This window comes from Hordeum vulgare, chromosome 5H, assembly GCF_904849725.1.
Source record: "Hordeum vulgare subsp. vulgare chromosome 5H, MorexV3_pseudomolecules_assembly, whole genome shotgun sequence".
NCBI classification, from domain to species: domain Eukaryota; kingdom Viridiplantae; phylum Streptophyta; class Magnoliopsida; order Poales; family Poaceae; genus Hordeum; species Hordeum vulgare.
Window position 1 is genome coordinate 211438282 of NC_058522.1, and position 144179 is coordinate 211582460.

A 144179-nucleotide genomic window follows, 5' to 3' on the forward strand; every position below is an offset into this window, starting at 1 on the left:
CAACATTATCCTCAAACTCTTGCTTGAGTGAAAGGTGTTGACGATCAAGCAGATACACATACTTCCCAATCTTGGAGTTCATCAACATCTGAATATAGGAAGCATATCAACAAGATCTCTTCTGGTGAGCAGCAGTCCTTCTAATTGTCTCAACAATCAAGTCCATCACCATGATCCTAGTGTGAGTGTCTACATGGTGCAGCATGTTGATGGAGTGCCCCCTGATCATCTTGTCATCACTTGATTTGGGAATCAAGGTGTACCTCATAATGGTGTTGGTGGTGGGTAGTCATGCTTGCAAAAAGTAGACTCGGTCTAGCTTGTGGGTCTTCACGTACTCATCGGGCACTGGGTTATACATGTTGGCCTGGAGTTGTGGTTCATTTTAGCCTTAGTATAAACGTCCAGATCTCTTTCTTGCACCTCCGGGGATCCTAAGATGGTAGCCCACTCTTCAACTGTGGATCAATACCTCGTGCCTTCTGTCATCCATACAATTCTACCATCTAGATAGAAGTGAGTTATAGAGTAGAGTTTCATGATCATCTCATCGTTCCATGCTGCCATTTTTCTCCCAACAAAGTCTTCAATGTATATGGCCCATAAATTTTCTTGCACCTGAGGGAAGTAGTCTTCATTCTCCTTGATGTAGTTTGTCGGGGATATACCCCGCGTGGAACTCGGCTTGAAGTATGACCCGACTGGGACTGGGAGACTCACTGGTGACTCATCAGTGACCTAGCGGGTGGCTCATACATGGCCCCGCAGGCGACTTAGACTAACGACAAAGACCCAACGGCCTAGAAGGCGGCTCATGGGAGGGCCGGCTCTAAGAGAAGGCCCAAAGAAGAGGAAAGACTCCCCCGAGAAGGAAACAAGACCCGTATTAGGATTCAAGAGAGACTAGTCCTAGTCCTACTCCTAGTAGGACTCTACATGTAAACCTACCCTTCCACCTATATAAGTAGGGGTATGGCACCCCAAGAGGGACAAGTTAGGTTGAGCCATGACAGATTAAAGTCATTAGAGATAGAAACATTAGACACCCTCGAGATTAGAGGTAGTGATTCTGCACCCTTGTAATCGAGATCATCATCTTCATCAATGAAACACAAGCAAGACGTAGGCTTTTACCTACATCAAGAGGGCCCGAACCTGGGTAAACTCGCGTCTCTCGATTCTGACCAACCCCTCTCAAGCCGCCACATAGCTACGATGGCTCCACACCTAAGTCCTTGCACAAGGACATATGCCGTGACAAAACCATGACTTGGCGCCCACCATGGGGCCGGTAGCATGGTGGTATTGTGTTATTGAAGGGATATCTTGAGGGATCAAGAAGCTCATGATTGATTGGATGAAGAAGAGCCGACAAGTTAATTGTTGGGCGATCAAATTGTGACTATCTGTATAAGTTTGAGATGAGAAGATTAGGGTTGCGTGGTAATTGGAGTGTCAAGTTGATTTACGAATCTATACAAGCCTGGCCTTGGAGATTAGTTGGCCGTAATGCTGGAAGATGGTGGTTATACTATTGCATAGTCCTAGCAATGTTATGAGGATTATGAGGACTCTACGTGATCATGTAGAACCCCATCAACATAGGATTTGTAGGAGTGACGGGTCCGGTAATGTTCGATGGGATTGATGAGTCACTTGATTGCATTCGAATGAAGGAAACAAGGCCTTGGATTGGTACACTACGTGTTTCCTTAAACACAGGAATGCAATACCCTGTCCATTGGGTGATCTAGCAGAACACTTGGATTTGTAGTGTCTTAATTCAAGCTTAGCAGCTTGTATGCTTTCCCGAGGTTCCTTGCGTAGGAATACATTTGCAACTTAGCTATAGCATACTTATGATGTTTTGGTTTAGTCCCTCTCTCAACCCTGGTGTTGATTAGCACGACTGATCTGGCATTGACTTATGTGAGATGGCACCTTCGATGATATAGGGTGATTTTTTTGTCCAGAGATAGAGTCTAGACTGTTGGCATCTAAGTAATGTGCTTAAGTATAAGACGATGGATGTTCACTCACGTCCTAAGTTCCTTGAAACCCCGAAGCTTCACCAAGACATGAAATGGTCAGATTATGACCATAGGAAATGGCTCTAAGTCGTTAGACTATGGCCAATACTCCGCCCCGACCACCACCAATCATGTCTATGAGGAACATGGACACGAAGGACCAGACTATGTTGGGCCACAAACACCCGCTCCTCTCACCTATCGCATGAGCAGTGTGCTTATGTGATGCTTGGGGAAGTATGTTGTTATCCCCATGGATGACGTACTTATTCACCCAATAAGAGGAGGAACACCTTAGTCCTATTTGGACAGGCCCCGGGAACACTGATCGCCATGCCTCTCAAGAGTAAGGTATTTCCTTGAGAAAATGGACACCTCGAAGCAATCTCCAAGTATCAGAAGTCAATCCTACCCAAGACGAGGCCAAGAACCGCCATGGTTTGCAAACCACGAAGAAGAAGAAGAAGAAGAAGTCAACCGTTGCTCCTCTGTCGGCTACATCTACTCTGTCAATAAGCATCGACGTTCAAGCCGATGAAGCCATTGGGACATCCAGGGAAACTAAAGAGCCCTTCCTGGTCCAAATCAGGGACGTGAGTCTAGCTAGACCATGGTGAAGCCCCCGTCGAGGGGAAGTTCACCCCGCTTGCCAAGCCGCAGACCGTAGGGATTGGATAACTGGTATATACTTTCGGGTAGCCAGCTCATCTAGGACCCTCAAGGACTTCCCAAGATAGTAGGACCCATTCTAACACCGTGTCCTTAAGCTTAGTCTTATGAAGGAGACCCAACCCAGGCCTTTTCAAGAGAAGATACGAACAGGCTAGAAGAGCAAACATCTGAAGACACACCGGAGGCATGCATCCATGACGATAACGACAAACTTTTTGGGCATGTTATAATACTCAATTAATGTCACCCCACCAAGTGGTTCATTTGTGGGAATTAAATTGCATGGGTTTATCTTCAGAAAGTCATTTGTGCCTATTTCTAGGGTTTCTCAAGTCTCCATTGGAAACTTTCCCCAACAAATCCCATATTTGGTATCCTGTCTCATTTTCACCTATCATGTGATCCTGTTAAGTTTCATAGCAATTGGAATCCATGTGCTAGCCCTAGCATCCATAACACCTTCTCCTCACTTACCAAACTTGCTTCTTTGACCGCTTCTACTAATCTCCTTGAGCTCAAATTTTTACCACAACTTCTTCTATCCCTCAATCACCTCCGGGAACCTTGCCATCGCCCCTAGTCAATTATTAGAAGGTGGCTCCCTTCCTTTACCTCTCCTTTTTATCATGGCAGCCCCTCTTTTAATATCATCCAATAATTCTGCTCAAGCCAATGCCCCCACATCCTTCCAGAGCATCTCTACTATATCAATGCACTATTTCAAGCAAAGATATTGCATGCTCATGTGGGAAATATAGGCAACACTTTTGAAACTTGATTTTTGGAAAAAATGTGGCCTTGAAATGCAAGTGCTAGCTACACTCCTCTCCTTGATACGAAGCTTGGTAGTATTGTAGTCCTTCCATGCCTAAGACTACTAGACAAGGTTTTGATTCAAATTCCTCACAGTAAAAATACTTTGTAATAGCCTAAAGTTTGTATTGCAAACTTAATCAGAGAGAAAGCCCCACCTACATTACCGCATATGAGTTCAAACTCCTTAGTCACACTCATGCGCACATGCGTTGCATGCCAGACAACTTTGAATGACCAAAAAGCCATTGTGCGCCTGAATGCACATGGTGACCACCTCCCTGGCATGCACAAATGGTGCTCTACACCTTGTCCTCATCCTACAGCCCGCGTGTGGTCGCGGCAGCATGCCCTAGCGCGCCACGGGATTCCCTTCTCCACCCTTGCCCCCTCCACTTCACCAGCTCGACACCAAACGCCTCTAGCACTTGTGCCTGTCGTGCCTAGAGCACCCAAGGCGCATCCGAGCTTCCCTCGGTTGTCCTCCTCTACTTGACCTCTTCCCCGAGTGACTCTTGGTCTCTCTCGCTCCCTCCTCCCTCTATGGACCTCCAGGGCCACAACATTGGAGCTCCCGCTCCCTCCTCCTCTCACCGCGGCCTCCGTTGCCGCCACTCGGCTCCGCTCGGGCCCGAGCCAACCGGCCCTCCCTCACCTCCGCCAAGAGCTCCTGGAGTATCCCGGTGATGGCAGTAGGCCCCTAAATGCCCCGGGGCTCCCTAACCGCAGTCGTGCCGAGCCCCTAGCTTCGGCCGACGCCGTCGTCCGCCGCCCCTCGGCGAGCTCCTTGCTCCCGGTCGCCCTTAGGCCAACGGGGCTACCACGAGTGCGGCGTTTGGCGGGGCACCCGCCCAAGCCCCCGACGCGGCCTCTAGTGCAGTGGGGCAGCCAAGCCATGGTGGCTGGCACCTTCCTCGGCCTCCCGTCGAGAGGTAGAAGAAAGGACCCGGCGGGGCCCGCTTGTATGCGACCCAGGGTTTGGGCCTAGCTGGTAAGTGGAGACGGCCCCATTAGGAGTCGCTTTCGGTGAGCGAAGGCGTACTTCCACAAGGTGCCTTCGTGGGGCCATCTTCGTGTGCGCTCCCGAGCCGATCGACCGGCCCATTTGCTATCTTGCGCCCCTGGTGCAGTATAGTATCAGGTACTTCCTCAATCTTTTTCCTTTCTAGTAAATACTATTTAACCCTTAGTAATTCAAACCAACTCCCAATCTATTGATTCAAGTTCCTAGAGACTCCTAAAATCATAATTTGTCCAAATATGTGTGTTAGGGCATATTTCTCCCTAAGTGGTTTTGGTGATTGATGACAATGCATGTGTGGACTAATCGTGTGCATTGAGCATCTCAGATAATTCATGACTAGGCACAAGACGATTCGGTGCCCCGCGGAGTCTTTCAAACACGGTTGCTTTCTACGTTTCTCTTTGGTGGATTTGAGTCGTAGGAAAGCCGTACTATTAAGAGGGGGCCCGCTTCGGAAAGGTTTGGGTGGAATCAACACGTATAAATTTCTATTGCACCAGCTTTCCCTTGCTTCAATGGAGCTCCAACCATGTTTTTCCATGTATGTGCAAAAGTGCCAGCGTTAGTACCGCTGGCACGGCGGTACAACCGTCCTCTGGGCGGTAGTAGTTTTTTACCTCAGCAGTGGTAGGCACGGTAATATTTTCTCACTACCATGGCTGGTGAACTGTCATGCGATAGTGCCGCTCTGCTAGTGCAGTGAGTGGGGGTTAATGGTTGGATTGTTCCCCCGCTATATAAAGGTGTCTTCTTCCCTCAGAAGGTCACCTCTTAACTCCCCAAGCTCCATTGTTGCTCCAAAGCTAATTCTTGCCAGATCTTTCTCTCTATCCAATCAAACTTACTGATTTTCTAGGGATTGGTTGAGAAGACCCGGATCTACACTTCCACCAAGAGATATTTGATTCCCCCAACTAATCCCTTGTGGATCTTGTCACTCTTGGGTGTTTGAGCACCCTAGACGGTTGAGGTCACCTCGGAGCCACATTCCATTGTGGTGAAGCTTCGTGGTCTTGTTGGGATCCTCCAAGCTTTGTGTGGAGATAGCCCCAACCTTGTTTGTAAAGGTCCGAACATCGCCTTCAAGGGAACCAATAGTGGAATCACGGAATCTCGCATTGTGTGAGGGTGTGAGGAGAATACGGTGGCCCTAGTGGCTTCTTTTGGAGCATTGTGCCTCCACATCGCTCCAATGGAGACGTACTTCCTATCAAAGGGATGGAACTTCGGTAACACATCCTTGTCTCCACCGGTTCCACTTGCGGTTATCTCATACCTTTACTTTGTACTTAGTATTATTGTCGTGTATTCCTTGCTTGCACTTGTTGTCCTTGTTGTTAGCATCATATACGTTGCTCACCTAGTTGTTCATATAGTGAACCTTTTGTTGCTAACCCTAATTTGTTAAGACAAGCTAAAAATTGGTAGCTGCCTATTCACCTCCCCTCTAGTCAACCATATCGATCCTTTCAATTGGTATTAGACCCACGTCTCTTTTTTAAGGGTTTCACCACCCGAAGAGTATGGTTGACGACGTCTGGTTGGTCACGAAATGCCCGAGGCCTAACTCAAGACGTCCATGACGATCGAAGTCAAGTCGATGCTTAAAGAATTACTTGAGGGGATGAAGAACTCTCCCGACCCGTTGCTTATGGTTAAACCCACCACATGTGAGTCGAAGGCCAATTCCGATAAGGAAATGGCTCAAGGTACTCGAACTTCTTCCCCTCTTGACAAGAATGGGATGGGAACCTTTGCCTCGGTTCCTCCTCCCTTGGTCTATGGAGGACCGGTCCCTACACCACATATTAATAACCTTGGTCCTCCTCCTAAACTTGTTAAAGGTGATTTCGCTAATTTTGTGTTTTGCATCAAGTCTCATTTGAATCACAGCTCAACAAATCTTTTGAGAATCATCGAACAAGGCTTCTACCCACGTGATCCAAGCAACCTCACTCCAAGAGAAGAGGCGGACAATCAATTCAATCACTCCGCTTTGTTCATCCTTCAATCAGCGGTTCCTCCCGAAGATCTATCTCACTTGCACCCCTTCACTCGTGCAAACAATTCTCGGGAGCACATCATGGTGTTGTACAAGGGGAGCTCGAGCATTGAACGGTCCAACTTTGAAGTGGTTCTAGATGAGGCCGATGAGTTTGTGATGCTAGAATATGAGGCCCCTATGATCTCTACCGGTGGGTGACTGCTCTTGCCGTTGCTCTTCAGGATCATGGAAGCAAGGATACGTATGACACTTGGATCAAAAGCAAGTTTCTCAAGGCCATCATTCCATTCAACAAAGCCATGTCCTTCGTCATTCGTCAAAGGCCGGATTTCCACACCTTGACCTCAAGGGAAGTGTTGGATGAGTTCATTGCCATGAACATCATGAATAAGACCGCCGACAATGCTCTTGCTCATGTCCGGTAGAAGATTGCCTCACCCAACCCTGTCTTGAGAGCCAAGGTCATTGTTGATGAAGAATAAGAAGAGGAATAAGATAGCTGCCCCAAAGACACAAAGTATGCTTATCACGAGCACATGGCTCTTGCATCAAGGAAATTTTGGGGCAACAAGAGAAACTCATGGCCCAACTTCTCGAAGAACAACTCAAGTGGGTCCAAGAACAAGCAACGAGTATGAACATGCTACAAATGCAACAATGTGAGTCAGTTTGTGGTAGATTGTCCTTATGAGAAGAGGGAAGACAACGGGAGCAAGCTCATTCGCAAGGACAATGCCAAGTCTTTCCCAAGCAAGAACATCTTCACCAAGAATACTCCTCCAAGGGGTTTGGTTGCCCATGAAGAGTACACCTCCGATGATGACGAAGATGATACAGGTCGTTAGGGGATGGCAATGGCTACCATGGCCATTGACGCTTCCTCCCCCAAGGCACTACAAGAAATATGCTCATCCATGACGTTTTTAAGACGTCGTTGATGAATTCGTCATAAATCTATGATGATTTCATCCGAGATCGTCGTAAACCATTTGAGGGGATCAAATCTACATATAAATTACGACGATGCGAGTCAAAAATGTCGTAACCGCATAAGATGAGATCGTCATAACTTTTACGACGATTATAAAAATGTCGTAACATGTTCTAACTATGTTGACATGTCACTCATGGGTCCATCCTATCCCACCTCATCCTAGTTTGTGAAGCAACCTACTATTCGATCATTCCAAAAATTCTCAAAAAATTATCATAAATACTTTGGCTCATATATTCCTCAAATATGTGAAAACCCTTCCTTCCATAGTTCAAAAATAATTCTGCAATATTCATTTTCCTATTCTGTTCAGAATAGCACTTTGTGAAGGAAGTGCTATTTCTATTTCTTTGATTACCCTCATGTGTTTTGGGCACTCTTTCCTATCCAAATCATTGCCTCAAGAAAATTTTGTAATGATTTGCCTAGTAAATCTTTCTCAGCAAATTTCCAAAGTTTGTGTTCAGCTAACAACTTTGTGAAGGAAGTACTACATAGGAATATCCTGATGAGTTGAATTTTTGCCACATTTTCTATGTGCCCAAAACATAGCTCTCCACAAAAGTTTAGCCCCTAATGACAATCCATGTGAGCTCATCATCCAATCTTTGTTTCTGGTAATATTTTCATTTTGTGAAGCAACTACATTTTATATTGCTTTATAGTTGATGAAAATGTACCACGGGATGAAACTCACCATATAATCTCACTCCACCAAATTTTAGCTCATTTAATTCAGCCAGTTTCCCTCAATATTTTTCCCATTATTCTGTTCATTAGAGAGCATTGTGAAGGAAGTACAATTTTTGTTTATCCAAATTTTAAGAATTTTTTACAGTGCTTTAATGTGCCCAAATTATCATCCTCCTCCAAATTTCAGCTCAATCCAATCATCTATGTGAGCCCAGTTTCAATTACCATTTTCTGTCCAGATTGGCACATTCTGAAAGAAGTGTCACTTTGGCATCTCCAAATGGTATAATTTTTTTACACTGCCTTCATATTCCCAAATTAACATCATACACCAAATTTCAACTCAATCTATTCATTCATTTGATCCCAGCTTCGACATCTATATTTCTGCACAGTGTGTTACTTTGCAAAGCAAGTGCCACCTAGGTTCATCCATTTGAGCTAAAAATTTGCCAAGATAGTCTCCTTAGTAGATGATCATCCTCAGCCAAAATTTAGGCCAATTGTCTATGTGCATTATCCGCATCGCTAATCAAACACTTGGTTGCTAATTCATGTTTGATCTTACTTAAGTCTCCTCGTGAGATTCTTCTATCGTATTCTTCTTCCTAACACCAACCGAGGGATTGTCCAACCCACCAGACACGCCTATTCCAACCAGAACGCGTGGCAACGCAACGGTCAGGCGGTGACCATGCGGCTGGCATGCAAGTTCACGCGCTCTGGAGTTGGGGCCCTCGACCACCATCCAAACCTCGACGTCAAGCCACCACACCATGTATTTATGATTAAATCTATACCTAATAATAAAGAGGCTATCGTTTCCGTCGGAAAACCCACCACGACATTTTTATAAAAAAGCCCGTATAATTTTTGTTATTCAACCCGCACTTCATCATTTATCTGCAACGCAAAAGGAAAAAACTATTCGCTGCAAAAATTATACCCGTACACATCCACCCTGGCATGTGCCCAGGCCGCTGCCACACCACTCGCCGTCGCGGCCGACCTCAACCACCACTGCTGTCGATCTCAACCCACCCGCCTCCGCGGCCGTACGTCTGCCTGCTTGCTGCCCCCGTTTCAACGCTCGAGCACAGCTTCTGGATCAAATCAACGCGACAGCTACAGTGACTGGGGATGATGTGTCTGCTCGATGCAAAACGGCGGCGGCGCGCGGATATGGCGCGGCGGAGCGAACTTCTTGCAGGTGGAGGCGGGCCTCCATGGCTCACACGGGTAACTCTGAGGTTATGGCGCGGAAACGGCGACTCCTTATGGCCAGATAGAGGCGCCTAACCCTTGCTCCCCTCATCGCATCCCCTCCTCCGGCAAGAACTCATCATCTGGTGAGATCCCCTCCCCATGCCTCCAACCGTGTGCCAAGCGTGTGGTATTTTTTCTCCCGTTGCAACGCACGGACCCTTTTGCTAGTAGATACTTATGTACCTATAAATTATTTTTGAGAAAAATAAAGAGCAAACTATAATGTAGCTGCAGTTCAAATTTAACCCGCTTCTAGCTGAATTGACATAAATTTGTCTTTTCCACGAGAGGTGGATAAAAGATTTTAACACCCAACCATTTTATCAATTGTACATTAAATATGGCCTAGTATTTTAGAAAAATGATTTGGTCAAATTTTGAAACAAATATATGGTAGGTCCTTCACAAAAAAGTTCATTTTGGGCACTTGAAAAATGGAAAATGATTTTTACATACAAGGAAAATGAAAACTTCCTTAATCAACATTGTTTGTCATTCCAATATGCACCCTTGTGCATAATATTATATCATTTCAAGAAACTATGTCATTAATGTGGCCATAAGATTGATCATTTGGCTTGAAAGCCATGGATCTTCACACATGATAGCCCATTTCTAAGAACATTTTTTTAAAATAATTATCGTATTACAAGTTTATTATTTTTTCTGGTAACTTTGTCACATATAATGACACAATGCAAAGGTTTTCCATTTTTTGATTTTTTTTTTAATTTTTCATGGCCATTTCATAATGAGGTCAAAACAGCGGGTATGACCGTTCCTACCTAGTGGTTGAATCTTGAAAATATTTTATGTACCTAGAAATGATTTTTCGGAAAAATGAAGATCAAACTATAATATAGCTGCAGTTCAAATTTGAGTCGCTTCGAGTTGATTCAACGAAAATTTGTCTTTTTCACGAGAAGCGGATAAAAGCTTTTAACACCCAACTATTTTGTCAATTTTATATTGAATATGGCCTAGTATTTGATGAAAATGATTTGGTTCAATTTGGCAACAAACATATGATAGGTCCTTCACAAAAAAACTCATTTTGGGCACTTGAAAAATGAAAAATGAACTTTTCAACTCTTGCTACAGTAACCTATGTAACCTATGTAATTAACTTTTCAAAATTTGTATGGTGCACATCTACAAAATATTTTTGATAGATGCTTCACAAAATTCCTCTATTTTTAGTACTTAAAAACTATTTTAAATCATTGGTTTTTCGAACCAATGAGAAATCTTTCCACAGATCGATGACATGGCGTCCATCCATCCATCCATCCATATCTCCAACCGACATCCATCCATCCATCCATCTACAGAAAAACAAATACCCCACCCAGAGCCCAAACCCTGGCTCACACCCCCCATCGCACCTTCCTCCCAGATCCGGTGCTGCCGCACTTCTCCTCTCCTCCTCCTCCTCCTAGATCGGGAGCACCCGAGCCTCTCCAAGCCGCCCGCGCTCGCCAACGCGACCGCCTGGCGACGCGGCAGGAGGAGACGATGAAGTGGTACTTCGTGGCGGCGCTCCTCACCGTCCTCTCACCGTCCCCACCCCAACCGTCCCCACCCCACCCGCCCCCCATCCCGATCTCTCTCGCCCCGCTCATGCATGAGAGGTCGTCGGGGCCATCGCTAGCCGCAGCCACGCAACTCCGCTCCGCCTCCCTGGTCCTGTTGCTCCTGTCGTTGTCCCTGCTCGTCGAGCGGGCGCGCTGCTGGTGGTGCCGCGAGGACGACGAGGGGTGCTCCCTCATGGGGTTCAGGGGCGACCACTCGCCGGCCACCGGAGGCAGCGTCCCCGTCGGCGGCAGCCGCGGCCTCGCGCCGCCTCCGGCTACGGCGCCAGTGGTATCTCGGAGGAGAACGCGTTCACCAGGTGCTCGGGGTACCTGTTTGAGGAGGGGCTGGCGACCGAGGGGGACCTCCCCACCGCTTAAGACATCCTGGGCATTGCCAGAGCGTACGGCCGACGCCCGCTGCTCGTCCTCCGCCGCTCGCTGCAGATCGGGACCTCCTTCGGCCGATGGTTCACGCTGCACTACCTCGACAGCCTCAACGAGCATGCTGACGACATGTTCGAGGTACACGTACGCCCTGCCTCACTGTCACCATCGCCATTGTCCATGGCGCACGATCACTCTTTGATTAAATGCCGTACTGCTGTTTGGTTCACGGGATGGTTTGATGGTGTCGATGCAGATCAGGGCTGCTCAGCTTAGGAGGATCCTACTGGATCTTTGCTCGGTATGCTTCCTCTTCCAGTGTGTGCTTGTGCATGCCATCGCCCATGTGTGTAGAACTGTAGATGATGGTGATTAACGGGTACGCATTACTGCTCGTTTGATGACAGGCATTTGTGAAGATTGCACAAGCAGTTTCGTCTCGGCCGGTGAGCCTCACAGTCAACTAGTCCTTCTATGATCTTGACAGTAGGATAGACTATGTGTGCGTCTATCTATTGCTGCATCCATTTAGGAAAGATTGGAAATGCATATGCTGCTGCTACGATTGCTTTGGCCTATGGTTTAGTTGAGACTTGAGAGGGGGCATCTGGACTGGAAGCTGACTAGCAGTTGTTTCTGGCAATACAAATAACACATGTATAGCATGTAGTAGGCTTCCTATGCATGGGTGCCAAGTGATGGATATTTTGTTACCATGCCTTGTACCCCATGCACGTAATATTACAACAGAGGATGCAACATATGATTGGAGAGGATAGGATAAAGACGCGGCATGATGTGGCTGTCATTTCAATACTCCTTTTTACATACAGTGGTTATGTTTGAGCTAGTGTATTTGTCCAGCTAGGCCGCTAACTTGTCTTTCGGATGTACAAATTTTCTGCAATTCCTCTCCTTGGGGGTTTTGCCGGTTTGGCACCATAAAAAGCAGGACAATTGTAGTGCAGAAAAGATTAATAAGATGACTCTGCCTGTTATGGTGTAGAAAAAATAGTGGTAGAGGTTTCCTGCTGCTGTTTCACGTCGGGCTCTAATTCGGTTTGTTGCTGCTGTTTATTTCTGGTGGTGTAGGCTTGCGGTGAAGAAGAGCAATGCCGAGAAGGACCCCAACAAGCCCAACCGCCCGCCGAGCGCATTCTTCGTCTTCATGTGAGTTCCGAGGCTCGGCTCTTCGTTGCTGATGGTTCGATTCGCCTTGTTTTCCTGTGGTGTTGTGTGGCGTCGCATCCTGACCGAGGATTTTCTCATGGTAATTTGTGTGTTCGATCATAGTCATGCACTTACTTGGGTTTGAGTTAAGATCATTTCAGTGAGCATTGTTGAATTTCATTGATCTGTAAGGTCTGATTCGTTGGCTTTCCTAGTGACATTACTTGTAGAGCGAATGGTAGCAAGGGCCAACAGTAAATTGCTGCTCGCTACAGAAGACAGTTATAGATATTAGAAAGAGATGTTTCTAATTATAGTTTACAACAGCTCCAATCAGCATAAGTTTAGCATTTTCGTTTGACTGCACTAAAGTGTGGCCATACTAGGATGCTTGTTACAGATGAATCGGCTAAGCAGAGTATTACTGTCGTACTTCTGTATTGCTCTCTTTAATAATATTGCATCATCATCCTGCATGTATCATCTCCTTTTGGTCATGAGGATAGGACATTTCTTTTCTCCCCTGGCTTAAAAGAATGGGAGTTTGTGAGGGAGGTTCTCTCACTGTATGTGAACACCGGTCTGATGTTACTTGGCAAATGTTTTTTTATGACGCGAGGGAAGAGCTACTGATTTCTAACCATGCTTCCTGAATACCTGATACAGAGCTCCATAAGTGGTATTGTTTATCTGATAATACATGGCCTATTTGACAAGATAGTTGAAAATTTGAATAGCTAGTGCTGCTAAGTCTCTTATAGTTTCAGAAACACATGATTGTATCTGTCCTGTTCTCTTAATCCTGAAGATAAAACTCATATGTATATCAAATGCCTGGTTCACTGAGCTCTTTTCAATATATTTTCATTGTAGAATGAAATCATAAATGACCATTACGAAAATGCATCCTTCATGTGTGCTGATGTTACATATCCGAACCTCGTGATTGAGGACAACTCGATTGATCTCATATTTTCAAACTGGCTACTGATGTATCTTTCAAATGAGGAGGTAAGAGAATGCACTTATGAACCTGGTTGTTTGTCTCGATCCTCGATTTAATAGCCATTTTACAGGCCTGTAGTAATCCTTTATTGTCCAGATCAATAGTTAACCCTAGTTCTGGAAAAGAGAAAATTCCTTATATAACACTGTTTTAAATTTGGTTTCCCTATTTAACACTGAAAACATTTTTCTTCCCTATCTAACACGGTCTTCAAATATTATGCCCTTTATAACACTTCCATTCATTTTAAGTCTTGTTGGTGTTAAATGACACCCGAAAATATCTATTTGCCCCTCATGTGGTAGGTGATCAAATTTTACGTGGTAATTTAGCTTCAGGTCAGCAGGGTAGCCAGTGTACATCAATAGTACATGGTATATTAAATGATCGATAGTATACAATAAGTCAGTATGTTAATATGCTTGTACATTTTTGTTGTGAAAAGTTAGTGCTTGTACACGCACGTACACAGCTATAAACAGTCCTTCATAACAGCCGTGAGTTTAGATTGAAAAACAAATATAAACAAGAATACATGACTGACATGGTTCCTTGACCCACTAGCTTGGTTAGCTAGCCAGCGAAAGTAGAATCGATCAAGCGAGAGATTGGCTGCTAGCTAACTTCATCTAGTATGTATACCAGTCGCGAGAAAACACTCGGCTACAATGTCATCAATGTCGAGGATGGGACCAAGGTCAACATAAAATGAGTCGGTCGGATACACATAAACATATAATATTTTCACATGAGGGACAAATAGGTATTTTGATGTGTCATTTAACACTATTATGTTTTAACATGGACGAAAGTGTTATAAAAGGCATAAAATTTAGCCTTAGTGTTAAATAAGGAAGAAAAAGTTTTATAGTGTTAATTAGGGCTATAAATTTTAAGACAGTGTTAAATAAGAAATTCTCTCTCCGGAAAACCTGAGCTGATAACATCTCCTATACAATCTTAGATAGTTTGAAGTTTAATTTCCAGTTTCTGTGACCTTTTTAGGTTGGACTAATTATACTCCAGAATTTATATCTCAGGATTTTTAACATCATCTTCAGGATGAACACAAATCTTTTTATTTCTAATATTTTTTATATTTGTTTCCTTTTGATTGATTCATGTGTAGTGTAATGTTCTTGTAGGTTGACAAGTTATGGCATCTCGAGCATGTCTCATAGGAGAGTGGAATGAAGTCCATTGTAATGTTGGGATAGTAGCAGATGTGCCATTGTTTTATTGTGCAATTATGTGCGTTCTTGCTATATTCACGTGTAAGGAAATGTATTCATGAGATGAGTTATTGTATTATGTAAACCTGGGAGATGTATTATGTGATGTTATATGATGGATGATTTTAATTCGATTTGGAGTTTTCTTGATTTGAATATGAAATAGTGTTGGATTTAATGTTGGACAAATAATTGGGTTGAAAAGGCCCATCAAATAGAAATGAAACCAAGTTTTGGAACAAAAAGTTCCTGAATTCAAAAATGAAAAAAGGTCAAAACTGAAACTGGACCAAATGTATTTGGGCATTAAAAGGCCAGGGCCCAAATTATAATGATAAAAAAAAATTGAAAAAAAACTAGAAGTGGGTGTAAATAGGCTAATGCCCAAAAAGAAGCCCAATAAGAAAAAGCCCAAAAATAAAACCAGCCCATGTGATCAGTTGAAATGGGTTGGGCTGATTTCAATCATGACGTTTTGATTTCGTCGTAATTTTGCCACGTAGGACTGGGTTTGATTGGCAACGATGATTTAGGATCATCGTAAAGGTTACGACAATCGAGGAATCGTCGTAAAAGTTATGACGATTTTGATCAAAACGCCGTTGCTGTTCATTTGTGACGCTCCGTTTTCGACGCTTGGTTTTTTGTCGTGAGATCGTCGTAAATTAAAAACCGTGACGATGTAGCGACGAAAAAATAGCGTCGTGTATTAGCATATTCCTTGTAGTGAGGTGTCTATCTTCGGCGCCACCAACGAGAACCGCATAGCCAAGTGCCTCATGGCCAAAGGTATCAATAAGGTAACCCCCAACATCAAGACCACTATCACTACATCTCCTTCATTGTTAGACTATGTTGATTATTGTGAAGTAGTGGAGCTTGAAGATAATGAGTTTGACAAATTTATGTGTAACATCAAAGGTAAAACCAAAAGGCACTCTGTTGCTCTTTTGGAACAAATTGGTGAGGCCAATGATCTCATTGAGACTCGTGAGGAGACTATCTACAAGTTGGTGGGACATAGTGATGATTACGCCGATGAGATAGCGGAACTATCCATTGCTATAAAAGAAGACTGTGGTCTTTGTTTGGCTCTTGAGGAGTCACACAACGTTGACCATGCTAAAATGCAAAAAGATCTTGATCATGCTCTTCTTCTTACCCATGTGCTTAAATCTGAGAAAGTTGCACTTGGGGTTGGCCATGATAGACTCAAGGAATAATTTGACACGCTTGACAAGGCCCACAAGTTTTTGAAAGATGTTCATTCCCTTCTTAAGGAGTCTCGTGATTAACTCCAAGTAAAACTAACCAAGGAGATTTCTACTTGTCCTCCTTTTGTTCTAATTGATACTGCTTGTGCTACTAACCCTTGTTGTGAGCATATGCATCTTGTGGAGGAGAATGCTTAGTTAAAATAACAACTCTAAAAGGGCCCTGTGTCATGCATCCAAGGCTAGAAGAACCTAAATGACCTTTTGAGTAATCAAAAGGAAGTTGTGGGAAAGAAGGGACTTGGGTTTGCACAGTCTAAGAAGAAAAATAAGAACAAGACCAAGCTATCTTCCTCTCAAGGAAATTTTTGTCAAAGAGGATGAGAGTACTGATAAGAAGATGAAGAACAAGGAAGGGGGTGATAATGCCAAGAAGGGAAAAACCACCTCTACCAACAAAACCGGCGACTTTAACCCCTCTTATGTTTTATGTCGTGCTAGTGATGGGCATGTTTATGCTAAATTTGTTGGTTCTTATTATGAGTATGTTGAATGGGCTATTTGGGTTCCTAAGACCCTTGTTTCTAACATCAAAGGACCGATTCAAGAATGGGTACCTAAATCCAAGCATTTATCTCTTGTAGGATTTTGCTTCCGGTGGAGTGTCATGGTTGCTCGATAGTGGAGCCACAAATCATATGACCGGGAGCAAGGACTTAGTGGTGGATGTGCATCCAATTCCATCTATGCCCACCCATGTCCAATTTGCGGATGCCTCAACATCTAAGGTAATGGGATTTGGCAAGGTGGTCATATCTCAAGATTTATCTATAGCGAAGGTCATGCTTGTTGAGTCCCTTGCATACAATTTGCTTTTTGTTCCTCAGCTTGCAATTATGGGCTTTGCCACATTCTTTAATCTTGATACCGTGGCCCTTTTGTGGAGCAAGATTCTTAAAGTAGCCTTTGTTGGATGTGTCGAGAACGGTCTCTATGTGGTGAACTTTTCGGAGCGACCTACTAAGATCGCGACTTGTATAATGGCTAAAGTTGATGTGGGTTGGCTTTGGCATCGCCGGCTAGCTCATGTCAGTATGAAAACTTTGCAAAGTCTCCTCAAAGGGGACCATGTTCGTGGACTAAAAATGTGAGTTTTGCCAGAGACCGTGCTTGTAGTGCTTGTATTTAAGGAAAGCTTCATGAAACGCCTCACTGCCCTACCACTATCATCTACTCGAAAAGGCCTTTGGAGCTCCTTCACATGGATCTATTTGGTCCTCCATCTTTTGATAGTCTTGCGGGAAGAAAGTATTGCTCGGTGATTGTGGATGACTACTCAAGATACACTTGGGTATACTTCTTCAAGAGGAAGAGTGAGACTCAACAAACCGTCATCGAGTTTGCTAATGAAGCTCAACATCAACATGAAGAAAATATATTGATGATTAGAAGTGACAACGGCATCGCGTTCAAGAACTACACCTTGAATGAGTTCCTTAGTGACGAGGGGATCAAGCACCAATATTCAGCACCCTATACCCCTCAACAAAACAGTGTGGCGGAGAGAAAGAACTGGACGTTGATGGACGTGGCACGAACCATGATGGCGGAATTCAAATCTCGGTACAAATTTTGGGCCGAAGCCATTAACACCGCATGTCATGCATCTAATCGGCTCTACCTCCGCAAAGGCTTGAACAAGACCCCATATGAGATTCCACCGGACTCATTGAGGAGACGTGTAACATAGAGTTTGATGAAAATAATGGCTCCCAAGTGGAGCAAAGTGGTCTTTGTGATATAGGTGATGAAATTCCTTCCCAAGCCATAAAAAAATGGTGATTAGTCAAACACTCCCCATTGAGGAAGCCCTTGTGGCCGAAGAAGAAGGACAATGCTCTAATCAAGTGGAGGCATCACGCTTTCGAAGAACAGAGTGCAGGCCCTCAACCCGATGAACAAGATCAACCTCATGAAGATGGTGTTGCACCAAATGATGTCCAAGATCAAGCTCAAGAATCCGAGTTTGCTCAAGATCAAGTGCAACCACAAGATCAAAGGAAAACTAGTGAGCAAGCTCAAGACTGTGCTCAAGATGATCAAGACACTAGTAGAAAAGGACCTTTCGTTCGGAGCATTAGTCCCGGTTGGATTTTGGACCGGGACTAATATGACCTCTAGTCCCAGTTCCAACGGCTAGGCTTTAGTCCTGGTTCGTTTGTGACCTCTAGTCCTGGTTGGTGTCACCAACTGGGATTAAAGGGGCGGTGGTAGGCTGGCGACTGGCTGGGGCCCCTACGAGCCCCTTTAGTCCCGGTTGGAATCACCAACCGGGACTAGAGATAGACCTTTAGTCCCAGTTGGTGATACAAACCGGGACTAAAGGGGGTCTAACCTTTAGTCCCGGTTGGAGATACCAACCCGGACTAAAGGGTTTTGAAAGTTTGTTTTGTATTTTTCTATTTGTTGTCTGTTTTTAGTTTCTGTTTTAAATTCCTTATATCCTTTAGGATATTTTATGTTTTTGAGTGATTCATTATGCATTAGATTCAAAATTTTGCCGAGTTTCTGTTCGTGCCTTAGTTTTCAAACTTGAATGGTTTAAATTTGAATTTGTTCAAATTTCCTTCAAATCCTAGATTGTGAATAACTTGAGTTTAAAAATAGTTTTAAATTTAATTATTTTTGCTCCTAGTCACATGTTAGATTGTTGTTATAGTAAGATTTATTTTGTTATTTTTAGAATAATTTAAATTAGGATTTTAATTAAAACAATAATGTTTTGCTTATATAGTTGTTTTAGTCATTTAACTGTTGTCACTACAAATTAACTTTGAAAAGGTTGAAACTTGGTGTGGTATCATAATTCCGACCATATAGCATGTGATAAAAAGTTGAGAGGGTTACAACAAAAACTGGATGCACTACGTGTACAAACTGGACCATCTCCTCCGAAGTATGAAGGTTTCACACGAAAACTCATCTGTTACAAAGGCATTTCATTTTTTAACTTATTTCAACTCCAGACTTTTTGAGCGTTCATTGTGCACCATTCTAAGCCACATCTTCAAATTTCAACCCTTTCTATCTTCATTAGCTACTTTTCATGCATTTCATGATTTTTTGAGCTAAATGACCGTGAAATTAAAAAAGCAATACAAATGAACACTAAAAGTGTTGAAACTTGGCATGGTATCATCATTTCGACTACATAGCATGTGATAAAAAGTTGAGAGGGTTACAGCAAAAACCAGATGCACTTCATGTAAAAACTGGACCATCTCCTTCAAAGTATGAGGGTTTGAGACGAAAACTCAACTGTTACAAAAGTATTTCAATTTTTAGAACTTATTTCAACTCCATACTTTTTGTGCATTCACTATGCACCATTTTAAGCCACATCTTCAAATTTCAACCATTTCTAACTTCATTTGCTACTTTTCATGCATTTAATGATTTTGTTGAGCTAAATGACCCTAAAATTAAAAAAGCAATACAAATGAACACTGAAAAGGTTTAAACCTAGCATGGTATCATCATTTCGGCCACATAGCATGTGCTAAAAATTTGAGAGGGTTACACCAAAAACTGGATGCACTTCGTGTACAAACTGGACCATCTCCATCGAAATATGAGGGTTTCGGACGAAAACTCATCTGTTAGAAAGACATTTCATTTTTGAACTTATTTCAACTCCAGACTTTTTGTGTATTCTATATGCACCATTGTAAGCCACATCTTCAAATTTCAACCCTTTCTAACTCCATTTGCTACTTTTCATGCATTTGATGGTTTTTTGAGCTAAATGACCCTGAAATTAAAAATCAATAAAAAGGAACACTAAAAAGGTTGAAAGTTGGCACTTTAGTTGGTAGAATTAGTTTTGCTATATTAAAAAGTAATTCTTATTGCCACCTTAATATAACAAAGTTTAGTTTCTATTGTTTGGCAATAATTTTGTTTTTTAATTAGTTAATATTACTTTATTGCTATGTTAGTTGTTTCTAATTTTATTTTTAAAAGGTGTCATATTTGGATTCCTCACATTTTTCTTATAATAGTGGATATATTATTTGTCGAATTTTGATTTATAGATTTAAATATTAATTATGCCATATTAAATGAATAAATGGCAAAAAATGAATAAAATAATATTATTACTTATTTGATTTTCATTGAAATTCAATATTATTATTATTACTTATTTTATTTTGAACTTTTTAGTTATTTTGGATTTTTTTATGCTTTTTAAGAATTATTTGATTTTTTTTATTTTTTTTTCCTTTTTTGAAGTTTTTTTATGTTTTTAAATTAATTATTGTTGTTAATTAAACATTGTTGTTTATTTTAATAATTGTTTTGAATTCAAAAAATTAAATCATGTGACATCAAGACCTAAGGGTTAATAGTATTGATAGCTTACTCTTATCAAGAAAACAACAAGTGGAGACTTGGAAACTAGTGGAGATAGAACCGGAAAGTTAAGCATGCTTGGGCTGGATTAGTGAGAGGATGGGTGACCGGTCGGGAAGTTAGATGATTTGAAATGAATGGAGTGAGTGACTGGCCGGGAAGTTAGATGATTTGAAATGAATGGAGTGAGTAGGGGTGATTAGAGATTAAATTGTCAAATAATTCAAAGATTTGAAAATCGTAAAAAATTAAAAAAATCGAAAACAAACTTTTAGTCCGGGTTGGTAACACCAACCGGGGCTAAAGGTCCTCGAGCCCCAGCAGCCAAGTGGAGGGCCTTTAGTCCTGGTTCGGGGCAAACCGGGACTAAAGGGGGCGGGGTCTTTAGTCCCATGTTAATAGTTCCGGTTGGAGAACCGGGACTATAGGCCCTTACCAACCGGGACTATAGCCCCATTTTCTACTAGTGAGAAGACGCTCCTCTATTACCCAGTAAGAAAGCCTTGGAGCGCCGTGCCGCCAAGATAGCTAACATTCTCCGAGTTCGACAACATATCTTCAAGAATGTGCTTGGAAGCTTCAATAAGGAGGTAAATACTCGTCAACAATTATCAAACTTCTGTTTGCATCACGCGTTTTTTCATGTGTTGAACCCCAAAAGGTACATGAAGCGTTCGATGATGAGGATTGGCTTGAAGCCATGCGTGATGAACGTAACAACTTTGAGTGCAATCAAGTTTGGGAATTAGTGCCAAGGCCAATGGAGGAACATAATATCATTGGAACCAAATGGATCTTCAAGAACAAGCAAGATGCAAATGGTGTTGTTGTTCAAAACAAGGCAAGACTGGTGGATCAAGGCTACTCCCAAGTCGAGGGTATCGACTATGGTGAAACCTTTGCCCCTGTTGCTCGTCTTGAATCTATTCGCATGCTGCTTGCATTTGCTTCTCATCATGATTTCAAATTGCAACAAATGGATGTGAAGAGTGCATTTCTTAATGATCCATTAAATGAGTTGGTATATTTCAAAGAACCCCCGGGATTCGAGGATCCAAGCTCCCCACTCATGTATACAAACTCAAGAAGGCGCTCTACGGCCTTAAACAATCCCCACGTACGTGGTATGAGTACCTTACTGAGTTGTTGCAAGATCGTGGGTTTGAGATTGGGAAAATTGATCCCACTCTTTTTACCAAAAAAGGTCAAAGGGGATTTGATCATATGCCAACTATGTGTTGATGATATTATTTTTGGTTCTCCTAACGAATCTTTCAGTGAATAGTTTGTTGCACTAATGACCGAGAAGTTTGAGATGTCTATGATGGGAGAGTTGAAGTTCTTTCTCGGGTTTGAAATCAAACAAGGAAGAGAAGGAACATTTATCAAACAATCCAAGTACACTCAAGACGTGCTCAAGAGGTTCGAGCTCGAGGACGTCAAGCCGGTCAAATTTCCCATGCCAACCAAATGCAAGCTTGACAATGATCACAATGGTAAAGCAGTGGATCAAAAGGTACATCGCTCCATGATTGGATCATTGTTTTACCTTTGTGCATCTAGACCCGATATCATGCTGACTGTGGAAATTTGTGCATGGTTTCAATCTGCACCAACGGAAAGCCACTATGCGGCAGTCAAACGAATCTTTCGATATTTGGCTCATACCCCAAACTTTGGCTTATGGTACCCCAAAGGAGCAAGCTTTAGTCTAGTAGGTTACTCCGACTCAGATTGGGCTGGAGACTGTGTCGGAAGGAAGTCAACCTCTGGAGGATGCCAATTCCTTGGTCGCTCTTTGGTAAGTTGGTCTTCGAAGAAGCAAAACTGTGTGTCACTTTCTTCCGCAAAGGCCAAGTATGTAGCTGCCGCAAGTTGTTGTGCTCAATTATTATGAATGAGGCAAACTTTAAAGGATTACAGTGTCACTTGTCACAAAGTGCCTCTTCTATGTGACAATGAAAGCGCAATCAAGATATCTCTCAATCCAGCGCAACATAGAAAGACCAAGCATATTCATATTCGTCATCATTTCGGGATCATATCAAGCAAGTTGATATTGAGGTCCTCTTCATCAACACTCAAGAGCAACTTGCGGATATTTTCACCAAACCTCTAGATGAAGCAAGGTTTCGCGAGTTAACGCATGAGCTAAATATCATTGATTCAAGCAATGTGGATTGAAACTAGGCACACCACACCTCACTCATCATTATATTTTGCTATAGGTGTACGCATGGACATAGGAGGAGTGTTGTTCTCTCAGTGAACTTTCCCTCCCCCCATTATGCATAAATTGATCACGTCTTTCACATTAGCCATTGTGGATGGCACTTGTGCTTCAAAGATGAGCTTTGGTCATGAAATCCCGAGGATAATTCTTCGCGGTGTCATACCATTTGTCTCAAACATTGGTGGCTCCGGCCATCGCCCTCTCTTCGTCAGAAGATTCAGTTCTGTGTTCAAGTTGCATGTGTGCTTCTTTTTTTATCTTCCCTTGGGTTTTCCCTCTGCTTTTTCTCTTCCTCTGGCAATGTTCAAAGTGTTTTTGTAAAAAGGGGCATGGTACTTGCGCTCCAGGCACGGTAGTAAAAATTTACTACTGCTCGTCGAGTGGTACTACTGCTCAGCTAGCAGTAGTAAAATTTTACTACCGCTGGCCAAGCGGTACTACTGCGATGACCACGGTACTACCTCACTGCCAAGGCCACGGGGGGTTATTTCTGGGCAGGGCAGTTCTTTCTCCCCCCATACCCATTCATCTCGTGGACCTCTCTATTTCTCTCTCTCTTCTCAAGAAACGGTGCCGGAGGAACTCGTGAGATCTCCTTCTCCGGCCACTCGTCGGATCTCCTTCTCAAGAAACGGTACTTGTGTGGTAGAAATTTTACTAAGTAGGTTGCAACATGTGGGTTTGGGTCTCTGATAGTACCGGATCGGAAGTTTCTCTTGTCAGATCTGGCACTTTTTCGTCTGTGCGGTACTACCGCTCCTCCTGGAGCGGTACTACCGCTGTGGAGTGGTACTACCGTTGTCATAGCTATAGTAATTTTTACAACCGCTTGAGCAGCGGTACTACCGTTGTCAGGACGGTACTACCGCTATCACAGCGGTAGTAAAATTTTACTACCGCTTGATCAGCGGTACTATCGTTGTTCCCTCAATACACATGGTATGTCCTTCTAGTTCTCCTTTCTCTCGGATATTCTAGTTTGCTTTGGTCTTTGCCTTAACTTCTTTTGTCGTTTTCTTGTGTTTGCGTTGCATGTCATAGGTGGTGGCTCCAGGCGCTCGAACCCTCCTCGGGATGCCAGTTCCAAGTGCATTTTCTCTTGAGATGTACCCGAGGGGTCCAAGGCTCCAAAGTGCAATTTCAAGCGGCCCGCTCAGAAGAACAAGGGAAACACTGTCGATTGGGATGCTATGCCACAAGATGAGTTTCAGATTTGCCGGAAGATCAACCCCTATGACAGTGACAGGGTTCAGCTCCCCATATGTGAACTATTCTGGTCTAAGCAGAAGGCTCTCATTTATGAAGATGCGATCAAGACCAATAAGAACATCTATGTGTCGGTTCAGTGGATAGACATGGAACATCTCAAGAAGGACCCGGCTTGGTGCACCTATGTCTATGGTGGAACAGCTTGGGATTATGGAGCTCATCATGTTTCACCCTAACTTTGATCCTGAGATAGTGGCTCAGTTCTCTGTTACAGAACACTTCCACTCTGATGAGGCACGCACTATGACCTGGATGACTAATGGGGAGAGGATGTTCGCTACTTGGAAGGAGTTTATAGATTTGTTGAACGTCCATGATGTGGGGCTTGAGCACCCAGTTGGTTTGTGCCCCCACGGGCTGCATAGTGAACAGGGTTCACCACTTATCTTTCTACTTTGGTGTCACGGGCAGTAAATGCCTTGGCAGGCCCCTGACCAGCATCAAGGTGGCTTCGAGACGTACCTAGGTGTATTTACACCTCGGCTTTGTGCTGGCGCATGAGGGATGTGCTGGAGCGGTGGCGGTCGGTGGCGCTATGGCCGGAGGGACACCTGGCGGGCGAAGGGAGCTTGCCAACCTGGCCTCCTTGCTTGCGGCCTCGCCCATCTTCCCGGCAAGGATGGCTTGCCGGGGTCTTGGACATCTTCCCAACACGGAGGGCTTGACGGGGCCTTGCGAGTCTTCCCGGCAAGGAGGGCTTGTCGGGGCCTTGTGAGTCTTCCCGGCGAGGAGGGCTCACCGGGGCCTCGTAGCCTCGGCTGGCTCTTCACACCATTGGCGAGGTGTGGCCTTGGCGAGCCTGGGTTTACCTTCCCGTCGGCTGTCTTGGTGTGTTGCCGCCAAGTGTGGTGCTGGTGCCCGTGCACAAGTCTGGGGCACAGGCGACCCCGGTCTCTAGTGCACCGACAGGAGCCCCCGGGCCTGGGCCACACACGCATGCGAGGCGTAGTTGGACTAGGCCCAAAGTGGTGCATGGGTTTCTGCTTAGCAGCTTGGAGTCGTTGCATGTGGCCCTTCCCCACGTCGAGCATCGAGCGCGCGAGTGTGGTGCAGTGGCCTCCCCACCTCCCGAAGCATTACTGCCACGCGTGAGGCATGCGCAGTAACGGTCAGGCAAGTGGCGTTCGTGGCCTTAAAGATTGTAGTTGTGGCAGGGCCCGCCCTGCATACATTGGTGCAGTAGGGCGGTTCCCTGTTCGCCCGCGATCATGAGTGATTTGGCGAGAGGGGCGGTGGTTTCTAGAGTGAGGAGAGCTAGCCCCAGCGCCTCGCCCTATAAATTAGGATGCTTGCGAGGGGGTTTTGCTCATCCATCCAACTCCTGAAACATTCGGTATCCCCGGCTTGTGTCTGCGGTGTCTTCAGCACGTGGCGCTCGCCCCTATCCATGGCTACGGGACGAGGGCGGCCACCATCGGCCGCCAGGACGGCAAGAGGATCCCATTCGGATCATGCCACAGCTTCAGGGGCCGCAGCTGCGGAGGGCGGCCCAAGCGCCCGAGGTGGCGGAGGGGCGAGGGGCCACGGAGGCCACGGCAGGGGAAGGCGGAGTGCTAATCCAGCACCCCCGTCATCTCCCCCAACGCCAGTTCTCCTACGTGGGGCGGGCACTCGGACGGGACGGCGCTGGAGTTCGTCCTGGAGCTGCACGACGTTCCTAGGGGACATCTGCACCTCCCTCGCCCCTTTGCTAGGGCGATGGAGGCTGGCAAGCCTCCCGTCTTGTGGTTGTAGGCGTACAGTTGCTCCCAGGGCGCTATGCAGGTGCACGTGGAGTACCCGAAACGCCACTCCATGTTGCTCGGGCGGGGCTGGAAAGTCTTCGCCCGCGCCCACAGCCTCAAGGATGGGCATGTCCTCCGCTTCAAGCTAGCGGAGGATAATATGCTATCTGTCAAGTTTTATGGGCGCTCAGGTGTGCGTCTCAGCTGTTGCGAAGAAAGATCAAGCGGCGCCGAATGTCCCTCCTCGAGCGATAGCGACGAGGAGGACAACGGTGGCGGTGGCGCTCTTGGCAGATCAGGATCTCGGGGCGTCAAGTCGGAGCACTACACCCCGAGCTCTAACTGACCACCGGCCACGCTGCCGAGGCTCGCTCACGCCTCTCCCCGCCCGGGGGGGTTACCTTGTCGAAGCTGGCGTCGATGCCTCGTGTTCCAGGAGGAGGCACATCCGCAAGCTCTAACTTCTCCATCCCCTCCTGCTGGGGTTACCTTGCCGGGGCCGGTGTCGGTGCCTTGTCTTCCAGGAGGAGGCGCGCTTGCGGGATCCAGACCCTTCGCCCCTTCCTATGGCCATGTCCTCTCGTGCTCAACCAGAGAGACCGGGCGGTGCTTGTCGGGGATGGTCCCATTCTTGTCAGCACAGTGCTGGTCCTGGAGGAGCCAGCCTAGGTCGTGCCGAGAACCCCGCTTTTTGTCTTCTTGAACTTCTGTCCGGCAAGAATGCCCCTCGCCAAAAGACAATATCATAGGTTTGAGTAGTAAAATCATCCAATTAATATGTCTGAGTTCGCCTCAAACAGATGAATGAAATGGTGTTTCCTTTGAGTCTGATCCTTCTCTTTGTACGATACACCCTTGGCGTTTTTCGGAAGCTTGCCGGCGTGACTGGTCCTTCCACTAGTGCTTTGAGGAACGGATCCTTAGCAGTTCGTCGAAGGGGTTGTTACCGGCAAGACTCCTTCCGCACTCAGTGCAACCATTGGATCATCGAGCGCAGCTCGAGGCGAAATAAGGTGCCGCGTAGCCGCTTGGTCTGTTGAACCAGTTTGAAATAGTGTGAAGGCGCTCTGTGGCCATTCAGGTCATTGAACGAGTTCGAAGTAGAGCCAAGGCGCACTGATCCTGACAAGGTTCCATCTGCACGCAGGTTTCTCAAACAAAGATTGGGATTTCTAGATAGGAAACAACATATCTACTCTGAAATTTCATCTAGAATCTCTATCACTTATCTGTTGTGCCGCGACACTTCTTCCTGCGGCGTTTGGGTCTTTTGCCGGGGCCTCAGACCCTCGGCAAGCAGGATGTTACACTCTCCCAGCAAATTCCCTTTCGGCAAGGTTCTTGCTGATAGTCCTTGACTATCGTATAGGAAAGGGGTTGCCGGAGTATAACTCATTTTTCTCTTTTGCCAGGCCGTGCTGGCGGAGCCCTCGAGCGCATCTTAGGCGGCGATGTGACGCTTCCAAGAGGGGAAAGTGTTTCAGCTGGAGTGTGTTCTTGGGCTTCGGGGCCTGTTGGCGCATCCTCGATGGTTATGCATCACTCTGCGGAGGTGCGTCGGCCACAGTATGCACCGGAGGACTTGCCAAATCCCCAAGGCACACCCTCGACAACAACGCATTGCCCTGGAGCGGCGCATCAACCTGATGCCATCAAACTCGGGGTCTCCGCCTCCTTGGCCCGCGCTCGCGCAAGCATTAGGATGCCTTAGTGAAGTGGAGCGCCCACCGCTGCATCCCGCCTTTGGGAACCGCGACGGTGCGCTCAACTTCCCAAGATCTGGTGCGGAACTTGCTCAAATTCGCGAAAAATCTCTCAACATCTCTTCCCCTACCTGGTGCGCCAAAGATGTCGGAGAAAACGACACCTATGGGAAGCTCTGAGGGTCCCTTGATCGTTCGGCGGAGGGAGAGAGGTGGCGTGAAGAGCAGAACTAGCGATTAGCACCGGCAAGGTCGTTTACCACGGTTCGGGCCGCTTGGTGGGTAAAACCCTACTCCTGCTTAGTTTGTATTGGGGGCTTACTGTAGGGTTATTTGCTATAGTAATTTAGCTGGTGATTAGGGAGCCTAAAAACCCAAGAGGTCCAACCCCTATAAATGAGCCTTGGGCCTCCTTTTATTAGCAAAGGGGTCACCAACAGTGTGCTCACGGGCTCCATAGTGAACGGGGTTCACCGCTTATCTTTTTATTGTGGTGTTAGGGGCAGTAAATGCCTTGGCAGGCCCGTGACCAGCATCAAGGTGGCTTCGACAAGTACCCAGGTGTATTGACACCTGGGCTTTGAGTTGGCGCATGACAGATGCACTGGAGTCGTCGCAGTCGGTGGCATTGTGGCAGGAGGGACATCTGGCGGGCGAAGGAAACTTGCCGACCTGGCGTCCTTGCCTGCGGCTTCGCCCATATTCCCGGCAAGGATGGCTTGTCGGGGTCTTCGACATCTTCCCAGCAAGGAGGGCTTCCGGGGCCTTGCGAGTCTTCCCGGCAAGGAGGGCTTGTCGGGCCTTGTGAGTCTTCCCGGCGAGGAGGGCTCACCGGGGCCTTGTAGCCTGGGCTGGCTCTTCACACCTTTGGCGGGGTGTGGCCTTGGCGAGCCTGGGGTTTACCTTCCCGTTGGCTCTCTTGGTGTGTTGCCGCCAAGTGCGTTCCTGGTGCCCGTGCACAAGTGTGGGGCACAGGAGACCCCAGTCTCTAGTGTACCGACAACTCCCTAGACCAACCTAGACCTCACAAGATTCCCCGGCTCAAACCCCTGGTCACGTGTATAATACACAGATTTCCTAGAGCACTTGTTGAGCTCCAATAACCCCTGCTTAGCACTGGGTCCATTATGGAACAAGTGATCGCAGTGAACAAGTACCTTTCATTCTTAAGCCGTAGGAATGACCTCCTGGAATACATTATTTGTAGACAATGGTTTGTTGTGATGATGATAGGTGTCTTGAGGATATAGCTAGACTATCTTGGTGGGTCGTAGGACCCTTATGATGGCAGGTGAACTTGGTGGAACAAGTTGATAAAATAGCATAACGTACATATTCCTGGAATAAGTTTGGATTCAGTAGGACAATTATGATCACGAGCTAAAATTCTTGGTGGTCCACTAAAATGACTTCGTCAGGTGGTAGTCATGACATAATGACTTGGAGTGACAAGTAGGAATTGTGAATCGGATTTAAATAGGTAGTCCTACTAGAGTATCGGCGATGAATGAGGCCACGTGGTTCGGAGTAAATTGGATTTAGTCTGATGATCTCGATCATGATACCATGATTCTAGGTGGGTAACAAGTAGAGGTAATTGGAGTGTCAAGTTGATTTCCAAATCTATACAAGCCTGGCCTTGGAGATTAGTTGGCTGTGATATTGGAAGATCGTGGTTATACTATTGCATAGTCCTAGCAATGTTATGAGGATTATCAAGACTCTAGGTGATCATGTAGAACCCCATCAATATTGGATTTGTAGGAGTGATGGGTCTGGTGATGTCTGATGGGAGTGATGAGCCACTTGATTGGATTCGAAGGAAGGAAAGAAGGCCTTGGATTGGTACACTACGTGTTTCCTTAAACATAGGAATGCAATACCCTGTCCATTGGGTGATCTAACTTAATACTTGGGTTTGTACTGTCCAAATTCAACCTTAGCAGCTTGTATGCTTTCCCGAGGTTCCTTATGTATGAATACATTTCAAACTAAGCTATAGCTTACTTATGATGTTTTGGTTTAGTCCTTCTCTCAACCCTGGTGTTAACTAGCACGAGTGATGTGGCGTTGACTTCTGTGAGATGGCACCTTCCATGATATAGGGTGATTTTTTTGTCCAGAGATAGAGTCTAGACTGTTGGCATCTAAGTAACGTGCTTAAGTATAAGATGATGGACGTTCACTCACATCCTAAGTTCCTTGAAACCCCGAAGCATCACCGAGCCATGAAATGGTTAGATTATGACCATAGGAAACGGCTCTAAGTCGTTAGACTATGGCCAATACTCCGCCCCGACCACCAACAATCATGTCTATGAGGAACATGGACATGAGGGACTAGACTATGTTGGGCCACAAACACGTGCTCCTCTCACCTATCTCATGATAGTGTGCTTGTTTGATGCTTGGGGAAGTATGTTGTTATCCCCATGGATGACGTACTTATTCACCCAATAAGAGGAGGAACACCTTAGTCCTATTTGGACAAGCCGCAAGAACACCGATCGCCATGCCTCTCAACAGTAAGGTATTATCTTGAGAAAATGGACTCCTCGAAGCAATCTCCAAGCAGCAGAAATCAATCCTACCCAAGACGAGGCGAAGAACCGCCATGGTTGGGAAACCACGACGAAGAAGAAGAAGCAGTATAAGTCAACCGCTGCTCCTCTGTCGGCTACATCAACTCTGCCAAGAAGCATCGACGTTCAAGCCGATGAAGCCATTGGGACATCCAGGGAAACTAAAGAGCCCTTCTTGGTCCAAATCAGGGACGTGGATCCTAGCTTGACCATGGTGAACCTCATGTCAAGGGAAATTTCACCCTGCTTGCCAAGCCGCAGACGGTAGGGATTGGATGGCTGGTCTATACTTCCAAGTAGCCAGCTCATCTAGGACCCTCAAGGACTTCCGAAGAGAGTAGGACTCGTTCTAACATCGTGTCCTTAAGCTTAGTCTTATGAACGGGACCCAACCCAGGGATTTTCATGAGAAGCTACGAAGAGGCTAGAATACCAAACATCTGAAGACACACCGGAGGCATGCGTCCATGACGACAACAACAAACGGCTAGAGAAGGATGAAGCACATATGTGGGCAACTTACTCAAGCAAAAGATCTCGACGAAAAGCCAACGGTGAACCCTTCTATTCTATCCAGAGACATCTAGGTGTCACAAACCAACGCACGCAACCCTAGGACCAGCACTCAAACACGCTACCTTGACCCGTATTCCGACTTTGAGTACACCTGCAAGCTAGACCCTTGCGAGAACTTAGTTCACCAAGCCCTTGACCCTTTTGTCAAGCTTAGCCTACTGCAAGAACCCCATTCACGTTCAGATGGAGACGAGCGAAGAATTCGAAGCTGTATCATCAAGCCCTTCAAGCCCCACACGAGCAACCACATCGAAGGAGCAACATGGGAACGTGAATACTGCCTACGACCCAAAGTTCTATATCTCTCCAACGCCTAGCCTAGAAATCTTGAGGACGAGATTTTTCTTAAGGAGGTAAGGTTTGTCACATCCTGTGTTTTAACTTTCCTGGCTAAACTAACATAGCTCAAAAATTATGACCAATTAAAATTTTTGTGAATGCTTGTGATGCTTGATGTGATTGTCACTTGCTGCTTGTTTGCTTGTGTTTTAGATCACAAGGTTCTTACTATTCTCTAGACTCACCTCCTTGAACCAAACCTTTGTCCAATTTACCATACCATGTGTATAGGACCACAAACTATTTTTACCAAATATTATTTTAACCAAAAAGCATTTATTTGATTTAAGCCTTCAAAAACCCCCTGAATTGGGATTTATACTACAAGTCCCCAAATTAGGGAAGTTGTTTTGCCACAAATATTTTATTTCAATTCCATTATCAAAAATACTTCCCAAAACCACAAAATTATTATTTGAGAATTTATTTTCCTTTTTTATTTAAATACCTCTTTATATGTCTAGAAATGGTCTTTTATAAAGAAAAATTATTTTTCTTGGTTTAAAATATTTGATAAAATTTAGGCAAACTCATTGGATATATATATTACATAAATAAGTGTTTCAACACATGGTCATGTTCAAAATATTGGACAAAACCCTTCAAAACCCTTTCTGCCTATTTCAAGCTTTTGGAATAGGAAATATTCTAAATAAATCCTAGTAAAATTCTAGCAATTCACACATGATATATGTGATGATCTTGCAAAGTTTCACCTCAATCCAAGTTGATTTGACTCAGCTAAATATTCCAAAACTCTATCTATCCAGATCCAAATTTGAACAACTCTACATTGACAAGTGTCTCCAATTGTGCTCAAATTTTGTGGTATGTTTTTATGCTCCAATAATGCATCCACACGAAGTGGTGCATCAAGCAGAAAAGATTAACTTGTCCAAAACCCCTCAAAACCTTCTCTGTTGATTTCTAGAATTGGGAAACTTTACATTGTGAAGTTTCTCCAATTGATCCCATACTTTTTGGGCATGCTATAATACTCAAATAATGTCACCACACCAAGTGGTGCATTTGTGGGACTAAAATTGCATGGGTTTATCTTTAGAAAGTCATTTCCGCCTATTTCTAGGGTTTTTCAAGTCTACATTGGAAACTTTCTCCAACAAATCCCATATTTGGTATTCTGTCTAGCTTTCACCTATCTTGTGATCCTGTTAAGTTTCATAGTAATTGGAATCCATTTGCTAGCCCTAGCACCCATAAAACACCTTCTCCTCACTTACCAAACTTACTTCTTTAACCCCTTCTACTAATCTCCCTGAGCTCAAATTTTCACCACCGCTTCTTCTATCCTTCTATCACCTTCTGTAACCTTGCCATGGCCCCTATTCAATCATTGGAGCATGACTCCCTCTCTTTATCTTTCCCTTTTATCATGGCAGCCCCTCTTTTAATCTTTTCCAATAATTATGTTCAAGCCAATGCCGCCACGTCCTTCCAGAACATCTCTAGTATGCCAATGCACTATTTCAAGCAAAGATATGGCATGCACATGTGGGAAATATGAGCAGCCCTTTTGAAACTAGATTTCTGGCAGAAATGTGGCCTTGAACTGCAAGTGCTAGCCACACTCCTCTCCTTGATCTCAAACTTGGTAGTCTTGTAGTCCTTCCAAGCCTAAGACTACTAGACAAGGTTTTGATTCAAATTCCTCATAGTAAAAATAATTTGTAATAGCCTAAAGTTTGTTGTTGCAAACTTAACCAGAGAGGAAGTCCCACCTGCATTACCCCATATGAGGCCAAACTCCTTAGTCACACTAATGCGCACATGCCTTGCATGCCAGACAACTTTGACTAACCAAAAAGCCACTTTGGGCATGAATGCACATGGTGACCACCTGCGTGGCATGCAGAAATGGTGCACTCGTAACTGCCGTGCGCAGAGCACCCCAGGCGTATCCGAGCTTCCCTCGGTTGCCCTCCTCTAGTTGACCTCTTTCCCTAGCCACTCTTGCTCTTTATCGCTCCTTCCTTCCTCTGTGGACCTCCACGACCACCACATTGGAGCTCCCGCTCCCTCCTCCTCTCACCGCGGCAGCCATTGCCGCCGCTCAGCTCCGCTCGGGCCCGAGCCAACCGGCCCTCCCTCGCCTCGGCCAAGAGCTCTTGGACCATCCCGGCAACGGTAGTAGGCCCATAAACGCCCGGGGGCTCCCTGTCAGCAGTCATGCCGAGCCCCTAGCCTCGGCCTACATCGTCGTCTGCCGCCCCTCGGCGAGCTCCTCGCTCTCGGTCGCCCTCCCGCCAACGGGGCTACCCCGAGTGTGTAATCTGGCGGGGCACCCGCCCAGGCCCCCGACGCGGCCTCCGGCGCAGCGGTGCAGCCAGGCCACGACGGCTGGCACCCTCCTCCGCCTCGTGTCGAGAGGTATAAAAAGGGCCGAGGGAGAGAGAGAAAGGACCCGGTGGGACCCGCTTGTAAGCGACCCAGGGTTTGGGACCAACTGGTAAGTGGAGACGCCCCCTTAGTGGTCACTTTTGGTCAGCAAAGGCGTACTTCCAACAGGCGTCTTCATCGTGGTTGGCTTTGCACGCGCGCCCGAGCCACTGGGACGGCCCATTTGCTATCATGTGCCCCTGGTGTAGTATAGTCTCTGGTGCTCCCTTGGTCTTTTTCTTTTCAAGTAAATACTATTTAACCCTTAGTAAATTCAAACCAACTCCAAATCCATTGATTCAAGTTCCTACAAACTCCTAAAATCATAATATATCCAAATGTGTGCTTTGCACATTTATCCAGATAAACTTTCTATAGTATATTTATTCAAATTCAAATTTGGGTATTTCAAATCCAACCTTGCAAAATTCCTACACAGCTAAAATCAACTCCAAACGGAGTGATTCCAATTTCTAGGTGCCCTAAATATCATGCACTCTTTTTATAGCCTTATTCAACATTTTTCTATCGCATTGTTTCTGCTAGGTCAATTAAGTAGCTCTTTTTCCATTTATTCCATATTGTAAAACCCCTCATACCAACTCCAAATCCAGTGAAATCACTTCCTAAATATTTCTAAAATCATGACCTATTAAATGAGTGCCTCCACTCATTTTTAGCAAAATATTTTCTATAGACTTCCTATGGGGCCAGTGATGCCTCCATTTCCGCCATTCAAAAATCTCTGGTGATCCAAATCCCTTAGAACAACTTTAGGCATTTTTCTTCTGACCAGAGGTGTCCAACAGCAGTAGAACTCCTATTTATAGAGCACTTTTGTTTTCTGCTTGCTGTGTGGCTTACTGTGGTTGTTTCCAACGATAGTTGACGAAGTAGGCGAAGTACTCGGAGTTAGACGAGAAGCATGAGAAGACCTCGAAGACCCCGCAAACCTATTTGAGCAAGGCAAGCAGTCCTTTGACCATGCCTAAGAAACATTTACTTGCATGTCATATGATGCCTTACGTATGCATATATTCCTATTGGATCGGAGACCCCCTGATGGGGTTGTGCATTAGGGGTAGGCCTACGAACCTGCTTCCTTAGGCCCACCTAGGACCCCTTACGGACATCAATGTACTTAAAGTCACCATTGTAGCCTCGACCTCACTCGGTTCAGCAACCGTCACTCGGCCTTCCTGGAGTCACTCGGACCACCTTGTGTCAGTCGGACACATCCTGGCACTCGGACCATGGCTAGGTGAAGGCACCGAAGAGGTTGCAACGGCTAAGGACTTAATCCATCACATGAAGTGTACTGAAGACTCACGTTACGAGTAACGTTGAGGGTTAAAGTTGTCGTTTCTAGTCACTTCCCTCTTTATTAGCATTAATTGCCTTGTAATAAAGCTCGGCCAGTCGTTGCACCAACTATATAAGCCGCTACCGGGCTCCAGCTCAAGGGTTCGACACTTTGTAATTTTTTGCACCCCCAAGAGAAAACACCGGCCTTAGGGCTCAAGACGTAGGGTTGTTACCACTTCCGAGTAGGGCCTAAACTTGTAAATCCGAGTGCTTCCGCTTCGCCTAGTTAGACTTCACCCCTTCGTTCATACCCCTAGGTAATATTGCCAGGGTCATTCCCACGACAGTTGGCGCCCACCGTGGGGTTGCGCATCTAGCAAATCCAGCACAATTGGAGATTTTTCACATTTTCGTCAACATGATGACACTCGACGAAGAGATCATGTTCGGTTACCTCAGCTTCATCGTCAACGACTTAGCGTGGCTGTCGGATGTGCCACCGGACACCGATGCCCTCCACGCACGAGGTACGTCGCATTTCACCGCAGTCGCGCATGCAGTCCTGATCCGGCAGCTATCATTGTCATATCACTCGGCACCCCCGTGTCTCGCTGCCTTTCGCCGCATGCGCTCTGGGCGCTCGCGGATGCAACAGTGGATCAAACATGCCATGGACAATCAGGCCATTTCCAGACAGGTGGCCATGCTCAGCTTTGATGAGCTCACCGTCAGCCTCTTCCCTTCGTCGAGTAGGAGCCGCTCGGCGACTCCGACTGCGATAGCAGCAGGGGTGCAACCGAGATCCTGATGGCCGACACCAACAAGGGAGGCAACACAGGTTACGTCGCGGAGAATTATCCCGAGCGTGACGGCGGAGAGCATCGCCACAGCGATAATAGCCACCACATTTCGCAGCCGCTCATCGACCAACAGCGGGAGGAACTTCGGCGGAGGAGCCATCAAGTCCTCAAACCCCCATCACCAAGAACACCCCGGAGGAGATCGCGCTGCAGAACGCACGACTGGTCAATATGGCCAAGCGTGAGCGCCTCGAGTAGCTCCAATGTTTGCTTGACGCTTAAGCTGCGAGGGACCAGCCGAGCTCCCGCCGCGGTCGCAGGCAGTTGTTTCCGAACGACCACCCGTGGCACGTCGAGGCGATGCGGACTCCTGTGCTGAACCTGGCCGCTGCCACTCAGATCATTAATTCCATTCAGACGAGTGATCGTGCGGCTAGGCAAGGTATTCTGTAGATTCAGGCTTTGCTGAAGACGGTCATGCAGCAGAATTCTGCGGTGTCGCAGTCGCGGCACCACATTCACAGCAAGTCTGTCTAGGCGGACACCATACAGTCGGCTCATAGCCCGCACGTGCATAGACGCCAAAGGTCTCCTCCTCCTCCGAGAGGCCCGTAGAGAGACTCGAGGCAGGGTCATCGAGATCGAAGCAGGTCACCTCCTCAAGGGAGTGGCTCACTCGGTCGCCGTCCTCATGACCACAGGCCAAACCCCAATCGGTGTTGGGGTAATGAGGGTGGTGACTACCGAGCCCCTGAGTTCAACGCTCGGTCTATCATCACGCAACAAGTGATCGATCGATCGCGAGCTGGCCGGGGAGTGTCCGGCCTCGAGTGCTTCGGTTGACACATCCGAGAGGCCGAAATCCCATCCAACTACCAGTTGGCCATGGGGATCGGTAAATTCAATGGCGAGTCGAAGCGAGAGACCTGGCTGGAAGACTACCGAGTGGCCGTCCAGATCGACGGCGGCGACGACTACGTGTTATGAAACATATGCCCCTCATGTTGGAGGTGTCCGCAAGGGCATGGCTCAACCAGCTGATCTCCAGCAGCATCCACAGCTGGGGCGATCTCGTCCTAGTGTTCGTCAAGATGTTCGAGGGCACGTACAAACACCCAGGTGGCCTCATGGAGCTGCAACACTCTATCCACAAGAGCAATGAGACTCTCCGAGAGTACATCCACTGGTGGACCACGCTCTACAACACCATTGAGACGTCACCGAGCACTAGGCCGTGTGCGCTTTCAAAGTGGGCACTCGGTATCGAGAGCTCATCCTCAAGTTCGGCCAATCAGGGGACCTGTCCCTTGGTAGGGCCATGGAGTTCGCCAATCGGTACGCAAATGGCAAGGAAGAAGACCGCCTCCGCAGCAGCAAAGGACGAGCCAGCGAAACCCCTCAGTCGGGAAACACTTCGAAGAAGCAAAAGCAAAAAAGGCGACCCGTCAGGTAAAGAGAAAGTACTGTTGACCCAGGACAAGGCCAAAACAAATCTAAAAAGAAGAAGGACTGGGCTGGCAAAAAGAAAGTTGAGGCAAAAAAGTAATCTATTGGACCAGCCATGTCATATTCATTCTCGCAAAGACGAGGAGGGGGAAACTATCCCCGCCAAGCACACAACACGCGAGTGTCGCCTGCTCCGGGCGGAGATTAGCAGAGAGTCCTCCGGGGACAAGGAGGACGACGACGACCCTGCAGATGCCTCTGGGTATCATAACATTCAGGCGACCTCCCATGACCTTCGCCGACGTAGAGAGCAAGAGTCGATTGAAAGTTAGCAATCGGGAGGTGATCATGGTAGCCCCGACTATTAAAAAGTACCTCGACTAGGCAAAGATGCCCGTCACCTTCGACCAGTCGGATCACCCCGACAACATAGCCACCCCCGGGAGGCAAGCGTTGGTGGTCGATCCCACGGTCAACGGGTTCCGACTGCGGAAAGTCCTCATGGACGGAGGCACCGGCCTCAATATTATCTACGTCGAAACTCTCAAGGCTATGGACATCCCGTTGTCTCGACTGACCAAGAGTAACATGTAGTTCCACGGGGTCATACCTGGGAAGAAAGCCGAGTCACTCGATCAGATCACTCTGAGCACCATATTCGGCAGCGAGAATTTGTTTTGCAAGGAGAGGTTGACCTTCGAGGTGGTCGACTTCCGCATCGCCTATCACGCCATCCTGGGCAGGCTCACCTACGCACATTTCATGGCACTTCCATGTTACGTGTATCTTAAACTTAAGATGTCAGGGCCGAAAGGCATGATCATAGTGACTGGCAATCGGAAGGTTGCTGAAGAGTGCCTCCAGCAAGGCTCCAGGGTCGCCAACGAGCACGTCCTTGTAGCCGAGCTTGATGGGCACAAGAAGGCATTCGACGCCACAGATTTGCTCAAGTCGAAGCGGCCAACTACTGAATCCGCCTTTAAGTCAGCCGGCGAGACAAAGTAGGTTCAGGTCCACCATACTGACCCGAGTGCTGCAGCGACCAACATCTCCACCTCATTCGTAGAAAATAGTAAGCCGAGCTCATCTAGTTCCCCCGTGAGAACTGGGACAACTTTGCATTGAAGCCGTCTGACATGTCGGGGTTTCCGAGGGAGCTGGCAGAGCATCGCCTTCGAGTGGATCCGAATATCAAGCCCGTCATGGAACACATGCGTCGCACCTCCATGAAGAAGCATAGGGCAATCGGCGAGGAGATCGCTCGGCTCCTAGCCGTCGAGTTCATTCGCGAGGTCTACCACTCCGAGTGGTTGGCGAACGTAGTCGTGGTGCCAAAGAAGAACAATACACTCTGAATGTGTATTTACTTCAAGCACCTCAACCAGGGCTGCCCGAAGGACCACTTCCCTCTACCTCGCATAGATCAAATCGTAGATTCCACTACCGAATGTGAATGTCTGTCGTTCCTGGATGTGTACTCTCGGTACCACGAGATCCGAATGTATGGACCGGATGAAATAAAGACAACCTTCATCACCCCATTTGGGTGTTTTTGTTACATCACGATGCCATTCGATCTCAAAAATGTTGGAGCTATATTCGAGCGTATGATTCAAAAATGTGTGCAGGAATAGATCAATCGGAATGTTGAAGCGTACATGGATGACATCGTGGTCAAGTACAGGAAAGGTTCCGACCTCCTGGCCGACCTCGCCGAAACCTTCGCAAACCTTCAACGCTTTGGGATTAAGCTCAAGCCGGCCAAATGCACCTTCGGTGTACCTGCTGGTAAGCTACTCGGTTTCCTCGTTTTCGTATGAGGTATCGATGCCAATCCCGACATGATCGGAGCCATCGTCCAGATGAAACAGTCGGAGCGCATCCACGATGTGCATAAGCTTATGGGTTGCCTTGCAGCTCTCTGTCGATTCATCTCGAGACTTGGTGAGAAGGCCCTGCCTCTCTACCGATTATGTAGAAATCTGACAGATTCGAGTGGACTGATGAACCGCAGGTCGTATTCGACCAACTCAAAGCTCTACTTTCCACCCAGCCGGTGTTGGCTGCTCCGAGCAGTCAGGAGCCCTTGCTTCTGTACATCGCTGCCACTAACCAAGTGGTTAGCACCGTACTCATCATGGAACGAGAAGAAACAGGCAAAGCATACAAGGTACAAAGGCCAATCTACTACATTTCCGAAGTGTTGACCCCTTCAAAACAGATGTGTCCACACTATCACAAGCTGTTCTATGGGATCAACCTGACCATGAAGAAGGTGGTCCACTATTTCCAAGATCACTCGGTCACAGTCATCGGCGACGCTCCCCTTGCAGAAATTCTGCACAATCGGGATGCAATTGGCCGAGTGGCCAAATGGGCGATTGAGCTCCTACCACTTGAGATAAAGTTTGAAGCCAAGAAAGCAAACAAGTCTCACGCCCTAGCAGATTTCCTTGCCGAGTGGGTAGAGCAAGAGCAGCATGCTCTAGTCATCACCGAGCATTGGACCATGTTCTTCGATGGATCCAAGATGCTCCATGGCTCAGAGGCTGGGGTGGTTCTCGTTTCCCCCAGGGGTGATCGGTTGAGCTATGTGCTCGAAATTCACTTTGATTCGTCCAACAATGAGGCCGAGTACGAGGCCCTCCTGTATGGGGTCTGCATGGCCATCTCACTCGGCATCCGCCGATTGATGGTTTATTGCGACTCAGATCTCGTTGCCAACCAAGTCATGAAGGAATGGGACATCCGAAGACCAGCAATGACAACCTACTACAACGCGATCACGAAGTTGGAGAAAAACTTCGAAGGGTTGGAACTACACCATGTGCCCCGAGCCAAGAACCAAGTGGCACACGACTTGGCAAAGATCGGGTCCACTCAGAAGATTGTTCCTAAGGGCGTGTTCCTCGAGCACTTGCGCGCCCCCTTGGTCAAGGATGATACTTTCACGGAGGAGCCCCCGCAAGCAATCGGTCTGTCTGATCCGATTGAGATCGACGTCCCGGCCGTGGTCGACCTCGTCCATGAGATGCTGGTCTCCAAATGGACACAACCTTATCTAGCTTAATTGCTCCGGCAAGAGCTTCCCGAGGACGAAGAGGAAGCCCGCCAGATCGTTCGGCGGTCTAAAGCTTTCGAAGTACTCGGAGATAAACTGTACAAGAAGAGCGTTACAAGAGTCAGCTAGAAGTGCATCTCTCTAGAGGAAGGATTTCAAATCCTGCACGAGATCCACTCGGGAACCTGTGTACACTATGCGTCCTTTTGGACCTTGGTGGCAAAGGCCTTCCGAGCAGGTTTTTATTGGCCCCGAGCCAATGAGGCAGCAAGGGACTTGGTGGACTTGTGTGTCGGATGCCAGTTCTACAAGAATCAGTCGCACAAGCCTGCATCCGCGTTGAAGATAGTCCCGCTCACTTGGCCATTCGTCGTATGGGGCCTCGACATGGTCGACCCTTTGCGCACCGGGTCGAGTGGACTCACCCACCTTTTAGTCGTGGTGGATAAGTTCACCAAATGGGTTGAAGCCAAACCCATCAAAAGTTAGGGTGCGGCGACTGCCGTCGGCTTCATTCGGCAGATCATCTTCAGATTCGGAGTTCCCCACGACATCATCACCGACAACAGAACCAACTTCGACTCAGACGAATTTCGCGAGTTTTACCACTCCCAGGGCACTCGGGTTAACTATACCTCTATGGCACACCTTCGGTCGAATGGGCAGGCGGAACGGGCGAATGTCATGATACTGCAAGGACTGAAGCCCCGGCTGATGAGAGATCTCAAATATGCCGCTCGCGCTTGGGTCGAGGAGTTACCATCCTTCTTGTGGGGTATGCGAACGACTCCGAATCGTTCAACAAGGCGTACTCCATTCTTCATGGTATATGGCTCGGAAGCCGTCCTGCCGAGTGATTTATGCCACAACTCCCCCTTGAGTGGAGCAGTACAATGAAGCTGAAACTGAAGCAGCACGCAAGGCAACTTGGATCTTCTGGAGGAAAGAGGGAACTAGCCCTCATTCGATCGACGACGTACCAGCAAGACCTTCGATGCTACCATGATAGACAAGTCAGGGGTCGATCATTTCAAGAGGGAGATCTAGTCCTCTAACTGGACCAACAGAAACCCCACAAGCTGGCACCCCCGTGGCATGGGCCATTCGCCATCTCCAAAGTTTTGAACAATGGAGCTTATCGATTGTACAACATCGATAACAGCGCAGAGGAACTCAAAACTTGGAACGCGAACCTGCTCCGCAAGTTCTACACATATAACCTTCCTTTTTTTCATTCATGTAATGAATCCAAATGAATAGAAGAATAAAGTGCTTAATTTTTTCAACTATCTTCGAACACTTCACTCCGTTGAAACACACCCCGAGTGGGTGGAAAATCCTTAACTGCGAACCTGTCTTCGCTTAAGGTAAAACCTACCTCGAGTGCGGACAGGCTCCGCAGTCGGGGGCTTAGCTATAGACCAATTTTCGCCTAAGTCAAAACAGTTCTGAATGAGGACACAGTCGTCATTCGGATGCCTTGATGGACATGACCATCGACGAGTTAGCAAAGACTATCATCTCGGTAGGGAACCTGTTTCGCCTAAGGTAGACCCTTCCCCGAGTGATCGTGGAAACCTCCACACTCGGGGGCTTAGCTGCGAACCATCTTTCGCCCAAGTTAAAGTGGTCTCGAATGAAAGCAAGACTTTCATCGGACGCCAAGATGAACAGGAAAATCATTCCCTAGCAGTGAATCCGTTCTCGCCTAGGATAAATCCTGCCCTGAGTAGGGACAACGTCCACGCTCAGGGGCTTAGCTGTGGACCAGTCTTTCCCCTAAGTCAAAACGGTTCCGAATGAAGACACGATCGTCATTCGGATACCTTGATGGACAGGACCATCAACGAGTCCGCAAGGAGTGTCATCTCGGTAGTGAACCTATTTCATCTAAGGTAGACCCTTCCCCGAGTGATCGTGGAAACCTCCACACTCGGGGGCTTAGCTGCAAACTAGCCTTCGCCTAAGTTAAAGTGGTCCCGAATGAAAACAAGACTTTCATTCGGACGCCAAGATGAACAGGACAATCATCCCAAACTACAATTCCACTTTCGCCTAGGGAGAAACGATCCCGAGTGAGGATAACCTCCACACTCAGGGGCTTAGCCGCGAACCGGCTCTCACCTAAGTGACCAACATTCCCGAGTGAGGACAACTTCCACACTCGGGGACTCAGATGCGAATAAGCTTTCGACCGAGTATAAACCACCCCAAATAAAGACGACCAAGCAAATAAGATCCAAAATCAACTACGGATAAATGGGGTCGAGTTCACCTAATGGTACACAAAAGAGAGGGCCCAATGCCCACTCGAAATTTGAGGTTACATAAAATCATTTCGCATACCGAGGCAAATTAAAGCTTAAGTGTTTTTCCCTCCAAGCATCACTCGGAGGCCGAAGATTCCACAGCGTCGACGAAGGTGTCAAGATCAACCCCTCTGTGATCCTTGTTGCCGCTGCCATGAACATCTCCATGAAGTCTTCAAATTTAACGCTTTTGTGGTTGACGACCCGAAGATTCTTCAGCTTCTCTTCATCCACTCCCTTGTAATGGATGCGGACGAGCAAGAGGGCAATGTCGGCTCCGGCCCTTGTTGATGACTTCTTCCACGACTTAAGTTCACTCGGTATGGCCTTCACTCGGTTCACAATGGCTTGAGCGTCCTTCACACGAGCATCATCAAACACATCCTCATGGCCGATGTCTCCAATGGCCGACTGAAGCAGCTTGAAGCAAGGCACTACATAATCGACGTGATCCTCTAGCCTGAGGAGAGACAAGGTAGCACTATCTTTCACGAGGCCTCTCTTTGGATCGAGCTCCTTCTCTATTCGCGTTGTCTCTTCTTCAACGTCAGCGGCAAAGGCTACACTCAACAGAAAACGGGGGATGAGAAACGTCAATCGCACATTTCAGAATGATCATGGAAAGTATTCAGACAGTCAACGTACCTTTGAGCTTCTCAGAGAGCTCTACGCTGAAGTCCTCGATGAACTTCTCTAGTTCAGATTTCTTGGCAGTGGCCTTCTCGAGGTTGGCTTCCCACTCGGTGAAATTTTTCTTCAACTCAGCAAACTCTGTCATGGTTTTCTTTGCATTGGCTTTCAAAAGCCGTTTCCCCTCCTCCAAAGTCCAACCTACTTGAGTTTGGCTTCAGTCACCAAGGTTTGCTGTTTGATATCCTTCCAAGCGGACGCAAGTTCATCATCCCTCTTCTCGAGGGCTTCCTTCATGGTCACTAGAGAAATTGAATTCTTCAGCCTCTCAGAAAGGCGATCTGACAAGACAACCTCAATCGGATAAGGAAAGACAACCTAATGGAGTATCAATCGGATGGCAAGGACATACGTTCAGTTGTTCTTTTCTCCAGCTCCAATCGCTTGCTCTTTGCTTTCTCCGCCTCAAGGGTCAGTCGGAGTTCCTGCAACTCTTTTTTCGTGGCCTCATCACGGCTCGCAACCCCACAAGCAGTCTGCATTCAACAAATACAAGAAAGGCATAACATTATGTTGTAACTCTAAGACTACTGCCGACTGCCACAGTCGACGGTAGCCTCGGGGACTACACCTAGTGGGTGCACTCAGCGCCCCCACTAGAATGACAAAGGATAAGGGATCCGTACCTGACTGGCCTCTGTTTGTCAAAACAAAGAAACTGAGACTAGTACCGACTACTTCAGTCGATAGTAGCCTCGGGGACTACACCCACCGGGTGCGCTCACTGTGCCCCCACTGGAAGGATGGAAGAAAGGAAAGGGCTCCGTACCGGACTATCGAACATACAAAACAAGAAGAAATAGACTACCGCTGACTGACACAGTCCACGGTAGCCTCGGGGACTACACCCACTGGGTGCGCTCAACGCGCTTCCACTAACACCTAGTGGGTGTGCTCCTGGGCATGCCCACTCGGGATTCCTACCAAGGACCAAATTCAAAAAATACATGCGTGAAGGACTTACCCGAACGTTCTTCGCCACGGCTTCACTCGCGTCGTACGCCTCCTTCAATCGCCCAGCCATCACGTCCAGCTGAGCCAAGGCCTCCTTGCGCGCCTCCTCTTGGTCCTCCGGGGTAAGATGGAGCTGGAAGATGCTGCAATCCTTAGGGTCGGACGATGAAGTGGTCAACGGATATTGTTCGAGTGATGGTCCAGCCGAAGCGGCCTCCTGCGCCACATGAGTTTTGGCCTTGATGTTCACTCGGCTGGGAGTCGGAGCTTTCTTGAACACTTCCCCAGCTGCAGAAGGGACATCAACGTCGAGTTCAATTACATCTCGCGGCTCTGCACATACCCACAAGACAGTCCAAAGACCACTCGAATATCAAAATCCCGAATTCCGAATGGATTGGTGGAAAAGCTCAAGGATTACCTTTTGACGATGCGACGTCTACGTCAGCTCTACCTTTGTGAGTAGTCTTCGGATCCAGTGAAGCAGTCGAAGTGTCAGGCGTACAACTGAAACAACAAAGCCCTCTCATCACTCGGAAGACATTGTTCAAACTAAGACAACTCACTCGGCAAAGATACTTACGCCGAAGTCACAGGCACGTCGACCTTGATGCGCGGCAGGACAGTCTTGCGAGGCTTGGAGCTTGAGATCTTGGGCTGCTTGGCGTCTTGCTCCGGTAGCGCTTCGGACTCACCCTGACCTCATTTGGAGCTATGAGTCGGCATGCCTAAGATACTCGACTTTGTCGTCGACAAAGTGTTTGGGGCACTTGTGCGAACCCTAGGGTCCTGGCGCGCCTTAAAACTGGTCTCGGCCTGGACTTCGTTAGAAGGAGAAGATTCCACCTCTTCTCCACGCTCCTCCTCGCTTTCTTACGTCTCCTCATCGTCGCCTTCATCGTCCTCGTCGTCCACCGAGCCCTCCAGGAGCTCGGCGTCCTGGTTTTCCGTGTCACTTTCCTCATCAATGGGCGAGCGGTCAATCGACGGTATGGAGCTGACCAGTCCTGTGAAAGCCTGTCGAATGAAAGAAGCAAAATCACAAGTGGAAGTTGAAAAAACAAAGAAGTTCACTCGGTATGGGTCCTCGATGACTCACCTCATTCGGCTTATTGTCCGCCGCGAAGGGTTTCACCTGCTTGGAGCCTCTAGGGTTGTCTCTCAACGGAGTAATGGCCCTTAGCCTATTCTCCACAGCCTCTTCTCCGAGCTCCTCAGGATGGACTCGAGTCTGATCAACCGGCCCTTCAAAGTGCCACATCAGGTGGGCTCTGGCCTGGAGAGGCTGGATCCTACGCTGGAAGAAGACCTCCAAGAGGTCCATCCCGTTCACACCCTTCCGGATCAAGGACATCGCCAGTATCATCAAGATCTCTGCATCGGTCTTCTCCCCCGTGGACAAGGTCAAGGTAGGGGTCGAGTGGATCCTATCAACCGTGAAGGGAGGGAGGACCGAATGACCCTCGCCGACGGGGACATCTCGGCAATAAAACCAAGAGTCCTTTCAGTTCTTCACCGAGTCGGGGAAACTCATATGGGGAAAGCTACTTTTGCCCCTAAGCTGAATGGTGAAAGCACATATGCTCCCTTGGTGATTTCGATAATTCATGACAACATACATTGACTCTTGGACTAACACTTTTACCTAAATATTTCAGGATTAGTCCATGAAGAGCTACGGCTTAAGATTTATGTGGAGACACCCGTGGATGCAAGAAAGGAATAATATTGGCTCAAGCTTCAAGCTAGAAGACTCTTCATTTTCTATTCGTGAGAAATCACTTTTGAGTCCATAGGAAAGCCAATACTATTAAAAAGGGGTGAGGTAGTAAATGAACTGATTGCTCAAATGCTTAAAGTTAGCCACCAAAACACTCAGTCATTTTCCCCACATGTCCACTCTGTCAAGTTCCACATTCACAAATTCGGTGTCACCAACATTTCCACATCGGACCCACCGAGTTTGAACCTCAGACTGAACTCTAGCCATTCCCACACAATCGGTGCAACTGAAACTGCATCGGTGTTACCGAGTTCTATGCGACCAACATTCTCTTGCCAATATACACAAAATCGGAATTTCCAAGTTTGAGTATTGGTGCCACCGAGTTTGGCCATCTGACCATTAGTCACCTTTTCGGTTGCCACCGAGTTCTATATATCGGTCTCACCGAGATTCAAAAGTTCACACTTTTAGTACTAATCCGTACCACCAAGTTGTACACTTCGGTGTCATTGAGTTTCACTTTTGTGTGTAATGGTTGGATTTTGGTTGCTGCCTATATATACCCCTTCACCCACCTCTCATTCGTGGGAGAAGCACTCAGAACACACACTTCATTTCCAGATCCATTTTCTGAGAGAGAACCACCTACTCATGTGTTGTGACCAAGATATTCCAATCCAATCATTTGAAACTTGATCTCTAGCCTCCCCCAAACTGCTCTCCGTGGACGTAAGCCGTGGTGGGATAGTAAAGGCCGCTTCTTTGTGGACCCTCCATGGGTGGAGCACTCCGTGGACTCTCGCAGCCGTTACCCTCCGTGGGTTGAAGTCTCCACTAACATGGACGTATGGTAGCACCACCTATCGGAACCATGCAAAAAAATCATCATGTCAACCTCATGTGTTTGATCTCACTACCTTACTCCGCTACTTTACACTTGCATGTTTACTTTCCACTGCTATACTCTTAGAACTACATGTGTAGGGTGACTTAGACTTGTTACAACTGCTAGATTACTGCCTTCCTTGAAATTTGGTTAGGCTAGAATTTTTATCTTAACAAGTAGTCTATTCACCCCCCCCCCCCCTCTAGACACATCTTCTATCGATCCCTCAATTGGTACCAGAGCAAGGTCTCCAAGACCTTGGTTCAACAGTCATTGGAGGAAGATGAATGTGACTAGTTCCCAGATTTTTAGTTGTAGAGTGTCTATTCTTGATGGGGAGTACTTTAGACAATGGAAAGACGAAATGCTTGATATATTGGATGAGTTCCATTTGCGCAAGTATATTGAATATCCCTATGCGCCTCCCATTAATCCCATACATCTTTCTCATGATGATGAAGTTAATATCCTTGGTAACCTTAACACTGTCAATCTTATAATTAGATGTTTACCAAGAAATATGCTCAATCAGTTCCAAAACTTTGAGTGTGCTCATACCTTGTGGAAAGACTTAGAGAAAAGATATCCAAATTATTCCTTGAAAAATCTCGATATCATTGTTCACAAGTACATTGCTTACCATAAGATGAAGCAAACCGATCCTAACTTCGACAAATGCCTATTTGAGCTTCGTGACCTCGTGAGTGCTAAAGGAAATGTCATTACCATCAACAACATTATTGTTGAAGCCATTCGAATGCATAAACTTAAACATTGTAATAGTCAATTTTTTTATGAAACTTTTGTCTCTTACGAGCAAACTTCATCCGATGATGACTATGTTGAACGTGCCTACTGCGATGATGATGAGAGCTTCGACACCGAGTATGAGAAGATCATGAAGAATCTCAGTCTTGTGGCTAACCTTAAAGACTACATGGCCGGTGGAAAGGAGTGGGTTCTCGATAGTGGATGCACCGATCACATGATCGGAGATACAGACATGTTCCATGAGATTACACCCAATCGTGGACCTCGAAGGTATGTAACTTTTGGAGAGAAATCCAAAGGTAAGGTACTTGGTCTCGGTAAGGTCGTAGTACCTCATGATAGTTCCATTCAGAATGTCATGCTAGTAGAATCTCTTGGCGACAATCTTCTTTCTGTATCTAGACTAGCAAACTTTGGTTTCGATGTCCTATTTACGAAAGTTGAATGCCGGGTGTGTAATAGTGACATTCATAACATCGTCTTTACTGGTTTCCGTAGAGGTGACCTGTACAAAGTTGATTTCTCTAAGATATCCAAACACTGTATATGCCTTATTGCAAAATCTTCTAAGGGTTGGTTATGGCATAGAAGGCTTGGACATGTTGGTATGCGTAATCTTGACAAACTCATCAAAGGTGATCATATTCTTGGTGTTAAAGATGTTATCTTCGATAAAGATAGACTGTGAAGTGCTTGTCAAGTAGGAAAACAAGTTGGAGGAAGTCATCCCGTGAAGAACATCCTAACCACAAGAAGACCCTCAAGCTGCTTCACATGGATCTCTTTGGTCCCAACGCTTATAAGAGCCTCGGTGAAAATTCTTATGGTCTAGTTATTGTTGATGATTTTTCCAGATTTACGTGGGTGTTCTTTCTCAATCATAAGTTGGGGTACAAATGATCTTCAAGAACTTTGCTCGAAAAGCTCAAAACTAGTTTGAAGTGAAGATCAAGAAGGTTCAGAGTGACAACGGAACGGAGTTCAAGAACACTAATGTGGATACTTTTCTTAACGAAGAAGGTATCTTACATGAGTTCCCGGCGACGTATACACCTCAACAAAATGGAGTTGTTGAGAGGAAGAACCGGATGCTCATAGAGATGGCGAGAACGATGCTTGACGAATACAAGACTCCAAGACACTTTTGGGTAGAGGCCGTAGAAACAGCTTGCCATGCCATAAACCGACTCTACCTGCACAAGCTTCTCGGTAAAACGGCATACGAGCTACTTACCGGTAACAAACCCCAAGTTGGATACTTTCGAGTATTCGGCTCTAAGTGATATATTCTTGATAAGCATCGTCGATCAAAATTTGCACCTAAATCTCATGAAGGTTTCCTTCTTGGTTACAGATCAAACTCTCACGCTTACCGTGTCTACAACAACTTCACTCGAAAAGTTGAAGAGACGATAGATGTGAAGTTTGATGAGACTAACGGTTCGCAAGTCGAACAATTCCAATTGATGTAGGAGATAAGGAACCTTCGGAAGCTATCGAAGATTTGTCCATTGGCAAGATTCGTCCCATGGAGGTGAAGGATAGCAGTTCATCAACTCAAGTGGAAGCTCCTACTTCGCGTCAAGGCAAACCGCAAAACGACATGGAAGCATCCACAAGCGGTACACGACATGATTAAGAAATGTAAGAGAAAAATCTTGATGATCCACCTCAACCTTCCTCACCACCATCTCTAGCAGAAGATGACGCCAACGACAATGCTCAAGATGAAGATGATGAAGAGGAAGCTCCTCCATCTGAAACAAATCTACAACGACATAAACAACGGCAGAATCACTCGCTCTAAAACTCGACTAGCTAACTTTTATGAGCATTATTCTTTCATATCTAACATTGAACCCTTGAAGGTAGAAGAAGCTCTCCAAGATCTAGATTGGGTAAATGCCATGCATGAAGAGCTACACAACTTCGAGAGGAACCAAGTATGGACAATTGTTGAGAAACCAGAAGGCGAGCAGAACATCATTGGTACAAGATGGGTGTTTCGGAAGAAGCAAGATGAAGACGGACAAGTTGTATGCAACAAAGCACGTCTTGTAGCCCAAGGATACACGCAAGTCGAAGGTATGGACTATGGTGAGACTTATGCTCCTGTTGCTAGACTTGAAGACATTCGTATTCTTCTAGTTTATGCCAATCAACATGATATAACTCTCTACCAAATGGACATTATAAGTGCCTTTCTCAATGGAGAAATTGAAAATGAAGTTTATGTTCAACAACCTCCTGGCTTCGTGAACCCTAAGAAACCTGATCATGTTTACAAACTTCGTAAAGCTTTATATGGTCTTAAACAAGCACCTAGAACTTGGTACATATGTCTAACGAAGTTTCTAATAGAAAAGTGTTTTGAAATTGGCAAAATTGATGCTACCTTATTCACTAAAAGAGTAAATGGTTAACTATTTGTTTGTCAAATATATGTGGATGATATTATCTTTGGCTCTACTAACCCACATTTTAGTGAAAAGTTTGGTAAGCTGATGTCAGAGAAGTACGAGATGTCCATGATGAGTGAACTGAAGTTCGTCCATGGATTGCAAATCAAACAATTGAGAGAAGGTACGTTCATCTCTCAAACCAAGTACACCAAGGACTTGAGGAAGTTCAACATGCACGAATGCAAAGGTATGAGAACTCCCATTCCTACTAATGGACATCTTGACCTTACTAAGGATGATGCACCCGTATATCAAAAGGTTTATCGATCAATGATTGGATCATTGTTATATCTATGTGCCTCTCATCCTGATATCATGCTAAGTGTTTGCATGTGTGCCCGCTATCAAGCAACACCTAAATAATGTCATCTATTGGATGTGAAAAGGATAGTGAGATACCTTATACATACAACAAACTTTGGCATATGGTATCCCAAGGGATCTTCTTTTGATCTTGTTGGCTATTCGGACTCGGACTATGCTGGAGACAAGGTTGATAGAAAATCCACCTCGGGTACATGTCAATTTCTTGGGAGATCTCTTGTCTCTTGTACATCCAAGAAACAAAACTCGGTATCCTTATCAACTGTCGAAGCTAAATACATTGCCCCTGGATCATGTTGTGCTCAATTACTATGGATATCTCAAACGCTTAAGGATTATGGCATTCATGTTAGAGAAGTCCCATTGTTGTGTGAAAATGAAAGTGCTATTAAGACTGCATCTAATCCTACGCAACATTCTAGAACAAAACACATCCAACTGCGACATCATTTCATCCATGATCATGTTGCCAAAGGAGATATCGATCTCAGGCATGTTCATACTGATAAACAACTGGCTGACATTTTCACCAAACCACTTGATGAGAAAGTGTTATGTCATTTGAGGAGTGAGTTAAACATCATTGATGCTTCAAACTTGAGCTAGACTCACTCGGATGCATGCAAGGGCATGAGCTTGACTGACTATTCCTTGATGCCATTGATACGACTATCTTATGTCTTGGAAACTATGCTCCCTTGTATTGCATCTAACCTTTTGTAGGTACTTGGAAGAAATACACTCCACGAGATTGCAAGGCAACTCACATCAAAAGCAATCTTGATATGGCCAAGTATCAACAACCTTTTCTTAGGATATGAAGGAAGAAGACAACAAAATCATATCATTGACAATTCAATGATTTTGAATTTCACTCATGTCATTTGGATATATTATGTTCTTCCTTGCGTGACTAACCATTGTAGGTGAAAAGTGAACTAAAATGTCATGGATAGCTCCCAACTCAAGATGATCATCATCAACATTGAGCATCCACAACAAGTTCACCTACATGCCACGTCATCAACTTCATTCGAAGGTATGTACTCATATCCTTGATAAAGCTCTACACCAATTCATGGTGTACAACAATTCAAGTGATATGAAGACACTGAAATGCTTAATCGAAAAATGGCAACTCCATTTCACGCTTAACGATGAGTATGACCTATGATCAAGCATCCTTGCTTGACTCCTCAAGTCAAATACTCTAATATAGGTGACCTAGTCACTGCCCCACATGTAGATGGAGAATAACGTATGGTTCACATTTGATCTTTCACATTCTTAGAACTATTCCACTCTCATCTATATGTGTGTATTATCAAAAAAACTTCTCTTATTCTTCTTGCTTTTGTTTATCTGTCTCAATTGGAATTATCATTCTTTTGGACTCTTGACCTTTAGAAACAATTCTTTTAATCGGCCTATTTTCTGTTGAAGAGTTGACTATCATAGCAACTCGGTTTCACCGACTTGGGAAACTCGGTCCAACCGATTTCCTCAAGAGGCCTAAATATCAATCTCGGTCCTACCGAATCATTATGCCTCGGTGACTCCGATTTTTCTGACTTTGTTGCTCTGATAAACTTCTTCTGGATTATTGTCTTAGGGGAAGACAACTTCTCTAGGGGAGAAAAATCTCAGTGATCCCATGCAATATAAGAGTGAGAATCCTCAAGGATCCCTAACTCAGGGGGAGATCATTCAAGGAACTCTTATCCATACCTAAGGGGGGACTTTCAGTGAACCGTACTAAATATCTAAGGGGGAGAAAAGACAAATTCCAGGAACCCTTACAAGGGAGAGAAGTATCCAGAATCCTCTTTATTCTCTCAATGAACCCTTACCCTCTGACCTTTCTTTTTGGTAATTGTGGCAAAGGGGGAGCAATATCATCAAAGCTTCCATTCAGTGAACCTATTTATAGGGGAGAAATACTATCATATACTATCAAGAAGCTTATACAAAAGAGGGAGCAACAACACTAAGGGGAGATACTTGTATCAAACCCTACACATTAAGGGGGAGAGATAAATATTGTTTTAACTCGCTTTATTGGCTAGAACTTATTTTTCCTACCTACTCCCAATATCTACATGCCATGATTCAAGGGGAGAGGAAAACTCTATATACTCATTCTAGGGGAGAAAAAGTTATTGTTCCTTGGAGACATATTCTTTCATCAAATCCTATCTTAACTATGTCTTCATTTTCTTGGTACTCTTGAATTTCTTTGCATCTTTGCAACGTGGTACTCTTGTGTTATCTAACATTTGTTTTCCCAAGTATACTCCTATGTCAAGACGCTCAAGATCCTCAAGGTAAGTATATGCATCACATCCTTGTTCATGATGACCTATTGTTTCTTGCAAATATTGTTTGCAAGAGAGAGTCTTGAACATGGAAGTCCTTCATTCACATATGTTTCATGCATATAGCCAAGATTCCTATGACTTGTCTTGTCCTTATACCTTGTGTGTGCCCATGCATTCCAAAGCAACTATCGTTTAAAGGGATTGCACACATTTAGGGGGAGCTTGTACTAGTCATAATTCCTTCAAACCTATCATATCCTTATGAGTATCTTTATTTGAAGCTTTGGTTGTATGTTGGCATCAGTTACCAAAAAGGGGGAGATTGAAAGCACATATGCTCCCTTGGTGATTACGATAATTTGTGACAACATACATTGTCACTTCGACTAACACTTTTATCTAGATATTTAAGGATTAGTCCATGAAGAGCTATGGCTTAAGGTTATGTGGAGACACCCCTCGATGCAAGAAAGGAATAATATTGGCTCAAGCTTCAAGCTAGAAGACTCTTCATTTTCCATTTGTGAGAAATCACTTTTGAGTCCATAGGAAAGCCAATACTATTAAAAGGGGGTGAGGTAGTAAAATGAACTGATTGCTCAAATGTTCAAAGTTAGCCACCAGAACACTCAGTCATTTTTCCCACGTATCCACTCTGTCAAGTTCCACATTCATAAATTTGGTGTCACCAACATTTCCACATCGGACCCACCGAGTTTGAACCTCAGACAGAACCCTAGACATTCCACAAAATCGGTGCAACCGAAACTGCATCGGTGCTACCGAGTTCAGTGTGACCAACATTCTATTACCAAGATACACAAAATCAGAATTTCCGAGTTTGAGTACCGGTGACATCGAGTTTGGCCATCTGACCGTTAGTCACCTTTTTGGTGCCACCGAGTTCTATATATCGGTCTCACCGAGATTCAAAAGTTCACACTTTTAGTACTAGTCAGTACCACCGAGTTCTCCACTTCGGTGTCACCGAGTTTGCACTTTTGTGTGTAACTGTTGGATTTTGGATGCTGCCTATATATACCCTTTCACCCACCTCTCATTCGTGGGAGAAGCACTCAGAACACACACTTCATTCCCAAATCCATTTTCTGAGAGAGAACCACCTACTCATGTGTTGAGAACAAGATATTCCAATCCAATCATTTGAAACTTGATCTCTAGCCTCCCAAAACTGTTTTCCACCAAATCAACCTCTCCTACCCATTCATATTTTGTGAGAGAGTGATTTGTGTTGAGCGGACTATCTTTAGAAGCACAAGAGCAAGGAGTTCATTGATCTACCACATCTATTACCTTTTGGAGGGTGGTGCCTCCTAGATTGGTTAGGTGTCGCTTGAGAGCCTCCTACTTCGTGTTCTGGAGTTGAACCAAGATGTTTGTAAGGGCAAGGAGATCGCCTACTTCGTGAAGATCTACCATGAGTAAGGCTAGTCCTCCGTGGACGTAAGCCGTGGTGGGATAGACAAGGTCGCTTCTTTGTGGACCCTCCGTGGGTGGAGCCCTCCGTGGACTCTCGCAGGCGTTACACTCCGTGGGTTGAAGTCTCCACTAACATAGACGTACAATAGCACCACCTACCGGAACCATGCCAAAAATCATCGTGTCAACCTCATGCATTTGATCTCCCTACCTTACTGCTCTGCTTTACACTTGCATGTTTACTTTCCGCTGATATACTCTTAGAACTTCATGTGTAGGGAGACTTAGACTTGTTACAACTGCAAGATTTCTGCCTTCGCTGAAATTGGGTTAGGCTAGAATTTTTATCTTGACAAGTTTCCCCTAGACATGTTTTCTATCGATCCCTCAAATGCCTAAGCTGCCGCAAAGTTGCGCTACATTGGTTTTCCCCCAAGGAGGAAGACTTCTTCACGACCATCACTCGACACGTGAACAAGCGCTTGAACGAGCCCGAATGCAGGTAGCACCAGAGGAAGTTCTCGCACAAAGACACGAATGCGGCCAGATACGAAACAGCGTTGGGGGGCAAATGATGGAGCTGAGCCCCGAAGAAAGCAAGAAAAGCTCGGAAAAAGGGGTGCGGAGGCAAAGAAAAACCTCGCTCGATGTAGGTGACCAAGAGCACCCGCTCGTCGTTTTGGGCGTTGGCTCAATCTCGCCATCCCCGGGCAGTCGCCAGCTCCCCTCGGAGATCAAACCTTCGCCCTCGAGCTCCAACAACCACCCCTCCGAGATGCGAGACAGCATCCAGTCGCCGTGGATCCACCCCCGCGGGAGAACTCCGACGCTCGAGGAGGATCCACGCGACCCCCTCTTGGCCTGCTCGGCCATCGACGTCGCTCCCTTCGCCATGGTCGGCGTCGGAGAGGTAGGAGCCGGGGATCGACGGAGACAACCGGCGGCTCTGGTATTTGGTGGCAAGTGGCGGAAGTGGAGACGGGGAGAACCTGTTTCCAAGACGCGGTCTTCTCTCTCTCTTCCTTCCCATGACTTAAATACCCAACGGCAAGATTCCCCATTGAGCGCGTCGCCAGCCCGAGGAAGATTTGCAGTATCTCGAGGATCCCGCGCACTATAGCATGACAACGACATTACAGGCGCGGAAATCGGGGCGTCATCCGAGTACTTCCACCACCTGCATCTCCACCAAAACCGCCGCCCGCGCACGCGCTCCCTCGATCCAAAAAATCGCGAAAAATCCGTCCCACCTCATATTCCGATTGGATTCCGTATCTGAGACGTGTGACAAGGTGAGCCTAATGAAAATTTTGCTCATCCCCCTTTGGGACCCCGATCATTCGGGAAATCAATAAAGACGACCAGATCGTCATTCCCCCAATGCAAATGGGGATCTGTCCCCGCTCGCCGATTGAGCACGCGGAGCTCAGAGCTCTCGTACACCCAACTCATGGAATCTATCTTCCCGAAAGATAGTCCATCACCGCCGACTGCACACGTTCTCATATGACTAGACAGTCGGAATTCGTCACTCTTGAATCTGTGGAGGTTTGTCGAGAGTCCAAATGACGCAGCCCCGAGCTGCAGCCCAAGAACTCCGAAACACCAGAGATATCGAAGGAAGTCATTCACTCGGTCTGCAAAACCTCAACCGATTCGAGGGCTACTGATGGGGTTGTACATTAGGGGTAGGCCTACGCACCTGCTTCATTAGACCCACCTAGCACCCATTACGGACATCAGTGTCCTTAAAGTCACGTTGTAGCCTCGACCTCACTCGGCTTGCCTGGAGTCACTCGGACCACCTTGTGTCAGTCGGATGCATCCTGGCACTCGGACCACAGCAAGGTGAAGGCACTGAAGAGGTTGCAACGGCGAAGGACTTAATCCATCAAATGAAGTGCGATGAAGACTCACATTACCAGTAACGCAGAGGATTAAAGTTGTCGGTTCTAGTAACTTCCCTATTTATTAGCATTAATTGCCTTGTAATGAAGCTCGGTCGGTCATGGCAGCAACTATATAAGCCGCTCCCGAGCTCTAGCTCAAGGGTTCAGCATTTTGTAATCTTTTGCACCCCCATAAGAAAACACGAGCCTCACGGCTCGAGACGTAGGGTTGTTACCACTTCCGAGTGGGGCCTGAACTCGTAAATCCGAGTGCATCCGCTGCGCCTAGTTAGACTTCACCCCTTCGTTCGTACCCCTAGGTACTATTTTCAAGGTCATTCCCACGACACCCCCCTTGTTGGGTTGTCCCCGAAGAGCACCTCATTGAAACCTGCATTTGGGCATGACCCTACCACCTATGAGGGTTGTGCATACGGGATGTAGTTAGTTGCTAGTAGTTTCTACGCAAGAAGGGATGGGAATATGCATGGTGACGATGAAGGGTGTGTAACAAGGGCTTCTCAAAACAAAACATCGGGTGCCACTAATGCCCGAGGGTGATGGTCTTGAGATGGATGACAACTTGGGAAAGAAGTGGTGTAATAAGAAAGATTTTCTGTGTGTAGTTTCGGAAACGGGATCAGATTTAAGATTTGTCGACCGTTCCAACCTTACATGTGCCACCACGATACCCCAATATGGGAACGGGCTTTTTGACTACTTTGGTCGATGCTAGCAGAGAGCCCGCATTACTAGTGGCGAGGGTGGTATGGTCACTCTCGTGACGGGGTCGTGCCAGGTAGAGCAACCATGTTGTTTTTAATGGTTCCGAGCACACCGTTATGTGCCTCATGGATGGTACGATCTAGAGCGAGGCTCATATGATGTACATCATGAGGTATGGCACCAATGAGTTGACTCTTTGTTTAGTGTCACCATGGGAAAGGCATTGTTCGGGTGCTTACCTCGGGTATGTTATATATCGCGAGGCGTGGATGACATGAAAGTTCCCCGAGTCTTGTGGGTACAGCGTGCAACCTCTGCAGAGTGTAATTTTTTTTGAATAGTCATGTCCACGGTCAAGGACAGTTGGGTAATCCTGCTTAAACTACGTCTCGTGGTTTCCGCATAAACCAACTGTGTGTGTGGGAAAGTATGAGAAAAAGATGGTGACATGGGAAAGATGATGCTTGAGCTAAGTTAGGTGACTTGGCATGATGGGTGAACATGGATGTTCGACCCTCAGTTTATATTGATATTTATAACATGTTCACCAGGTTACCGCTATGCATTGCGATGCATGTCGTTTGAGAATTTGATCATGTTCTTGCACTAGGGAAAAATCTGCTTTCAGCAAAAATAGCAAGCTAGTGTTATATCTTGTTTCATTATTGCCTTGTTCCACAACATGGGTTGCTTGCGAGTACATTCAAAGTACTCATTGACTTATCACTAGTTATTTCATTGACCAGGTAAGAGGGAACAAGAGATGGTGAAGAGTACATTGGTGACGTTCTTGCGAGCTAGGATGCTTCCCTGTCAGAATGCCTGTAGGTTAAGGCTGATGGCATGGGTTCACGCTTTCAACCAAGATTTCCGCTATTAGTTGAGTTTGGTGTGTTGGCCTTCATGGCCCTATCCATGTAAGACTTGACATCAATGGTCATTATTTATATCACACGGTCTATATGGATGTAGGACTCTTGTTATTCAGTTTCTGTGTGTTCAATGAGCATTGATCTCTAGGATCAATGAACACGTACATTCGGCAGTCTCGACCTACAAGTCGGGGTCCCCACATACAGCCACATCCCAACTAAAGAAAAAGAAACAACAAAAGATACACATGCGCCAAGGAGAAGCTCACAATGCTCGCTTACAACAAGCTAGAAATAAGACATTGAGCACAAGCTTGGGGATGCCAGCGACCTCTTGCACACAAAAGGCCGAGGAGAAGGCAACAGGCGGCTCAGGAGAGGGAACCAACAACAATGCGAGGCACGTCGTTGCCAAAACACCAGGACTTGGAGGAGACGCGGCCAAACCAAATCCATCATCAAGGAAGGCCCGTGCCTCCTCACTCGGCTCGAGGGTGTCGCACCGTTGAATGATGGACATTTTCACCCTTGAACCTGGATGGCTGGAACCTAAGAAAGACACCAGAGCGGAACCAGGAGACCCCCACTTGTCGCCGACGACTCGCCTAGAGCAAAGCAATGCCAAAAACCAGAGCTCTCGGAATAAAGAAGGTAAGCAGCCACAATGTACACCCTCCGCCCACACCGCAGCGAAGCCCACATCCCATCCTTGTTCCCAAAACGGTGCCTTCAAGAAGGTTACGACGACAGAGGCGTCGTCGTCATCCAACGAAATTAAGGTGTTAACCCGGGAGACAAAGGGGAAGGGGGTGGCGAACAACACCTGACCGGCGCCTCTAGGAAGGTGAGCGGCGCCCACGGGCGTCGCCACCATCGCAGCCGACAATGCTGACAGGGTTTCCCCCGGTCATGCATCCGAGAACCCGCTCCCGCCCGACGAAAACCGGAGCCCCGTGTCGAAGCAGGCCGGATCGGGGGGGTGAGCTCGCTGGAGAGGTGTAGCAGTGGAGATGGCCAAATCTAACAATGACAAAGCCAATGTCGTCGCATCGCCCTGCCCTGCATCCCCCGATGGTCTCGTCATCCACACGATCGAGAACCGACGGCCCGCGCCCGCGCCCTAGCTGCCGAACGTCGGAGGCACCACACCAATCGGGGTCGCCACCCCGCAGCCCGAGGCCCCCCGCGAGCGAGGTGAGGCAGCTAGGTCCCCGTCGCCACCTACATCAGCAGCACTCCGGGCTTGACCGACGGCTGCCTCAGTGTTGGAATTATGCTCTAGAGGCAATAATAAATATAGTTATTATTATAATTCCTGTATCAAGATAATCGTTTATTATCCATGCTATAATTGTATTGAATGAAGACTCATTTACATGTGTGGATACATAGACAAAACACCGTCCCTAGCAAGCCTCTAGTTGGCTAGCCAGTTGATCAAAGATAGTCAGTGTCTTCTGATTATGAACAAGGTGTTGTTGCTTGATAACTGGATCACGTCATTAGGAGAATCACGTGATAGACTAGACCCAAACTAATAGACGTAGCATGTTGATCGTGTCATTTTGTTGCTACTATTTTCTGCGTGTCAAGTATTTATTCCTATGACCATGAGATCATATAACTCACTGACACCGGAGGAATGCTTTGTGTGTATCAAACGTCGCAACGTAACTGGGTGACTATAAAGATGCTCTACAGGTATCTCCGAAGGTGTTAGTTGAGTTAGTATGGATCAAGACTGGGATTTGTCACTCCGTGTGAACGGAGAGGTATCTCGGGGCCCACTCGGTAATACAACATCACACACAAGCCTTGCAAGCAATGTAACTTAGTGTAAGTTGCGGGATCTTGTATTATGGAACGAGTAAAGAGACTTGTCAGTAAACGAGATTGAAATAGGTATACGGATACTAACGATCGAATCTTGGGCAAGTAACATACCAAAGGACAAAGGGAATGACATACGGGATTATATGAATCCTTGGCACTGAGGTTCAAACGATAAGATCTTCGTAGAATATGTAGGATCCAATATGGGCATCCAGGTCCCGCTATTGGATATTGACCGAGGAGTCTCTCGGGTCATGTCTACATAGTTCTCGAACCCGCAGGGTCTGCACACTTAAGGTTCGACATTGTTTTATGCGTATTTGAGTTATATGGTTGGTTACCGAATGTTGTTCGGAGTTCCGGATGAGATCACAGACGTCACGAGGGTTTCCGGAATAGTCCGGAAACGAAGATTGATATATAGGATGACCTCATTTGATTACCGGAAGCTTTTCGGAGTTACCGGGAATGACGAATGGGTTCCAGGAGTTCACCGGGGGGGCAACCCACCCCGGGGAAGCCCATAGGCCTTGAGGGTGGCACACCAGCCCTTAGTGGGCTGGTGGGACAGCCCAAAAGGGCTCTATGCGCCAAGAAGAGAAAATCAAGAGAAAAGAAAAAAAAAGAAGGAGGTGGGAAGGAAGGGGGACTCCCTCCCACCAAACCAAGTCCAACTCGGTTTGGGGGGGGAGTCCTCCCCCCTTGGACTCGGCCGACCCCCTTGGGGCTCCTTGAGCCCCAAGGCAAGGTCCCCTCCCTCCCACCTATATATACGGAGGTTTTAGGGCTGATTTGAGACGACTTTTCCACGGCAGCCCGACCACATACCTCCACGGTTTTTCCTCTAGATCGCGTTTCTGCGGAGCTCGGGCGGAGCCCTGCTGAGACAAGGTCATCACCAACCTCCGGAGCGCCGTCACGCTGCCGGAGAACTCTTCTATCTCTCTGTCTCTCTTGCTGGATCAAGAAGGCCAAGATCATCGTCGAGCTGTACGTGTGCTGAACGCGGAGGTGCCGTCCGTTCGGTACTAGATCGTGGGACTGACCGCGGGATTGTTCGCGGGGCGGATCGAGGGACGTGAGGACGTTCCACTACATCAACCGCGTTCACTAACGCTTCTGCTGTACGATCTACAAGGGTACGTAGATCACTCATCCCCTCTCGTAGATGGACATCACCATGATAAGTCTTCGTGCGCGTAGGAAAATTTTTGTTTCCCATGCGATGTTCCCCAACAGTGGCATCATGAGCTAGGTTCATGCGTAGATGTCTTCTCGAGTAGAACACAAAAGTTTTTGTGGGCGGTGATGTGCGTTTTGCTGCCCTCCTTAGTCTTTTCTTGATTCCGCGGTATTGTTGGATTGAAGCGGCTTGGACCAACATTACTCGTACGCTTACGAGAGACAGGTTTCATCGTTACGAGTAACTCCGTTGCTCAAAGATGACTGGCAAGTGTCGGTTTCTCCAACTTTAGTTGAATCGGATTTGACCGAGGAGGTCCTTGGATGAGGTTAAATAGCAACTCATATATCTCCGTTGTGGTGTTTGCGTAAGTAAGATGCGATCCTACTAGATACCCATGGTCACCACGTAAAACATGCAACAACAAAATTAGAGGACGTCTAACTTGTTTTTGCAGGGTATGCTTGTGATGTGATATGGCCAATGATGTGATGTGATATATTGGATGTATGAGATGATCATGTTGTAATAGAAATATCGACTTGCACGTCGATGGTACGGCAACCGGCAGGAGCCATAGGGTTGTCTTTATACTAACGTGTGTGCTTGCAGATGCGTTTACTATTTTGCTAGGATGTAGCTTTAGTAGTAATAGCATGAGTAGCATGACAACCCCGATGGCAACACGTTGATGGAGATCATGGTGTGGCGCCGGTGACAAGAAGATCGTGCCGGTGCTTTGGTGATGGAGATCAAGAAGCACGTGATGATGGCCATATCATGTCACTTATGAATTGCATGTGATGTTAATCCTTTTATGCACCTTATTTTGCTTAGAACGATGGTAGCATTATGAGGTGATCTCTCACTAAAATTTCAAGACGAAATTGTGTTCTCCCCGACTGTGCACCGTTGCTACAGTTCGTCGTTTCGAGACACCACGTGATGATCGGGTGTGATAGACTCAACGTTCACATACAACGGGTGCAAAACAGTTGCGCACGCGGAACACTCGGGTTAAGCTTGACGAGCCTAGCATGTGCAGACATGGCCTCGGAACACATGAGACCGAAAGGTCGATCATGAATCATATAGATGATATGATTAGCATAGGGATGCTTACCACTGAAACTATACTCAACTCACGTGATGATCGGACTAGAGCTAGTGTAAGTGGATCATGAACCACTCAAGTGACTAGAGAGATGTACTTTTTGAGTGAGAGTTTAGCGAATAATTTGATTAAGTTAAACTCTAATTATCTTGAACATAGTCTAAGTCCACTTTGAATATATTTGTGTTGTAGATCATGGCTCACGCGACAGTCATCCTGAATTTTAATACGTTCCTAGAGAAAGCTAAGTTGAAAGATGATGGAAGCAACTTTGTAGACTGGGCTCGTAATCTTAAGCTAATCTTACAAGCTGGGAAGAAGGATTATGTCCTTAATGCTGCGTTAGGAGATGAACCACCCGCTACGGCTGATCAGGATGTTAAGAACGCTTGGTTAGCACGTTAGGAGGACTACTCAATAGTTCAATGTGCAGTCTTGTATGGCTTAGAACCGGGACTTCAACGTCGCTTTGAGCGTCATGGAGCATTTGAGATGTTCCAGGAGTTGGAGTTTATCTTTCAGAAGAACGCCCGGATCGAGAGGTATGAGACCTCCGATAAATTCTATGCTTGCAACATGGAGGAAAACTCATCTGTCAGTGAACATGTGCTCAAAATGTCTGGGTACTCAAACCGTCTAGCTGAGCTGGGGATTGAACTCCCGCAAGAAGCTATCACTGACAGAATCCTTCAATCACTGCCGCCAAGCTATAAAGGCTTTGTGTTGAACTACAACATGCAAGGGATGAACAAGTCTCCCGGCGAGTTGTTTGCGATGCTGAAAGTCGCAGAGTCTGAACTCCGTAAAGAGCATCAAGTGTTGATGGTGAATAAGACCACTAGTTTCAAGAGAAACGGCAAAGGCAAGAAGGGCAATTCGAAGAAGAGCGGCAAGCCTGTTGCCAATCCGACGAAGAAACCCAAAGCTGGACCTAAGCCGGAATCGGAGTGTTACTATTGCAAGGGTATGGGTCAATGGAAGCGCAATTGCCCCAAGTATCTGGCAGATAAGAAGGCGGGCAAAGAAAAATCAGGTATATTTGATATACATGTTATTGATGTGTACTTAACCGGCTCTCGTAGTAGTGCCTGGGTATTCGATACCGGTTCTGTTGCTCATATTTGCAACTCGAAACAGGAACTGCGGAATAGGCGAAGGCTGGCGAAAGATGAAGTGACGATGCGCGTAGGAAATGGTTCCAAGGTTGATGCAATCGCCGTCGACACAGTGTCACTTCAGTTACCGTCAGGATTAGTGATGAACTTAAATCATTGTTATTTAGTGCCTGCGTTGAGCATGAACATTATATCTGGATCTTGTTTATTGCGAGACGGTTACTCTTTTAAGTCAGAGAATAATGGTTGTTCTATTTCTATGAGTAACATCTTTTATGGTCATGCACCGAATGTGAGAGGATTGTTCATATTGAATCTTGATAGCGATACGCATATACATAACATTGAGACCAAAAGTGTTAGAGTTAACAATGATAGCGCCATATTTTTGTGGCACTGCCGCTTAGGTCATATTGGTGTAAAGCGCATGAAGAAACTCCATGCTGATGGACTTTTGGAGTCACTTGACTTTGATTCACTTGACACGTGCGAACCATGCCTCATGGGCAAGATGACTAAGACTCCGTTCTTAGGAACAATGGAGCGTGCAAGTGACTTGTTGGAAATCATACATACCGATGTGTGTGGTCCGATGAGCGTGGAGGCACGCGGCGGATATCGTTATTTTCTCACCTTCACTGACGATTTAAGTAGATATGGTTATGTCTACTTGATGAAGCACAAGTCTGAAACATTTGAAAAGTTCAAGCAATTTCAGAGTGAAGTGGAAAATCATCGTAACAAGAAGACCAAGTTCCTGCGGTCTGATCATGGGGGTGAATATCTGAGTTTCGAGTTTGGTGCTCACTTAAGACAATGTGGAATTGTTTCACAGTTAACACCGCGTGGAACACCACAGCGTAATGGTGTGTCCGAACGTCGTAATCGTACTCTATTAGAGATGGTGCGATCTATGATGTCTCTTACTGATTTGCCGTTATCATTTTGGGGCTATGCATTAGAAACAGCTGCATTCACTTTAAATAGGGCACCATCAAAATCCGTTGAGACGACACCATACGAACTGTGGTATGGCAAAATGCCAAAGTTGTCGTTTCTTAAAGTTTGGGGATGTGATGCTTATGTCAAAAAGCTTCAGCCTGAAAAGCTGGAACCCAAAGCGGAAAAGTGCGTCTTCATAGGTTACCCAAAAGAGACAGTTGGGTACACCTTCTATCTCAAATCCGAGGGCAAAGTGTTTGTTGTTAAAAATGGAGCTTTTCTCGAGAAGGAGTTTCTCTCGAGAGAATTGAGTGGGAGGAAGATAGAACTTGACGAGGTTGTCGAACCTCTCATCCCTCTGGATGGTGGCGCAGGGCAAGGGGAAACCTCTGTCATTGCAACGCCGGTTGAGGAGGAAGTTAATGATGATGATCATGAAACTCCAGTTCAAGTTTCTGTCGAACCACGCAGGTCGACGAGACCACGTGCTGCTCCAGAGTGGTACGGTAATCCCGTCTTATCAATCATGTTGTTAGACAACAATGAACCTGCGAATTATGAAGAAGCAATGGTGGGCCCACATTCCAACAAATGGCTGGAAGCCATGAAGTCCGAGATAGGATCCATGTATGAGAACAAAGTGTGGACTTTGGAGGTACTGCCTGAGGGCCGCAAGGCCATTCAGAACAAATGGATCTTTAAGAGGAAGACGGACGCTGACGGTAATGTGACCATTTATAAAGCTCGACTTGTGGCAAAGGGTTTTTCACAAGTTCAAGGAGTTGACTACGATGAGACTTTCTCACCCGTAGCGATGCTTAAGTCCGTCAGAATCATGTTAGCAATAGCTGCATTTTTCGATTATGAAATCTGGCAGATGGATGTCAAAACGGCGTTCCTTAACGGTTTCCTTAAGGAAGAGTTGTATATGATACAATCCGAAGGTTTTGTCGATCCTAAGAATGCTAACAAGGTGTGCAAGCTCCAGCGATCCATTTATGGACTAGTGCAAGCATCTCGGAGTTGGAACAAACGCTTTGATGAGGTGATCAAAACATTTGGGTTTATACAAGTGGTTGGAGAATCTTGTATTTGCAAGAAAGTGAGTGGGAGCTCTGTGACGTTTCTAATATTATATGTGGATGACATATTACTGATTGGAAACAACGTAGAGTTTTTAGAGAGCATAAAGGATTACTTGAATAAAAGTTTCTCTATGAAGGACCTAGGAGAAGCTGCTTACATTCTAGGCATTAAGATCTATAGGGATAGATCAAAACGCCTGATAGGACTTTCACAAAGCACATACCTTGATAAAGTTTTGAAGAGGTTCAAAATGGAACAGTCCAAGAAAGGGTTCTTGCCAGTTCTACAAGGTACGAGATTGAGTAAGACTCAGTGCCCAGCAACTGATGAAGATAGAGAGCACATGCGCTCCGTCCCCTATGCTTCAGCCATAGGTTCTATCATGTATGCGATGTTGTGCACTAGACCGGATGTTAGCCTGGCCATAAGTATGGCAGGTAGGTTCCAGAGTAATCCAGGAGTGGATCACTGGACAGCGGTCAAGAATATCCTGAAGTACCTGAAAAGGACTAAGGAGATGTTTCTCGTGTATGGAGGTGACGAAGAGCTCGCCGTAAAAGGTTACGTCGATGCAAGCTTTGACACAGATCCGGACGACTCTAAGTCGCAAACCGGATACGTATTTATTCTTAATGCGGGTGCAGTAAGCTGGTGCAGTTCCAAGCAAAGCGTCGTAGCAGATTCTACATGTGAAGCGGAGTACATGGCTGCCTCGGAGGCGGCTAAGGAGGGTGTCTGGATGAAGCAGTTCATGACGGATCTTGGAGTGGTGCCAAGCGCACTGAATCCAATAACCTTGTTCTGTGACAACACTAGTGCCATTGCCTTAGCAAAGGAACCGCGGTTTCACAAGAAGACCAGACACATCAAACGACGCTTCAACCTCATTCGCGACTACGTCGAGGGAGAGGACGTGAATATATGCAAAGTGCACACGGATCTGAATATAGCAGACCCGCTGACTAAACCTCTTCCACGGCCAAAACATGATCAACACCAGAACTGTATGGGTGTTAGATTTATTACAATGTAATTCACATGGTGATGTGAGGGCTAGATTATTGACTCTAGTGCAAGTGGGAGACTCTTGGAATTATGCCCTAGAGGCAATAATAAATATAGTTATTATTATAATTCCTGTATCAAGATAATCGTTTATTATCCATGCTATAATTGTATTGAATGAAGACTCATTTACATGTGTGGATACATAGACAAAACACCGTCCCTAGCAAGCCTCTAGTTGGCTAGCCAGTTGATCAAAGATAGTCAGCGTCTTCTGATTATGAACAAGGTGTTGTTGCTTGATAACTGGATCACATCATTAGGAGAATCACGTGATGGACTAGACCCAAACTAATAGACGTAGCATGTTGATCGTGTCATTTTGTTGCTACTGTTTTCTGCGTGTCAAGTATTTATTCCTATGACCATGAGATCATATAACTCACTAACACCGGAGGAATGCTTTGTGTGTATCAAACGTCGCAACGTAACTGGGTGACTATAAAGATGCTCTACAGGTATCTCCGAAGGTGTTAGTTGAGTTAGTATGGATCAAGACTGGGATTTGTCACTCCGTGTGAACGGAGAGGTATCTCGGGGCCCACTCGGTAATACAACATCACACACAAGCCTTGCAAACAATGTAACTTAGTGTAAGTTGCGGGATCTTGTATTACGGAACGAGTAAAGAGACTTGCCGGTAAACGAGATTGAAATAGGTATACGGATACTAACGATCGAATCTCGGGCAAGTAACATACCAAAGGACAAAGGGAATGACATACGGGATTATATGAATCCTTGGCACTGAGGTTCAAACGATAAGATCTTCGTAGAATATGTAGGATCCAATATGGGCATCCAGGTCCCGCTATTGGATATTGACCGAGGAGTCTCTCGGGTCATGTCTACATAGTTCTCGAACCCGCAGGCTCTGCACACTTAAGGTTCGACGTTGTTTTATGCGTATTTGAGTTATATGGTTGGTTACCGAATGTTGTTCGGAGTCCCGGATGAGATCACGGACATCACGAGGGTTTCCGGAATAGTCCGGAAACGAAGATTGATATATAGGATGACCTCATTTGATTACCGGAAGGTTTTCGGAGTTACCGGGAATGTACCGGGAATGACGAATGGGTTCCGGGAGTTCACCGGGGGGGCAACCCACCCCGGGGAAGCCCATAGGCCTTGAGGGTGGCACACCAGCCCTTAGTGGGCTGGTGGGACAGCCCAAAAGGGCTCTATGCGCCAAGAAGAGAAAATCAAGAGAAAAGAGAAAAAAAAGGGAGGAGGTGGGAAGGAAGGGGGACTCCCTCCCACCAAACCAAGTCCAACTCGGTTTGGGCGGGGAGTCCTCCCTCCTTGGACTCGGTCGTCCCCTCCCTCCCACCTATATATACGGAGGTTTTAGGGCTGATTTGAGACGACTTTTCCACGGCAGCCCGACCACATACCTCCACGGTTTTTCCTCTAGATCGCGTTTCTGCGGAGCTCGGGTGGAGCCCTGCTGAGACAAGGTCATCACCAACCTCCGGAGCGTCGTCACGCTGCCGGAGAACTCTTCTACCTCTCCGTCTCTCTTGCTGGATCAAGAAGGCCGAGATTATCGTCAAGCTGTACGTGTGCTGAACGCGGAGGTGCCGTCCGTTCGGTACTAGATCGTGGGACTGATCGCGGGATTGTTCGCGGGGCGGATCGATGGACGTGAGGACGTTCCACTACATCAACCGCGTTCACTAACGCTTCTGTTGTACGATCTACAAGGGTACGTAGATCACTCATCCCCTCTCGTAGATGGACATCACCATGATAGGTCTTCGTGCGCGTAGGAAAATTTTTGTTTCCCATGCGACGTTCCCCAACACTCAGGAGACGACAAGGGGGTCGAAGAGGGGGAGGAGGTGGCCTGGCTAGGGTTTCGCCCCTCGGGTCGCCCGAGCAGGGCGACGCGAGGGAGAGGGGTAGCCGATTGTAATACTGAACTTGTGTCCCATCTCTCTCTTTGGATTATTTGGATCATGGATCTATCTACGTGTATCTTTATTTGGATCGATGTGCGATTTCCCGTATGTTTCCTCTTTATTTATACTCGTGTTTTTTTCAAATCCACCTCTAATTCGTGAAGATCAGGCCACCCTAAAGGCTTGCCCAACATCAGTCCTTGCCTTTTGGTATTTGCCTCCCGAATATGTTTATTCATATTTTGGTTAGCCAGAGTGCAAGTTGTGTTAAATAACTCTTATAAATTATACTGCCTAAATACTTACACTTTTAAGCCTTCCGGGCGCATGCGTTTCATCCGTCCGATTGCGCAGATTCATCTCCAACTTCACGGCATGCATTTATGTAAGACTTTAAAATTTTCCAAAATTCGTAACTTTTGACTCTAGCGTCCAATTTTAAATCCGTTTTCACCATTGTATTTGTCGTGGTATTTGTCGTGGCGAGTACTTCCAAACTGGATCTCATATGGATAGGTTCCGACAAACTTTTTTGAGCAATTTTGGGGTGATATTGAACAACTTTAGTGCTAAGAAAACAACTTTTTATTAGTGTGCGTAGTATGATCGTTTATCAACGAAAATTTCTTTAAAGTTATCTACCATGACTAGAAGGTTAACTAACTTCACCCTTTAGCAACCACATGGCAGATGTCGTGAGCTATTTTCAAACTGAAATAGTTACATTACGTGTTGGATGTGCATAGTCGGCTTCTCATGTGTTGTATGTGTATTAATTTCTGTACAGAAAAAATCAAAAAGCTAAACCATGTGTTGAAATTATGATATGTTTTCATTGTTGGGTTGCTCGTGACGAACTCTTCAAAACGAGATCCCATATGAATATGTTTTGAAAAAAAAAAATCAAAAGCAACTTCGATGTTAGATGAGGCAACCTTAGTGCTAAACGGAAGCAACTATGATGCTAGATGAACTGCACCATGTATATACACATAAGTTGCTTGTTGAATGCACTAGAGTTGCGCAAAAACACGTTAAAAGTTGTTAACCTTTTGTGATACTCGATTGCAATTATGACAATTATTTACAAATACCAGGCAACTTGTTATCAATGGTAGGCAACTGAACATCAACCGCAGGCAACTGATTATCAGTAATAGGCAACTGAGCATCAAAATTGAGCAATTTCATAGTATTTGTAATCAACTGAGCATCAACCATAGACACCTGATCATCATTAATAGGCAATTAGGCATTAATGTTTGACAATTTCATAGTATTTGTAGGCAATTAAGCATCAACCGCATACAATTACTTCTACGTAGCAATAAATGTGCCTTATGTTTTCTGTGATTTTCTCATTTTTACAAAACATCAATCAAATAGGTAATCCAGCTAGTCCAAAAAATAAGTTGGTTTCCTCTAACACTAAAGTTGCCTCAAAATACCTAAAGTTGCTCAAAAAAAATTTATCGAAACCTGTACATATGGGATCTACTTTCGAAAAACTCGTCGTAAAAAAGCCAACCGTGAAAACGAATTTGAATTCTGACGCTAGGTTCAAAAGATATAGTTTTTAAAAAAACATAATTAAGTTGGCTGAAGGAGGGAACCAAGTGCGTTCTAAACAACTAACCAGCGCCCCTAGTCCGTCCATTAAACTGTACTGATGTAGTGGCCCTTCTAGCTGAAGGTGTATACTGTTAACTATGCTACCCTGAAAAACAATTTTGCAACCACGACATGATCACATGACTGTGTGAATGATGCAAGCGAGTTAACTTCTTCCATTGGTCCATTACAGCAATAAAAAACATACAAACAAACACAGTCATCTGTTTATTTTTTGGCCTTTCACTTTCTATGCACTACTTATTGCATCGTGTCAAATTATAAACTCTCTTAATCAGGCAAAATTTATCCAAACTGCCAGTGAGTACACATTTCAAAACCCGTCCGTAGTACTTAATGAGAGAGCCAGTGATTACCCATTATATATAGTGCATTGCAAGTTGCACAGAAAATGCAGAGTTTTGAGAAACGAATTGGAAGTATGAAGCAGTTTAGTACAGTGATCTAAGCACAAACAAGTATAACTAGGAAATGTTTTGCAAAGCGCGTGCAGGGTTGGAGTCGTCGACGGGGGAGAAGAAAGGAACACGCGTCACTCACAGCAGCGCGATGAGGACGAAGAGTAGGAGCACGGCGACGAAGGAGTACTTGAGGGCGGCGGCGAAGATGGAGGCGGAGATGAGCACCAGCTGTAGCAGCAGCGATGCGCCGCCCCAGACCAGCGCGGCCGTCAGCGCCACGGCCGCAGCGTTGTCCGGTGACGGCGCTAGCAGCTGTCCCCAACGTATTTCCGATAGCGGTGGCAGAGAGGGTCCCTGGCGCGGCTTCTCCGCCGGCGACCCACCGCCGCCGAAGCCTGCGCAGGCGACCACGAGTCGACAGGATCGGGAGCGAGAAGGCCAGATTGGCTTTAGTTCCCGAAGGCACCGAAGCGGGAGAGGGCACGGAGAAGGAAGCAGGGCCAGAATCGGAGTTGCGATTTGTGCCGCCATGGGAGGAGAGCACGAGGCGGATGGGTGAAAGTGAAACGGATTGGGAAGAACGCACTAGGTGCACAATGACATGCGTTGACATCCGTCCGATCAGACTCGACGGTCCCAATCGACCGATCTCTTGACCGGTCAGGAACTGGAGATGTGGGCTCAAAGCATACCCTTAGGCCATCTCTAGCCGTTCGACCACCTCGGACGTGAAATAGTGTAGCGTGGGAACGCGTCGACGAAAAAATCGATATACGTAGAGTTTGGATTCCTAGTCGGCTTCAAAGGTTGCCTTCACTCGATTCAAATTTAATCAAAACAGACTCAGACGTGAAGAAAATCCGTAGTTTTTCATTAAAATTTGTATAAAAGTGAAATAAAAACATAATTGAACTACGTCGCCGTTGTCGCCCGACGCCATTGCCTTCTACATGCCAAGAAGTTTGTAGAAATTGTTGTAGTCATCGTCGCCATCGTCATCGTAGTTGTCGTGCGCTCCGTCGCCGTCCTTGATGCATCCGTGCCCTCGGTCGCCGTGGCGAACGGGGTTGGAAGGACCCGAACCCTCCTCATCGCTGTCGTCGAGGATGACGACGACGCCCTCCTCGCGGTCGCGGCGCCGGGCATCAATCTCCTCAAGGGCGCGGTGCTGGCGCTCCATCTCCTCTCGCACGGAGTCGTCCCGCGCCCGTTTGAGGACGGTCTCGTTGTCAGCGGTCATGGACAGGTGCTCCTGCTTGACGGGGAGGAATCCTGGCTCCGTGTTCGGCTTGACGAGGCGGGAGGAGGCGCCTGGCTAGTTGATGATGATGTCGTTGTTGCGCGTGCGCCGCCTCAGCGGCGTCTCGGGCGGCTCCAACTTGACGGGAAGGAGCGTCGATGACCCGGAGGAGAGGAATTGTGAGCCAGACGAGGAGGACGACGCCGTCTCCATCCGCCTCGGCGTCCAAGAGCTGTCGCAGAGGTGGGAGAAGGCGGGTGACGGTGGGTTCTTGTACCTCGGCGAGTTGCCGCCCTCGATGTGCTCGAGGACGGCCTCCAATGTGCGGCCGAGGACGCCACACCATTGGCGATGCCCCTGAGAGTTTTGGTGACCGCGTGGTTCGACCCCGTTGGTGGCGGCGAGCTGGTCGGCGTGCCAGCGTTCGAAGTATGCTGTCCACGGCGTGTTGCTGTCGGGGGCGTACCTCGGCAGGTTGCGTGTGCTCTCCAGCAGCGATGATCGGATTCAGGCGATCTCCACCTATCGGTCAGCTCAAGATGGCGGCGGTGGCACCAAGACTCCGCCGGCGCTCAGCCTCCATGACCCCGGCACCCGCATGTCCGGTGGCGCCGGGTAGTCTGCCTCGTAGAGAAGGCAGGCCTCGTCCTCGTGGAGGTGACGGCAGCTGAAGCCATTAGCTGCCGCTCCGTCGCCAGGGAAGCGTTCGGCCATTTTGGGGGGGGGGGAGGGAGAGGAGGCATTGGTGACGAAGAAGGAGAGGAGAGGGCGTCTGCGAGAGAGGTGTGTGGCCATCGGCGGGGAGAGGCACCTTATATAGCCGCAAGCGGGCGGGCACACGGAGCGACGTCGTGTGAACGTGTGGGAGGAACCGACGGAAAGTGCGTCGCTCGGACGTGCGTCGTCGTGCCTTCACTGCGCCGCCCGTGAATCAATGGAAGGCTGACCGATGGCCCGTGCAGGAAACAAGGCGATGAGGACGACGACCGCGTGCTCTAGTCGCTGACTCGACGGGCCTATAGTTTTTTCGCACCAAAAATGTTTCCGCCGGCGCCCGTAGATGACCCCCAACGCGCTGGGTTCGGCCTGGGACCATCGACGCTAATTTCGGTCCTAGCCGACGAAAAACACGCTCCTAGGAACGAGACTGGGTATTTTTTCCCACCGGAGAAAAAATTTGCCCGGGGGGCCTGTTGGGGACGTGGCTGGAGATGCTCTTACTTTTCTACGATCCGCCCGAGTGAGTGCCTCGCTAAATAAATTGATACAATCAGATTGCTTATTTTCTTTATAAATGTTTGAACTGACCAGCATATCTCAAACCTGGACCAAATCTAGGGGCAATATAATAATGTGCGGTCACGTCTAGGCAGTTCGCCATGTCAGCTCTCACTGTACCTGCAACCACATTGACGAGAAGATCGCGACGACAATGGCGCCCATTAGGCCTGTTGTAGGGAGGAAGTCTGCGTGGATTTATCTGCATCGGGGAAGAAGGCCATCGGAACTCACACGAGCCACATCAGAGGTCGCATCACATGAGAGACGGAGCCCATGCCTATTGGGGATGACATGTCGCCGAGGGGCCGGAGCCCTCGGGTGCCCTGGTCGGAGCTCTCGTGTGCCGCCGAGTCGGAGCTCCCACGTGCCCTGGCCACAGCTCGCTGGTGGGGGATAGAGCTTGTGGCCGCAGCATGTGTGCTCCTCTAGGACAAAGCTCTGATGTGTCGGCCTCGAGCGGGGCGGCATGTGATGGTGTCTTAGATTATGGAATGCTCGCCTAGCCGTCCCACCATTTATAGGTCGAGCCAAGGAACCCCGCACCCCAATACGGGGCAAACCTGAGGGTGTCGATCTTGTCACACTTGGAGAGGGAAAGGAGGAAAATCAAGCAAACACGCAAGATAATATCTGATTACACATTCACTAAAACCATGGAAACACTAGAGGATACAATGATTCTAGTTCAACAGAGGATACAAATAAAGATGATAGTTCTTCCCACTCAAAGAGATGGAGCCTTGAATCCTTATAAGATCTTCCTTGACATCCACGTGGACCTTCTCACATAGAAGGCATATCCATGGAAAAGGAGAAAGTGAAAGGAGCAGTGCTCAACTAAATCAAGAACTAAAGATAGGCTAACCTTATATGAAAGAGGAGGGGACATTTATATAGTCTTAGGAAAGAGACACTGGAGAGAGGGGTACATGGGCCTTCGGCCTACATGTGCCCACGCAGGGGATGGATGTATGGTTGGGGGCCGAATGTCCGATGCTTCATGAATTACCGGATGTCCAGGCTCGGGGTCGGATGTCCGGGTTGGAGGTGGCCATTTCTGCGAGGTTCTGGACCCTCTGGGTCGAATTTTTGAGGGAGGGCCAGATTTTCGGACGGGTGCCGGATGTCGAGTTGCTAAATCTTCAGCGACCTTTGGTTCTGGACTAGTGGGACCATATTTTTGGACCCTGGATCGGATATGCGGCCACTAGGAGATCTCGGTGCATTTCCTTGACGCTTGCCTTCGTCCATCGTTGTGGGGCTTGGCCTTCACTCCGAGTGTCTCCGCGGTCCTCCTCTTGGTACCTAAGTATGCAAAGCATTCCCATTTAAGGTAGTGACCATGTCTCTAGTGGATAGAACACTGGCTCAATGAGGAGAGATGTCACCTCGGTTTCGATGTCGTGTGCGCGAGCTCTTGTCATGGGACCTCTTGGAGCTTGAGAGGTTGTTGTAGAGTCCATATGGATGACCATGGGATGCTCTGCATCACCTCCCCCCCCCGGTGAAAGATTCGTCCTCGGATCAAGATCATCATCGCCATGGAAAGGATATAGGTCCTTAACGATGAAGATGTCGCTCACATTGTACTTGTCGCGTGGAAGGTCAATCTTATAGGCATTGTCATTGTAGCGTTCCAACACCTTGAAAGGTTCATCAGCTCGAGGAAGTAGCTTGGACTTGCGCTCGGTGGGGGAATATATCCTTTCTAAGGTGTAGGCACACAAGATCACCGGTCTCGGACACCATGCGGTGCTTGTTGATGTTGTGTTTATTGGTGAGTTGTTCCACTTACCGTTTGATCATGTGCCTTGTTTCTTCATGCATCTTCTTGATGTAGCTTGCCCTTATGCTTGCGTCCATGCTCGTTCGCTCTTGTAGTGGTAGAGCAAGGATGTCGAATGGGGACACAGGGTTGAAGTTGTAGACGACCTCGAAGGATGACTTACCGATGGTGAAGTGGCGCACACAATTGTAGGCGTACTCGAGGATGGGTAGGCATTCTTCCCATTCCTTGATGTTCTTCTTGATCAACACGGAAAGTAGCGTCGATAGCGTCTAGTTGGTGGCATTCATTTGGCCATCGGTTTGTGGGTGATAAGACAAAGATAAGAGTAACTTGATTCCAAGCTTGGCGAAGAGTGTCTTCCAAAAGTAGCTTACGAACTTGACGTTGCGGTCTGACACAATGGTCCTGGGAACTCCATGTATTCTCAAGATTTCCCTACAAAAGAGATTTGCAACATGTAAAGCATCGTCGATCTTGTGACATGGAATGAAATTAGCCATTTTGGGAAAACGGTACACAACGACAAATACAGAATCTTTGCTATTCTTAGTTCTTGGAAAACCAAGCACATAAGTCCATGCTTATATCTTCCTAAGGTGCAAAAGGTATTGCAAGTGGCATGTATAGTCCACGGTATTGAGCTTTTGACTTAGCTTTGCAGCATGTAGAGCAACGGTTGGTGAAGCATGAGATATCACGGAACATATTTGGCCAAAAGTACTTGTTGGAGAGCGTATCAAATGTCTTGTTACGTCTAGAATGTCCCAAGAGTCCTCCACCATGAGCCTCTTGCAAAATCAACAAACAAACAGAAGACTCGAGGATACATAGTTTGTTAGCACGCATAATATATCTGTATTTCTTAATATTGCTCCCAACAATTGTTAGATTGACATTTGGCATAAGGAATAGCAAAGGAAACATCATGCTCATACAAGTCTTTGATATGGTATAACAAGATGTGATTCAATTCAAGTTGAGTAAATAGCATGCATTTGCGGGAAAGAGCATCCGCCACAACATTTTCTATTCCCTTGACGTATTTAATGACATAGGGAAAGGATTCAATGAATTCACTCCATTTAGCATGCTGTTTTTTCAACTTTGTTTGAACTTTAAGATACTTGAGAGTTTCATGATCAATTTGAAAGACAAATTCACGTGGGTGGAGATAATGCTCCCAAACATGTAAGACTCTCACCACATCATACAATTCTTTGTCATATATAGGATAGTTAAGTTGAGTTGTAGAAAGTTTCTCACTAAGGTACGCAATTGAGCATTTATCTTGCATTAACACACCACCTATGCCATTACCACTAGCGTCACAATGCACTTCAAAAATTTTATCAAAATTGGGTAATGCGAGCAATGGTGCATGTGTAAGAAAATTTTGAAGCTCATGGAAAGCGGTATCTTGCAACGGTCCTGAAACAAAAGGGTGCATTCTTCTTGCTCAAACCATGTAAAAGGAGATGCATTTGGGCTAAACTCCTTGACAAAGTAACGATAAAAGCTGGCTAGTCCAAGGAAAATTTGCACTTTCCAAGTTTGTGGGAGTTGGCCAAGTTTTAATAGCACCTATTTTTTATTCATCTACTTGGACGCCCTTAGAAGATACAACAAATCCTAGGAAAACAAGCTTGTCAACACCAAATGTGCATTTTCCATGTTCGCATATAGTGCTCTTTCCTAAGAACTTGCAGTACTTCCCTAACATGTGCTACATGCTCCTTTAGAGATTTGCTAAACATAAGAATATCATCAAAGTATACGACAACACAATAGCCAATGAAATGTCACAGAACCTAATGCATCACACGCATGAAAGTACTATGCACTTTAGATAAGACCATAGGCATAGTCAACCATTTATAAAGACCAAATTTAGTTTTGAAAGTCGTTTTCCACTCTTCACATTCTTGCATGTGAATTTGATAGTAGCCACTTTTGAGGGCAATTTTAGAGAAAATGGTGGATCCACTAAGTTCATCTAGCATGTCATGAAGGCGTTGAATTGGATGGTGATACGTGATGATGATAACATTTATGAGACGACAAATGGAATACATATGCATACTACCATCTTTCTTAGGCACAAGGATAACCGGAACCGCGCATGGACTAAGGCTCCCACGGACATACCCGTTCTCGAGGAGTTTGTGCACTTCACCAATTTTCCTTTTTCGTTCGCCTTTTCGTTCGCCTTTTTCGTTCGCCCTTTTTCTCGCCCGCTTCTTGTTTGCTTGTGTGCTTGCTCGCCTGCTAAAGCCCGAATGGCCCCAATAAGGGATTTTGATGCTCGCTTTGCGAAGTTAGAAGAGATTGAAACTAGTGTTAAAGGCTTCATGACTACACAGTTTGAATATAATAGTTACTTCCGCAGGGAGCTGAAGGAGCAAAATTCTTTTCTGGCGTTTATGAGTAGAGAAGTTGATGATATGGGCAAAGAATTCCTTGCGCTTAATTCCCAGTTTGCTCGTCTTGAAAAGCTTGTGGGCCAGATTTCTGATAAGCAAGCTATTTTAGTCAATAAAATGGTTGCCAAACCCGAAACTCGTGATGAGAATCACGAAGATCTTAAAGTGCTTGGTGTGACTCCTATTGAATCTTTGTTTTCTTGTGTCAAACCTAATGATTATGGGGCTGGATATGAATCCACTTTGGTTGAAAAGTGCCCCAATGATTTGGAGTCCATCTATCTTGATGCTAAAAGCGTTAAAAGTGGAGTGGAAGACGTTAAAACTTTGAGTAGTAATGAAGTTACTACCGTGGATTTCAAGGAATTCAATTATGATAGTTGCTCCTTGATTGAATGCATTTCTTTGATGCAATTCATGTTAAACTCTCCACACGCTTATAGCAAAAACAAAGCATTTACCGATCATATCGTCGAAGGTATGATAAAATCTCTTGAAGAGAAAATTGAATTGGAAGTCTCTATCCCTAGAAAGCTTCATGATGAGTGGGAACCTACCATCAAAATCAAAATCAAAAACTATGAGTGCAATGCTTTGTGTGATTTGGGTGCTAGTGTTTCTGCGATTCCAAAATCTTTATGTGATATTCTGGGTTTTAATGAGATTGAAGAGTGTTCTCTTAATTTGCATCTTGCTGATTCTACTATCAAGAAACCCATGGGAAGAATCAATGATGTTCTTATTATTGCAAATAGGAACTATGTACCCATGGATTTCATTGTGCTTGACATTGATTGCAATCCTACATGCCCTATTATTCTTGGTAGACCTTTCCTAAGGACTATCGGTGCTATCATCGATATGAAGGAAGGGAATATTAGATTTCAATTTCCTTTAAGGAAGGGCATGGAACACTTTCCTAGAAAGAAAATAAGATTGCCTTATGAATCCATGATGAGGGCTACTTATGGTTTGAGCACCAAAGACGACGATACGTGATTCTATCGCTACTATGCCTAGCTAAGGGCGTTAAACAATAGCGCTTGTTGGGAGGCAACCCAATGAATTTATCTTTTTCTTTCTGTTTTTTTGCGTCCACACTTCCACAATTCTGTTGTGATTGTGTTTTTTGTGTTTCTTTTTGTGTTTTAGCCAAGCAAAACCTTTATGATTGGTCTTGGTAATGGTTGTTTGATCTTGCTGGAAAAAGACAGAAACTTTTCGCTCACGAGATGATTTTTAATTTTTATTAAGAAAGAGATTTTGAGTTGATTCCTTTTGCTTCTGATTGATATGCTTTTTCCCTAGACCGTCGTAAGTTTTCAGATTTTTTGAGGTACCAGAGGTATACGAAGTATACAGATTGCTACAGGCTGGTCTGTTTTTGACTAATTCTGTTTTTATTGAGTTAGTTGCTTGTTTTGATGAAACTATGGTTAGTATCGGGGGGTACTAGCCATGGAAAAGTGAGAATACAGTAGCTCATCATCAATATGGATGGAATTCAAGTTTGTTACAGTACCAAAAGAAGTGGTAGTTTGCTTTTTTGTACTAATGTTATCACAAGTTTCTGTTTAAGTTTTGTGTTGTGAAGTTTTCAAGTTTTGGGTGACGTTCTCATGGACAAAGAGATAAGGAGTGGAAAGATCTCAAGCTTGGGTATGCCCAAGGGCCCCCAAGCCAAATTCAAGGACACCAAAAAGCCTAAGCTTGGGGATGCCCCGGGAAGGCATCCCCTCTTTCGTCTTCAATCCATCGGTAACATTACTTGGAGCTATATTTTTATTCACCACTTGATATGTGTTTTTCTTGGAGCGTCTTGTATCATAGGAATTTTTTTTCTTTTTGTTGTGTCACAATCATCCTTGCTGCACACCTTTTTGAGAGAGAGAGACACACACTCATCGTGATTTTACTAGAATGCTCATAGTGCTTCACTTATATCTTTTGAGCTAGATACTTTTGCTCTAGTGCTTCACTTATATCTTTTGAGCTAGATACTTTTGCTTTAGTGCTTCACTTATATCTTTTGAGCTAGATACTTTTGCTCTAGTGCTTCACTTATATCCTTTGAGCTAGATACCTTTTGCACTTGTGCTTCACTTATATCTTTAGAGCACGGCGGTGTGTGATTTGGTAGTTGGCTTATGCTATGAAAGTAGTCCCATGTGCTAGGCACCCAAAGAGGATGCAAAAAAAAACTTCCATCTTCATGTGCATTGTGTAGAAAGAAAAGTTTCGATTCCTCTCAATTAGTTTTCAACATGGATTCGGGAATATTAAAAGCTATGTTGGTAGGGTGTCGTGAATTTAGAAATACTTGTGTTGAAGTTATTGATTCCCATAGCATGCACGTATGGTGAACCGCTATGTTAGGAAGTCGGAGCATAATTGATCTATTGATTGTCATCCTTTGTGTTGAGGTCGGGATCGCGCGATGGTTTACACCTACCAACCCTTCCCCTCGGAGTATGTGCTTAGCACTTTTGTTTCGATTACTAATAAAAACTTTCGCAACAAGTATGTGAGTTCTTTATGACTAATGTTGAGTCCATGGATTAGATGCACTTTCACCTTCCACCATTGCCACCCTCTCTAGTGCCGCGCAATTCTCGCCCGTGCACAAACCCACCAATTCCTTCCTCAAAACAGCCACCATACCTACCTACTATGGCATTTTCATAGCCATTCCGAGATATATTGCCACAGAACTACCACCGTTCCGTCTCATGACTTGTGTCGTCACTCTCATATTGCCATTGCATGATCATACTAGATCGTTGCACATCCTGGTACACTCCGGAGGCATTTCCTATGGAGTCATGATCATTGTGATCTTTGAGTTGTGAGTAAATAAAAGTGTGATGATCATCATTATTAGAGCATTGTCCCAGGTGAGGAAATAAAAAAAGGCCAAAGAGCCCAAAAAAAAGAGAAAATAGAAAAGAGAAAAAAGAGAGGCCTAAGAGCCCAAATAAAAAAATGATAGAAAAAGAGAGAAAGGACAATGCTACTATCTTTTTCCACACTTGTGCTTCATATTAGCACCATATTCTTCATGATTGAGAGCTTCTTGCTTTGTCACTACCATATGCTAGTGGGAATCTTCGTTTTATAACTTGACTTGTATATTCCAATGATGGGCTTCCTCAAAATTGTCCTAGGTCTTCGTGAGCAAGCAAGTTGGATGCACACCCACTAGTTTTCCTCTTGAGCTTCCACATACTTATAGCTCTAGTGCATCTCTTGTATGGCAATCCCTACTTATTCACATTGATATCTATTAATGGGCATCTTCATAGCCTATTGATACGCCGAGTCAATGTGACCATCTCCTCCTTTTTGTCTCACAACCACCACCACACTCTATTCCACCTATAGTGCTATATCCATGGCTCGCGCTCATGTATTGCGTGATAGTTATAAAAAGTTTGAGAAAGTAAGAGTGCAAAAACAATTACTTGGCCAATTCCGGGGTTGTGCATGATTTACATTAGTTGTGTGAGGATGATGGAGCATAGCCAGCCTATATGATTTTGTAGGGATAACTTTCTTTGGCCTTGTTATTTTGAAAGTTCATGACTACTTTGCTAGTTTACTTGAAGTATTACTGTTTTCATGTCAATAACAAACTATTGTTTTGAATCGTACGGATCTGAACGTTCATGCCACGTGAAAGAAGTTGCAAAGGACAACTATGCTAGGTAGCATTCCACATCAAAAATTCATTCTTTATCACTTCCCTACTCGAGGACGAGCAGGAGTTAAGCTTGGGGATGCTTGATACGTCTCCAACGTATCTATAATTTTTTATGGTTTCATGCTATTATCTTGTCAAACTTTGGATGTTTTGCATGCCTTTTATTTATTTTTTGGGAGTAACTTATTAATCCAGTGCCAAGTGCGAGTTCCTGTTTTTTCCATGTTTTTGACCCCTTTCAGAGGAGGATTTTGAACGGAGTCCGAATGGAATAAAACTACCGAAAAGATTTTTTCCGGAACGGAAGAAGATCGGGAGACTTGAGAACCAAGGCAGGGCGTCCTCAGGGACCCCACAAGCCCTCATGGCGCGACCAAGGGGGCCCGCGCCGTCCTGGCTTGTGGGCTCCCTGGGCCACGTCTACCCTAGGGTTTGCGCCTATATATCCCCAAAAATTCCACAAAAAATCAGGGGAGCATCGTAATCACTTTTCTGTCGCCGCAAGCTTCTATCTCCACAAGATCCCATCTGGGGCACGTCTTGGTGCCCTACCGGAGGGGGGATTCGGACACGGAAGGCTTCTCCATCAACACCATGACCTCTCCGATGATGCGTGGGTAGTTCACCATAGACCTACGGGTCCATAGATAGTAACTAGATGGCTTCTTCTCTCTCTTGGATCTTCAATACAAAGTTCTCCATGATCTTCATGGAGATCTATCCGATGTAATCTTCTTTTGCGGTGTGTTTGTCGAGATCCGATGAATTGTGGATTTATGATCAGATTATCTATGAATCTTATTTGAGTTTCTTCTGATCTCTCTTATGCATGATTTCATATCCTTGTAATTCTCTTCGAGTTGTGGGTTTTGTTTGGCCAACTAGATCTATGATTCTTGCAATGGGAGAAGTGCTTGGTTTTGGGTTCATACCGTGCGGTGACCTCACCCAGTGACAAAAGGGGTAGCGAGGCACGTATCATGTTGTTGACATCAAGGGTAAAATGATGGGGTTTTCATCATTGGTTTGAGATTATCCCTCTACATCATGTCATCTTTCTTAAAGTGTTACTATGTTCGTCATGAACTCAATACACTAGATGGATGCTGGATAGCGGTCGATGTGTGGAGTAATAGTAGTAGATGCAGAAAGTATCGGTCTACTTGTCTCGGACGTGATGCATATATGCTAGATCATTGCCTTAGATGTCGTCATGACTTTGCGCGGTTCTGTCAATTGCTCGATAGTAATTTGTTCACCCACCGTGATATTTGCTATTATCAGAGAAGCCTCTAGTGAACACTATGGCCCCCAGGGTCTACTCCACACCATATTTTCAGCCTTACACTTTTTACTTCGTTCCACTTTCCGCCTTCAGATCTCACTTTTGCAAACAATCTTGAAAGGATTAACAACCCCTTTGAAGCGTTCGGTGGAAGTTTGTTTGTTTTTGCGCAGGTACTTTGGACTTGACGAGGCCCTCCTTCTGGATTGATACCTTGGTTCTCAAACTCAGGGAAATACTTACTGCTCCTGTGCTGCATCACCCTTTCCTCTTCAAGGGAAAAACCAACGCAAATCAGAGAAGTAACAAGAAGAATTCCTAAGCGCCAGGGAAGGACTTTTGTTGCCGCAGCAGATACGGAGGGCTTCTTCATCAACACCATGACCTCTCTGATGATGCGTGAGTAGTTCACCATAGACCTACGGGATCATATCTAGTAGCTAGATGGCTTCTTCTCTCTCTTGGATCTTCAATACAAAGTTATCCATGATCTTCATGGAGATCTATCCGATGTAATCTTCTTTTGCGGTGTGTTTGTCGAGATTCAATGAATTGTGGATTTATGATCAGATTATCAATGAATCTTATTTGAGTTTCTTCTGATCTCTTATATGCATGATTTCATATCCTTGTAATTCTCATCGAGTTGTGGGTTTTGTTTGGCCAACTTGATCTATGATTCTTGCAATGGGAGAAGTTCTTGGTTTTGGGTTCATACCATGCGGTGACCTCACCCAGTGACAGAAGGGGTAGCGAGGCACGCATCGTGTTGTTGCCATCAAGTGTAAAAATATGGGGTTTTCATCATTGGTTTGAGTTTATCCCTCTACGTCATGTCATCTTGCTTAAGGCGTTACTTTGTTCGTCATGAACTCAATACACTATATGCATGTTGGATAGCGGTCGATGTGTGGAGTAATAGTAGTAGATGCAGAAAGTATCGGTCTATTTGTCTCGGACGTGATGCCTATATGTATGATCATTGCCTTAGATATCGTCATGACTTTGCGCGGTTCTATCAATTGCTCGACAGTAATTTGTTCATCCACCGTAATATTTTCTATTTTGAGAGAAGACTCTAGTGAACACTACGGCCCCCGGGTCTACTTCACACCATATTTTCAGCCTTACTCTTTTACTTCGTTGCACTTTCTGCCTTCAGATCTCACTTTGCAATCAATCTTGAAGGGATTGACAACCCCTTTATAGCGTTGGGTGCAAGCTCTTTTGTGTTTGCGCAGGTACTTTGGACTTGACGCAATTCTCCTACTGGATTGATACCTTGGTTCTCAAACTGAGGGAAATACGTACTGCTACTATGCTGCATCGCCCTTTCCTCTTCAAGGGAAAAACCAACGCAAGCTCAAGAGACGATTGAAGGATTTCTGTCGCCGTAGCATAATAATTTCTGGCACCGTTGCCGGGGAGGATCAAGTTAAGAACTCATCCAAGTAAGTGTCGCAAACTCATCTCTTGCATTTACTTTTTTGCCTCTCGTTTTCCACTCCCCCACTTCTAAAAAAACAAAAAATTACAAAAAATATTTGCCTTTTTCGTTTTCCCTTTTCTTCGTTTGCCTTTTCCTTCGTTTGCCTTTTTCGTTCGCCCTTTTCTCTCGCTTGTTCTTTGTTCGCTTGTGTGCTTGCTTGCTTGCTGAAGTCACCATGACTGAAAACACCAAACTTTGTGACTTCTCGAATACTAATAATAATGATTTTATTAGTACTCCAATTGCTCCCGCCACTAGTGCGGAGTCATACGAAATAAGTGCTGCTTTGCTGAATCTTGTTATGAAAGAGTAATTCTACGGCCTTCCTAGTGAAGATGCCGCATCCCATCTTAATACCTTCATTGAGCTTTGTGATATGCAAAAGAAGAAAGATGTGGATAATGATGTGATTAAATTGAAGCCTTTTCCTTTCTCGTTGCGCGATCGAGCAAAAACTTGGTTTTCGTCTTTGCCCAAAAATAGTATTGATTCTTGGAACAAGGGCAAAGATGCTTATATATCCAAGTATTTTCCGCCGGCTAAGATCATCTCTCTCCATAATGATATCATGAATTTTAAGCAACTTGATCATGAACATGTTGCACAATCTTGGGAGAGAATGAAATTGATGATTAGAATTGTCCCGCTCATGGCTTGAGTCTTTGGATGATTATACAAATCTTCTACGTTGGCTTGAATTTCGCTTCTAGAAATATCTTGGACTCCGCCTCAGGTGGAACGTTAATGTAAATCACGTTAGGAGAAGCCACAAAACTCCTAGACAATATCATGACGAACTACTTTGAGTGGCACACTGAAAGGTCACCTACTAGTAAAAAGGTACACGCTATAGAAGAAATTAACTCGTTAAGTGCTAAGATGGATGAGTTAATGAATTTGGTCGCTAGTAGAAGTGCTCCTTTAGATCCTAATGATATGCCCTTGTCTTCCTTGATTGAGAGTAGCAATGCTAGCTTGGATGTTAATTTTGTTGGTAGGAATAATTTTGGCAACAACAATGTTTTTAGAGGAAACTATGTTCCTAGGCCTTTTCTAAGTAACTCCTCTAATAACTTTGGCAACTCATACAACAATACTCATGGAAATTACAATAGATTACCCTCTAATCTAGAGAGTAATATCAAAGAGTTTATCAACTCACAAAAGATTTTCAATGCGTCCATAGAGGAAAAACTACTCAAAATTGATGATTTGGCTAGGAGCGTTGATAGAATGTCTAGTGATATTGATGCTTTGAAAGTTAGATGTGCTCCTCCCAAGATCAATATGGATGAAACTTTGAAAGCTATGCGTGTTTCCATGAGTGAGAGCAAAGAAAGAACTGCCCAAATTCATGCTAGACATGAATGGCTTAAAAAGGCGTGTTCTCGTGATAAGAATCACGAAGATCTTAAAGTGCTTGGTGTGACTCCCATTGAATCTTTGTTTTCTTGTGTCAAACCTAATGATGATGGGGCTGGATATGAATCCACTTTGGTTGAAAAACGCCCCAATGATTCGGAGTCCATCTATCTTGATGCTAAAAGCATTGAAAGTGAGTAGAAGATATCAAAACCTTGAGTAGTAATGAAATTACTACTTTGGATTTCAAGGAATTAAATTATGATAGTTGCTCCTTGATTGAATGAATTTATTTTATGCAATCCATGCTAAACTCTCCACACGCTTATAGCTAAAACAAGGCCTTTACCGATCATATCGTCGAAGCTATGATAAAATCTCTTGAAGAGAAACTTGAATTGAAAGTTTCTATCCCTAGAAAGCTTCATGATAAGTGGGAACCTACTATCAAAATCAAAAATCAAAAACTATGAATGCAATGCCTTGTGTGATTAGGGTGCTAGTGTTTCTATGATTCCAAAGTCTTTATGTGATGTTCTGGGTTTTAATGAGATTGAGGAGTGTTCTCTTAATTTTCATCTTGCGGATTCTACTGTCAATAAACCCATGGGAAGGATCAATGATGTTCTTATTATTGCAAATAGGAACTACGTACCCGTGGATTTCATTGTGCTTGACATTGATTGCAATCCTACATGCCCTATCATTCTTGGTGGACCTTTCCTAAGGACTATCGGTGCTATCATCGATATGAAGGAAGGGAATATTAGATTTCAATTTCCTTTAAAGAAGGGCATGGAGCACTTTCCTAGAAAGAAAATAAGATTGCCTTATGAATCCATGATGAGGGCTACTTATGGTTTGAGCACCGAAGACGACGATACATGATTCTATCGCTTTATGCCTAGCTCACTGCGTTAAACAATAGTGCTTGTTGGGAGGCAACCCAATGAATTTACTTTTTTCTTTCTGTTTTGTTGCTTCCATACCATCATAATTCTTTTATGATAGTGTCTTTTGTGTTTCTTTTTGTGTTTGATCCAAGCAAAACCTTTATGACTAGTCTTGGTGATGGTTGTTTGATCCTGTTGGAAAAAAACAGAAACTTTTCGCTCACGAGATTATTTTTAATTTCTATTCAGAAATAGCTTTTGAGTTGATTCTTTTTTTATGGTTGATATGCCTTTTGCCAAGGCATTCGTAATTTTTCAGAATTTTTGAGGTATGATAAGTATACGAAGTATACAGATTGCTATAGACTTGTCTGTTTTTGACTGATTCTGTTTTTGTTGAGTTGGTTGCTTGTTTTGATGAAACTATGGATAGTATCGGGGGGTACTAGCCATGGAAAAGTGAGAATACATTAATCTAAGACCAATATAAATATAAATCAAGGTTGCTACACTACCTAAAAGGGTGGTAGTTTGTTTTCTTGTGCTAATGATATCACGAGTTTTTGTTTAAGTTTTGTGTTGTGAAGTTTTCGAATTTTGGGTCATGTTCTCATGGACAAAGGGATAAAGAGTGGAAAGATCTCAAGCTTGGGGATTCCCAAGGCATCCCAAGCTAAATTCAAGGACACCAAAAAGCCTAAGCTTGGGGATGCCCCGGGAAGGCATCCCCACTTTCGTCTTGAATCCATCGGTAACATTACTTGGAGCTATATTTTTATTCACCACATGATATGTGTTTTGCTTGGAGCGTCTTGTATCGTAGGAGTCTTTTCTTTTTGTTGTGTCACAATCATTCTTGCTGCACACCTTTTGAGAGAGACATGCACTCATTGTGATTTTGCTAGAATGCTCATCGTGCTTCACTTATATCTTTTGAGCTAGATAATTTTGCTCTATGTGTTTCACTTAGATCTTTTAGAGCACGACGGTGCGTAACTTGGTAGTTGGCTTGTGCTATGAAAGTAGTCCCAAAGGTGATAAGAGGATAAAAAAGCCTTCATCTTCATGTGCATTGAGTAGAAAGAGAAGTTTTGATTCCTCTCAACCAGTTTTGAGACATGGATTTGGTAATATTAAGAGTTATGTTAGTAGGGTGTTGTGAATCGAGAAATACTTGTGTTTAGGTTAGTGATTCCCGTAACATGCACGTATGGTGAACCACTATTTTAGGAAGTCGGGGCATAATTGATCAATGATTGTCATCCTTTGTGTTGCGGTCGGGATCGCGCGATGGTTAACACCTACCAACCCTTCCCCTAGGAGTATGCGTTTAGCACTTTGTTTCGATTATTAATAAAAACTTTCGCAACAAGTATGTGAGTTCTTCATGACTAATGTGAGTCCATGTTATAGATGCACTTTCACCTTCCACCATTGCTAGCCTCTCTAGTGCCGTGCAAATTTCGCTGGTACACAAACCCACCATATGCCTTCCTCAAAATAGCCACCATACCTACCTACTATGGCATTTTCATAGCCATTTCGAGATATATTGCCATGCAACTCCCACCGTTCCGTCTCATGACTTGTGCAGTCACTCTCATATTGCCTTTGCATGATCGTAAGATAGCTTGCGAGGTGTTTGAACATCATACGCCAAGCTAGATCGTTGCACATCCCGGTACGTTGCCGGAGGCATTTTCTATAGAGTCATCATCGTTCTAAGCTTTGAGCTGTGAGTAAATAAAAGTGTGATGATCATCATTATTAGAGCATTGTCCCATGTGAGGAAATAAAAAAAGATAAAAAAGAGCCCAAATAAAAAAAAGATAAAAAAAAGAGAAGGGACAATGCTACTATCTTTTTCCACACTTGTGCTTCATAATAGCACCATGTTCTTCATGATTGAGAACCTCTTGTTTCGTCACCACCATATTCTAGTGGGAATCTTTATTATATAACTTGGCTTGTATATTCCAATGATGGGCTTCCTCAAATTGCCCTAGGTCTTCGTGAGCAAGCAAGTTGGATGCACACCCACTAGTTCTCCTTTTGAGCTTTCACATACTTATAGCTCTAGTGCATCCTTTGTATGGCAATCCCTACTCATTCACATTGATAGCTATTAATGGGCATCTCCATAGCCCTTTGATACGCCGAGTCAATGTGGCCATCTCCTCCTTTTTTTTGTCTCACAACCACCACCACACTCTATTCCACCTATAGTGCTATATCCATGGCTCACGCTCATGTATTGCGTGATAGTTATAAAAGGTTTGAGAAAGTAAGAGTGCGAAAACATTTACTTGGCCAATACCGGGGTTGTGCATGATTTAAATTAGTTGTGTGAGGATGATGGAGCATAGCAAGACTATATGATTTTGTAGGGATAACTTTCTTTGGCCTTGTTATTTCGAAAGTTCTTGATTACCTTGCTAGTTTGCTTGAAGTATTATTGTTTTCATGTCAATAGCAAACTATTGTTTTGAATCTTACGGATCTGAACATTCATGTCACATGAAAGAAGTTACAAAGGACAATTATGCTAGGTAGCATTCCACATCAAAAATTCAGTCTTTATCACTTCCCTACTCGAGGAAGAGAAGGAGTTAAGCTTGGGGATGCTTGATACGTCTCCAACGTATCTATAATTTTTGATGGTTTCACGATATTATCTTGTCAAACTTTGTATGTTTTGTATGCCTTTTATATCTTTTTGGGACTAACTTATTAACTCAGTGCCAAGCGCCAGTTCCTGTTTTTCCGTGTTTTTGACCCTTTTCAGAGGAGGATTTTGAACGGAGTCCAAACGGAATAAAACTTCCGAAAAGATTTTTTGCGAAACAGAAGACGATCGGGATACTTGAGAACGAAGGCAGGGGGCCACCAGGGACCCCACAAGCCCCCTAGCCGTGGCCAGGGGGCCCGCGCCTCCCACGCTTGTGGGCTCCCTGGACCTCCTCTGCCCTAGATCTTTCGCCAATATATTCCCAAAAATCCCAGAAAAAAATCAGGAGATCATCAAAAGTACTTTTCTGTCGCCGCAACTTTCTGTCTCCGCAAGATCCCATCTGGGGCACGTTCTGGTGCCGTGCTGGAGGGGGGATTCGGATACAGAGGGCTTCTTCATCAACACCATGACCTCTCCGATGATGCGTGAGTAGTTCACCATAGACCTACGGGTCCATAGCTAGTAGCTAGATGGCTTCTTCTCTCTCTTGGATCTTCAATACAAAGTTCTCCATGATCTTCATGGAAATCTATACGATGTATTATTCTTTTGCGGTGTGTTTGTCGAGATCCGATGAATTGTGGATTTATGAACAGATTATATATGAATCTTATTTGAGTTTCTTCTGATCTCTTATATGCATTATTTCATATCCTTGTAATTCTCTTCGAGTTGTGGGTTTTGTTTGGCCAACTTGATCTATGATTCTTGCAATGGGAGAAGTGCTTGGTTTTGGGTTCATACCGTGCGGTGACCTCACCCAGTGACAGAAGGGTAGCGAGACACGCACCGTGTTGTTGCCATCAAGTGTAAAAGGATGAGGTTTTCATCATTGGTTTGAGTTTATCGCTCTACATCATGTCATCTTGCTTAAGGCGTTACTCTGTTCGTCATGAACTCAATACAGTAGATGCATGCTGGATAGCGGTCCATGTGTGGAGTAATAGTAGTAGATGCAGAAAGTATCGATCTACTTGTCTCAGACGTGATGCCTATATGTATGATCATTGCCTTAGATATCGTCATGACTTTGCGTGGTTCTATCAATTGCTCGACAGTAATTTGTTCACCCACCGTAATATTTGCTATTTTGAGAGAAGCTTCTAGTGAACACTATGGCCCCCGGGTCTACTTCACACCATATTTTCAGCCTTACTCTTTTACTTTGTTGCACTTTCTGTCTTTAGATCTCACTTTGCAATCAATCTTGAAGGGATTGACAACCCCTTTATAGCGTTGGGTGCAAGCTCTTTTGTGTTTGCGCAGGTACTCTGGACTTGGCGCGATTCTCCTACTAGATTGATACCTTGGTTCTCAAACTGAGGGAAATACTTACTGCTCCTGTGCTGCATCGCCCTTCCTCTTCAAGGGAAAAAACAACGCAAGCTCAAGAGACGATAGAAGGATTTTTGTCACCGTAGCAGTATCCACGCGTGTAGGAGGAACACCGTGCGATTGACTGCTAGGTACATACCACACAGTCGATGGCGCAGAGTGGAGGTGGCTAGGTGCAACACATGCACAACCCTAATGACTATGCAAAAGCGATCAACTCAATAAGTGTGTCGCACCTCCACTATTTATAGGCATCCGTCACGGGCTCAACTCTTGGGCCTTGCATGGATCCTAAATCCCATGTGTTCCTTCCCTTAAGTGCGCAACCCCTTAGGTTCTCGTCCACTTGGTCGCGAGTCAGACCACATCTGACTCGGCCACTAAAGTTTAAGATCAATGAGTCGGGCGGAAAAAGGGGATCAGTAGCGGCCTCTAGCAAAGCGTGCGGACTCCAAGTGTCCAATGAGACTGGTTAGGCGAACCTGTACTTCATACTTCTGTTCCCCTTACCACATGATATATGTTGACGTGCACAAGGCGACTTGCTCATCCTAGTTGCAGCACGACGTGTTTCTCATTCTGGTGAATCCGACCCACATTTGGATTATCTCATAATTCTTATCGCATGGCCATGCTTATCTAGGTCATAGCACCCGAGGGGCCTAGAGTATATCTCTCCTGATCGGAGGGGCAAATCCCATCTTTCTCGACCATTTCTTGCAACATGGGTCTGGCCAAGCCCAAAACCTACATTTGCAACTACCCGGTCATGGAGTAGAGTTTGATCGGCCCAAAGCAAGTCTATCACCATCTTGAGTACATGCGTGCTAGCAGTCCCCGGCAACGGCACTAGAGAAATGTTGTTCACGTGTTCGTGACTTGATGCCTCCGCGGGAACGGAGCCAGAACTGCTCCGAGTTGTTCAACAATTAGCAATTGTCTTGCAATGGCCTACCGGCGCGTGGGTTCGCGGCAGTTTTCGAGGGTAGAGTATTCAACCCAAATTTGTTGGTTCACCGGACAAGAAGTGAGAGGATACTCTCAAGTATTAGCAGTTGAATGTGTCGGATTCAATCACACCTGAAAGATTAGTATCTGCAAGCAAAGTAGTACGATAACAACGGTGCCAGAAACGATCTGTTGACAAGGCAGACTATTCCTAACTATCGTATCAATGGCGCCAGAAGTTGCCCGTGGATGGGAAATATTCTTTCCCGTCAACATCGAGCGAAAAAGTATTGTAGCAGGTAGCAGCAGTGTAACGAGTAACAGCAGTGGCAAGGAACAGCAGTAGTGACAACAGCAGAGCAAAACAAGTAACAACACCAGCAACAGTAGTAACAGCAGCAGAGCAAAACAAGTAACAGCAGCAGTGGGACAAACTCGTAGGTGATGGGTCGGTGATTTGTTTGGATGATATTCATCATGCAACAGTTATAACATGGAGAGATATGTGGCTAGCTCCCGTTCATCAATGTGATGTAGGCATGCATTCCGTGTGTCGTCATACGTGCTTAGGGAAAAGAACTTGCATGACATCTATTGTCCATCCCTCCCGTGGCAGCGGGATCCAAAAGGAAACTACGGGATATTAAGGTTCTCCTTTTAATAAAGAACCAGACCAATGCATTAGCACTTGGTGAACACATGAACTCCACAAACTATTGTCATCACCGGGAGTGGTTCCGGTTATTGTCACTCCGGGGTTGCCGGATAATAACACATAGTAGGTAACTACAACTTGCAAGATCGGATCTAAAACACACATATATTGGTGACCACATAATAATTTCATATCTGAAATCATGGCACTCGGGCCCTAGTGACAAGCATTAAGCATGGCAAAGTAGTAGCAACATCAATCTCAGAACATAGTGGATACTAGGGATCAATCCCCGTCAAAACTAACTCGATTACATGATAGATCTCATCCTACTCATCATCGCCCAGCGAGCCTACGAATAGGTTGCGGCGGTGCCTCCGTATCGCAAACGCGACGAAATATTCTCTCTTAATTTTTTTCTGGGCCGAAAGTGAATTTATAGAGCTGAGTTTGGGGGCGGCAGAGCCACGTGGGCCCCACAAGCTTGGTAGCCGCCACCAGGGGGGCGGCGGCTACAGGGCTTGTGGCCCACTGGCCCATCCCCTCTGGTGGATCTTTGCGCAGGTATTTTTCATATTTTCCAGAATTATTCTCCATAAATTTTCAGGACGTTCCGAAGACTTTCATTTCTGCACAAAAACAACACCATGACAATTCTGTTGAAAACATCGTCAGTCCAGGTTAGTTCCATTCAAATCATGCAAATTAGAGTCCAAAACAAGGGCAAAAGAGTTTGGAAAAGTTGATAGGATGGAAACGTATCAACTCCCCAAGCTTAAAAACCTTGCTTGTCCTCAAGCAACTCAGTTGACAAACTAAAAGAGAAAGAAAAACTTTGACAAACTCTGTTTGATCTTGTTGTTGCAACTATGCCTAACTCATAACCAGAATTTCAATAAGATCATAAGTTAACCACATAAGCAAGTGACACAAAGGTCTCACAGTAAACTAATATCAATGGCATAATCAGCTGGCGAGCAAATAATAATCAGTTTCAGATACCAACAATTCAATCAAAACAAGCATGAAGCAATATGAATAGGTGGTATCTCGCTAGCTCTTTCTGAGACCGCAATACATAAATGCAGAGCACTTTCAAAGATCAAGGGCTGACTAAACATTGTAATTTATAGCAACGAAGATCCAGTCATAGTCATACTCAATATCAATCAAAAGCAAAGCATAAAAATGACAGAGGTGCTCTCTAATTGGTGCTTATACAAGAAGAGGATGACTCAGCAGGAAAATAAATAGACAGGCCCTTCGCAGAGGGAAGCATTGATTTGCAGAGGTGCGAGAGCTCAAGCTTTGAAAACAGAGATAATAATTTTGGGTGGCATGCTTTCATTGTCAACGCAATGACCAAGAGTTCTCAATATCTTCCATGCCACTCATGCTATAGGCGGTTCACAAACAGAAAAGTAAAGTTTTAACTCCCCCACCACCAATCAATCACACTCCACGGCGAGCCGAATCCTCGGGTACCGTCCATACTAACATCAATCCGGGGGGAGTCTTGTTTTACAGTTATGTTTTCGATTTAGGCGTGGAACTGGGCATTCCAATTACCGGCCCCTTTCTCGTGAATGACAGTGAATAAACACATGTCGAGGATAACATGCCTAACATGGAAGATATCAATAGCCCCCTGTCACCACATGAGCGGTTCGGGCATGCAAAATAGATTATTTCTTGAAGGTTTAGAGAATGACACATGCAAATTTACTTGGAACGGCAGGTAGATACCGCAAATAGGTAGGTATGGTGGACTATCATGGAAAAACTTTTGGGTTTATGGAAGTGGATGCACAAGCAGTATTCTGCTTAGTACAAGTGAAGGCTAGCAAAAGACTGGGAAGCGACCAACTAGAGAGCAAGAATAGTCATCAAGATGCAATGAGTTTGACTAACATTAAGTGCAAGCATGAACATGATATAAATCACCACGAACACGAACATCATAGAGGCTATGTTGATTTTGTTTCAACTACATGCATGAACATGCGCCAAGTCAAGCGACTTGAATCATTCAAAGGAGAATACCATCCTATCATACTACATCATAGTCATCTCAAAATCTATGTTGGCATTCAAGACAAACCATTATAAGCTCTCAGCTAAATAAGCATGGCATCAGAAACTATGATCTCTAAGTTGTCATTGCAAACATGGTTCTCTCACAAAAAAGCTGAATCTGGGACGACCAACTAGTCATATTTACAAAAACAAAATAGATAGAGTTCATACCAGCCTTTCCAGTCTCAGTCACTTCATCATATATCATCATTATTGCCTTTCACTTGCACGATCGAACGATGTGAACAATAATAAAAGTGCTCGTGCATTGGACTAAGCTGAATCTGCAGGCAAACACAAAGGATAAGACAAAGTAATATGGCTCTTTGAAAGCTAATCAGGTATGCATGCAAGAGCCACTAAACATTATAACCAATATCTTCTACCTTGACCCAAAGAAAAATAAAACTATTTACACGGGAAAACTCCCAACAAGCAAAACAAGAAAGGAAAATCTTTCTGGGTTTTCTCAAAAGGATATAAAGCAAGAAAACAAGAAAAAGAAAACAAACTAGCATGGATAATAAAGTGGCAAAGTGTAAACACCGGCTAACAAAGTGAAAGCATAAGCATGAATGTAAAGTCGGTGAGAACACGTACTCCCCCAAGCTTAGGCTTTTGGCCTAGCTAGGTCTACTCCCAAGACAGGAAATAACCAGCTCCGGGATACTCCTGAGCGGACTGTGAATGCCACTGCTGTGTGAGCTCCTCTGGCTCCCACTAATAAAATGGCGTCTGGTACTCGACTGGCGCCTCGGGCACGAGCACGTGTGGTTGGGCCAAGCCCCAATATGCGTAGAATTCTGAGGGCATAATAGTGTACGTGCCTGCATGAAGATCGAACAAAGAAGGAGCAGGCAAAGTAATAGTCTCTCGAGTACCCTGACTAAATACTAGGTTATAAATCATCCGTCTACTAGCATCTCTATCCAGAAAATCATGGCGAACCATGCTGTCATAATCCAGATATTTCTCAGGAAGAAGCATCTCTCCTTCCTCTCCCAGTCTAACGGGTATCTCAAAGTGTCTGGCAAGACGGGTAGCATAGATACCTGCATAGACGACACCCTTTGAACGGTTTGTGTTCAACCACTGAGCTACTATAACACCTAGGCTATAAGTCTTATCGTTATAAATGCCTTCGCGCAAAACCGCAAGGTCTTGAGAACTAAGTGATCCAGCCTCCCCACGGCCAATCAAACATTTTCCCACAAATAATGAGAAGTACCGAAGCACAGGAAAATGTATGCTAGCAATTCTAGCGCGAGACACTCCTCTCTCCTCTCCAACAGCAATAGTACCTATGAAATCCTCCAAGTCGCATGGACGAGGGTCACGAATATCCCCAACATAAGGTAATTTGCATACATTGCAAAAATCCTGTAGTGTCATGCACTGGGGGATGTCGTATAACATGAACTCAACCATGGGAGGATTCTTCCTCGGATAAAAGTTGAAGCTTTGAACGAAAATATTGGTGAGGAGGAGGTATTGTGAGCACTTATCTTCAATGAACGCGGTAAGACCTGCGTTCTCCACCAAGTAATAAAAGTCTTCATAAAGCCCGGCGGCGCGCAAAAATTCATCACTTGGCCACTCGCACGCTCGAACCTCTGTGACTCGAGGAACCACGTACTTGGGTGGTTCTTCTCATCCTCCTTGGGGTTACGGCTTGAAGAGCCTCTCAAGAACCTCCTCATCTTTTTCCTTTTCTAGCTCTGAAAAATTCTGAAATTTTAGAGACTTCGAGACAAAAGTGAGTAAGGATTAACCCAACTCGTAGCAACTACTCCTACTAGTGACTATAGACCGTATCACGCGCTAAAACTACTTGGGACCAGCTAAAATCAACATTTCAAGCTCAAGAACAGGGTCACCAAGGTAGCAAGAATACGCGAAGGATAAAGCACTAGAGCAAAAACTAATTGGACCAATGGAGGAGTCACTTACCAAGGAGTAATTTCCCCAAAACGGTTCGGAGAATGGTGCTTTGAGCAAGGAGATCGAAAATCACATCCAAATGAGCAAGAGCACGGGTTTGATCTGCGAAACAATTTTTTCTAGAGGAAGAAGAAGAGGATGGGAGCATGAATGAGTCGAGGGGGTCCTTGTGGGCCCCACAAGCTTGGTAGCCGCCACCAGGGGCGGTGGCTACAGGGCTTGTGGCCCACTGGTGTGGCCCCCAGGCCAGCTCTCAGTCCTAGTATTTTTCAAATATTCCAGAAAAATCATACTAGATTTTCAGGACCATCAGAGAACTTTTATTTTCGAGGTATTTTTCTGTGTGAAGCTAAAACGGAAAACAGGAAAAACTAGACTAAATTTATCATTTTTCTTCTAAGCAACAGAAAGTGAAAGCTTAAAACAGTGGTATGTGACTCTTTGATTCATCCATTTCATGGTCATCGAAAGAAATCCGTCAATGTGGTTGATCAAATCCTCATGACAAAACCTTTTCGAATCGCAAGAGGAAACGGAGGATTGTCGAATAGCCACGAAGTCACATCAATGGGGATATGTATCCCCAAGAAGCAAATCATACTTCATCTTGACACGAGGAATAGGGCATTCAAAGCTCCCAATAAGAATCATGAAATTTTTTCGATAGCGTTGATGCAATGTACTTGATATCGTTTCTTCGAAAAGTGCACTGTATGCTCATTACCGTTGACATGGAAAGTGACATTCCCTTTGTTGCAATCTATAACAGCCCCTGCGGTGTTTAAAAAGGGTCTTCCGAGGATGACAGCCATGGCATCGTCCTCGGGAATATCCAAGATAACAAAGTCTGTTAAGATAGTGGTGTTAGCAACCACAACACGCACATCCTCGCAAATGCCGATAGGGAAAGCAGTTGATTTGTCGGCCATTTGCAGAGAGATTTCAGTGGGTGTCAACTTATCCAGTTCAAGTCTACGATAAAGAGAGAGCAGCATAACACTAACACCAGCTCCAAGGTCACATAAGACAGTTCTTATGTAGTTTCCTTTAATGGAGCACGGTATAGTGGGCACTCCGGGATCACCAAGTTTTTTAGGAGATCCACCTTTGAAAGTGTAATTGGCAAGCATGGTGGAGATCTCAAGATCTGGTATCTTCCGTTTATTAGTATACACAGACATTTTGAGCATATCAATTAACCACATCTGTAGAAATACGGGTCTTATAATCTCAACGAAGCGCTCAAAATCCTCATCATCATTTTTCTTGGATGGCTTAGGAGGAAAGGGCATGGGTCTCTGAACCCATGGCTCCCTTTCTTTACCATGCTTCCTAGCAGCGAAGTCATTTTTATGGTATCTCTTAGGTTGTGGGTTATCAGGATTAACCGTAGGTTCAATCTCCACATCCTTATCATTGCTAGGTTGAGCATCATTATGAACATCGCTGTCCATATTGTCATCAGGTTCATCTTCATCACCAGATTGTGTTTCTGCATCAGACGCAGAAATATCATTTGGTTCTTCAGGTGTGACAGTGTTTGGTGAACTGGTATGTAGGTTTCTATCATCCTTCTTCTTCTTAGGATGACTGGGTGTATCAACATTAATTCCTTGAGAATCTTGATCAATTCTCTTAGGATGGCCTTCAGGATACAAAGGTTCCTGAGTCATTTTGCCTCCTCTAGTAATGACTCTGACAGAGTTGTCATTTAATTCATTGAGCAAGTCATTCTGAGCTTTAACTACTTGTTCTACCTAAGTAGTAATCATATAGGCATGTTTACTGAGAAGCTTCAATTCATTGACATTTCTGTGTACACCAGCACTTAAATGACTGAGCATACGAGTACTTTGTTCCAAATATCTGCTAACATAATCATTGAAACTCTGTTGTTTGGCAACAAAGTTGTCAAATTCATCAAAGCATAGGCTAGCAGGTTTATCAAAAGGAATATCACTCTCATCAATCCTACGTAGAGAATTTATTTCTACTACGTGTATCGGGTTATCGAGACCATGGATCTCTTCGATAGGTGGTAGATTTTTGACATCTTCAGATCTAATGCCTTTCTCTTGCATAGATTTCTTGGCTTCTTGCATATCTTCGGGACTGAGGAATCGAATACCTCTTTTCTTAGGAGTCGGCTTAGGAGGTGGTTCGGGAATAGTCCAAGAATTATCGTTGATCAAGATGTTATTCAGTAGAATCTCAGCTTGTTCTATAGTTCGTTCCCTTAAAACGCAACCGGCACAACTATCTATGTGGTCTCTAGAAGCATCGGTAAGTCCGTTATAGAAGATATCAAGTATCTTGTTCTTCTTAAGAGGGTGATCAGGCAAAGCATTCTGTAGCTGGATGAGCCTCCCCCAAGCTTGTGGGAGACTCTCTTCTTTGAGTTGAGCAAAGTTGTATATTTCCTGCAAGGCAGCTTGCTTCTTATGGGCAGGGAAATATTTCTCACAGAAGTAATATAACATATCTTGGGGACTACTCACACATCCAGGAGCAAGAGAGGTGAACCAGGCTTTAGCGTCATCCTTTAGAGAGAAAGGAAACAACTTAAGGATATAGTAGTGGCGGATCTTCTCCTCACTAGTGAAAAGGATGGCTATATCGTGTAGTTTGGTAAGATGGGCTACGACCGTCTCAGACTCATAACCGTGGAAAGGAGCAGATTCGACTAGAGAGATTATCTCAGGGTCTACAGAGAATTCATAATCCTTATCGGTGATAAAGATAGGTGAAGTGGCAAACGTCGGGTCGTATTTCATCCTAGCTTTCAGAGATTTTTCCTTCCACTTGAGAAGTAATTTCTCAGCGTCATTGGCATCCTTACACTCAAGAATATCCTCAGATATCTCTCCCTCCATAACGTAACCCTCAGGTATATCAGGCAATTCATATCTAGGAGAGCTAGATCTAGGAGGAGCAAAAGCAGGTTCTATCTCAATAGTATCGGCAGTTTTAGAAGCATCACGAGCATTGGCAGTAACTCTAGCAATATGAGCATCAAGGAATACCCCTAGTGGCACATGAGGCAAAGTAGTATCTCTAGCAGTATCAAGCATAGCATCATCAGGCAAAATAGCATCTCTAGCATCATCAGGCAAAGTAGTATCAAGCATAGCATCATCAGGCATAACATCTCTAGCATCATGAGGCAAATCAGTATCAAGCATAGCAACTCTAGCAGTATAAGGCATAGCATCCCTAGCAGTATCAAGCATAGCATGTCTAGCATCATCAAGCACAGGCAACATATCAAGATTTCTAGCAGGAGGTGATGTCGCAAACTTACTCATAACTGAAGGTGAATCAAGAGCAGAGCTAGATGGCAGTTCCTTACCTCCCCTGATAGTTGAGGGAAGGACTTTGGTTTTTGGATCTTTCAGATTCTTCATAGTGATCAGCAGATATAAATCCCAAGTGACTCAGAGAACATAGCAATATCCTTCCCCGGCAACGGCGCCAGAAAAAAATGCTGCTGGCAGTCCCCGGCAACGGCACTAGAGAAATGTTGTTGATGTGTTCCTGACTTGATGCCTCCGCGGCAACGGAGCCATAACTACTCCGAGTTGCTCAATAATTAGCAATTGTCTTGCAATGGCCCACTAGCGCGTGGGTTCGCGGCAGTTTTCAAGGGTAGAGTATTCAACCCAAATTTGTTGGTTCGCCGGACAGGAAGTGAGAGGATACTCTCAAGTATTAGCAGCTGAATGTGTCAGATTCAACCACACCTGAAAGATTAGTATCTGCAAGCAAAGTAGTATGATAACAACGGTGCAAGAAACGATCTGTTGACAAGGCAGACTATTCCTATTTGTCGTATCAATGGCGCCAAAAGTTGCCCATGGACAGGAAATATTATTTCCCGTCAACGTCGAGCGAAAAAGTATTGTAGCAGGTAGTAGCAGTGTAACGAGTAACAGCAGTGGCAAGGAACAACAGTAGTGACAGCAGCAGAGCAAAACAAGTAACAACAACATCAATAGTAGTAACATCAGCAACAACAGTAGTAACAGCAGCAGAGCAAAACAAGTAACATCAGAAGTGGGAGAAACTCGTAGGCGATGTGTCGGTGATTTGTTTGGATGATATTCATCATGCAACAATTATAACAAGGAGAGATATGTGGCTAGCTCCCGTTCGTCAATGTGATGTAGGCATGCATTTCGTGTGTCGTCATATGTGCTTAGGGAAAAGAACTTGCATGACATCTATTGTCCATCCCTCCCGTGGCAGCGGGGTCCAAAAAGAAACTATGGGATATTAAGGTTCTCCTTTTCATAAAGAACCGGACCAACGCATTAGCACTTGGTGAGCACATGAACTCCTCAAACTATGGTCATCACCGGGAGTGGTTCCGGTTATTGTCACTCCGGGGTTGCCGGATCATAACACATAGTAGGTAACTACAACTTGCAAGATCGGATCTAAACACACATATATTGGTGACAACATAATAATTTCAGATCTGAAATCATGGCACTCGGGCCCTAGTGACAAGCATTAAGCATGGCAAAGTAGTAGCAACATCAATCTCAGAACATAGTGGATACTAGGGATCAATCCCCGTCAAAACTAACTCGATTACATGATAGATCTCATCCTACTCATCACTGCCCAGCGAGCCTACGAATAGATTACTCACGAACGATGAAGAACTTCATGAAATTGGAGAGGGAAGAAAGTTGATGATGACGATGGCAACGATTTCCCCTCGCCGGAGCCCAAAACGGACTCCAGATCTGCCCTCCAGATGAAGAACAGGATGTGGTGGCGCCTCCATATCGCAAACGCGACGAAATCTTCTCTCTTGATTTTTTCTGGGACGAAAGTGAATTTATAGAGCTGAGTTTGGGGGCGGCAGAACCACGTGGGCCCCACAAGCTTGGTAACCGCCAACAGGGGGCGGCCGCTACAGGGCTTGTGGACCACTGGCCCATCCCCTCTGGTGGATCTTTGCGCAGGTATTTTTCATATTTTCCAGAAATATTCTCCGTAAATTTTCAGAAAAGTTCCGAGAACTTTCATTTGTGCACAAAAACAACACCATGGCAATTCTGCTGAAAACAGCGTCAGTCCAGGTTAGTTCCATTCAAATCATGCAAATTAGAGTCCAAAACAAGGGCAAAAGAGTTTGGAAAAGTAGATACGATGGAGACGTATCAATGCGCCACCTCAGGTCTCAGAACATAAAACTTGCATTGTACTAGAGACTCAAAGATGACCTATCGATGCATCTCATAGTTGGGTCTGTCCAACACACACCTTACCTCGACTTAGATCCGACTACATCGAATCCAACCAGATCTTTGTGAGTCCCTATTATCCGGCTAGCATCCAATGCTACATGTCATGTGAGACCAAACGATCCACCATGTCATATTCTAGTCTGATTGGCTGCGCTTCCACACAACCCTTTCGACTAGGGACCTGTGAGGGCCGGTTTTTACTGGATATTAAATTCCCATCCCAATGACCCTTGTGCAAACCAGCCCCAGGAATACTGTTAGCTGGTGCACAATTCCTTGATAAAATTATCCAAGAAAATACAAGATTCTAAGTACAAGACCATGAAGGTCTATTGAGTACAACAAAAAGGTTTCTAGTGACAGATAGCGGAAGTGGTTCGGGGATCTCCAACATCTATGTGACTGTAACGACTAAGATGCAGCCCTTTCCTATTGAGGGGGCGATGCCCCAAAAGGGAAAGAGGCGCATCTAAGCGTTTCGCAAGCGAGATAATCATAGGACATACATAAATTAAGATTGACAAATAGGGCATTCATTTGCCATCTCACATAGTATAATATTAGAGTTACATCCACACAGTTATTCAGACAAGATAGTCCCGCTACGGGCTACATGAAACAGGGAAAAGACTATGATATCCCGCATGCTTGCCCACGATCATGACCACGGCCTCAGTCTTCTGGATAGTTCACGTACAGGCGGTCGTTTTCCTCATCGTACTGCCATGCCAGATGCATGTCATCTGGATCACCTGCGTCGGGCGTACCTGTACCTGTTGGCGTGTTGTAGTAAACTATGAGCCATGGGGACTGAGCAATCGATGACCTTGGTACCGAAACTAGTCAAGTTATTAGGTGAGGAAGGTTTAGTGTTGAGGTTGCAGCATCCTAAGCATTTATGGTGGCTAACTTACGAAGATCAGAGTTATGATATGGTGGTCTACGCGAGCGGTCTAAGACTAGGTGATCACTAAGTGATCTTGAACACCTACTTACGTCAAACATAACCCCACCGTGTTCCCGATCGAAGAGAGGTCTTCGAAAGAGACAGTCACGGTTACGCACACAGTTGGCAGTTTTATTAGAGTTAGTTCAAGTTATCTAGAACCGGATGTTAACAAATTATCCAAGTTGCCACATAACTGCGGGCACGGCTTTCCGAAAGATTAAACCCTGCAGGGGTGCTCCAACTAGTCCATCACAAACGGTCATGGGCCGCAAAGTAATCCTCTATCACGAATCTCGTGATCTCGTCGGATTCCTTAGAGGAAAACCTCAACTTTGAGGAGACACAAAGTTTCACCGGGATTCCTATACGCAAGATATATCGCTAAGGCAAGACAAATCTAGCAGGACCTCCCGTTGTGTCGACGACCCCGATAAGAGCCGCTTATCTCAATCTCAGGACACGACGGATGAGTCACACTACGGGTTATACCAAACCTCGGGTTGCCCCGTGGTGGCCCCATAGTCTGCTCAATTTGGACCAACACTCATGAGGAGCACTGGCCCGGGTTGTTGATTAATTCCTCGGGGTAGCTATTCCCTATGCAGATTATTATTAGGTGATTAGCAAATTAAAACCAATGTTGGGTCCTGCCAGACGAGCCTTAAGACTACACAATTTATCAAGGGGGTCCCTATAACAACCCCGAACGTGTTAGGAGCGATTAGTTATGGAATCAAACACCAGTAGCCGAAACTAAGGCGACAATAACGGAACAAATCACCCGGCAAAAAGCTAGGCCTTCCATCATTTACCAAGTATACAGGTGCATTAACTAAATAGTAGTTTAATCATAATGATATCAAATACTCATGTTATCACATGAGACAGCTGGCACATGCAACTAGCAAAGCTATCATTAGAAGCTGAGCAAGCCTACTTAGCCAAACAACATTAGCTAGGAGGGGAAGGTGTTTTGGGTTTCATGGCATTAAGAGGAGACATCTTATCAAGTGGTAGGCAGCGAGCATATATCGAAGGAAACGTGATTCTAAGCATAACAATGCTAGATACGGTATCAAGGTCACGGTCATCTTACCTGTGATGTCTTCAGCTTGGAACTGCTCTTGATCATCCTGCACGTACTCTCCAGAATCCATGTACTCGCTCTCCGATCCCGGTGCTACCCAAGATAAAAATAACAGCCAATGAACACCAACGCAACATGATGCAACATACAACATGATGCATGAGATGAGAAGGAAGCATGCATCACTATTCTAGTCACTTGCTTATGCATGAGAAGAGAAGACAAACTTATGGATAGAACTTTACTCTAAGATATCTTGACATGCATGAGGATGACATGAACAGGTGCATCACGAGAAAACGATGCAAAAACATATAAAGAACGTAGAGAACGGAGCTACGGATCAACCGGAAACTACGAAACAAGATATGGAGTACTACGGTTCAAATTCCACCACAAACGCACTCTAATGGCACTCCTCTGGTTTAACCAGGTTGACACATGATCACACAAACAACTAGAAGTGGGGTGGTGCTTGGAATCACACCACACCATCAACTCTGCACTCACAAGCTTCAAAACAACAAAACTATGCAATCTATTTTAACAACATCATTGTAGTTTGTCTACAACATTCAAAGTACCTACAACCACCCAAATGAGCCAAACAAGATATGTAGCAAAAGCCATTCCAAAGCTCTACAAGCCTGAGCAAGAAGATAATACAAAGGGGTCACTCATGAGAAGATCTCCACGCACTAACTTGGGCAAAAATAACAGATTTCTGGGACTTAGTGAAAATCTCAGATTTTCACCAGCTGCTTATGCTCTGAAGCATTTGGCAGCCTCCAAAATGATATCTACAGGAAGTGAAAGTTCATGAAATTTAACAAAGAGCTAGACAAACCCAAAAGCTCACAAACCTTAGTTTGTTGCATGGGCTGATTCCCAACACATGAGCTTTGGCAACCAAATCAACAGGGGAAGAAAATATCAGCAGATTCCCACACTTAGTGAAAATCAGAGGGTTTTCACAAATCTGTAATCTTCAGCCAAGTGTCAACTTTGACAGCTCACATTAGATGCATACAAGCTCCTATGAGCAAAACAAAACTACCATGTTGTAGAGGGTTTCACCCACTACTGCCACATCAAGGAATCATCCTCATAGTCTCAACACACCACTTAATATAAGGACCTAAACATGCCATCAAGACAAAAATATGCATTTCCAGGAACCGCTCCAAAGTGAAATATGATTCCACCAATGGATTCCTGGGAAGTTTCTACCCCAAAAACATATAAAATACAAGGGTACTTGCATATAACATGTGGGAACAAAGTTAAAATGAAAATCAACCTAGAATCACATAAGCCCAAATAGTGCATCATCACATGTGACCAAGCATGTGTTGCAACTCCTCCACCTACCATGCACACACACAAGCCACAATCCTAAAGGTGGACATGAGGGGGTTACACCTCATGCATATGTGCCTTAGCACACCACCACACACACACATACATGCATGCATCACTAATGCTCATGCACACACATCATCACATGCATTACTCCATTAGATCAACTACTCACAACTCATCTACACACACACACACCTAGGTGTTCAAGAGGACACCCATAGATACTAAAGCAACCATGACACCTTGTTCATGTGTGTGTGTCACACACACACACATGCACCACATTACACACACACACACAACATACTACATGCACACACATCATACTTGATGCTAGGCAGGGGAAAAAAATACTTCTAAGCCACACTTGTGATGCACAACCAACACTCCAACACCACTGGGCTAGCACACCTTCTTCGACAGAGAAGGGAACCACAACAGGCTAAGCTGCTCCTGTCGAGCTACTGCCCACAAATCACAAAACAATAAAAAGGGGCCCCTCTGGGACTCGAACCCACGACCACCACTGTGCCAAAACACCCTACTACCACTCTGCTAGACATACGGTGCTTAACAGAGAGGGGGACGTAACCTTCTTAGGTATTCTCCTCTGCTATTCCTACCAACGACGGCGGACGGAACAGGGGAAGGTTGCCGGCGACGCTACAGACCAAATTAGGTAGCGAGCTCTTGCTAGGAGGAAGAGGGGATCACCAGGGACTCATCCCCATGCCAACCGCAGCAGGCGAAGGCCCGCTACAGCGGCGCACCAGTGCGTAGCAACACGGCAGCGACGGTGACAGACACGGCGAAGCTACGGCCCTGGTACTCTATGCGCGAGGGGGAAGGAAGGAGATGACGAGCTGCTCACCCTAGAGTGCTCGGGGATGACTTGCTATGACGTAGAGGAAGAAGAGGAAGCAGAGGTGCGGCTCGACGACGCTCTGCTCCGGCCCGATGGAGTCGCCTGGAGGGAGATCCACAGAGGGGGATCCACCCCTCTAGCAACGGGAATGGGACGGCGGGAGGAACCCCATGTTCGCGGACGCCTCGGACGCTGCGGGGAGAGGCTTCCGGCGATGAGAGGGATGCGGATCGACGGCGGCGACACTCTGAATCTCACTGACACTAGAACTTACCTGATGGGGGAGAGAGGGAGAGAGATGGGAAGAGAGGTGGCGGCGGCTCGGAGGAACCCTAGAGGTCCAGACGTCGAGGTGGGGTTTAAATAGGCGGATGGGACGGCGTCGACGTCCGTGAGACGACGGTGCGCCCGATCTCTCTCTCTGAACCTGGCGGAAAGCGGAGGGAGGAAGGAGACGGCGTCAGAAAGAAGAGGGACGGGGGAAGTTGGGGTGCCGCGTGAGGGAAAGAGAGAGATGGGCCTGCTGGAGCGAGAAGGCCCTCTGCTGGCGCCAGAGAAGAAAGAAAAGAAAAACCGTTTGGGTTTTTCCATTTAAACCAAACACAGCAAGAAATAAACTCCTAGGGAAATCTAGGTTTGCAAAAATAAAAATAAAATGTCCCTGGTCATAAGGGAGTTATGACCCAATTAAATAAAATAGCAAGATGATTTTCGGAGCACTAAAATATTTACAAAACAGAATTATATTAAGCTGTTTTGTGAATATAACCCCACTTAAGCAATGGTTGAAAAACCCCTAGACATAGCACCACATCCACAAGAAAATACTCTAAATGATCTACATTTTAAAATCAGGTTTAGAGCAAGTAAATCTTGAGCTCAAGAAAAGTAGAGAAGAAGGGGTTTTGTTGAAATCTAGTTTTTGGAAGAATAAGCAAAGTTAAAACCCAAGCTTTGCACACCACTTCACACACCACATGCACTCATCACACCCACACATATGGATCAGCACAACACAACATAAGAATGGCATGAATGCTATGGATGGCATGATGCAAAGGGGAAGACAAGGCATGACCACATGAAATAACACATGAAATAATAACTTCCATAACCATGACATCATGGATCCAAACATGGCAAGGTTCCAAATATGGCAATGTTACACTTGGGGCATTACAGGGACTCCATTTCCCACGGGAAAAGTTGACCTCGATAATTCCTATCCCACGCGACTGTCGTCTTTGATGCCTAGGTTCCAACGCTATCGTCGGGATGCTCCTCTCCAAACACGCAATCTCGCCAAGACAATAGCCAGAGACAAGCCAGTGAGTACTTTGACTATACTCGCATACATCATGGTAACAGACATAAATTAGCAGGTGATTATTATGCACTTGAAATAATTCAACGATATTTCATTAGTCATAAGTTAACTTCTTAAGTGCAAGGAAGCAGATAATTTATCCATACTGAGAATTTTATAAGAAATCAATGACAGAGAAATTAATTCGAACATCATGCACTAATCCTCCGAATATTTCCAAGATAGTGAAATAGTTCGATCGGGTGTCTCGAGCGAGGCCTCGAAAGGATAAAGGTGTCAAGCATGCCTGAGTCGGGCATTTGAGAGACACCACAGAAGGGGCTTATATGAAGTAATGAAATACATGCAACAGTCGGGTGTCTGAGCGACACCACATAAAGGGCTTTGTGTGAGATAATAAAATACATGCCACACTCGAGCGTCTACACAACACCACATAGAGGGCTTATAAGGTAATAATAATAGTCGCCATAGTCGAGCGTCTAAGCGACACCACATACGGGGCTTATATGAAATGATAACCAAAGAATATCCAAGAGGTAGAACAATCCCATGGATATTCAACATCCATATATCCATGGTAAAAATAATAATCATAATCATCCATCATGTTTCATGATTATCCTTATGGTTAAGTTAACTTCCTCCAAAGACCGACACTCAAACTGACACTTGACCTATCCTAGACTGTAGTCCTTAACAGCGGACACGGCTATCCGAATAAATATAAAGGTCTGCAGAGGGTGTACACTTTACCCATGAGTAACAAATTTCTTTAGTCAACCAGTGTTGTCAACTAGTTCCGATTACGGTCTTTGAGTAGAAAAAACACCTAACCCGCACACACCATTCTCCTATGTGCAAGGAAATCATCCACGACAGTCGCTAGGTGAGACTTTGAGTGGGAGAAGATTCGGAATCTTCAAAGCATGGGATTAAATTTCATATCGCGTGCTACAAGGAGATGCCCCCCTCTCAGTCCCAGACTGGAAACATCCATGCCCCCGAACCAAGTGACATGCCTACCAGGGTCAGTGGTATCTTTCACTATGGCCTCTCATGTACAGTATGTGCCAATAAAGGGTTGACGACTTACTCAACCGTACACTGCCTTCGACGGGGACAAGTGGTTGTACAAAACAAGTAAGGGAGGTTACTGGACCAAGACTCGATCTACGGTCGACTCAGGAGGTTTCTATTTTCCCTGCATGATTAGACAACAAGTATGTTCACAATTCCAGACAGGGTTAGCACTTATCATACCCCATCATGCCTCACGGACTGTCCTCGTCGCAACGACATGTCAGCTCCACAATCGTGTCTACCTGAGACAAATACTTCCCCCGGAACCCATACGGTAGGCATATGTGGCACGAGGTAGTGACTAATGTCACATGCATCTCACTTGCAACAGAAGTAAATCCTCCTCATTTATTCATAAGCAGGGTTATATCATCACATGAAGTAACGCCACTATGCTTTAGCATACTGATAACGTTCATTTGTCATAGCAAACAACACACAACTAATACTATATCCAAGTTTAGGATGCTTGCCTTGAGTATGCAGAAAGGTAGGGTGCACTTCAAAACTTTTGAACTTGGATGTAGTATTAATTGTTTTGAAAATTTATTCATAAGCGAGCATTCTGAACTTATGTGCGCGTTATCAGCTTTTTAGTAATGTTTTAAATTGTCTCCCACCTTATGCGCGCGTTTGGACACAGAGCAGGGGCGAGTCTGGCGATGATTGCCGGCGCTAGGAGGCACCATTCGCGACGCCCGGCCTATTCACATTCTCAGGAGGACGACCCACATCAGATGGAGGGTGAAGAAGTTTCTAGAGAGTTTTAGGTTGAGCAGAGCCTCGCCAATGGCGGAAGAGTCTTCGAGCATGAAGGGGGCTTTGCACACCGCGGCTCTCGGACAAAATTGGAAGTGGGAATGGGTTCTCGGGGTCATGGTGGGGCTAGTGGTGAGGAGAAAGGGAAAGGGGATGCTCTGGTTACGTCAGAATCAACAAAGGGGCAACGGCGAGCGTCACGGCCAGAGGCAAGGGTGATGGCCGCTCCGGTTGTTCTGGTATTGAAGTCACTTCACGGAGGAAGGTGTTTTTGTCTCGGTAGCTAGGAGCGCTCGAGAGGGACCTTTTATATCCGGTCAAGATCGGTTCCGCTGCTGCCGGGGATAAGATAGCCGGCCAACTGCTTCTGTTCCCGCAGGACGATGTGGCGCTGGCCAGCTAGCAACCAGGGGCGAGCGACAAGCGGGGCACTGCTCCAGGGGTCGAGATGGCGAGCGGAGGCAGCTTGGACAGTGTTGCCATGGTCGGGGCTGACTACAGCCATTGGCTAGCCGCCAAGGGAGCTATGTGGCGGCGCTGCGAGGGGTCAGGGGATAGCCGGGGTGTCTCTATGGGGTTGGAGGGGTTGGAATGGTGGCTCTATTAGCGCGCAAGGGCTAGGCTGCATGGGTTGGTGGGAAGCGGCGTCTCGGTGCTGCTGGCATGCAATAACCGCGCTCTAGGCGCGTCCAGAGCATGCGTGCAAGGCGTTCAGCAAAATGTTGTGGCTTCCTAGGGGGCTCTAGTGCTAATAGGATTTATCACATGTGGGTTTAGGGGCAAGGCAAAACTTCATGACAAAGTGGTTTGGTGTGTGGAGCAAGTCCATAATGCAAAAATGAAACTATGCTAGTTCTGTCCATGCACACAAGGTGCTCGATAGAATGTTGGGGCCATCTATGGGGCTCTGCTGGCCACCAAATGTTCCAGACCAAAGTCTCTTTGGATGCACAATAATATCACAAGGTTAGATTGGCCAAAGCAAAACCTTGCTAGTGCATTTTTATGATCTGTACAGCAACTTCAGGAGGTCAAAGCGTGGGCTTAAAATATCCAAATGAGGTTGATCTCCTGAACTTAAGGGTTTGGTAGGGCCTACTACCAGGAATAAAAATCTCAAAGGGATTGGAGCAAAATAGAATAGGGGTGTAGTTCAAAACATCAAACTAGACCAGAATAGAAAAGAGGATGGTATGCTCAAATTTTCCAAAACACTTGGTTAGGTTTTTGCATAAAAGTGATCGAGGGACATCACACGACATCTACAAATTTTTGTGTAATTTTTGAAAGAGTATATCAAATAGTTGCAGTGCAAATGAGGTCCTTAAAGGAATTAAAAAGCCATTTTTAAAAGTAGTGAAACTTGGCAAAAAAATATAAAAAAATTTCCACTGAATTTTTCAAATGAAAGGAAATATTTTGATGCAAGCACTGAAGTCCCACAATATTTTCCAAAAACTTCTACTTGGAGGGAAGAATTTAAAGAACACAGGTTAGGAAAGGTTCTGAAATCAACAAAAAATCCAGAAATTTAATAATTAAACAATCATGGCCAAATTTTAATTAATAAAAACCTTGCTAAATTTTTGGGATGTTACAAACTCTACCCACCTTAAGAAAAATCTCGTCCTCGAGATTTGCTAAGGATGTTGCAAAAATATTTACTCCTACCGCACAAAATTAAATACCCTATATATGCGATATGACGAGATTAGAGTGATTTGCCGATAATTGGTGTAACTGTAGTGTGGTACTGGTGCTACTACTAAAATCTATGCTTGGCAAATCGAGACGTTGCTACTTATGGCTACCACAATATTTGAAAAAGGAAAAGATTTCAATTGCCAAATTGCGTTTGTCATATCCGAGTGCACAATGCTCTAGCTGGTGGCAGGTGGACCCAGGGCCCACTGTCACTCTCTTCTTCTTCCTCTAGTTCCCCTCTTCCTTCTCCCCCACGCGCTTTTCGCGCTTCCTCCACTCGTGGCGTCTAGCGTGTAGGGCGTCTAGGGCCGTACTACGGGGCGCGCTAGCTACCGGCACAACATGCACTCACTTTGTGGGCCAGTGCCGTGTCGGCACTGCTCGCGGATTCTCCGCCGAACACCAGCGATCGAGCGACAAGCAGCGCTGGTGGACTTCGCCCACCGTACACTGAACTCAAGCTATAAAATGACCATGTTGTTCCTCTCTTTTGCCTCACACCTGGCCTCACTCCTCCTACTTCCTCCTTCTTATTTTCTGTTTCCAGGAGCTCGAGGCGAGGCTCTAATGGCGGACAAGCTTACGGGGTGGCTTACGATCCTGCTGGCTGGAGCGATGGTGCCATTGATCGGGTTTTCAATGCTACTATGCGTGATCAGCCACGATGATCGACGTGATGTTGTTGCTCGAGTGGTGGCTTTCGACGGCGGCGGTTACCACGATGACTAGGCGTCTGCAATGTGCGCTAGTGGGTGCTGGTGTGTTGGCAGCAACTCTGCAAAAATAAAATACCCACAAATGTTTCCATTCGGGGAAAACTGTGGTGTGCCAGCGAGGCAATTATCTAGGTGTTAAATGTGTGTGTGTTTCTACACTTAGTGCATGTGGTAGAGTGAGTGTGGTTGTGAGCTGATTGGTATGCAAATTAATTCCATGTTAGAAAAAGTTTCGCCGCAGTGTTTTATTTAGAAAATCTCACCCGAAGAATTGTTATAGGAAAACAATTTATTTATAAATCTCAGCAAGAAAACAACCAAAATCACAACATATGCATATGATAAATTACAAAACAAGGCACAACTATTGCATCAGACAATCAAATGCTAGGCTAGTACATACAAACATGGCGTTCATGGAACACGCAAAATCTAAAGGTCATGAGGAAATATTTACGGCAGTGGAATATATCATTCGTCCTCAAGGGCGAGGGGTTGGAGGACTCGCAGAACGCGTCTTCCTCGGTCCGGCCTCAGAGGTCCGCGATGGCGATATGAGGATTTTGGTCAGTGAGGGTCTAGAGAAAATGCATCACTTGATGGGCCAGACGCTCTTGAGCAATGACATACTGCACAAGCTTAATCAACACGAGATCTCTCTCTGCGCGGGTGCCTAGGAAAGACGCTGCTTCTTCGGGTGTTGCTCGGCTCGGAAAGTAAAAATACCCTCTTTCACTGGCATATGGTACTGCAAATCGAAGACGACAATCGCTTCATAGGCAGCAACTTCTATGACCATCTTCACGGTGGGCATAGATGTCCCGCTAAAACAAACTTCCATGGGGTCTTGGTTAGGGTTTAATGGGGGAATGTGCACAACTGCCCAATACTTCAACGTGGTGGGAGTGATCCTGGATTTGAACACCTCATACTAGGGTGGGTAGGGAGAACCCATGGTACTGCGGGTAAAATCCCACAATATCTTAACAAAACTGCCCGGAGTTGCATCCGGGGTTCTCAGGTGACTCCCTTGGGGTGGCTTGGCAAAACATTGTGATGGAAGTGCACAAGGTGAGGAATGCTGGGAAAAATCGTTGAGTGACTCTTATATAGTATCGTGTTAAGGCACACGTTTCGGGTTTGGTTGGTCTTGGTGGTTGGTCCTGCTCCAATGTGGTTTTGTCAAGGCCACATATAAAGTCCACGTAATGTGACATATCATTGTGGTGGTCGGTTGGGATTGGCTCCCGGCGGTTACACTGAATCTATAAAGTACATGGCGAAATGCATACACATATGGCCACAAGTGGAACTATTAAAATAGTGGCACAAAAATAGTCTGCCCATTTACTTATGATAATATGAGCTCATATTATTACATGCCATAAGAACACTAAGGCAGTGTATGGCTCAATTTACTTTGTTGACGTCCATGTGAGCGAGTTGCTGGAACCACGATGGCAAGGTTGCTCGGGGAAGAAGGCGGGGCTACACGATTGGGGTAGCGGTGACGCCCATTGTGGAGTGTTGTGGCTACCGTCTGGTTGGAGGAAATCCCCAAGATGAGGCAAAGCTCCTTAGGGGAGATAAGCACATGATTAGGGTCGGCAGCAGAGGTAGACCTCAAGGGCTCAATTGGTCTTCCAAACGGCACGACTTGGTTCTTGGCATCGGGCTCCACTTCTCTCCTCCTCGGGTCAAGACAAGTCAGCTCTCCACAAGATGCAATCAGGTCGAGGGTAACCTGCTTCCTTTAGTGCCTCTTGTACCCTTATGTAGCGCACGAGATGCAACAGGGCGGGGCCGGTCTGATGGTCTCCATTGGCGACTTGCAGCGGCCTACCATAACCTTCACGACTAGGGTAGCAGTAGAATGAGTGGTAGTTAACCCTCGGCGATAGGTGCCAAAGTTGAACTATTGCCTCTCGAGCCGCTAACTCGATGGCTTGTGGCTCGTAGGAAGTTTACCTTCAGGTGAACCGATAGGGGCACTCTGGGGTGATACTCCTACTGTAGATTTGTATTGTGGCCTAGAATTGACGGGTGGCATCACTCGTGTTCTCTTGGTACACAACATACTACGGGGGATCTTCCATTGCAAAGGCACGGCGGGTGAGGTTGGCAAGGATGGTTACGAAACCTCCTTGTTCAGCTGCAGTGGTCTGGTTGTGAACAACGGGGCCTCACATCTTGGAAGGCGGTTTGTGGCTATGGTGTATTGGATTGGGGCAATAGAAAAGTAAACCGAGTCTTCCCTCACACGCTTGCAAATAGGACAACTCAGGCATCGGTCATGGGCGTGTGACGACATGGCTAGTCTGATAGGTTGGGCACTGACTGTCGAAAGGTGTCGGTGAACACTATTCAGGCTACTAGTTAGGACAGGCTTGCCTGTGATTATGGCACTGGTTTGATTGGGTGGTTACATAGGGTTTATGATCGAGCTAAGATATGATTAGCCAATGGCCAGCCTCGCTCTCATACCTAGGTTCTCAGGGCCGGTTTTCCGGGATATTAAATTCCCATCAAAATGACTCTTGTGCAAACCAGCCCCAGGAATACTGTTAGCGAGTGCACAATTCCTTGATACAATTATCAAAGCAAATACAAGATTTGAAGTACAAGATCATGAAGGTCTATGGAGTACAGTAAAAAGGTTTCTAGTGGTTGATGGCGGATGTGGTTTGGGGATCTCCACCGTCTATGGGACTCCATTTCCCATAAGAATAGTTGACATGGATAATTCATATCTCACGCGACTGCTGTCTTCGGTGCCTAGGTTCCGGACCTATCGCCGGGATGCTCCTCTACAAACACGAAATCTAGTAAAGACAATATCTAGGGACAAGCCAGTGAGTACTTTGAATGTACTCGCAAACATCATGAAAACAGACATAAATTAGCACGTGATTACTATGCACTTGAAAAAATTCAATGGTATTTCGTTAGTCATAACTTAACTTCTTAAGTACAAGCAAGCAGGTAGTTTATCCATACCGAGAATCGAATAAGTAGTCAATGAGATAAATTAATTGGAATGGTAATCCTCCGAATATTTCTAAGAACGGGAAATAGTCTGGTCAGGTGTCTCGAGCGACGCCTCAAAAGGATAAAGGTGTAAAGCATGCCTTAGTCGGGCGTCTGAGAGACACCACAGAAGGAGCTGATATGAAGTAATGAAATACATGCCACAGTGGGGCGTCTGTGAGACACCGCATAAAGGGCTTTATGTGAAATAATAAAATACATGCCACAGTCGGGCGTCTACACGACACCACATAATGGGCTTATAAGGTAATAATAATAGTCGCCACATTCGGGCATCCAAGCGACACCACATATGTGGGTTATATGAAATGATAACCAAAGAATTTCTAGGAGGTAGAACCGTCCCAGGGATATTCAACATTCATATATCCATGGTAAAAAAATCATAACCATCCACCACGTTTCACGATTATCCTCACGGTTAAGTTAACTTCCTCCAAGGACCGACACTCAGACTGACACTTGACCTATCCCAAACTGTAGTCCTTCACCGCGGACACGGTTATCCGAATAGATATAAAACTCTGCACAGGGTGTACTCTTTACCCACGAGCAACATATTCCTTTAGTCAACCAGAGTTGTGAACTAATTCCTATTATGGTCTTTGAGTTGAAAACGCACCTAACTGGCACACATGAGTCTCCTTTATGCCGGGAAATAATCCACGACACTCGCTAGGTGAGACTCTAAGTGGGATAGTATTCCAAATATTCAGAGCATGGGATCAAATTTCATACTGCACGGTACAAAGGAGTGCCCCCCTCTCTGTCCCAGACCGGGAACACTGGTATCTTCCACTATGGCCTCTCTTGTACGGTGTGTGCCAAGAAAGGGTTGACGACTTACTCAACCATACACTCCCTTCGATAGGGAAAAGTGGTAGTATGAAACAAGTAAGGGAGGTTACTGGACCAAGACTCGATGTATTGTTGACTCAGGAGGCTTATATTTTTCCTGCATGATTAGCACAACAACTATGTTCACAATTCTAGACAGGGTCACCACTTATCATACCCCATCATGCCTCACTAACCATCCTCGTCCGAACGAGTTGTCAGCTCCACGGTCGTGTCTACTCGAGACAGCGAGTTTTCTCGGATCCCATCCGGTAGGCATATGCGGCATGAGGTAGTGACTAATGTCACATGCATCTCACTTGCAGTAGAAGTAAATACTCCTCATTTATTCATAAGCACGGTTATATCATCACATGGAGTAAAGTCACTACGTTTTAGCATAGTGATAACGTTCATTTTTCATAGCAAACAACAAACAACTAATACTACATCCAAATTCGGAATGCTCGCCTTGAGTATGCACAAAGGTAGGGTGCCCTTAAAAACTTTTGAAAGTTCATTCTTCCCTTGAATTCCTATTTTTAAAAAAATATCCGAATCAACACACAATTCAAAACTGTACTAAAAAGTTGTTCATAATTTTTTTTGAACAAATCCTAAAATAAACTAGGTGAAATTTGAAAGGGTGGGAAAAATAATCAACTCATTTGGAGTTGTATTTAAAAAGATATGAGCAGTCAAAGTTGGGTCAAACTTCTGTTTTTGAATAAAACAGATAACACACAACGCCTCGGCAAGAATACGCCTTTCAAAATCAAGCGCACACTTAGGCCCTGTTTGGAACCACTCAGATTATATAATTCGGTTTTTATAATCTATTATGTCTTCAAAAAGGACAATTTATATTGCAGTTTACAAAAACTAGATGGTCAGATTATTAAAAGTTCATAATCTACTCTACCCCAGCTAAAATCAGATTATGGATTATTAATGACCCATTACCCTTGGAAACTTGGAGATAATTACCTATTGCCACCGTCATCATCCTTCAAACATGCCCACCTAAATTATTACCTTTGTAGCTAAAAAACAGAGGGCAGACATGTCATTGTACAATATAAAACCTGGATTACAGTTTATTTGGAGACCATGTGTCGGGTTCGTCTCCCTCCTTATGCGAGCATCTGGACAGAGAGTAGAGGCGAGTCATGTGATGATTGCCGGCGCTAGGAGGCACCATTCTTGACGCTCGACCTATCCATGTGCTCAGTAGGATGACCCGCATCGCACAGATGGTGAAGAAGTGTGCGGGGAGCTTTAGGTTGAGCAGAGCCTCGCCAATGGCGGAAGAAACTTCGTGCATGCAGGGGGCTTTGCACACTGCGGCTCCCGGGTGAAATTGGAAGTGGGAATGGGTTCTTGGGGTCATGGTGGGGCTAGTGGTGAAGAGAAGGGGAAAGGGGAGGCTATGGTCACGCTGGAATCGACAAAGGGGCGACGATAAGCGTCACGGCCAGAGGCGAGGGAGATGGCCGCTCCGGTTGTTCTGGTCTTGCACGCACTTCACGGAGAGGAAGGGGTTTTGGTCTCGATGGCTAGGAGCGCTTGAGAGGGACCATTTATATCTACGCAAGGTCGGTTCCGCTGCTGTCGGGGATAAGATTGTCGGCCGATCGCTTCTGTTGCAGCAGGGCTACGTGGTGCTAGCCGGCTGGCATCCAGGGGCTAGCGATGAGTGGGGCACTCCTCTAGGGATCGAGCTGGAGAGCGAAGGTGGCTTGGACGGCACTGACATGGCCGGGGCCGGCTGCAGCCGTTGGTTAGCCGCCGAGGGAGCTCTGCGGCGATGCTGCAATGGGCCAGGGGACGGTCGGGGCGTCTCTACGGGCTTGGAGGGATCGCGACGGTGGCTCTATGAGCGCGCAAGGGCTAGGCTCCGGGGGTTGGTAGGACACGGCGGCTCGATGCTGCTGGCATGCAGTAATCGCGTTGTGGGCGCATCCAGAGCACGTGCGCAAGGCGTTCGGCAAAATGTCGTGGTTTGCCAGGGGGCTCTAGTGCCCATGGGATTTAGCAGGGGTGGGTTTAGGGGTAAGGCAAAACTTCATGACAAAGTGGTTTGGTGTGTGGAGCTAGTGCACAATGCATAAATGAAACTATTCTAGTTCCGTTGGAGAACGTTGTATGGGAAACAAAAAAAATTCCTACGCACACGCAATACCTATCCATGGTGATGATCATCTATGAGAGAGGATAGTGTATCTACATACCCTTATAGATCGCTAAGTAGAAGCGTATATAATGCGATTGATGTAGTGGTACATGTTCGAGATCCAAATCGCAGCCCGTCCCGCGATCTCATCGTGATCCGTCCCGCGATCCCATCACGATCTGTCATGCGATCCCATCACGATCCATCCTGATCTAGTGCCGAACGGACGACACCTCCGCGTTCAGCACAAGTACAACTCGATGAGGATCACCACCTGCTTGATCGAGCAAGAGGGACGGAGGGGTAGATGAGTTCTCCGGCATGGCGGCATGGTGGTGGTGGTGAATTAATACAGCAGGGCTTCGCCAAGCTTCTATGGAACTAATCTAGAGGAGTAAACGATCTAGAGGGAGAGAGGGCTGCAACTTTGCTTGAGCTACAAAAAGCATATCTAACCTCTAGTATATATAGGAGGGAGGGAGGGGAGGAGGCAGCCCAAAGGCTCTTCCTTGGCTCGGTCGAATAGGTGGAGGTGGAAGAGTCAGCTTCCAATCCTACTCCTCTCATTTGGGGTCCCCCCGTTTTGCTTCCAATCCACTAAGGGCTGGTGCACCACCTTTAGGCCTATTAAGTTCTCTCGTGGGTGGGTGGCCCCTCCCGATAAAACCCCAGACCACTCCCGGTACTTTATCGGTAATGCCCGAAAACTTTATGGAAGCAAAATGCAACCTTCCTATATATCAATATTTATTTCCGGACCATTCTAGAGCTCCTCGTGACACAAGTTGTCAGAATCGTGACTCAAGTCTTAGAATCTTACGATCTTACGATCCAAACTAGCCCCTCCGATTCTACGATTTTGCTCATAGAATCTAAGTTTCTACGATCCTGATAGTTAAGATTCTAGGATTCACGATCATAGCAACAGAGCTCCGATCCGATTCAGAATCGCGATTCTGACAACTTTGCTCGTGACGTCCGGGATCTCATACGGGACTCCGAACAACTTTCAGTCACCAAACACACATATAACTCAATAATACTGAAAGGTCACCGACCTTAAGTGTGCAGACCCTACGGGTTCGAGAAGTATGCAAACATGACCCGAGACACTCTCCGGTCAATAACCAATAGCGGGACATGGATGCCCATAATGGCTCCTACGTATTCTATGAAGATCTTTATCGGTTGAACCTCTATGTCAAGGATTGAGTTAATCCCGTATGTTGTTCCCTTTGTCCTTCGGTATGTTACTTGCCCGAGATTCGATCGTTAGTATCTCTATACCTAGTTCAATTTCATTACCGGCAAGTCTCTTTACTTGTTCCATAATACAAGATCCTGTGACTAACTTCTTAGTCACATTGCTTGCAAGGCTTGTAGTGATGTTGTATTACCGAGTGGGCCCCGAGATACCTTTTCGTCACACGGAGTGACAAATCCGAGTCTTGATCCATGCCAACCCAACAAACACCTTCGGAGATACCTGTAGAGCACCTTTATAATCACCCAGTTACGTTGCGACATTTGATACACACAAGGTATTCCTCCGGTGTCTCGGAGTTGCATGTTTTCATGGTCATAGGAACGCATACATTGACATGCAGAAAACGGTAGCAATAAACTGACACGATCATATGCTATGTTCATAGTTTGGGTCTTGTCCATCACATCATTCTCCTAATGATGTGATTTCTTTATCAGGTGAAAACACTTGTCTATGGCCAGGAAACCTTGACCATCTTTGATCAATGAGCTAGTCAACTAGAGGCTCACTAGGGACAGTGTGTTGTCTATGTATCGACACATGTATTTGAGTTTCCAATCAATACAATTCTAGCATGGATAATAAACGATTACCATGAACAAGGAAATATAATAATAACCAATTTATTATTGCCTCTAGGGCATATTTCAACAGTCTCCCACTTGCACTAGAGTCAATAATCTAGTTCACATAACTATGTGATTGTAATGAATCTAACACCCATGGGGTTTGATCATATCTTTCTTGTGAGAGAGGTTTTTAGTCAACGGGTCTGAACCTTTCAGGTCCGTGTGTGCTTTACAAATCTCTATGTCATCCTATAGATGTTGCTACCACGCGCCATTTGGAACTATTCCAAATGACTGCTCCACTATACGAATCTGGTTTACTACTCGGAGTTATTCAGATTAGTGTCAAAGCTTGCATCGACGTAACCCTTTACAACGAACTCTTTTATCACCTCCATAATTGAGAAAAAAAACTTAGTCCACTAGTTACTAAGGATAACTTGACCGCTGTCCAGTGGATCACTCTAGTACCCCTTGACAGATTCATGGCAAGGCACATATCACGTGCGGTACACAACATAGCATACTATAGAGCCTACGGCTAATGCATAGGGGACGGCCTTTGTCCTTTCTATTTATTCTGCCGTGGTCGGGTTTTGAGTCTTACTCAATACTCACAACTTATAACACAGCCAAGAACTCTTTCTTTGACGGATCTATTTTGAACTCCTTCAAAATCTTTTCACGGTATGTATTCATATGAAAGTTGTATTAAGTGTTTTGATCTATCTCTATAGATCTTGACGCTTAATGTTCAAGCATCTCAATCCAGGCTTTCCTTTGAGAAACTCCTTTCAAAACAACCCTTTATGCTTTCCAGAAATTCTACATTATTTCCGATCAACAATATGTCAACCAGATATACTAATCAGAAATTCTATAGTGCTCCCACTCACTTCTTTGGAAATACAAGTTTCTCATAAACCTTGTATAAACCCAAAAGCTTTGATCATCTCATCAAATGTATATTCCATCTCCGATATGCTTGCCCCAGTCCATAGAAGGATCATTGGAGCTTGCATACTTCTTGGCATACTCAGGGTTAACAAAACCTTCTGGTTGTATCACATACAACCTTTCCTCAAGGAAACCATTGAGGAAACAATGTTTTGACATCATATCTCCAAGATTTCATAAATAATCCATCAACTGCTAGCATAATTCCAATAGACTTTTAGCATCGCTACGAGTGAGGAAGTCTCATCATAGTCAACTCTTTGAATTTGGCGGAAACATCTTTGCGACAAGTCGAGCTTTCTTAATGGTGACTTTTCACCATCATCGTCTATCTTCCTTTTAAAGTTCCATTTGTACTTAACAGTCTTACGACCATCAAGTAGTTCTTACAAAGTTCACACTTTGTTTTCATACATGGATCCTCTCTCGAATTTTATGGCCTCCAGCCATTTGTCGGAATCCGGGCCCACCATCGCTTCTCCATAGCTCGTAGGTTCATTGTTGTCCAACAACATGACCTCCAAGACTGGGTTACCCGTACCACTCTGGAGCAGTACGTGACTTTGTTAACCTACTAGGTTTGTAGTAACTTGATCCGAAGATTCATGGTCACTATCATCAGCGTCCACTTCAATTCGTGTAGGCGCCACAGGAACAACTTCTTGCGCCCTGCTACACACCGGTTGAAGTGACAATTCAACAACCTCATCAAGTTCCACCGTCCTCCCACTCAGTTCTTTCGACACAAACTTTTCCTCGAGAAAGGACCCATTTCTAGAAACAAACACTTTGCTTCCGGATCTGAGATAGGAGATATATCCAACTGTTTTTGGTATCCTATGAAGATGCATTTATCCGCGTTGGGTTCAAGCTTATCACAGTGAAACTTTTTCACATAAGTGTCACAACCCCAAACTTTTAGGAAACGCCACCTTAGGTTTCTCCAAACCATAGTTCATACGGTGTCATCTCAACGTAATTATGTGGTGCCCTATTTAAAGTGAATGCGGTTGTCTCTAATGCCTAACCCAAAAACTATAGTGGTAATTCGATAAGAGACATCATAGGATCCACCATATCCAATAGGGCGCCACTATGATGTTCGGACACACCATCACACCATGGTGTTCCAGGTGGCATTCGTTGTGAAACAATTTCCACATTGTCTTAAATGTTTACCAAACTCACAACTCAGATATTCATCTCTATGATCATATCATAGACAGTTTATCCTCTTGTCATCACGATCTTCAACTTCACTCTTAAATTACTTGAACCTTTCAATAATTCACACTTGTGTTTCATCAAGTAAATATACTAGTAGCTACTCAAATCATGTGTGAAGTAAGAACATAAGGATATCCACTACCTACCTCAGCACTCATTATACTGCATACATCAAACTGTATTACTTCCAATAAGTTACCTTCTTGTTCCATCTCACTGAAAAATGAGGCCTTCAGTCATCTTGCCCATGTGGCATGATTTGCATGTCTAAAGTGATTCAAAATCAAGTGAGTCCAAATGATCCATCAGGATAGAGTTTCTTCATGCGTTCACACCAATAGGCATGGTTCGCATGTCTCAAACAGGAAAACGAGTGAGTCCAAAGATCCATCACTATGGAGCTTCTTCATGCGTTTTCATAACAATATGACTCAAGCGATAGTGTCACAAGTAAGTGGTATTATCATTACTACTTTGTATCTTTTGGCATCAATATCATGAACATGTGGATCACTACGATCGAGATTCAATAAACCATTGAAGGTATTTATTCAAGCAAATAGAATAACTATTATTCTCTTTAAATGAATAATCGTATTGCAATAAACACGATCTAATCACGTACATGCTCAATGCAAACACCAAATAAAATTTATTTAGGTTCAACACTAATCCCGATGGTAGAGGGAGCATGTGATGTTTGATCACATCAACCTTGAAATTTCTTCCAACACATATCATCACCTCACCCTTGCTAGTATCCGTTTATTCCATAGAGTTTATTTTGAGTTACTAACACTTAGCAACCGAACCGGTATCTAATACCCTGGTGCTACTAGGAGTACTAGTAAAGTACACATCAATATCATGTATATCCAATATACTTTTGTCGACTTTGCGAGCCTTCTCATCTACCAAGTAACTAGGGTAGTTCCGCTCGACTGACCGTTACCCTCATAATAGAAGCACTTAGTCTCGGGTTTGGGTTTAACCTGGGGTTTCTTCACTAGAACTGCAACTGGTTTGCCTTTCATGAAGTATCCCATCTTACTCTTGCCCTTCTCGAAACTAGTGGTTTTACTAACCATCAACACTTGATGCTCCTACTTGATTTCTACCTTCACGGTGTCAAACATCATGAATAGCTCAAGGATCATCATATCTATCCCTAATATGTTATAGTTCATCACGAAGCTCTGTAGCTTGGTGGCAGTGACTTGGAGAACTATGTCAATCACTATCTTATTTGGAAGATCAACTCCCACTCGATTCAAGCGATTGTAAAACTCAGACAATCTGAGCACATGCTCAATGATTGAGCTTTTCTCCCTTACTTTGTAGACAAACAATCTTGTCGGAGGTCTCATACCTCTCAACACGGGCACGAGCTTGAAATCCCAATTTCATCTCTTGGAACGTCTCGGATGTCCCGTGAAGTTCGAAACGTCTTGAGCACCTCAATTATAAGACGTTTAAGCATTATGCACTGAACTATCATGTAGTCATAAAAAACGTGTATGTTAGATGTTTGCAACATCTACAGACGACGCTCGGGGTTTAGCACATCGAGCGGTGCATTAAGGACATAAGCCTTATGTGCAGCAATGAGGACAATCCTGAGTTTACAGACCTAGTCCGCATAATTGCTACTATCATCTTTCAACTAAATTTTCTCTTGGAACATATCAAAAATAGTAGAGCTACAACGCATGCTACAACATAATTTACGAAGACCTTTTGACTATGTCCATGATAATGACTTCAATTAATCATGTTACTTAAGAAATCCCACTCAAATTGACATCCCGAGTGTCGCATGATCCAAATTCACTAACTCAAGTCCAATCATCACGTGAGTTGAGTTGAGCTTCAATGGTGAACATCTCCATGTTGATCATATCCACTATATGACTCATGCTCGACCTTTCGGTATCTTGTGTTCCGAGGCCATGTCTATACATGCTAGGCTCGTCAAGTTTAACCTGAGTGTTTTGCGTGTGCAACTGTTTTGCACCCGCTGTATGTGAACGTAGAGTCTATCACACCCGATTATCACGTGGTGTCTCGAAATGATGAATTGACGCAATGGTGCACAGTCGGGGAAAACACAATATTATCTTGAAATTTTATGAGGGATCACCTTATAATGTTACCGTCATCCTAAGGAAAACAAGTTGCATAAAAGGATTAACATCACATGCAAATCATAAGTGACATGATATGGCCATGAACTTGTGCTTCTTGATCTGCATCACCAAAGCACCGGCATGATCTCCATCGTCACCTGCGCCACACCATGATCTCCATCATTGTGCTGTCATCGAGGTTGTCGCGCTAACTATGATGTTACTACTAAAGCTACTACTAGCGATAAAGCAAAGCATCTCCAAGCGCAAAATAATTAAAGACAACCCTATGGCTCCTGCCGGTTGCTGTAGCGTCGACGTGGAAGTCAATATTTAACTATTACAAAATGATCATCTCATACATCCAATATATCATATCATGTCTTTGGCCATATCACATCACATGCATACCCTGCAAAAACAAGTTAGACGTCCTCTAATTTATTTATGCATGTTTTACGTGGCTGCTATGGGTATCTAGTATGATGACATCTTACTTACGCAAAACCACAACGGTGATATGCAAGTTGCTATTTAACATTCTCCAAGGACCGCCTCAGTCAAATACGATTCAACTAAAGTTGAAGAAACTAACACCTGCCAGTCATCTTTCTGCAACAAGTTGCATGTTAGTAGATGAAACCGGTCTCTCGTAAGCGTACGAGTAATGTTGGTCCGGGCCGCTTCAATCCAACAATACCGCCGAATCAAGAAAAGACTAAGGAGGGCAGCAAATTGAACATCAACGCCCACAAACTCTTTTGTGTTCTACTCGAGATATCATCTACACATGAACCTAGCTCATGATGCCACTGTTGGAGAACTTTGCATGCGAAACAAAAAAATTCCTACGCACACGCAATACCTATCCATGGTGACGATTGATACATCTCCATCGTATCTACTTTTCCAAACTATTTTGCCCTTGTTTTGGAATCTAATTTGCATGATTTGAATGGAAATAACCTGGACTGACGTTGTTTTCAGCAGAATTGCCTTGGTGTTGTTTTTGTGCAGAAATGAAAGTTCTCGGAACGTCGAGAAAAGTTACGGAGAATATTTCTGGAAAATATGAAAAATACCTGCGCAAAGATCCACTGGAGGGGATGGGCCAGTGGGCCACAAGCCCTGTAGCCGCCACCCCCTGGTGGCAGCTAGCAAGCTTGTGGGGCCCACGTGGCCCTGCCGCCACCAAACTCAGCTCTGTAAATTCGCTTTCGTCCCAGAAAAAATCAGGACAGAAGATTTCGTCCCGTTTGCGATACGGAGGCGCCGCCACATCCTGTTCTTCATCTGGAGGGCAGATCTGGAGTCCGTTTTGGTCTACGGAGAGGGGAAATCATCGCCATCGTCATCATCAACCTTCTTCCCTCTCCAATTCCATGAAGCTCTTAATCGTTTGTGAGTAATCCATTCGTAGGCTCGCTGGGCGGTGACGAGTAGGATGAGATCTATCATGTAATCGAGTTAGTTTTGACGGGGATTGATCCCTAGTATCCACTATGTTCTGATATTGATGTTGGTACTACTTTGCCATGCTTAATGCTTGTCACTAGGGCCCGAGTGCCATGATTTCAGATCTGAAATTATTATGTTGTCACCAATATATGTGTGTTTTAGATCCGATCTTGCAAGTTGTAGTTACCTACTTTGTGTTATGACCCGACAACCCCGGAGTGACAATAACCGAAACCACTCCCGCTGATGACCATAGTTTGAGGAGTTCATGTGTTCACCAAGTGCTAATGTATTAGTCCGGTTCTTTATTAAAAGGAGAACCTTAATATCCCGTAGTTTCCTTTTGGACCCCGCTGCCATGGGAGGGATGGACAATAGATGTCATGCAAGTTCTTTTCCCTATGCACGTATGACGACACACGGAATGCATGCCTACATCACATTGACAAACTAGAGCTAGCCACATATCTCTCCGTGTTGTAGCTGTTGCATGATGAATATCATCCAAACAAATCACCGACCCATTGCGTACGAGTTTGTCCCTCTGCTGCCGTTACTTGTTTTGCTCTGCTGCTGTTACTACTGTTGCTGCTGCTGTTACTTGTTTTGCTCTGCTGTTGTTACTAGTGTTGCTGCTGCTGTTAGTTCCTCTGCTATTACTTTGCTGTTGATACTTTGCTTGCGGATACTAATCCTTCAGGTGTGGTTGAACCTGACACATTCAGCTGCTAATACTTGAGAGTATCCTCTCACTCCCTACTAGCGAATCAACAAATTTGGGTTGAATACTCTACCCTCAAAAACTGCCTCGATCCCATGCGCTGGTGGGTCATTGCAAGACAATTTATAATTGTTGAGCAATCAAGAATAGCATTTGTCTAGCCATTGCCATAGATCTGCTAAACAACATTTTTCTGGCGCCGTTGCCAGGGAAGCGATTGCTATATTCTCTGAGTCACTTGGGATTTATATCTGCTGATCACTATGAAGAATTTGAAAGATCCGAAAACCAATGTTTTGCCCTCAACTACGAGGGGAGGTAAGGAATTGCCATCTAGCTCTGCACTTGATTCACCTTCAGTTATGAGTAAGTTTGCGACATCACCTCCTGCTAGAAATCTTGATTTGTCGTCTGTGCTTGATGATGCTTATGATGCTGCTATGTCTGATACTGCTAGAGATGCTATGCCTGATACTGCTAGAGATGCTATGCCTGATGATGCTAGAGATGCTATGCATGATACTGCTTTGCCTCATGATGCTATGCTTGATACTGCTAGAGATACTACTTTGCCTGATGTTCCACTAGGGGTGTTCCTTGATGCTCATATTGCTAGAGTTACTGCCAATGCTCTTGATGCTTCTGAAACTGCCGATACTATTGAGATAGAGCCTGCTTTTGCTCCTGCTAGATCTAGCTCTCCTAGATATGAATTGCCTGATATACCTGAGGGTTACGTTATGGAGGGAGAGATAGCTGAGGATTTTCTTGCATGTAATGATGCGTATGACGCTGAGAAATTACTTCTCAAGTGGAAGGAAACATCCCTGAAAGCTAGGATGAAATACAACCCGAAGTTTGCCACTTCACCTCTCTTTATCACCGACCCTAAGATAATCTCTCTAGACGAATCTGATCCTTTCCACGGTTATGAGTCTGAGACGGTCGTAGCGCATCTTACCAAACTACACGATATAGCCACCCTTTTTACTAGTGAAGAGAAGATCCGCTACTACTATATCCTTAAGCTGTTTCCTTTCTCTCTAAAGGATGACGCTAAAGCCTGGTTCACTTCTCTTTCTCCTGGATGTGTGAGTAGTCCCCAGGATATGGTCTATTACTTCTGTGAGAAATATTTCCCAACCCCATAAGAAGCAAGCGGCCTTGCAGGAAATATACAACTTTGCTCAACTCCAAGAAGAGAGTCTCCCACAAGCTTGGGCGAGGCTCATCCAGCTACAGAATGCTTTGCGTGATCACCCTCTTAAGAAGAACGAGATACTTGATATCTTCTATAACGGACTTACCGATGCTTCTAGAGACCACCTAGATAGTTGTGCCGGTTGTGTTTTTAGGGAACGAACTATCGAACAAGCTGAGATCCTTCTGAATAACATCTTGATCAACGATAATGCTTGGACTGTTCCCGAACCACCTCCTAAGCCAACTCCTAATAAAAGAGGTATTCTATTCCTCAGTCCCGAAGTTATGCAAGAAGCCAAGAAATCTATGCAAGAGAAAGGCATTAGATCTGAAGATGTCAAAAATCTACCACCTATCGAAGAGATCCATGGTCTCGATAACCCGATACAAGTAGTAGAAGTGAATTCTCCGCGTAGGTTTGATGAGAGTGATAATCCTTTTGACAAACCTGCTAGCCTATGCTTTGATGAATTTGACAACTTTCTTGCCATACAACAGAGTTTCAATGATTATGTTAGCAGACATTTGGAACAAAGTACTCGTATGCTTAGCCATTTAAGTGCTTGTGTAGACAGAAATGTCAATGATCTGAAGCTTCTGAGTAAACATGACTCTATGATTACTACTCAGGTAGAACAAGTACTTAAAGCTCAGAATGACTTGCTCAAGGAATTAAATGACAACTGTGTCAGAGTCATTACTAGAGGAGGCAAAATGACTCAGGAACCTTTGTATCCTGAAGGCCATCCTAAGAGAATTGATCAAGATTCTCAAGGAATTAATGCTGATACACCTAGTCATCCTAAGGAGAAGAAGAAGGATGATAGAAACCTACATGCCGGTTCACCAAATACGGTCACACCTGAAGAACCTGATGATATTTCTGCGTCTGATGCAAAAACACAATCTGGTGATGAACCTGAACCTGGTGACAATATGGACAGTGATGTTCATAATAATGCTCAACCTAGCAATGATGAGGATGTGGAGATTGAACCTACGGTTAATCCTGATAACCGACAACCTAAGAGATACAATAAGAATGACTTTGCTGCTAGGAAGCACGGTATAGAAAGGGAGCCATGGGTTCAGAGACATATGCCCTTTCCTCCTAAGCCATCCAAGAAAAAGGATGATGAGGATTTTGAGCGCTTCGTTGAGATGATAAGACCCAACTTTCTACAGAAGCGGTTAACTGATATGCTCAAAATGTCTCCATATGCCAAGTACATGAAAGATATCGTGACCAATAAACGGAAGATACCAGATCTTGAGATCTCCACCATGCTTGCCAATTACACTTTCAAAGGTGGAACTCCTAAGAAACTTGGTGATCCCGGAGTGCCCACTATACCTTGCTCCATTAAAGGAAACTACGTAAGAACTGCCTTATGTGACCTTGGAGCCGGTGTTAGTGTTATGCCGCTCTCTCTTTATCATAGACTTGAACTGGATAAGTTGACACCCACTGAAATTTCTCTGCAAATGGCCGACAAATCAAATGCTTTCCCTATCGGCATTTGCGAGGATGTGCCTGTTGTGGTTGCTAACACCACTATCTTAACAGACTTTGTTATCTTGGATATTCCCGAGGATGATGCCATGGTTGTCATCCTCGGAAGACCCTTTTTGAACACGGCAGGGGCTGTTATAGATTGCAACAAAGGCAATGTCACTTTCCATGTCAACGGTAATGAGCACACAATGCACTTTTTGAAGAAACGATATCAAGTACATTGCATCAATGCTATCGAAAGAATTTCATCGATTCTTATTGGGAGCTTTGAATGCCCTATTCCTTGTGTCAAGATGAAGTATGATTTGCTTGTTGGGGAGATACATATCCCCATTGAGGTAACTTAGTGGCTATTCGAAAATTCTCCGTTCTCTCTTGCGATTTGAGAAGGTTTTGTCATGAGGATTTGATCAATCCCATTGACGGATTTCTTTCGATGACCATGAGATGGATGAATCAAAGAGTCACATACCTCTGTTTTAAGTTTTCACTTTCTGTTGCTTAGAAGAAAAATGGTAGATTTAGTTTAGCTTTTCCTGTTTTCTGTTTTAGCGTCCCGGAGAAAAATACCTCGAAAATAAAAGTTCTCCGATGGTCCTCAAAATCTAGTATGATTTTTTCTGGAATATTCGAAAAGTACTGGGCCTGAGAGCTGGCCTGGGGGCCAAACCAGTGGGCCACAAGACCTGCAGCCGCCGCCCCCTGGTGGCGGCTAGCAAGCTTGTGGGGCCCACAGGGACCCCCTCCACTCATTCCAGCTCCCATCCTCTTCTTCCATCTCCAGAAAAAATTGTTTCGCAGCTCAAACCCGTGTTCTTGCTCATTTGGCTGTGATTTTCGATCTCCTTGCTCAAAGCACCATTCTCCGAACCGTTTTGGTGAAATTACTCCTTGGTAAGTGACTCCTCCATTGGTCCAATTAGTTTTTGCTCTAGTGCTTTATCCTTCGCGTATTCTTGCTACCTTGGTGACCCTGTTCTTGAGCTAGAAATGTTGATTTTAGCTGGTTCCAAGTAGTTTTAGTGCGTGATATGGTCTCTAGGCACTAGTAGGAGTAGTTTCTACAAGGTGTGGTTGGTCTTCATTCACTTTTCTCTTGAACTTCAAAAATTTCAGCAAAAGGAAATTATGTTCAGGAGGAAGTATCATGGTGGTTCCTCAACTAAGAAGGGTCCCCATCTTTCTTTTCGGGAGCCCGAACCTTATCAACTAAGGGACTCACTTGTACAACCATGTGAATGGCCTTCCGATGAGTTCATGATCGAAGCAGGCTTCAAGGATGAGTTTGATACACTTGTCCACAATGCCGGGTTAGAAGAATTCCTCTCAGATAAATGTGAACAATATGCTATGCTCACTGCCTCTTTCATGCGTAGATTTGAATTTTCAGTTGGTCGTGACTCATCCATACTTTTTGATCTGTATGATAAATCCTACACCATGGATTTGGAGGATTTCAATAGGATTTGCAAGATACCCGATGGGGGTAGTATTAATGATCCTGCTAAGTCTTCGGTCGGAGACTTTGTCTCTATTATAACTGTGGGAGAAACTAGAGATATCACGCAAGCTACCATATGAAGCATTCATTTCCCTGCCTTGCACTACTTTGCCCTCTTCATAGGTAGGTGCATTAATGGCAAGGGTGCACATTGTCACCTATGCGCTTCCGACCTTAGTATCCTTGAGAGCGCAGTAACAGGTGACAAGAGCTTCAACATGGGAGCTATAATAGCAAGGAGGCTGAATAATAATGCCATTCAGGGGGATTCCTTTGGTGGAATTTATGCTACACGCTTAGCAAATTTTCTTGGACTATCCATCCGTTCAGAAGACCCCCCTCTCCTTACAGCCTACCTTGATCGTGTCGCTCTAACACGCTACCAGTTCCTTGAGAGGGATCATGGATCCCTCCTATACCGCTTAATATTTACCCGATAGCGTGTTTTCCATATTACCCTTCCTGCTCCTGCTTTCTTTGACTTTCAGGTAAAACGAAGATACTACATAACCATAGGAGAGGCAGAGGAGTATGAGAGCGAGGCGACGGCTGCTCGACTTCATGAGGCAGCTATTCAGGCAGTGGCTGCAGCACTCCCGTATAACACCCATTATGATTTTGGGTTTCGCCAGGACCATCCTTGGGAGTAGACCAAGCTAGGCCAAAAGCCTAAGCTTGGGGGAGTACGTGTTCCCACCAACCTTACATTCATGCTTATGCTTTCACTTTGTTAGTCGGTGTTTACACTTTGCCACTGTATTATCCATGCTAGTTTATTTTCGTTTTCTTGTTTTCTTGTTTTGTGTCCTTTTAAGAAAACCCAAAAAGATTTTCCTTTCTTCTTTTGCTTGTTGGGAGTTTTCCCGTGTAAATAGTTTTCTTTTTCTTTGGGTCCAGGTAGAAGATATTGGTTACAATGTTTAGAGGCTCTTGCATGCATACCTGTTTAGGTTTCAAAGAGCCATATTACTTTGTCTTCTCCTTTGTGTTTGCCTGTAGATTCAGCTTAGTCCAATGCACGAGCACTCTTATTATTGTTCACATCGTTCGATCGTGCAAATGAAAGGAAGTAATGATGATATATGATGAAGTGATTGGGACTGGAAAAGCTGGTATTAACTCTATCTATTTTGTTTTTGTAAATATGACTAGCTTGTCGTGCACGATTCAGCCTTGTTGTGAGAGAACCATGTTTGCAATGACAACTTAGAGATCATAGTTTCTGACGCCATGCTTAACTAGCTGAGAGCTAATAATGGTTTGTCTTGAATGCCAACATAGATTTTGAGATGACTATGATGTAATATGATAGGATGGTATTCTCCTTTGAATGATTCAAGTGGCTTGACTTGGCGCATGTTCATGCATGTAGTTGAAACAAAATCAACATAGCCTCGATGATATTCGTGTTCATGGTGATTTATATCTAGTTCATGCTTGCATTCAATGATAGTCAAACTCATTGCATCTTGATGAGTGTTGTCGCTCTCTAGTTGTCCGCTTCCCAGTCTTTTGCTAGCCTTCACTTGTACTAAGCAGAATACTGCTCGTGCATCCACTTCCATAAACCCAAAAGTTTTTCCATGAGAGTCCACCATACCTACCTATTTGCGGTATCTACCTGCCGTTCCAAGTAAATTTGCATGTGCCATTCTCTAAACCTTCAAGAAATAATCTGTTTTGCATGCCCAAACCGCTCATGTGGTGACAGAGGGCTATTGATATCTTCCATGTTAGGTGTGTTATCCTCGACATGTGTTTATTCACTATCATTCACAAGAAAGGGGCCGGTAATTGGAATGCCCAGTTCCACGCCTAAATCGAAAACATAACTGTAAAACAAGACTCCCCCCGGATTGATATTAGTATGAACGGTACCCGAGGATTTGGCTAGCCGTGGATTGTGATTGATTGGTGGTGGGGGAGTTAAAACTTTACTTTTCTGTTGGGGAACCGCCTATAGCATGAGTAGCATGGAAGATATTGATAACTCTTGGTCATTGCGTTGACAATGAAAGCATGCCACCCAAAATTATTATCTTTGTTTTCAAAGCTTGATCTCTGGCACCTCTGCATATCAATGCTTCCCTCTACGAAGGGCCTGTCTATTTATTTTCCTGTTGAGTTATCCTCTTCTTATATAAGCACCAATTAGAGAGCACCTCTGTCATTTTTATGCTTTTCTTTTGATTGATATTGAGTATGACTATGACTGGATCTTCATTGTTATGAATTACAATGTTTAGTCAGCCCTTGATCTTTGAAAGTGCTCTGCATTTATGTTTTGCGGTCTCAGAAAGAGTTAGCGAGATACCACCTATTCATATTGCTTCATGCTTGTTTTGATTGAATTGTTGGTATTTGAAACTCATTATTATTTGCTCGTTAGCTGATTATGCCATTGATATTAGTTTACCGTGAGACCTTTGTGTCACTTGCTTATGTGGTTAACTTGTGATCTTGCTGAAATTCTGGTTATGAGTTAGACATAATTGCAACAACAAGATCAAACAGAGTTTGTCAAAGTTTTTCTTTCTCTTTCAGTTTGTCAAATGAGTTGCTTGAGGACAAGCAAGGTTTTAAGCTTGGGGGAGTTGATACAACTCCATCGTATCTACTTTTCCAAACTCTTTTGCCCTTGTGTTTGGACTCTAATTTGCATGATTTGCATGGAACTAACCTCGACTGACGCTGTTTTCAGCAGAATTGCCTTGGTGTTGTTTTTGTGCAAAAATGAAAGTTCTCGGAACGTCCTGAAAATTTACGGAGAATATTTCTGGAAAATATGAAGAATACTTGCGCAAAGATCCACCGGAGGGGATGGGCCAGTGGGCCACAAGCCCTGTAGCTGCCACCCCCCCATGGTGGCGGCTAGCAAGCTTGTGGGGCCCTTGTGGCCCTGTCGCCCCCAAACTCAGCTCTATAAATTCACTTTCGTCCCAGAAAAAATCAAGAGAGAAGATTTCGTCGCGTTTGCGAAACGGAGGCGCCGCCACATCCTGTTGTTCATCTAGAGGGCAGATCTGGAGTCCGTTTTGGGCTGCGGAGAGGGGAAATCGTCGCCATCGTCATCATCAACCTTCTTCCCTCTCCAATTCCATGAAGCTCTTCATCGCTCGTGAGTAATCTATTCGTAGGCTAGCTGGGAGGTGATGAGTAGGATGAGATCTATCATGTAATCGAGTTAGTTTTGACGGGGATTGATCCCTAGTATCCACTATGTTCTGTGATTGATGTTGCTACTACTTTGCCATGCTTAATGCTTGTCACTAGGTCCCGAGTGCCATGATTTCAGATCTGCAATTATTATGTTGTCACCAATATATGTGTGTTTTAGATCCAATATTGCAAGTTGTAGTTACCTACTATGTGTTATGACCCGGCAACCCCGGAGTGACGATAACCGGAACCACTCCCGGTGATGACCATAGTTTGAGGATTTCATGTGTTCACCAAGGGCTAATGCGTTGGTCCGGTTCTTTATTAAAATGAGAACCTTAATATCCCGTAGTTTCCTTTTGGACCCTGCTGCCACGGGAGGGATGGACAATAGATGTCATGCAAGTTCTTTTCCCTAAGCACGTATGACGACACACGGAATGCATTCCTACATCACATTGTCGAACGGGAGCTAGCCACATATCTCTCCGTATTGTAACTGTTGCATGATGAATATCACCCAAACAAATGACCGACCCATTGCCTATGAGGTTGTCCCACTGCCGCTGTTACTTGTTTTGCTCTGCTCCTATTACTACCGTTGCTCCTGCTGTTACTTGTTTTGCTCTGCTGCTGTTACTACTGTTGATGCTGCTGTTACTTGCTCTACTGTTACTTTGCTGTTGATACTTTGCTTGCAGATACTAACCTTTCAGGTGTGGTTGAATCTAACACATTCAGCTGCTAATACTTGAGAGTATCCTCTCACTTCCTACTGGCGAATCAACAAATTTGGGTTGAATACTCTACCCTCGAAAACTGCCTCGATCCCATGTGCTGGTGGGTCATTGCAAGACAATTTATAATTGTTGAGCAATCGTGAATAGCATTTGTCTAGCCATTGCCAGAGATCTGCTAAACAACGATCATCTACGAGAGGGGAGAGTGTATCTACACACCCTTGTAGATAGCTAAGCGGAATCGTATATAACACGATTGATGTAGTGGTACATCTTCGCGATCCAAGTCGCAGCCCGTCCCGCGATCTCGTCACAATCCGTCCCGTGATCCCATGACGATCCATACCGATCTAGCGCCGAACGGACGACACCTCCGCCTTCAGCACACGTACAGCTCGATGAGGATCACCACCTTCTTGATCCAGCAAGAGGGGCAGAGAGGTAGATGATTTCTCCAGCATGGCGGCGTGGTGGTGGAGGTGGTGAATTAATCCAGGAGGGCTTCGCCAAGCTTCTGCGGAACTAATCTGGAGGAGGAAACATCTCGAGGGAGAGAGGGTTGCTCCTTTGATTGAGGTACAAAAAGACTCTCTACCCTCTAGTATATATAGGAGGGAGGGAGGGGAGGAGGCATCCCAATGGCTTTTCCTTGGCTTGGCCGAATAGGTGGAGGTGGAAGAGTCCACCTCCAATCCTACTCCAAGTAGGACTCCTACTTGGAAACCTCCTCACCTTTGGGTTTTTCCCTTCTTTTGCTCCTTGGCCGAAACAACCTTATTGGGATGTCCGCACCAGACCACTAAGGGCAGGTGCACTACCTTCAGGCCTATTAGGTTCTCTCCCAGGTGGGTGGCCCCTCCCGGTAAAACTCCAGAACCATTCGTCACTCCCGCTACTTTACCGGTAATGCCCGAAAACTTTTCGGAAGTAAAATGCAACTTTCATACATATCAATCTTTACCTACGGACCATTCCGGAGCTCCTCGTGACATCCGGGATATCATCCGGGACTCCGAGCAACTTTCGGTCACCAAACACACATATAACTCAATAATACCAAAACATAACCGAACCTTAAGTGTGCAGACCCTGCGTGTTCGAGAACTACGCAGACATGAACTTGGACACTCTCCGGTCAATCACCAATACCGGGACCTGGATGCCCATATTGGCTCCTACATATTCTACGTAGATCCCTATGTGTTGAATCTCTATGTCAAGGATTGAGTTAATCCCGTATGATGTTCCCTTTGTCCTTCGATATGTTACTTGCCCGAGATTCGATAATCGTTATCTCTATACCTAGTTCAATCTCGTTACCGGAAAGTCTCTTTACTCGTTCTGTAATACAAGATCCCGTGACTAACTTCTTAGTCACATTGCTTGCAAGGCTTGTTGTGATGTTGGATTACCGAGTGGGCCCCAAGATACCTCTCTGTCACACAAAGTGACAAATCCCAGTCTTGATCTATTCCAACCCAACACACACCTTCGGAGATACCTGTAGAGAACCTTTATAATCACCCAGTTACGTTGTGAAGTTTGATACACACAAGGTATTCCTCCGGTGTCCGGGAGTTGCATGATCTCATGGTCATAGGAACAAATACATTGACATGCAGAAAACAATAGCAATAAATTGACATGATCATATGCTACGTTGATAGTTTGAGTCTTGTCCATCACATCATTCTCCTAATGATGTGATCCTGTTATAAAGTGACAACACTTGTCTATGGTCAGGAAACCTTGACCATCATTATTCAAAGAGCTAGTCAAATAGAGGCTCACTAGGAACAATGTGTTGTCTATGTATCCACACATGTATTAGAGTTTCCAATCAATACAATTCTAGCATGAATAATAAATGATTATCATGAACAAGGAAATATAATAATTACCAATTTATTATTGCCTCTAGGGAGAATTTCCAACAGTCCCGACATGTGGGGCAATCGTTGTCTCCATCATCATTTCCTTAGTGAGAGAGTGCTCTCATAAAGATGATCATCACACTTTTATTTACTTACAACTCAGTATGAAAATTGTAGTATGACTCTATATGAATGCCTATAGGAGTGAAGTGGGATGGGTAATGATGTAGCATAGCAAAAGATATCGAAAAATGGACAAGCCATGGAAATATTACGACAGCTATCTTATGATCATGCAAGGCAATATGACAACGAAAGTACTAGTCATATAGTGTGACAGTGGAAGTTGCATGGAAATATATCTGAGAATGGCTATGGAAATGGCATGATAGGTATGTATAGTGGTTGTTTTGAGGAAGATATAATGAGGTTTAAGTGCAACAGAGTGTCTCATGTCACGGGTTTTGGATGCACCAACGAAGGTTGCACCGATCCTCGAGGTGAGAATGGGAAATGCATGGTACCCAAGAGGCTAGCAAATATGTGGAGGTGAGAGTGCGTTTATCCATGGATTCACATTAGTCATGAAGAACTCACATACTTATTGCAAGATTTTATTAGCTGTCATGAAGCGAAGCACTACTCACATGCCTCTAGGGAGGAGGTTGGTAGGAGTTAACCATCGCGCGCCCCCGACTTAAACAACACTAGGATTTCAACGAGGAATAAGTATGCTCAGACATCATCACCATGCCATAAAAATATTTGAATGAACATCAAGTTAGCAACCTCTAATTCACAATACATATATTAACCAATGATCATGCACTCATGCTTTTTCATATTACCACATTGAAAGGACGTGGATGTTGCCTAGAGGAGGGTGATTAGGCGCTTTAAAATAATTACGATTTAGGATTGAAAAAATGCAGAATAACACTAAAGTTTAAATAGTCAAGCACAAAACCTAAAACAACTAGGCTCACCTATGTGCACCAATAACTTGTGCTAAGAAAGATAAACATATAAGTGATTGCAAGATATATAACAAGAAACAATATGGCTATCACAAAGTAAAGTGCATACGTAAAGGGCTCGGGTAAGAGATAACCGAGGCATGCGGAGACGATGATGTATCCCGTAGTTCACACGCTTGCGGATACTAATCTCTATTTGGAGCAGTGTGGAGGCACAATGCTCCCTGAGAAGCCACTAAGTCCATCGTAATCTCCTCACGCCCTCGCACAATGCAAGATGCCATGATTGCACTAATGGAACGTTGAGGGTGGTCACCGAACCCGTACAAACAAGGTTAGGGTAATCTCCACAACTTAATTGGAGGCTCCCAACAACACCACGAAGCTTCCCCATAATGGATTGTGGCTTCGAGATGACCTCAAATTCTCGGGGCAATCTCCACAATGTAATTGGAGACCCTCACGCTTGCTCGGAGCTTTACATCACAATGATTGAGCTCCGAGGCGCCAGCAAGCTTCTAGGATGCCAAAGCACACAAGAAGAACAAGCTCTAGGGTACCAAGGACCCAAGAGTAATGAGCTTTCCAAACTACACTTCCACCGTAGAGAACTCAAACCAATGCACCAAATGCAATGGCAAGGGCACACAGAGTGCCCAAGTCCTTCTCTCCCAAATCCCTCCACAACAACTAATGCTATAGAAGAAAATGAGAGGAAGAACAACGAAGAACATGAAGAACTCCAAGATCTAGATCCAAGGGGTTCCCCTCGCATAAAGGAGAAAGTGAGTGGTGGAAATGTGGATCTAGATCTCTTCTCTCTTTTCCCTCAATAAATAGCAAGAATCATTGTAGGGAGTGAGAGTTAGCAAGCTCGAAGAAGGTCAAAAATGGGGGGAACACAAGCTCAATAGATGGGGTTCAATGGGGAAGAAGAACCCCTTCTATAGGAAGGGAAAAATCCAACCGTTACCCCCTCAGCCCGCAAATGAGCGGTACTACCGCTCGGAGGAGCGGTACTACCGCTGGGGCAGAGGTCATCAGTCAATGGGGGAGGCAGAGGCCGGTAGTACAGCCGGAGCGGTACTACCGCTGCCAGGAGCAGTACTACCACTTCAAGGAGCGGTACTACCGATTATAAGAGGTAGTACCGCCCCTATATCCGCTCATGACGTGCCGTAGACCTATCTAGGAGTACCAAGGGGTTCAGACGCGGTAGTAACAAGAAGTACTACCGCTTGCTGGGCGGTACTACCTCCCTACACCACCGTTCCAGAAAAGTGTCGATACCCACAAGCAGGGGTATTAGAGAGCGGAACTAGCGAGAGTACATCCGCCCAAGAGCGGTACTACAGTTGCGAGGGCGGTACTACCGATCATAAGAGGTAGTAGTGCTCCAAGGAGTGGTACTACCACTTGGATTATTCCACGTAGACCATAGGCAACAAATGAAAAGCATGAATACGAGAACTGTCATAACTTTCACATATGAGCTCTGAATTGAGCAAACTCAAGCTTGTTGGATTCAGGACGACATGTTCTATCCAACAATGGTAGTATAAAAATGCCAATGATATAGAGATGTGAAAACCTTTATGAGTGAAGAATCAGAAAAACTCCAACATTGAAAACATTATAGAAGATGCATATGGACTCTGCTTTTTATGAATTCGAGCTTGTCATAAAGATGATCATAAGCTCTAAAACTCACAAAGAGAAACACCAAACATGAACCAATAAATGTGATGCAAGAATTCGAATGTTTTGAGATCTCAATGAATTATATGATCAAGCTACTCACTTGAGAGCCCCCCTGTGATAGTATGACAATCTATCCTAAAATAGAAAATCTATGAAGGTCAAACCTATACCTTGCACATAGTCCACTTGAGGTAGATGATGATGCGTTGGCTTGATGAAGACTAGTTGATTGCTCCCCAATACTCACTATGGGTGAGGCACTCTTTAGCACATCTTCACAAGTCCATTGCCACCACAATGGACGTCATGCTTCAAGCATGATATCTTCGTGATGCTCCACTTGAACTTGCACACCGCAATCTTCATGAAGATCACCACTTGATGTCATCCTACCTGGCTTGTAGATCTTCCTCTTGACGCAAGCCCATGGAAACACACCTAACCCCACATGGAACTCTCACGAAGACCATGGGTTAGTACACAAAGCATAATGGACAATGCTTACCATACCACGGGATCACTTGATCCCTGTTGGTACATCTTGTACGCTTTGTGTGTTGATCAACTTGATCCACTCTTTGACTTAGTCTTTATCAACCTTGTGTCTTTATGACCAATCTGTGGATAAACCCTTAAGTACCACCTTGGTCATCATATAACCTCCTTGAAACCAACAAATGGACTTCAAGAAGTGCCTATGGACAAATCCTTCAAGTATAACTCAAGGCAACCATTAGTACATGGGGATTGTCATCAATTACCAAAACCACATATGGAGAAATATGCTCTCACATATATTAATATCATAAACCATGACTTCTCTTTTATGTGCTACATTTTATTTTGATTATGCACTCACTGAATACCTATTATCTTTGGACTAGTCTTATAACCCATATAAATCATCGTTGTTGTTTATAAACTGTCAAGAAAAAAAAAATGAGAGTGCAATTATTTCTTTAGAATCTATACACCACCGTGCTCCAAATGATATAAGTGAATCACTAGAAGAACTTCTAAGCTCAATATATATAAGTGAAGCATTGTGGGATCACTAGAAGGGATGTCTAGAGGGGGGGACTGAATAGACTACTTGCATAAATTAAAACCTAGCCTTTTCCCAAATTTTACTGTTGGCAGATTTTAGCAATTCTAACAAGTCTAGTGCACCCTACACATGCTAGTCAATATATATGGCAGCAAAAGGTAAAGACATTGCACATCTAAGTACGGAGTACAGTTTAGGAAGATCAAACGCAAAGATGGACACGACGATTTTTGGCGTGATTCCGATAGGTGGTGCTATCGTACGTCCACGTTAGTGGAGACTTCAACCCACAAAGGGTAACGGCCGCGGGAGTCCACGGAGGGCTCTACCCACAAGCGGTCCATGAAGAAGCGGCCTTGTCTATTCCACCATGGCTTACGCCCACGAAGGACTAGCCTCACTCAGGGTAGATCTTCACAAAGTAGGCGATCTCCTTGCATGTACAAATTTCTTGGTTCAACTCCACAAATAGAAGTAGGACGCTCCCAAGCGATACCTAACCAAACTAGGAGGCACCACCCTCCAAAAGGTAATAGATGCGGTAGAAGGATGAACTCCTTGCTCTTGTTCTTCAAAAGATAGTCTCCTCAACACTTAATCACTCTCTCACAGACTTGCCATGGGTAGAAGAGATTGATTGCGTGGAAAGCAACTTGGGGAGGCTAGAGATCAAGTTTCTAGTGGATGGATTGGAATCTCTTGATGTCAACACATGAGTAGGTGGCTCTCTCTCGAAAAAATGGATATGGCAAATGTGTGTGTGTTCTGAGTGCTTCGCCTATGAATGAGAGGTGGTGGAGGGGTATATATAGGCATCTCCAAAAATCCAACTGTTACAACATTATTGCCCAACTCGATGACACCAACATGAATCTCGGTGGTACCGAGTTGCACTAAATGTTGCAACTTTCGAATAGGAATCTCGGTGGTACCGGTATGGTGACTTTGGGTAGTTTCCAAATCTCGATGACACCGAATTCAAAACTTGGAAATTTCGATTCTTGGAATCGACAAACGAGAAAGTTGGCCACTAATTTTCGATGGCACCAAAGTGAAAGTTGGTGGTACCGAGATTCTAGGGTTTGGCATAGGATCTGTCTGTGGAAAAATCGGTAGGGACAAGTGGAAATTGTTGGTGGCACTGATTGTGAAGTTCACGCTTTGGACACAGAATTTTGTGGGAGAATGACTGAACATTTTTGGTGGCTATCTCTAAGTACTCTGAGCAACCAATTCATCATAGATACCACACCCCTTTAATAGTATTAGATTTCCTATGGACTCAAATGTGATTTCTCACAAATATAAAATCTAGAGTCCTCATTCTTGAAGCTTGGCCAATTATATTCCTTTCCTTGCATCAAGGGGCTTCTCCTTACAATCCTTTATCCAATGCATCTCTATGGACTATACCTGAAATATACTAGGTAAAAGTGTTAGTCCAAGAGACAATGTATGTTGTAAAAAATTATCAAAACCACCAAGGGAGCATATGTGCTTTCAATCTCCCCCTTTTTGGTAATTTATGACAACATACAATCAAAGCTTCAAATAAAGATGAGCATTAGAATATGACAACTTTGAAAGATACATGACTAATACAAGCTCCCCCTAAATGTGTGCAATCCATTTTAAGTGTTGTTTGCTTTGGACTGCCTGAGCACACACATAGTTGAAAGGACATGACAAGTCATGTGAATCTTGGCTATATGATTCAACCATATGAGAATTCAAGATTTGCATGTTCAAGACTCACCCTTGCAAACAATATGTGCAAGAGACAAGAGATAATCTTGAATAAGTATATGATGCATATACTTACCTTGAGGATCTTGAGCATCTTAGTAGTAGGAGTACACATGGGAAAACAAATGTTAGATAACACAAGAATATTCTGCTGTAAAGAAGCAAAGAGCTTGAAAAGTACCAAGATTTTCAAGACATATTGAAAATAGGAATTTCTAATAGTTATGTCTCCAAGAATATTTAGAACTTTCTCCCCTAAGAATGAATATGAAGATATCTTCCCCCCTTATTCATAGCATGTAGATATTGGGAGTAGGTAGGGTGAGGCAAGTTCAATCCAAAGTAGGCAAAAATAAGATGCAAATAAAATATTCTCCTTTTATATCCCCCTCCTTAATGCTATCTCTCCCTCTGAATGTCTAGGTTTTGATATATCTCCTCCTTTGGTAGATGTCCCCTTAGGATATAAACATTTAGAATCTTTGATATATCTCCCCCTTTGGCATTAATTTTCAAAATGGTCAGAGGGACAGGGTTCATAGAGAATAAGGGCTCTTGGATTCTTATTCCTTTGACGAGGGCTCCTTGAATTTCTCCCCCCGTGTTTGCTAGGGATCCTAGATAAGTCTCCCCCTTGAGTATAGATAAGATTTCCTTGAAATATCTCCCCCTTTTTTAGGGATCCTAGATGAATATTATGGGATCATTGAAGTTCTCTCCCCCCTTTGAAGTTTTCTCCCCCTTTGGCATAAATGGAAACGATTAATTAGAACTCAGGAAGTAATAAAACATGGGATCACTTAGAAGTTTTCCCCCTTTGGCAAAAGTCCAGAAATACACAAAGATCACATACAGTAATAAAATTTAGAGTCACTAAGGCAATATTGTTTGGTAGAACCGAGAATGAACTTTTAGCCTCTCGGAGAAATCGGTAGGACCAATTTTCCCACATCAAAGAGACCGAGTTGCGATGAAGTATCAACTACTCAACGTAAATAGAGAGAAAATATCCAGAAGTTTGAAAAAAGAAAAGAAACATACATATATATGAGAAACATACATATCGATGAGAAACATACATATCAAAGAGACTATTTTTTTTGAAATATATACATACATATAGATGAGAATTGAATGGTTGAAAGAAAGAATACAACAAAAATATGAACCATACAAGAATATTCATCTAGATGTTGTGCGGTGACTATGTCACCTATATTAGAGTATATTGACTTGAGGAGTCAAGCAAGAATGTTTGATCATAGGTCATTGATACGGGGCACACCCGCGGTGGTCAATCTTTTCACACTTGGAGAGGGAAAGAGAGGGAAAAATCAAGACAAACACAAGAACTCAAGAACAATCCTCAAATCACACGTCCACTAGATCCACATAAACACATGGGGATACACGATCCAAAGTCAACAAAAGGATACACGTAACGATAGTCTTCCCTATGAGAGGGGCCTTGTATCCAAGACGGTATGATCACTAGATTAGGGGCCTTGGCATCACTATGGATCTTCTAGCATGGAGGATATCTCCATGGAAGGAGGATAGTAGATGGAGCTAAGCTCAACAAAAGGTTTTTTAAACATTAGCTAACCCTAAAAGAAAGGTAGGGGAAGAGTATTTGTAGTCTAGGTTGAAAAGAGAGGCCGAAGGGGTACATGGGCACTTGGGCCCGAGTGTGTGCGCGCACGCAGGCCGGAAGTTTCGGGCCAGGCCGGAAGTTTCGGGTGTCGGATGTTCCGAGCAGCTTCGAGGAAGGTTTCGGGCTTTCCCTAGTGACCTCACTCGTCGAGGTGCCGAGGCTGAGCAGGGGCCGGACTGTGACAGCCCGATGGCGACGCTCTAGAAGATCCCCCCCTTTTTATTCGTTGACACAGTGTGTTCTATTTTGTTTGTTGCATTCATCATGCATCATGCATCATCTCCATCATCTCTGGTGTGATTGCTTCCCTTGTTGTGTTTTATTTCTTTTCCCTCTTCTTCTAGCCACTCCTGATCCTTTCTTTATTTTTCCCTTTGCATTCATTTATTTGAGCTGCAGATTTAGGGCTCAAATAAATGTTGCTCTGGAGCCCATAAATTATATCTATAGTATAGGGTCACCATAAAAAATCTCGGTTCAATTGGGGTTGGTTTGGTTATGGATTGAATTTAGGCAAGTTTGATTTTATTCAAAACTTGTCCGAATTTATATTCGGTAAAAATCCCCAAACCAATTTTATTAAATCCTCCATATTTTTCTGGCTCCGGAAAAATATATCTCTGGTTGGAATTCCAACTATATCCTTTATTTTATTTCTTTGCAAGTTGCTGTAAAAGAAATAAAATTAAAAAAAAGGTAAAGAGAGAGGGGTGGCCCAGCCTGTGGCCGAGTTGGGCCAAGGCCCAGCAACGTCCAACCCTAGCGCGGAGCCTTCTCCCCAGACCTATTCCCCCTTCCTCCCGATCCCATCTCGCTGTTCCCCTCGGTCGCCGCCCCGCCCCGTGTCGCCCTCCATCTGTGGCCGCCGCCGCGTGCTACTTGCCGCGCCAAGTCCCTCCAGGCCCCATGCCCCAGTGCCTCGTCCCGTGCTCGCCGGCCAAGACCTCGCCAACGTTGTCTTCTCGCCGGAGCTCTGCCCCGCGATGCTTCCCCGCCGTGCTCGCCTCTCCCTCGCGGAGCCCCTCGTAGGTCGCCTCGCCTCGAGCATGCCATGGCCTCGACCCCGATCCCGCATGCCCCATGCCGAGCTCCCGGCCGCCGATACCTATTGTTGTTGACTGCTTGTGCTGCTGTAGCAAGCTGAAGGTAGTTGCTGTTGTTGCTGTCGATGCTGCTGCTAGCTTGCTGTTGTTGTGCCATGCTCCTTGGCGCGTTGCTGCCTACTGTTGCCGCTGTAGTTGCTGCTTGCCTGCTGCCGCCTGTTGCTATCACCGTTTTGCTGTTGGGCTTGCCTGCCAATAGCTGCTGCCGCCTGATGTTGCTGGTACCTGCTTGCTGTTGCCCGCCGATAGCTGCTGCTGCGTGCTGTTTGCTGTTGCAGGTACCTGTGCTGCAGGTGAGGCTAGAAGCTATTGCTAGGTAGTTGCTAGTTGCTGTAGCTGATGATTGTTGTTCCTGCTAGCTTGCCGTTATTGCTTGCTGTTGCCGCGTGCTGTAGGTTGCTTGCTGAGGCATGCTAGTGGCTAGATGTTAGTTGGTGCTGCTAGTAGTCGTGGCCTCCGCTCGCCTTTGCTCGTGCTGCCGCTTGCCGTCGCCGCGCGCACCATCCCCGCCACCATGGTTCGTTGACAAGATCGGCGAGTACCACGACGTCCTCGACGACCCCCGGGACGTGTTCGACAACCGATGTGAAGACCGTGACCGACGCCGAAGACCCGTGAACCAACGCCGAGCGAACGACTACCGTCGACAAGACCCGAGTTCCACAACGACAACTACTTCCACGACTTCCACGACGTCCGCTACGAATCAATCCGCTTCGAATCGCATGCTTTGAAGGTATACCGATGAGACGTGTCGTGTAACGGACGAATGTGATGTATGAGTTGTATCGTGTGTTGCACCGTATGTTGGCCGTTGCACGTCGTGTTCCTCTCGTTGAGCCCCGACACATGGGAACCCTATAGACGGGATCACCCCATCATTATTTAGCATTCCCGCACACGCTTCCTATTCGTTGGCACGTTATCTCGATGAGTTATCGGGATAGGAACGTTGCCGTGGCATCGTTTCCATGTTGCCGCCATGGTTCCCTCTCGCTTGCCGTGGCGACACTTGCTCCTTTCTCTTCTTGCCGTGATGTTGTAACTCGCATGCATGACACATTCATGGCATGATATCTTATGTTGCATGTTTCTCGTGCCGTAGCTCCATTCTATGCTCCGCGTGTTAACCGTCTAGGATGCTATGTAGGATCATCGCTTCACCCCTTGCCATGTTAACAACAATTTAATATTGTCGTGTAAATAATCGGGAGTGAACTAAATAATTAATCGTGGAGTTTCGTCGATATGTAACTCGTTTCATATCGAGCTTCACTTAATGTGTAGTGTTGTGTGAGGTGAATTGCCATGCCATCACTTGCATCATTGCTCTATTCATGCATCATATTAGGGTGTGCATCATGTCTTGAAGTAGTCGTGTGGTGAATATTTGTGTTGATGTTTGTTTCCGGTTTGCTCCGTCTCGATAGAGTTCCGCAAGCGTGTCGGAATGTGAGGACCCGTTCGACTACGTTGGTTCCACTGCATCTCGGAGTTGTTCTTCTTCCAAGCGGGATCTCAGGCAAGATGACCATTTCCCCAGATGCCATTACTATCATTGCCATGCTAGTTTATCGCTTCTATTGTTTATGTCTCATTGCCTACCACATGTTAAATATTAGCCTCTCAACAATGCCATGATAACCTTCAACCTGTTCGACCTAGCAAACCACTGATTGGCTATGTTACCTCTTGCTTAACCATGTTGTTAGAATTGCTAGTTGCACGTTGAGTTACTTCCATGTGATAACA

At 45.0% G+C, this 144179-nt stretch overlaps 1 protein-coding gene across 1 annotated transcript; it reads right to left on the minus strand.

Annotated features, from left to right (window-relative positions):
• Nucleotides 1–69493: 69493 nt before the first annotated feature.
• Nucleotides 69494–70185, minus strand: LOC123395369. Its single transcript, XM_045090360.1, has one exon. The coding sequence runs from the start codon at nt 70096–70098 to the stop codon at nt 69703–69705; it is 396 nt and encodes a 131-aa protein (XP_044946295.1). The 5' UTR covers nt 70099–70185; the 3' UTR covers nt 69494–69702.
• Nucleotides 70186–144179: the final 73994 nt, after the last annotated feature.

Coding starts and splice junctions, on each gene's coding strand:
- LOC123395369 (XM_045090360.1), bottom strand. CDS start 70,098: ATGGCGGCACAAATCGCAACTCCGATTCTGGCCCTGCTTCCTTCTCCG.